At 38.2% G+C, this 141279-nt stretch overlaps 1 protein-coding gene across 2 annotated transcripts; it reads left to right on the top strand.

Annotated features, from left to right (window-relative positions):
- Positions 1-33143: 33143 nt before the first annotated feature.
- JAKMIP1 (janus kinase and microtubule interacting protein 1) lies at positions 33144-98910 on the top strand (the record flags this gene model as incomplete). Of its 2 annotated transcripts, XM_084266781.1 has the most annotated exons (20): positions 33144-33334; positions 38964-39458; positions 50374-50583; positions 51271-51390; positions 53667-53813; positions 54408-54548; positions 57738-57797; positions 62432-62560; positions 63792-63920; positions 66270-66353; positions 69879-69941; positions 71124-71222; positions 74227-74328; positions 76777-76830; positions 77742-77807; positions 81123-81191; positions 82243-82320; positions 83906-84109; positions 96797-96862; positions 98860-98910. In XM_084266781.1, exons 1-20 carry the CDS (start codon positions 33206-33208, stop codon positions 98908-98910), a joined length of 2496 nt encoding a protein of 831 aa, XP_084122907.1. In that variant the 5' UTR covers positions 33144-33205. The 2 variants fall into 2 exon arrangements, with proteins under 2 accessions (XP_084122907.1, XP_084122908.1); XM_084266782.1 differs by lacking the exons at positions 38964-39458; positions 74227-74328; positions 76777-76830; ... (4 more) ...; positions 96797-96862; positions 98860-98910 and having other exon boundaries at positions 71124-71502.
- Between the last annotated feature and the right edge of the window lie 42369 nt (positions 98911-141279).

Raw genomic sequence — 141279 nt, forward strand, 5'->3', positions numbered from 1 at the left:
AAAATGTCATGAGGCTAAAACAAAACCATCAAAACAGACTTGTAAAGAGCTGTGGCATCCTTACATCCTAAGGATGTGACTTAATTCAGTGCAGATGTTGGACAGGTCACTCCAATGGCCATGAACACACCACAACTGCGTTATCTGTGTAGTCTGCTGGAGGCAGCAGTAAAGTGTCTTGGTGAAGGACTGTGGTCTCTGAAGTTGTGTACACCAGGGGTTCAGCAGCTGGATAAAGCAGTGTCACTAGGAGAAGACTTGACACCGTCATGTATTGTCAAGTTTTCTTGTTAGCCCTGAACAGTGAAACAATTCATGTGGGGATTTTTGTACCTAATTTTAAGTTAATGCAGGTAATACCTGTGTGCACCACTATAACATATTTTCTCTGTGTACAGAAAATGATCTGGTTTTGGATTGCTTTGGAAGGCTTTTTATTTTTCCTCTAGTTGGGCGCATCTTGCCTTTTTACCTGCAGAGCTAAGTAATTCAAGTAACTAATTTGAACCCCCCAGTAAGTGTAATTCTTTACAGCTCTCCAAAAAAATGACACTAAAATAGCTTCTCTATGCCTATAAATGTAGCAGTTTCTGGTATTCTAATATTCTTCTGCTTTGAAGCCTTGTATTTCACTTTTATCCTGCCTTAATCATGCACTCATTGGCTTTCTTTTCTGCAAATATTATAAAGTCAGTGGAGTGATGGGGAGGGCAGATGAGATGTTTGAATTTTCATTTTCGATTTGGTATATATAATATGGGTCACCTCTTCTGAGAGTGTTTGTATACTGAAATAACATTCAATCATATTTTTTAAGTGTATATCTTAATTTCAACTTCAAAAATATTTGTCTTTTATACTATGTCATGATAGTGTTGTATCATTATGTGGTTTTCCTATGTCACTCTGATGTAATATAAAATTAAATTGCATTATCTAGTGACTGTGTTAGAACAATTTGTCTCCTTCCCCCTCCTGAATATGTCTCCAGCAGCCAGATAGCCAAGTGGTAGGTAGAAGCGATGGTGTGATGTAGCTCTCTCCTGGTGTGGTGCAGGCAACTTGAGTGTCTCTGGGATTCATTGGAAGGCACAGCTGGAATTGGCAGCTCATGCACGCAGCTGGGAATGCCCTACAAAGTCAGGACATCCCTTGTAAACGAGCACATCTAGTTATGCAAGGCTCTCCTGATATTTTGTGCTGTCAGGAAGACACAAACTGTTCTGTTTCTGTCAGTGTAGCAGAGCAAAGCAGCCTTTCTGCAGGATAATCAATGACAGAATTTTAGAACTATTTGGCACAGCTGCATAAACTCTGTTGCTGAAGGAATGAAAATAACGTTGTTATTATTTTTTAATTGAAAAGCACATTGTCATGTTGCAGGACTTCATTTAGACAAGAAAGGATAAATCAAGTTTTTTTTCTTACTACTTCTTCATCTGTTTGGAACATTGATATTTGGATTTGAAGCATTTCCAAAGGATAAGTTCTTGTTTGTGGGTCATGCATATATAATTCTTTATCCCATAGGAGTAAATTCTACATCTAAATTCATGTAGGAGAGAGTATCTTTGGCTGTGATGACACTGCACAAGGATAGAAGCTCTCAGGTCTTGTGAACAGATACATTTTAAAAATTTATTTTAAAAATTACTGAAGAATCCCATAGCCTTTCTGGGTTTTTTTTTAATTGTTAGAAGATTGATGAATACTATAGTTTATAAGGAAGAAGCAGAAAAATGAGTGTGTTTTGTTCTGTAGTTTAATTGAATTTGAAGGACAGTCTGTGCAAATGTACCAACAGATATTAGTACATTTTGTGGTAACTAAGCAGTTTAGGTAGTCATGTAGCACTTCTCTTTCATAGCACAAAAAATTCATAGTGATTTCAGAAGTTGGTTTTAGAAGGCCAATAAAATCTTGTCTTCATTTTTTTTTATTATAAGAAATAAATACACATTTAGATTTGTTAAGCCAGCTCATACTAGGGTTAATGGTTTTACACTAAAAGAGGGTAGATTTAGACTAGATATAAGGAAGAAATTTGTTATGATGAGGGTGGTGAAACACTGGAACAGGTTGCACAGGGAGGTAGCATGTGTCCCATTCCTGGAAATATTCAGCCTCAGGTTGGCTGGGGCTCTGAGAAGCCTGATCTGGGCTGAAAATGTGCCAGCTCACTGCAGGAGTGTTGGACTGAATGACCTATAAAGGTCCCTTCCAGCCCAGACTGTTCTGTGATTCTGTGGAGCACAATGTTAGTCCCTGACACACACTCCTCTCTGTACCCAACAGGAACTAGCAATCACCAAAATGAAAGAAGGAAATTAACATTTTGTCCATCTGACTGGACTACTCCTAGGATTTTCCAGTTTCCAGATTAACCCTCCAGTGTCTTTACATCTGTTAGATCTTTCCAGACCTCTTCAGTTTTTGAAGAAATAAATTGCTGCTTATGATAAAACTTCAATCAGACATTCCATTTATTTCTTAGCCTTGACTCTGTTGTAGATGCCTTTGCATAATGCCCTTGGATCCTGTAGTAACTGCTCTGTCTCTCTTGCATTGTGTAACAGCAAAGCTTGTCCCAGATAGAGATTCATTCCAGGACCTTTTTACTTTTGCTAGGGTTGGATTAGATTAGAATCATAGAATCATAGACTGGCCTGGGTTGGAAGGGACCCCAAGGATCACAGAGCTCCAACCCCCTGCCACAGGCAGGGACACCAACCTCCAGGCCTGGAGCTACACAAGGTTGCCCAGGGCCCCATTCAACCTGGCCTTGAACACCCCCAGGGACGGGGCACCCACCCCCTCTCTGGGCAGCCTGTTCCAGCCCCTCACCACTCTCTGTAAAAAACTTCCCCCTAATATTTAATCTAAACCTTCCTTCCTTTAGTTTTAATCCAAAATGCCAATGTAGAAGTCAATAGCAAAGCTTTTAATATTCTTGATAGAGACAGGAAATTAACACAATTATTCAAATAATGATGTATATACTGTCCAAAGGCAGCACCTGAGTAGAAAATAGCATCTTCAGTAGTCTCTTCCTCCTACCTGGATTCCATGTGCATGTCAGAAAATTTTAAATTAAAATAAAAAGCACTGTGACTAAGTGTCTGGTTTTCAGGTATAGTTTACTGTAGGAATTCAGTTCTTTTTTATAATTACCGGTATGTTTGTCTGTGCCAAAGGACTGGTTTTCACCTCCCTTTGAGACTTTTTTGAGTCACAAAGAATTTCTTTTTCTTTTTAAAGCATACATCTGATAAGAAAAAAATCACTTTACAGAAATGCTCTATTGTGATTCTGCTTTTATAACCTCATACAACTTAAGTGTTTTTACAGTCAAGATCTTTCCCAGTAGCACTTACGATTTTACTCTTCCTGCACTTCAAAAGCATTAGTATGAATTATATCCTACTGGAATACTGATGAAGGCATTTCGAGGGAGGAAGGTTCTAGGGTACAGCAGTAGTTCACTCTGCATCTCAAGTTGAATGCTGCTGTTCAAGAATGAGTTGCTGTGGAAGTGTGTGTTATCTTTTTAGTGCTAAGGCATCAATAGAATTTTACACCCATGGACTTAGACTTGACTTGTGAGATGGGTGGGAAAGGCTGTGGATGAGCATGGTGTTGGTAATGCCAAGGCCACTGAAGCCCACCTTTTATTTTGACACAATAAAAATACCAGAGTACAGAACTCCTTATTCTTCTCCTTGCCTTAATTTGCTTGGACAGAGCATGTCTGATGATAACTCAGGATGCTTCTCAGGATGTCACCAGATTAATTTACAGTTAAAGGAAGCTTAAAAAACCTTCCCAGTTATCCTGTTGTACATGAACTGTTTGATTACACAATCAAATTTAAAAAAAAAAAAATTGGCAAGAGCAAAGCTGGAACATGACTGAAAATAATTAATACTGCCATGAATTGTAATCAATAATGCAAAATTAAACTTAATGATAGTGTGAGTTTGTTGCTGTTGTTAAGAAAGCCCACTGATACACACACCTTTGGAAACTTACTTTTTTCCTTAGATGCTTTTGACTTTTTTACCCTCCAGTTAGCTAATGTAAGTACTCAGTACCAGGATAAGGATTTTCTCAGACCTGAGAACAGTCTCCAGATCTTCATAGATTTTAAGTAAGATTTATAAAAGTCTTTGCATTCATTATTATTTACATATATTTTCTGTAGTTTCCCCAGAAAGACCTGGTATAATGAGAAATAATATCTTTGTATGGTTGGGAAGTAACAAATAAGAAGATGTTATAATGAGTCAAGCAAAGTTGCTAGAAGTGACTAAGAACCCAGTAACTTATTTAGGGTGGCAGGATTTTGTTATTTATCTATCCCTGCCACCAGAGCTGATTTACATGCAGAAAACAATCAGAAAATAATTTCTCATTAATATGGGCCATAACTCAAAAACTCTGTATAGATGGGTACAGATAAAGGTGGAATAAGTCAACACAATTAATGAAAAGAAGGTGATAATTAGAAAAAGTATTCTAATATATTTAATGGAATCCTCTTCCATATCTTGCCTTAAACTAAAAATTGGTAAGATAGCAGATACATGTGTTATACACCATCAGGATCAATAATACAAAAAACTTTACTGAAAATTAGCTTTATGATGTGAAGGGGAACTTCTGAAGAGTTGTGATGCTACAGGAGAAACTCTTAAAAGTGTGGGTTGATCTTTATGGTGATACTGTTAAATAAACAGTGAATGCTAATTAAAGCTGAACCCATTGTGTCAGGAGGCAGCCTGCCAATAGAAAACCAGGCTGGAAATGATCTTGTTAACCAAAATTATCATCAGGTGTGGTGTCACTCATTGAGCAAATTTTTAAGTAGTTAGCCTGATAGATTGATTGTGGTGGTTTCCTTGTTTGGGCTATGGGGTCCACCCAGTTAGGAGAATCTTTATCTTCACTACAGCTGTCTGTCTGCTGCTGAAGACCAGCAAAAGGTATCCCTCCCCAAGCCCCTTTCTTTGTTTGAGAGAGTCCTAGTGGAACTACTGTGGGAATCCAAGAAACCAAGTATGCCTTGCATTGAAGAGAAGCTAGTTGCTCAGTTGGTAAAATCCTTGGCAATAAATAACTTCTCAAGGTGTGGAGTAGCTATCCTGGTGCTTTTTTGCCTGTTTGAAATACAGATGTGTTGCTTTCCTCTATTTCTATAGAAGTTTTCCATCTTATATAAGGCTTTCTATGTTGAGGGGTTATTTATTTCTTTGTTTCTTAATGTGCATGTAGATATACACACTTTTTTTTTGTAGTTACAATGTATCCTTAAAGTTACTCTTTAAGTGGTAATGTTTTCTTAAATGTTAAAACTTCAAGATTTCTATAGAGACTGTTGTAATCCACAGATAATACAGACTTTGTGTCTGTGTGATTTATCTTTGCTCTGTGTGAAGGGCAGAGATAAAAGTATCAACTGTATTTCTAGAGTACTTGGGACCAGACTTATTCTTGAGTCAGGCAATTCTAGTGGTCTAAATTGGACATCCTACAGAAAAAAAACACCTGCACAGCAGTCTACATGGTCATCTGAACTCTTGCAAATAAGGCAGTGATTTTATTCCCCTTGTTTAGGGAAAGATTTATCTGCCTAAAACTCCTCCGACAGTGGAGTATGTTGTTGCCTTGCCTTGCTGCTTAGCAATCTTGCAACTATTTTATGTCCTACTTCCAGCCTCGTGGGGAATATTGCAGTATCCTAACTCTCTTTCTGCAGCCAGCTGAATTTATTTGCAACTAAAATGCAGAGATCAGCCAGGCTTCTGAAATTTCTGGATGTGAGGATAAAATCTTAATATACTCTGGCAGATCTACATGAACCCAGTAATTGAAATAGGCTGTGGTGAATGTATGCTGGTGTATTAACTTTCCTAGAGACCACTAGTAGCTGGAAATACTGGTTGTGAATATACTCTCACAGGATTGCCCAGGAGGACCTTCTCCCTCACCTTTCTAATAGGTAGATACCATTGCTTCCTTGCCTTCCTTCTCTCCCATGGTATTGTCCTTGTTCTGAAGTATTTCACTAGCCCTGGGTTCTCTTCTGCACGTTCAGGAGTCCTTTATGTCATGGGAGGTACACTGAGATCCAGGGCTTGTATCTGAAACTCAAGTGGCAATTTAGGAGAGATTCTGTTTTGCTTCCAGGTCTATTTAATGGAAACACAAGTTTTACACAACTAACAGTAAATTGGGAAGGTTGTTTGTTTGTTTGTTTGCTTTTAAAAGCAACACTGCAAGCAAAAATGTTAGCAAGGGTCAGTGATGCCATTGAACATGTAGCTAGGCTGTTTTACAAAGGAGTAGTATGATTTAGTGATAAGCCAGCAGGTGGGGAGATGAAATTCCAGGTAATTTTTTTTGTAAACAGTGGAGTATAACCCTGCTCTGGAAAGAAATTAATGTCTTTATAATGATATAAATTAGAGAATCAAATGGACTGAGTGTAAGACAGGCTCTGAGTTTAGTATTTTTTGCCTATGAAAATAGTTTGTGAGCTACTCATGTACTTTTGAGGGGGAGTTTTATTACTTCATCTCAATGTATGCCTTATGATTTTGATTTGGTGACAAAGCAGAATATAGATATCGTGTATATATATGTTTGCTTTATTCAGAATTTGAAAAAGTAGTTAGAAATACTAACTAGTATACTAGTTGATAGCTTTCAATCAAAGGAACTCAACACACCAACTTCTGAAAAAGATTCAAAGTACCTTTATGCTCTTTCATTGCATTTACTGTAGAAATAGGGTATTAGGAGGGGAAAGTTGAGGCAACTAAGAAATTCTTGCCTTACCTCAAGCAAAAGTAAGGCTTTCATAACAAGATAGGTAATGGCTGTTGATGATGAGATTTAAAGGCAGCATCCTAGTTTGTTTTTGCAGACAACTTCTGTAATCTTGGGCAGGTTGTTTTTTTTTTTTCCATACTTTTGCCTTTCTCCTTCCCTCGTTTGCTTTGTTCTTCTGTTTACCCCAAGACATCTGCTGTTGGATAAGTATCCAGTTAGTGTCAGAGGCACTATGCTAGACTAGATGATCTTGGTTTGAGCCAGAATGGTTATGCTTAAGTTCTTAAACAGGCTGTGATGTTGTCTAGTATTGCATATCATATAAACAATACAGATGGTGAATCTGAGTAATTTAGAAAAATACATGCAAAAGAAAGAAGTCTCATTCTCCCATCTACAGTAGAATTTACCAAAGTTCATACTTAAGAAGAATTCTTCACGTGTTCATTAAATACTTGTGTTTGGGTCAACAGTTTGACCCAGGTGCTACTTGGGTATTACACAGATTTTTGCCTAGATATTTTATTTTATTATCCTAACTTGAATTTATCTGACTCATCTGTTACTCAGAGAAATTCTAGGGGGGTCTTACTTGCGTGATGACTCTCAGTGAATGTTTTTCTATAGAATTTCTTTCTATCCTTTCTTTGTGCAAGTAAATGAGTGGTGCAATAAGACTTCTGACAGGTAATATACAGACAGCAAAGATCTACCAGCTGGTCATAACTAAAAAAAAATATTTAAGATTACCTTTGTATTGGTTTGGGGTTTTTTATACCTGTTATGTATCTTTTTAGCTTTTGTCTTTGTAGTGAAGATGCAATGTTTCATTTGGTCAAGGCTGGTGGAAAGAAGGGAATCACTTAGACTCTATGTACTTTGCTTTCTGAAGCTCTTAAAAACCTTTTTATTTTTTGGTTTCTTTGTTTGGGTGGGTTATTTTTTGAGAAGTGTTGCAGAACCTATAGTGTCATGTCATTTTTTAAAATTTATTAACATTAATGTAGAAGTTGATGTGAGAACTTCCTTAATTTCACAGCCCTTAGGCTTTAATATGTGACTCCTGAGTTTTAGGATGTCTTAATAAATATTTCTCTTTTCACATTAATTTGTGTATTGTAACTTGAAAACTAATTTAATGCACAGCTTCAGGTCAGAAGGTGGGATTACAGCTCAGAAGGTGGGATTACAGCTATGGAAAAACAGTGCTGTGTGCTATTTGTGAAAACCCATTGCATATTTTTTTAAAAACCTGCCTTTAAAAAAAAAAAAAGCTATACAATCTAAATATTTAGTATGAAAATCCAGCTATGCCACTTGACTGCCATACTTGCTGTTTTGACAACACCATTCCTTATATGCCTGTGATTTGTTGACAAGTGAATGTAAGATGTGTCTGATAGGTCATACTTTGAGGTTTCTAACCATGCCCTAAAATTTCAAGTGGTATGGCTGGAACTTCATTAAATATAACAGGTGATATAGGAGCCTGATTTTTGGATTTCTTAAGATTTACAGTTTAAAAGGCTATCATTACTCGAGTTAGAAACACATTGGCAAGAGAATAGAGGCATTCGTAGGTTGTTGGATGCTTGTACCCGAGTTGCTACCAAATTGTGACTGTCTTGCAGATTCAGGAATGTTTTGTGGATGCCCAATTGTGGGTAATTTTTTATGTATCTATTCCATTAACCTTTTCTGTTAGGGCAAAATGATTTTAACTGTCTCAGTTAAATAAGCTTGCTTGCTTACTTATTTTTGGTCTCTGCCTTTTAGAGATGCTACTGAAGATCAAAGTGCTGGCAACATAGTATTGGTCTGACTACTCCATATCCGAGTTACTTTAATATCCAAATGTGGACACTTTCTTGACCAAAATCTTATCTCTGAGCAGTGAGGAAGCATTAATGTCAGTGATAAGTACTCAGATTTCTTTTGCATGTGACAGTCTCGTTTCACACATCAGGAGCTTTACTTGTATAATGTTTCTTGTAAATGTGGAGATAGCTTTAAAGACTGAATTAATTAACTGGGATTTTTTTCAGCTGGGTGTCTGATTTCCAAGTGTGTCTGTATATTAATAGAGAGAGAAACAAGTTATTTGATTAACAGTTTAAAATATGGGCTTCCTTAGCAAAGATCAGATTATCCATGCGGAAGTGGAGTGTGGTCATAACACATTCCTATAAAACACAGTAATAAATAATAAAAGGTTGTAAAGAAATTGACATGGTGACCTGAGTAATATATCACAATCAAGCTGTGTCCTTAAAATGTGCAAACAACTGCTTGGAATTCAGTATTTTCTTCTGGTATCAGTAAATAGTACTGATACCAGTTTAGCACTTTATATGCTTCCTGTATATTAATCTTATTAGGTCAGTCCATCATGTATAAAGCAGCTAAGGTATAAAACCACAGCTTAAAATGGTATCTTTACATTGTTTGTGTACTTTGTCATGGTAAAAGGCATGACATCTGAAAGTACCAACAGTATTACATCCTTAATCAACTTCTTAAATGTGTTTAATGTCAGGTCAATTGTGGTTGCTGAAGGATTTGTTTTTGGGAAGCCTTGAGTGTTCTCAAGTCTTTAGTAGTGAAGAGGAGTTTATGTTCTGTCTTTTGCTGTATCAGAGCTGCTGTCACAGGACTGTAGAAGTTTGCAGGTAATTGAACAAATGCAGTATTTATTCACTTGTATGCTTGCCTTTTTCAGAGCAATGCCAGTTAAATTAAAACAGATATTGTGTGTGTGCCTTGTTTTTGTTTTTTCTTCTCAGAAGTTATGCTGCTGATGAGCTTGAATAATTGCAGAGGAGTCAGTAGAATATGGTTCAGTTATTTATTGTGTAATGAACTGGGGCTTAAAAAGGAGATTGACCATATTGTCCTTGAGCATGTAGAGAAAAATCAGTGCTGGCACTGTGCAAATAGGTTCACCATTGCTTAAGATCTGAGATGATAAAGCAAATGCTTTTTATGTTGAACTACATATTGAGATGGAATTATTTCAGAGCAATATTTCAGCTGGGTTTTTCTCTTCTGCATTGCACTGTGTCCATGTGTTGTTATGCCCAAATATTACATGTCCATGAGCTGTATTGTATGCACTAACCTGAAAGTGCTTAGAACAGCATTCCTCAAACATACACTGGTACAGGGAACAAGTTTGGGTGTTTTTTTTTTCCTACTCCATTTTTATTTGATAATTTCTGCTCAGATGGAGGATGGGGAAGCTGTTTCTGCCCTATCTGGCCCAAGAGCTATGACAGAGTGGGTTTTTACAGCAATAAGGGTGTAGAAAATTTCTAACACTGGTTTTGTTAAAATGTTTCTGGTGTGTTTCAGAAGTGTGTGAAAAGACTGTTCAATAGGTGGTGGATGGCTGTGTGTTTATAGAAGTCATATTACTTGTTTTCTTATGTCTCCTGCACTCCTCTGAGTAAATCACCCAATTAAAATGGAAAAAGAATGTGAGTAAGTATAATGATGAAAAAACAGCCAGTGAACCAGAGTGATTTTTATTTGGTCTGTGGATGTTACTTTGGGGTCAGTTGTAGTAACTGCTGGTTCCAGTGCTAGTAGATTAGTAAGGAAAGCAGGAAGGGAAAATACAATCTGTGTTAATTGTTTTGGGGGATATGTCACAGAAATCCAGGGATAACAGATCCCTGTTAACTGTTCTTAAAGGAAAGAGTGGGTTCTTGTCACAGTTTAACTGGAAATAAAGCCCCACTCAGCTGCTTGCTCACTTCCCTCCTGGTGGGATGGGGATAAAAATCAGAAGAGTAAAAGTGAGAACTCACTTGTTGAGGTAAACACAAGGGAATGTCAGAATCCAGGATTTACCCCCTGGTGTGTTCTTCTTGATCTGCACACTGCAGCTGTCTTGGCATGGCAGGTCTAGTGGTATCCAAATAAAATTACTAAAAAAGAGGCAAACAACACTGACACATTGTTAAATTCAATGGGATAACTGTATCTTTATTCACATTCCTTTGAAGAGTGATGGCATAAAAAAGTGTTTGTTTGAGTCAGTGTTGTCAACATGTTGGTTTCATTTAGTATCTTCCCACTACAGATAGTCAGCACCAACTTGCTTGACATCAGCTGTGAGCTGTTGAGTTGGTTGCCTGTCACATTAGGAAGGTTGTGTCTTGCTGGAGTCACTCTGGAAAAGAAAAATGCCTGCAATACTCCTAGCACCTGTTGCTCTTTTCTATCAGAACAAGTTGTACTACCAGAAAAACTGGAATTTAAAAGTGTGAAAGGAAAAAACCCACATATTTCCCTACCTCAAACTGTTTCCTCTTATTCAGTGGTTCCTTAAAAATCTGCCAGGATATCTGGGCAAATCTATTTGCATGTGGTTTATATGTCACATAGAGCTGTTTTCAGAATGCATTAACAAATCTTTCTGCCCAGGCTGTTGGCATCTTGATTTGCAGCTCATCAAACTACAGGTAGTTCTTGAATGTTCTGGATTTCTGTCATTCATGTGCTAATAAAATTTACAAAAGCATATAGAAGGATAGGAAAACGTAGTGGATCCTCCTCATTTGACCATCAATTCAAGGGGTAAATTTAAATTCTCACTTAAAACATAGTTCTATAAAACTGATGTGCCCTTCTTTTGGCCACCTGGGCATGCTGCTGGCTCATATTAATCCAGCTGTTGACCAACAGCCCCAGGTCCTTTTCCACCAGGCAGCTTTCCAGGCACTCTTCCCCAAGTCTGTAGTATTACCTGGGGTTGTTGTGACCCAAGTGCAGGACCTGGCACAGAGCCCTGTTGAACCTCATACAATTTGCCTTGGCCCATCAATACAGCCTGTTCAGATCCATCTGTAGAGCCTTCCTACCCTCAGGGAGATCAGCACTCCTGTTCCACTTAGTGTCACCTGCAAACTTACACTCATCCCCTCTCTTCCAAGTCTTTGATAAAGACATTAAGCAGAACTGTTCCCTGTACTGAGCCCTGGGGAGCACCACTTGTGACTGGCTGTCAAAAGGACGTAACTCAGTTCACAACTGTTTGGACTCAGCCATCCAGCCAACTTTTACCCAGCTAGATCTATGCCATTCCAAGCCATGATTAGCCAGTTTCTCTAGAAGAATGCTGTGGGAAATGTCATCAAAGGCTTTACTAAAGTCCAGGCAAATGGATATGGTTTTATTTCAACTTTCTTTAAAGGGAATTCCAATTTGTTGTCTTATGCCCTACTGGTAATCAGCTAAGAAATGTGAAAGCTGGTCTCATGAATGAGAACAAGCAAGTTTATATGCCTTTACTTAGTGGTGGCTTTTTTGTGTCTGTTTGTTTATAGTTATCCCAGTCCTCTAAGAAATGCTACTAATCTGTGTGATGCTCTGAGTAATGGGTTGTGATTTCTGGGTTAGGGGAAGAGCATTGAGGAGTGCTCCTTCAGCTGGGTGGCTCCTTTGGCTACATGACTAAGGCTCAGAAGCATGTTTACCCAGGAGAGTGAGGTCCTGTGGTTGACAGTCATTGAGAGGTGCTAATGTTCCAACAAAGTCAGCAAATGGCTATGCTTATTACAGTTATTTCTGCTGTAGATCAGACTTTAATTAAATCTCTTAACTAAACTACAATCCAGTAAAACCAGAAATGGTAATTAGCAGGAGCCAGGTCAGGGGACAACTGGTTTTTGAGTTATCCTGCCTTTGTAGTATAGACAAGATCTGAGTTGAATAAAAGTTCTTGTGTTGTTTGTCAAAACTAAATTACTTATTCATGTTGTTTTAATCCTGGCCTCATTTTGGCAAATTACATAAATCTATTTTAGTGCTGTGTAATGTAATATTAGGTATCCAGTATTTATCCAGATTCCTGCTGATCGATGGATTCGTAGTATTGATTCGTTTAGTGTCTGTGTCTGTCTTAAGAATCTGTAGTGCTGCACTTGAATCAGAACGTCAGGTCTGAGAGTTCAGTCATCAATTCTCTCAATTTCAACAATTATTTACTGGGATGATACTTGCAATCTTTTTAATACTGTTGTTCCTTAAGAAGATCGATTGGAGATATTCTTCAGGTTGGAACACATTTCCAAAGAGTGGTGGTTTAAAGGGGGCTTCTCTTTATTCCATGCCTCTGGACTTTGGAATTAGAGCAGACTGCACTTAAAATTTTCAAATACAATTACCAAGTTTCATGGAATTTAGAGTAAACAAGTAGCAAAGGCATAGGAGAATCTAGTTCTGTGTGCATAAATCATGTTCTCCTCCCTCTGCAAACATACTGATGACTTGCTTGTAGCAGTACTAAGTCATGTTTCATAAAAATCAAAACAAAAAGGGAAGGCAAAATTGATCCTAGAGCAGCCAGAGAATCTCATGGAATAAAGTTTATTACCTTCTGGTTGAAATAGGACTAATAAATATCAATTGTCTTATGGGTAACTTTTATTTTCACCCCAGATATTACTGCTTGGCTTGGTATTTAAAAATTGATGATAATTATGTGGCTAAGTCACACATATTGTATCCAGTAAACCTTAATTAAGGTTTTCTTAAAATTTCAAAAACAATTTCTCCTTTGTGTGTTCGTATTCAGTGGTCTGAAATTAATTAGCTTGAAACCCATCAAATTTGAAATAAAATCACATTTCATACTTAGCAGTGTTCCAGCATAAAGGTTTTTTTTGTTTGTTTTACAACAGCTGTTACACTTTCAGCAAATAAATTGCTGTAGTTAAAGAATATTGTGAATGATACCACAATGATTTTAAAAAGCTTTGAGGGGGACGTTGGCTGTATCATGACAGAAGAAATTTAGTGCAGGTTTGCTCAAGGTGGTACATGTGGAAATGGGGAATTGTAATGTCTGCTAGACTTCGATTTATACTGGATACATTGCAAACTATTGGGCAGCTTACTTTAAAAGCCTTTGGGTCCTGCTGAACAAAAAGCAGCAAACCCAGTGCCCTGAGCCATTAGGTGATACACACAAAAGGTGGCAATTAGCACTATTAGCAATTAGGTGCCCTCACTACCACATAAATGGTGGTATTAGTCCTGTATTGGCTTGCCTTCTAACAAAGGAAATCTGTGCCAGAAACAGAAGTTCAAAGTATTCATCTTTCCATTTTAACCTCTCTATGGACTACTAAATGTTTTCCTGGTTTAGAGAAAATATAACTAGATCCTGCCATTTTCATAAAATCTTGTTTCCTTGGGTGTGTGTACATGTGTATTTTATATATGCTTATATATATTGGTATGTTTTACATATATATATATAAACTATTGCTATATGGAAAAGCACGAAGTATAAGTCAGCTGAATTGTATCTAAAGACTGCATCCCTTTTACATGGCTTCTTCAATATATTTTATCAGCAACATGTGCACTTTTGCTGATGGTTGCACTTTCCTTGACTTTATTGTTCCTTTGTCCCTAATAAATATGGATACTTTGATGCAGTAGCATGCATGTGTTAGTTCTCTGTTTCTGGTATTTTTGCTGACTCAAGCAACAGTCTATTTTATCCAAAACTTTATTTATTGGCAGGTGTTTGTATAAATACACAGTACAAAAAAATAGTGGTGTAAAGCCAAGTGATTTATCATATGTGGGAAAAACCAAAGATAAACAGCAACAACAAATCTGAACACAGAGAAAGAATTTCTCAGAACACTTCTGTTCATCATTCTAGTTATAGATTACAAAGCAATACATAGGTTTTATGTTTTAGAGCTCATTATTCTATGCTTTGTATTAAAGGTGATCTTATAAAGAAATTGAAAATTAAATTACATTTTTGACTGCAGGAAAACAGAGCAGGTCACAGTTAATATTGTAGATAATTTTATTTATGATAAACTGCATTGTGAATAAAAAAATATTTGGCACAATGTATTTGGTATTTAACTGGATATTTTCTAAGCTAATGTTAGAAGAAGAATAATTTCAAATTAGAATCAGTTTTTTTCTTCTGGACCTGGTCTCCACACTCATGTTCCTGAAAGGTGGATATTTGCATATTTGTACAAGCAGATCTCTGAACCACCAAAGGGAGAGTAACATACAGGAAAACCCACCCTGCTCTGGGTATGTCCCCAAAGCCCTGTCACCACTGTGGAGCATGGCTGGCTTACTAGGTTATTGCACGTTCCAGTCCAAGGTCCTCCTGACCTTTGTGAACACCAGCATAATGCTTTGATGGGGTCATGGTGTTTGGGGATGAGAGCCCAGGACATTAGGCATTAGTTGGAGAACTACCAGAGATGTCAAAGCCTTTACTCTTTCTGGACATAGCAATAAATGAAACAGGACTTGTACTGTTTAGTCTTAGGGACTGGCAAACCTATAGGAGAGAAGTTGCACTTATCAGCATGTATTGGTTCCCTGTTTTAAGAGGTATCACCAGTTCTTAGCACCTCTGGGTACCTAAATACCTTTTGATGGATGCGTTTTCAGTAATAGTTGTAAATGTCTATATGGTCTGTTGTGAAGTGTGCAGCTGGCAGACATGAAATCCTCATGGTAGAGACATCTGAGGAATTCAGTTTTTTGGAGATAACAGGAATTAACAGGGAGCTAGAATTTAACAGCCAGAATGCCCAGACATTACAGCATCTCTGCAGCACTCCCTTATGGTGCTGTTGGCGAAATGGCTGGAGAGGGATGTCACTCCATTGCTCTGTTGCTGGGTAATTGTTCTGTAAAGGGAAGTACCCGAAGAGCATTTGGATTTTTTTTTCCTCCCATCCCCCATTACTATGATTTTAATTGGAATCAGCTCTTTGTTCATGTAAAACTAGCATGAAGTCCTTCAGTGAAGGATAGCGATGTCTTTGTGTCAAACGCTGCCTGTTTCAAACTGTTACGCTTCTCTCTGTTAAATTGGACTCGCTGAGGTTTCTGGGAGAATGAAACTTCTATCATCTCCTCCTGCGAATCACTCCACTTACTGTCTCTGAGTTTGTGAGTAGGTGGAATAATATGCTACCTGTAGTCTGATGTTTAGTAAATGTTAAGTGTCCGTTAAGTTCTGGAAGGGAACATTGAGAAGAATTTGCAGATGTGCAGACATTTGTCATTTTTATTATAATTATGAAGTCCTTAACGAGCATGCAGGATCCATGGGCTTCATAGCTGCTATGTAACTGAGGAATAGAAATATTTGTAACCTCCCTGTTAGAGCTGAAGCATTTACAAGCATACACCTAACATGGATGAGATTGCTCAGTTTGTGTCTTAACAGAGCTAATAGATGCTGTTAGGTTTAGAAAGTGTAAGTTTTCTCCCTAGGCAGGGTTAACTGCTGAGAAGCAGTCCAAGCACTGGGATGCTCTGCATCCATTTCACAATTTTTTGCTGACTCATTGTTTGACCTTGAGTAAACTTCTTCTCTTGGCATATGCTGTCTGCAAAGGAGAAGTGCTGGCAATGGCCTGTGTCCTTATTCCTGGATGGGAATTTCTGTGAAACTGCAGATTTAATGTAAATGGCGTGTTTTGTTTCATTTCATGTTTTATTAGCCCCTACAATAATAGAAAGGAAGATGTGTTATATGTGTCTAGAGACTGGATAGGATATAGGTGGGATGTTGGGCTTTTATCTTTGGCCTCCTTGATTTTAGAGTGTATGCTAGCTGATCCTGCTGAATCAAAGTTAAGAGGGCTGTGTTTTTAAAAAAGCAGAAATAATAATGGGAAAAGCTAGTGCTGAAATTTAAAAAATCAGATTCCACACATCTTAATGTTGTTTTTAATTTGGTGAGGTATGACTTTATATGCATGCATGTCTGTCCGTAGGAATGTACGTCTTACAGCACCAGAAAGAGATCATAGCATTAAGGTGAACTGTCTCTTTGACGTCCTATATCCCTCCTCTTGACAGATAATTTTATCCTGTTCAGATGGAATATATTCTAGCTTTCCAAATTTCTGACCTGCTTCAGACAGCTACTGCTGCTCCTTTTTTTTTTTTCTTAAACTAGCTGTAAAAAAAAATAATACTGAGTTACAAGGGTTTGTAAGAAGGAGCAGCCTCTAAATCCAGGAGTTCTCAAATTGGTGGAACAGTATAAGGGAAATCTATGTGATCCTGCAATATCTTTGTAAAATTGAAAAGCAGAAACACATTCCCAGTTGTTCATGTGATAGCAAATTTCAGCTGGCAAAGATCCTTGGCATGGCACTTGGCTCTCACTTTGGTTGGGATTTTAAACAGAGTAATTTCAAACTTGTTTTACTGCACAAGATATTTTAAGAGTTCTGGTACCGGTAAGGATCTGGCTTCTAAAAGGAAGGACCACCATAGAGCTGCAGGGAAAGCTTTGTGAATAGTTTGCCAAAATCTCTGAAAAAAACCCCAAACCCATACTATGAAGTATCACTGTCATGACACAGTGCAGATTTCTTATGAATAGGCAAAGGAATTTAAAGGGAATACAATTATTGGCAGCAATAGTCACATGTGGCAGTTTACATCATGCTAAATGCTGATGTGAAAATTTCTTTCTGTTTAATTGAAACTGTATCAAAGTTAGTGAAGCTAAATGAGTAAATTCTTATCTCTTGTATAAGGGATATTCAGAGTTAAGATAAAAGAAACAGACTTCAGGTGTTCAGTTAGGAATTCAGCTATTTCTGTACAGGGCCACCCATATGTATTTGCCTAGACCCATATAAATGCTAAACAAATGTCACATATTCATGTGCTACACGAACTGCTAAGGCAACATAGCAAATAAACAAGCTATATGTGAAAGTAGCCTGAATAGCCAAATAAATATTACATTAGACTTAAGTTTAGAAAATACTATGCCCTGGGGAGCACCAGTAGAAAAACAGGAGTTCTTTTTGAAAGCCAAGTTTTCCCATGGTGTGAAGGACTTTGGACGTACAAATAAGTGTAATTGCCTTTTCAGTGACAGATGTATGAGGAATCTTTGTTCAGGCTTTAAAACTCCAAGATCTCTAATATCTGAAATGGTGAGGAAGATAGTCCATGAGTAAGCTTATATTCTTTTTTGAGGGCCAGTCTGAGCGGTGATCTTGCATCAGAAATCTCAGTCACTTCAGTAATGCCGGACTGAACGCTGTGGGTGGGAGTAGGGTGGGAAAATCGGCTTGTAAACCTTCATTACTCCAGATTAGGTCTTTGAGCTGTGTAGGAGTGAGATAAAAGACCTTCAATTGCTGGGTCAGTCCAGGGCACAAAAAAATTCTATCCAGCATCTGGAAACTGATCAGGAAGCAAACTAGTGCCCATGGAGAGGCACATCATCTCCCTTCATCCTGACCCTACTCAAGGTGTAAGCCCATAGACTGTGAGCGGGCTGATCTCCATCCTGGGGCTGCACAAATCCCGCAGGACAAGAGGCATCAAGTCAAGGAATGAGTTGCATAGAACTGCTTTTGAAGTGCATGGCTGGAAAGTCCCCCTGGGTCTATTTATCAGGCAGGAAAGAGTGTATAGAAAGTGTGTCAAAGCACATTAATTTGTTCTTGAAATTTCTTGACTAAACTCACTGGTGTTTAAGACTGAAAAGAAAAGAATATTCCAGCAAGTTTCTCAATGCACTCGAGACTGCTCCCACTGAAGAACTAAATCTGTTGATTTTATCCTTTGCTGTAGATGGTGTAGTATGGATGGTTGTATAATACTTTAATATTCCTGCCTTGTATTTATATAAATCCTACAGCAGCATAAACATTAATCACAATGTTATACATTGAAAAGGATGTCCTATTTTTGTTAGGTCTGAGAGGTCTAAAAGCTGGTGGCTCTATGGTACCTATCTAGAAGCTTATTTGGTGCTTGAGAAGGGGTCCCAGAGGGGAGACCCTCCAGGAAGCAGGTTAGTTCCTTTGACAGACTTAGGAAGAAAAAGTACCCACAAACGTGTACACAGGCTGAGAGGTGTCACTGGTCCCAGCCTCCAGCAAGAAAATCTGTGTCAGGGAAAATATTCCTTGTTGAGTGTTTTATTTATTTGTTTATTTTAATGTGTAAAAAGACTGTTTCTTAGTGTGCATGAGGCTGTGTAGTCTCTGGCCATGCTCTCTGAATGCTTACTGAATGTGGTTTTTGAAAGCATTAATGTGGGCTATATTCAATGAAACCAAAATGCCATTCATAACTTTACTAGTTTAATTATTGGTAGTCTTTCAGAGTATAATTACACATGGATAACGCTCCCCCACAGAATTACTACTTCATCCCAGTCATCGCAATTACCAAGAAAGTTTTGATACATCTTTGTCACACAGTGCTTATGTATAACTGAAAATACAGATTTGCCTGCTTTTGCACACAAAAGCAGCTGTCCTGCAGTTTACACAACATATTTGTCACATAAAATCTAGTAAATACTGCAATTCAATTATTTTCTAAGTGTGTTTTCCGGTGTTAAATCAACTGTACCAGCAGGTAAACACTCACATTCTTCTGAAACACTCGCTTGAGAATTCCTGTTGCTTCCTACTTAAATCTTCCTCTTTTTTTTTTACTTGCATTGACACCCAATTAAAACAACAAGGTAGGAGGTACGATACCAACTCCTGTGAAACCGCTGTTGTATGACTCAGCAGCAGTTTGTAGGCCTTCTGTCTGGGGAGTGTGGCATAGTAATCTGCAGCAAGGCAACATAGAACAAGGCAAAAGTGTACTTCAATTCTTGACCTGTTTTGGTAGTCCACCACTGCTGACTGAAATTCAAAGAAATCCCAAGGAGTCACTCCTTATGAGGATGTCAAAACAGAAAGCTGTAGTATAGAGGAGGCAGGAAAGTGAGTATTTTTCTGTCTGTCATCGTTTCCCAATAAAAATTCTGTGTTTTGTCTTCAAAGATGTATTTTTGCATTAAAAAAAAACAAACCAACAGTTTGAAACAGATCTGGAAAGTTTCCATCAGTATTCCTGGTGGTCATCAAAGAAGTTTTTCATAGAATCGTAGAATCTCCTGATTTGGAAGGGGCCCGTAAGAATCATCAAATCCAACTCCTGGCTCCACACAGGCCCAGCCAGGTCAGAGCAGGTGACTGAAGCATTGTCCAGATGCTTCTTGAACTCAGTCAAGCTCAGTGCTGTGACCACTTCCCGGGGGAACTGTTCCAATGCCCAACCACCTTCTCAGTAAAACACCCTCTTAACATCCAACCTAAACCTCCCCTGTCCCAGCTTCATGACATTCCCTCGGTTTCTATTGCTGGCTGCTAAAGAGACAAGATAGGTGCCTGGCCCTTTGCTCCCCCGTGTCAGGAAGCCATACACCGTGGTGAGGTCTCCCTTTAGCCTCCTTTCCTCCAGGCTGAACAAACCAAAGGACTTCAGCCTCTCCTCATAAGACTTCCCCTCCAGACCCTTCATCATCCTTGTTGCTCTCCAATTTCTAGTTGTCCTTTAAAATACCATTATTTTTCTCTCTGTTTTTGGTGCAGCCACAGCAGAGGCACCATATTTTCCTGGTTGTAATGTGGTGTTTTAGGCGGAGACTGGATGGGTGAATTGATGTGTCTTGGGTACAAGTGTTTGTTGCTGACGTGTTCTGGCTGTTGACATGTCAAGTCCCATTCACAAAGGGCTGCATCTGTGCCACTTTTATTTATGTGTAAATAAGTTCATTGCTCTGCTGGTAATCCCAGGGAATCTTTTACCAAAGCAAATAGCACATCCTTAGAAATCAAAAACTGGAAGGAGGAATGGGAAGATGCAGTCATCTTCCATGTAGCTTGTATGCCTCACAAATAGATGTCTTACCGGAAAAATATAGATCAAATTAATATTTTGGATAAAAGTCTTTAAACTACAAAACAATATCCTGTAGTAAAATGACATGGAGTTTTTGAAAGAAGTATGCTTTTTTTAATACTTGAACATCTGGTGGTAAGAAGGAATCCCTTCCCTCCCTCCCCTAACTGCCAATTAGAATAACTTCTGACAAAAAGCCAATGGTAATGTACATGTCCATTATACAGCATTCGCCAAGCAGAAATGCTAGCAACTGCTGCCGAGAACTCACAGACGTGCTCAGCAATGTACTCCCAAAGGAACTGGCTTGTATTGGGTTATTCTTGTCACTGGCTACCATGTTTAATGCTTAGTCATTTTAAAACCATAAACTGTATATCAGCTGTGCAAGGATATAGGCAGGGCTTCCAAAATGTTCAGGGAAAACTGTTTTGTTGTTATCACATGTTAAGGATGATGTTGTGGTTTGTCTCATTTTTCTGCTCTAAAGATTATAGATGAACCCTGACTATTGCTGTTTGAGGTGTGAGGACAGGAGGAAGGGTTAGTACCTCCCTCTTACTGAAAAAGTTGTTCTGAGATTTTTTGGTCCCAACCTTGTCCTATATGGATGGATTGTACATGACATGACCCCAGTTGTCAGAAGAATTGTCCTCAGCCGTTCTGCTTCCCAAGAAGGAATTTAAGATCTCTCTCCACCTTTATTTTTTTTAATCCTTCTGCCAGTAATGTGTTTTGTTTAGTAGTCAAGAAGATGCCCCATATGAACAGATCTGGCTAAAATCTCTGACAATCAGAGCGCTTTGCCTCTTCTGGGAATCTAAAGGAAAGGGTAGAGGTTGGTACCAGTGTTCACTCTCTTGCTACCTGACACGATGGAACAGTGTGTGAAAAACAGAATTTTCACCATAAATTCCATGGATTTAAGTTTATAATTAATAAACCCAAACAAACTTTCTTGGATGCGTTTTGGCCTTTACTGTTTGGAAAGTGCTGACAAGTATTGCAAGTCATTGCTGTGTAAACAGAAATAAAACCTTAATCTTTATGACACTGAACTTTTGTCTAGAGAGCCATTATATAACAAAGAACATAACTGAATCAACTTTACTTACCAGTTAACTGCCATAACTGAGAGACATGAATATGTTGATGAGTTTATGATATTGAGTAAAACAAGTAATTTGTCACACATCAGCTCATCTGGCACATTATTTTTATAATAGTGTTGTTTCTTTGGGGTTTTGTATTCATGATAGGTTCTGAATTAATTTGAACAAGTATGGTTTATGGTCTCTTTGTAGATTAAAATATGTATTTCCACAGCAACAGCTTCCCCTCTTTCTCCTTTCCCCCCTGCCATTAGAAATAGATTTAGCTTAGCAGTTACTGGAAATGAGAAATTAAGTATCAAATTATTTTAAGTTATTTTTGTATTACTGTATAAAATGATTACTGAAGGATTATTGTGTGGTAGGTTTCCAGTGGTTGCTGGTGATTCATCCTGAATAGCGCACAAACAATTTCTAGTGACTGGCATAATAAGAAGTTTCAAAGTCACCATAGTTTCTGCAAGACATTTTGCCAATCAGTTTGTTGAGATTTGGTTTTTTAAATCTCACTGGTATGCTATGCCACTGAAACATCCACTTTCAAAAGCTGATATTAACCACATTATTTTACTATTCTTATTATATATTCTGTTATTGCTGCTACGTGAAATTGCAGGTTCTAGATCTATGTTTTATCCTTCTCAAAACTTTTGTAAACACTGTTCCTTTTATATAAGGAAGCCTCCTAATTCAAATGAATTCTGTTTACTTCCTGAAGGCCAGAAGAAAGCAACAAAATGTTGATTTCAGTGGAATAACAATATTGGATATTTATGAACAGTTCAACTCAAAAAGAATGATGAAGATAGAGTGAAGTCAGACATATCTGACATCATAAAACCAAAGGCTCTTGGCCTCCCTCTCTCCCTGAGGAGGATTGTTACTATATAAATAAATTGAATTCCTCCTTTTACAACCTTCTGTGCTACTTAAAGATGCTTACTAAGCTGTTTCAGCACTTTGATCTCCTGCCACGATCTGGCCCTAGCTGTACTTTCATCCTCTTCAAAAGTATTCTCTCACAGCAGTGAATTTGGCCTTAAGGAAATGAGTATGCAGATTATTTTTTTTCCTTTCTCCATTAAATACTGCCTAGATGGCTGTCTTTATTGAACAAATAATCTCATAAATGATTCCCTGAGGATTTGCTTTTTAAGTCATCAGTGACAGATTCGACGTGGTAACCTTAAACAAACCACTAGAAATGAGTGCAATACTTCCCAGAAAAGGAAATCCTTTAGGAGTTACGTTTTTGGGACTGGTACCTTTGCATACAAGCCTGATGTATTTTATGTGAACTACATCTTTTCATGAAGACTTGAACTGTACATGGCTACAGATACATCCATCACGCTTCAGTGCTGTTCAGACAAGGTATCCTGTCTGCCTTCTAGCTCTCTTGCCCAAAAGGCAGGAAACTTGGTTGATTCTGTGTCATGTCTGCCAGCCCTCTGCTTTGGAGACCTCAGTATGGAAATATCTGTTCCTTATATTGCTGAAATTGCCTTTTCAGAATGACTTTTATCAATTACCAACTTACACTTGAACACAAAGTGTATACTATGAGAAGATTTGTTACTGGGGAGAGTTCACTTCCTCTTCCATGATCCACAGTGTAAAAATAGTTGCTATAATAAGTGTTTAGACTCAAGGAAAACTGAGGCATATGACACAAATTAAGGAAGTTGACTTTCTTCTGATCATTAAACTTTGAGTGCCATTTTCCTTAAAGACATCTCCTTCAAGATAATATTGTTTCTGCAAATGGATTTTTGTGTGCGTGGAAAATCAGTTCAAACCCACATGTACTGCATGTCAACAAAAAAATTGAATACTTCAGTAGTTTCCCCCTTGTGAACAAAATCTGTTGAAATATTATCAAGAGATGTGACGTGAAACCATATCAAGGCTTTCTACATCTCTTAATTGTTGGGGTTTTTTTTCTGAGAGATGATCATCATTTAACCTTGCTATACAAGTGAGTTAAACACAGAAGGAAAGAATTCAGGTTTTCTGAAATTCAGCTTGATGTGTCCTGATGAAAGGAGGACAACTTCCTTACAGTGGTATTTTTTTGGTATTTAGGAAAATCCGTGGCAAGGGCCAGTCTCTGTGACAAATCATCAATTGCCACCTTGACAATTTAAGTCTGTAGCCCAAAACCAAGTAACCTGTGTGGAAACAGAATACAAATTCAGTGTTGGCTATGCTGAGTTACTCTGGATAAGGCCAAGTATTTTAGCAGCTTTCATCCTGTTTTCATTGAGGACCATCGAGCAAAGATGACCATGAATTAGACTCTGTGTCTGTGTTCTTAACAGACAGAAGATCCCACACTTGTAATTTTGCACAATGTCTTATTCTGATACATTTCATAATTTTCATTGTATTGCTGCCTTCAAATCTGATTTGAATTAAATCTTTTCTGTTTTGTTTTACAGATGATGTCACTAATATTGCTCAGAAATCCCTCCTTGCTGATGAAAAAGAGAACGTGCCACCAGGACTAGGAGTTGTGGTGTGGCAAGTCCCAGTACAAACATACCTAGTGACCTGGTTACTGGTGCTGCTCAGTCTTCACCTCTTTTAACTTAAAATTTAACACAACTGCCTCAAACATTTGGACAAGAGAAAGGTACTGTGCATTGCTAGCATGTGGTTTGGGTAGAAAGAGAATAAATCCACAATATAGATATGATGTTATCAATTTATTAGAGACAATATAATATGAGGCTTTAAGTTTAATTTTTTTTGTACTGAGATTGATTTTAAACCCAGCCAGATTTTGCAGGCAGTAAAATAAACCAAATCTGTACTAAGTTTTGTGGGTTTGTCTTTGCTGTAATATGTTTCTCTCTATATAGAGAATTTCTGTGTTAATATATTTCTTGATATGAACATTTACTCAATATTTTTCTTTATAATTTTGTAAGTAATTTTCCCCTGGCCTTGGCATCTAAGACCTGCAGTACAGAATGTTGCTCAGTGCCTTATGTTTATCATACGTTTGCTAACTTGACCACTGTCTTGCTTCAGCTAGACCTGTCACTGGTAATAAAGAAGAAAGGCTTTAATTGCTGTGGTCTCAGTTGGTTGCTAAGCTGCTTTGATAGATTTGCCCAACCTTCTGCTGATTTTTAAATGTTTATAGTATGCACAAATACGGGTATTCAGAAGGCAGCTATATATGGTATGTATAAAACCCCACCACAATATTTTGGTTGCTTCAAGGACCACCTACTGTGTGGAGAAAAGTACCAGTTTCCCTCCATTGGAGAAGTATGGTAAGGGTGATAGTTTAGCATAGTGCCTAATTCCTGGGGTTTTTTTCATCTTGCAGTCCTGCAGGCAGTGATGATGTAGTTAGCAGGATTAGATATAGGAGAACTGGGCAATCTCCGCTTTGTCTAACTGTCCTTACTGCAGCAAAATGCCATTGGCATTGCAAATATAACAGATTTGTGAGAGTAACCCAGGAAATACCATTTTCTAGTGGGTATTTTGCATTTTACATATGAAAATTGATGCTGCTTTGCTGCTTATGAACTTTGCTGTTATATTGGATATAGTGCATAGTGAACGCTTTCTTAGGGGCATACTTTACCCTTCCACTCAGAAATTCAAAGTACGGCGAGTGCTGTGGGTGTAGAGTGCATGATCATTACTGAAAACTTCACAAAGAATGAAAGAGTAAAGCAAAAAAAAAAAAAGTAAGTACAGAACATGCCTTAGGGCCTGTCTGGGTAGTGTTTGCTTGTCCCCTATGATGCTCAAGTACACTTAATAGTTCATTAGTATCTTTGATTTTATATATTGCTTTATAATGACTACAGTGAAATTCTCTGAGAACTTCTACTCAGAATCATTAAAGAGAGAAAAATACGTCTAAACCACTTTGGCATTCATTAGTGTACTCAACTTTTACTAAAGAGTATATTTATGGTGACTAAATTTGTTTGGGGGGTGACAGATAAACTAACGTCACCCTAGATTCTCCTCTGTATTTGGGAGGGCAGTTCAACACTTACTTCTGACTACATTTAACTCTTTATGGTAAATGTATGAGGAGCTTCAGTCATAGATGTATCTAAAACAATCATCTTCATGCCTAGTTAATAATAGAAAATAGATGATGCTGAACTCTAAAACCAGCTGCTGAAATAACATAGATTTCTGGTTAGGTGAAATGTATTTTGATTTTGAAGTCTCAAAGGAATGCTATTTGAGATAGTTCCTCCTTTATTATGTCCTGTTCCTGTACATCCAGAAAGTTGAACAAAGATTAATAAATTGATTTAAACTGAATATTTTAGCTGAGTCTACCTAAAGAAAATGAAACCCTCAAAATGTAAGAGTGTCTTTAATACCTAAATGTATTTTGGAAAGTAATTTTATTCATGTGCAAATTATCTATAAGGAGACCTCTTATTACTTGGGAGTAGGAAAATTGGGGAATATGAAAACCTTATGAAAATCTATGCAGGGGGATTTAATCCTCTAGATTGCTTATGCACATTTGCTCAATACTATGGGGGCAAAAAACCTCCCTATTTTTTTTTATCTGATTTTTTTGCATATCAGTGTCTTATTTGGCTAGACCGTTCCTGGTATCTCCAAACTCTCTCCTCAGAATGGTGGTGAAAACACGAAGATTTACACAGGAATGGTGCTGTTACATCCTGCAGCTGAGCGCAGGCACTTTGCTTTAGGGAGAGACTGTGAAAAACTAGGATTGTTGCAATGTGCTTGGTATATATATTTTTTTTAAATGGTTCTTTGCTTTGCTGGCTGATCATGAAATATGCCAAAAATATTTATCTTGTACTGTCTATAAATTGATGTAAATAAATTGCTCTTACTCACACAATTCCACTCTTTTGTTTCTTAACACCCCTTGAACAATCCATGCTGACTAATCCTCTGTACAAATACTGCTTATGTTCTCTGTTCTCTGCCACGTGATTACAGATCCATTACTCTTCCAGCACAGAAGAGAAGTACAGTAACGTGTTCACATCTGAATAGTTTCTTGTACGTGTAAGTGTAAGAAGGTAGTATGCTTGGCTAGCTGATAGCTATAGCTGCTGGCAGAATTCCCACGTGTGTTTTACTGTCAGATAAGTCTGTGGCTGGTTGTGGTCATGTTGAGATAAGGTAGGCAATGTTGTGCTTAGTCACCCAAAAGTCCTTGTCTACGTCTTGAACGTTTGCAAGAGCTGTTCAAAAGAAAACTTCAACTTTTTTGACAATTTGGGAAGGTCTTTCCTGTATTGCACTGTCTGTTATTAAGCATAACAGATCTTCAGGCTATTATGAAACTCCTTGTCTATCCATAAATGAGTATGAATGGCAAAAGGTATGAACTGAGAGGAACTTACAGCTTACGTGACATGCAGTCAATAAATAGCAGTGAGAGACCATGAAGTTGGCAGTTTTGGTGACTCTTTAGGATATACCTGATGCTTTCCCTTGGTAAATAGACTCTCATGGTTATGGCTGTCTTCCCAGCTTTTTTGTTGTTCTCAGTTCTTCAATTAATTTGTAACTTCCATAGCTGTATGGTGTGTTATGAATATTCAGTAGCTTTCATGGTTGTCTTATGGCAATATGGGGAGTGGGGGGGAAGGGGGTAAAGCATGTTTTGTGCATAGCATGGTATAAATTTTGATTTCTAAAATAGTTTTGAAAGACACAAATTACCTCAACACCTGAAACTTCCCCTTTCTGGAGGAAACCCATGTTGTGCACATACACACATACATTTTTGTTATGCATGTTATGAGTCTCTCTATATTACCAGTAGCCTTAAGCAAGAACTTGATTTAAAATTCACCTTCATGTGTTTCTATATTATAATTGGACTATAAAAAGCAATTGCAGGCAGTTGCTCAGTAGGTCATTACCACAGTTCTGTGAGCAAATGCTGTAGGGTGGCATAAGGTGCATAGGGTGGCATAAATTCAAATTTATGAAGCTTTATTTCTTTATATATATGTGTGCGTTGATTAATTTCTGAACTTCAGAGTACCTTGGGACAGTCTAATCTGGGCTGGTCCCATAGTCTATGGTGGCTTGTCACAGAGTAATTCTAGAGTTTTGTATTTATATCTAACTGCATGTTTATCTCTTTAAGTTGAATTATGACTCTCTCTTTTTTTTTTTTTTTTTAAACTTTGGGGATTTATGTCCTTAAAATCTTTATTTTGATATATGTACCTAGATTTTCTGCCAGTCTTCATGGCTACTACATTCATTCTGAAGCATCTTCAGAAAACACATCCATACTTCTGCCAGCAACCTTTCCAACAAGCCTGGCATGGTTTGAATCAGATTTGCTGGCAGTTAGAGAAGGGTATTTTATTGGTAGTCTTCTCACGGCGGTAAAGTGCTTTCAGTTTCTGGATATTGGAAGATTGTTACACAAAGAAAGCCTTTATCTCCCAAAGTTTCTCCTGCGTGCTTTTCTTCTGCTTTGTCATGCTTGTCTCTGACCTGTTTAAGTCAAGAAAGAAATGAAAGTTTGTCTCCAGGCTCTTGCTGTTAGTATCTAGCTGTGCCTTTTACTGTCTGTGGTTTTAAGCTGCTGCACTGCTCCCTTATGGAATTTACAGAGTTGAGAGAGCAAAGAAGCTATTTCCTGCCTGAAGTATCAAGGTTTAAATATTTTATCCCAGTTTACGCAGTTGCATCAGTCACCAGAGTGATTTAAACAGTTTGCTCCAGTGAACATTCAGTCAAATATCAATACCTGAAATTCTAAAGCGAGCTGGCTGAGTGTCAGGGCACTGTTATGAGAAACTTAACAGACCTTGTGAGGGAATCACAAATTTGATGATTCCTGTCACCTAAAAATTATAAATTTTTGCCAGTTTCACATAAGCCTCTTTTCTCATAACACCTGCTCAGTTTCTTGTATTTTAATATTGTCCTTGGAAAATTTTTCTAAGGTAGGCAAGTATAATACTGAGAGATTAAGTGATATACTCAGTCATATGAGGAATCTGTGACAGAACTGTAGATGGAACCAAACTCCATCAAGCCCTAGCCTGTGTGTTGCCCATAAAATAATGATGATTATTAATCAGTTAATTTGAAATTAGATTTGAATGTGGGTTGTCTTACTTAAGGAATATTATTGTCGAGCAAGTTCGTGATAAAGCAATCAAACCTAATTTTGAGGCTCTAAATTCCTGAGGGCAGGGTAGATACTTTTTGGGGGTTTCTGTGACTATTAAGAATTTAAGCAACAGCACTGCCAGCTTTGAGGTGTATCTATTTATTTTGAGAGTCTGGATTTTGATAAGATTTGTTGAGGTTTAGCTGCCCCTTGTTAGGCGAAGAAGCTTTGTCATTAAGTCTGTCTTGATTGTGCTAAAATGTTCCTGCTGCTCTGCACGTGGCTGTCTAATTCTTCTGCAATGGAGCAGCAAGGTGGGAATGTCTGGCCTGGCTGGCACGATACATGGTAGTTTGCAGGTTTAGTAAAGGTGGTGAATTGTACACAATAATTCTTGAGGTCAGAGAAAGTGGAATGAAATGAATGCCCCCTCTGCTTCACTGTTCAGCTGGGAACTAGATTGTGCCCAGATAGTCCTTTTCTACTCCTTACACCTACTTGACCTCTCAAGCCTGTCCTATTGATTTACAAAATAATAAAGTAACTATTCAGCACTTGGTAAAGCATTGGACTCCCCCACTTTTTCTTCCGCTGAGGTTCCCTCTCTGTGTTCATTGAATTGGAAATCTGAACCCTTTTCCCCCAAGCCTGACAGTTGTCTTTACATGTTTTCCACACAGCTGTCACCCTTGAATTTGTCTTTTATTCCAGCTTCAGGTTTCAACAATTCTAGCCCTTTACAATATTAATATTAATAATAGTAATAATAATAGCAGTTTAAAAAAATTGCAAAGGAACCTTCCCCCCAAAATCAGATAATTACCTAAATGAAAGCAGGCTCTTATAACCCAAAAGCCTACATTTCCAGAATGATTAATCTGTGGGGGGTCAGTGACAGTGCATAAAGATATTAGAATCTGCCACTGTATTTACCATTGCTCTGGCCCTACTTGGAAATGTTACAACTTGTCCTTTCTTCCTGCTCCTATTTTTGCTCTTAAATGCTACCCCCTTAGGGTGTGCATCTCCTCAGTGGAAGCTGAGGGATGTGCATAAGTCATGCACAGGCACATGCCTTCATCATACCTGGGGTACAATCAGCCTCTGCTTTTTGTTCCCATGCCATCATAAAATGTTATTTTGATCATTCTCTGCTGTTCCAATAGCTTTGACCTGAGCAGATGTAGAATTTGAGGAGAAGATCGATTTCAGGATATGGGGTTAGCATTTTTGCACCTGGAAGACTGTGTTTCTGTTGTTGCTTGGCAGGGAGAGTTGCCTGTAGTCACAAGAAATAGCCCACCTGAAGTTATTTTTTTAACTGGTCCTTCAGTTGCCCTCCACAATAATCTCTAAAATCAGAGACCTGTTGTTCCTTTAAATCCTTTTCCATCATGTAATTATTCTGTGTTTCCTGTTCTAAATGGTTTGCAGGGATTATTGAAAATGCTGTCCCTTCTGTAAATATACATAGTAAATTCAAATTAATCTTGACTAAATGCATTTGTGATATCTTTCCTTCCCTCTGCCTTGTCCTCTTCAGCTCAAATATTCCTTTTTACTGCATATCAACTTGTAATATTTTCTTGAGCTAGCTTGCTTGTTTGTTTGTTTGTTTTTGGTTTTGGATGGGCTGCTTATGTCCTTGGACTGAAGCAAGGCCTTTGACGAGCTGGATGGTATCCAATGGTCTGCAGCAGTACCAATCAAAACTATTTTTACAGTATTATGGTTGTCTGTAATAGATACTTGTTTGAGGGTGTGTATAAGGTTTAAAGGAGTTTGATATATTGGGCAGGGTGGTGTTCGTGGGGTGGGTTTTTTTGTTGCTTTGTGGGGTTTTTGCTGCATGCAGTGACTCAGAAACAGTTTTTAATTGCATGTGTTTTAAGAGACAACTACATGACACAGGAAACCAATTAAGTGAAAATGAACACATCAATGAAATTCGTGAAACTTGCCAGACTCCAGTTCTGTTAACTGCACTGTGAGGGCATGGCAGGCAGTGATTTGTGATGGGATATTAAAACGTGGGCACTGATTCCTGAGGAATTGGGAATTTTCTGCAAGACTGTGGAGATAGAGAATCTCAGCAGATCACACTTCCTGAGGTGCCATTGAGAAAATACAATACTGGAAGCAATTTCTATACTCATCAGAAGAACTAAGTGACTCACCCTGCAGATGAGCACAGTACTTGCATCACCTGCTATGGTACCCTCTGAGTGAGGTGGTGTAAAAGCCTGACTCATGCTATGCTGGAATCTCTACAAAGAAAAGAAGCTCTGTTTGACTGTGCTCAACAGGATTACGTTGCTGTGAGCTCTTTCTGCAAAATATTCTTTGAGCTTCCTGGTGATTTCTTCTCATATAGTTTGGACCTATAGGTATACTGTTATTAAAGCAAGAATGCCTCCGGGCTGTAGGCTGTGAATCTGCAAAAAATGAATATGGAGTTACTAGGAGAGATGGTTTTTGTTTTTATCCACCCAAAAAATCACAAGTGACACTTAGAAACGTGTTCCATTGTAAAGAAATTCTACATGCCCCTAAGTGGGATAAGGCTTAAAATAACCCCCCAAAGCTCTACTGTTATAGAAATAGTATCTCTCTAATATTTCTCTTATAGAATCTCTCTAGGTAGCTAATGAGTGGGAATGTAAAATGTTTACTAGCCTACAATATACTCAGAAAATTATTCTGATAATTTGTTGTTTTGGTTTTGTTGGGGTTTTTTTTTTTGGCTGGGAAAAGTATTATTTTCCATCCTGTAGAGATGCTTTGACTTTTATCCATTCAGTCACATTTTATTACATTGAACAGGGAATCGAAGCAGGAAATGTAGGTCAGATGAACCTTGTGAGCAATGTGCCTTGGGCATTGGGAGCTATGAACACTCTTTCTCCTACACAGTCACTGCTGGATTATGTCTAGGTTTTAAACCATAACATAGGTGAACTGGCAGTTATTCCTGAAGTTGATGCTATACCTGTATCCACTGAATTTACTACTGTCAGGTGCCAGGGTAATCATTCTTTTTTCAAACTTTTTGAATATTCAGAGTTGTGTAGTACTAAGAATGTACTTAGATCTCATGTGCAAAAGGAAAATAAGGGCAGCACACAGAAGTCTGTGTAGTGTTATACGAGAAAGGTTGAAATAAAATGAAAAAATACTGTTTATGTGAAGGCAAAGTGTCTAGATGAGGAAGCAGTGGGTTGATTTTTCAGGGTGTGTTTTGGGGTTTTTTTCCCATTAGCTGATGCTCTGTGTGGTGTTCCAGCTGAGATTGAGTCATTAAGAATTTTATTCATCTTCAACATGATCTCTGGAAGGTAACGTTCAAGTCTGAATCAAGACTAGAATGCTGAATTTTGGATGACACAGTAATTTTTTCTTGTTACCATGTTATTTTATCCATATTTATTACTTGAGTTTGTGGGTATACTCACTATTCTTTTTGATTACTGTTTATTATTGTAAGACTTGGTCTCTAAAGATAGACCCCACCACTTATTTTTGTGTACCCAGTATGGAATCGCATTTAAAGACTTACATTTGTTTAAATGGATTTATTTTTCACTAGAAACTATCAAGTTCCTTTGTTTTTTCTCTTAACCAAAATTTTTTGATGCTATGCTTTCACATATTTTGCAATAATTATTTTTTTTTATACTGTTATGTTCTATTGATCTTTAATGTCCAGAAGCATCACATAGCAACTCATGAATTAGTTCTAGGTATTTCTTGCTAAAACCAGGGAAGATACTGAAGTAGCGATAAAATACATCTTTTAAATCTGTGAAGCAAATAGAAGAGAAATCAAAAGTCATCACTGGAACACTTTTAGTTTTCCAGGCACCTTAGACATTTTAGGAAATCCATTAAAGGTCTAGTGTTGGTATATTAACTGTGTTGAATATTTTGATCGCTCACTTGCCAATCCCTGAAACAGTGGATTTTAAGCCAATCAGGCTTATTTCTTTTGCAGTTTCTTGAATTACAAGTGTCCATATTCCTACAAGTTACGTGTTTTAGTTTCTTTTTAGTTCCACTGACATCAAATTACACTGGATAAGTTTTAGATAAGAAGATTAAATATTTTATAACTTATTGTTTATTGATCTATTTCTTTCTAGTCTAGTGCACTACACAATATGGTATATATGACAAGTAATTTCAGTGTGCTTTAAATCTGGGTGTTAAGCCTGTTTGATTCGGCTCAGTGCTGCAGCCTAATTCTTTTCCCACTACTGTGTTTCTTCCAGGACGTGTGAGGCTGGTCCCACGATGGCAGAGATTTGTGTGAAATACTTTGTTGAACACCACGTGACTCTTAAATCCTAAAAGCAGAAGGCACCACTAGCTGGTAGCTCAGCGTGGAGCAAAAGTCTTATTTTAAACTTCAAAGATAATTATGTCAAAGAAAAGTCGTGCCAAGGGAGAGAAGTCAGACATGGAGATCGAAGCCCTGCAAGCTGCTAATGAGGAGCTACGAACGAAACTAACCAACATCCAGATAGAATTTCAGCAAGAAAAAAGCAAGGTATCTGTCTGTCTCTACTTTGTGGGACTTCTCAGAAGCATGGTAGAAACCAGCAGAGCTTGAATCTCAAACTAATTCTCTGTTAAAATGCCTTAGAACAAAAACATATGACAAAGTTAAATCACAAGAACCACTGATGAACTGAAATTGGTGTGAACTGTTTTATATGCCTTGACTGACAATATGATTGAATTAAAGCCGTAGAGGTTTTTCTTCTTTAGACTGTAGCTTAAAAGTGAATAACAAAACCAAGAGAAATTACAGCTGATTATCAGAAAAGTAAAAACACTGCTTGAAGAGTTCTAAATAAATGAGATGGCACAGAGGTAAGAGGGGATGTATTGAAGATGATGGAGAGACAGCGATGTGGTCTGTGGGATGTGAACTGTATCAGGAAGGGTAACAAACTCTTGTGGGGCCAATTACACATTTGCAATACCTGATCCACAATTGGTATATTTGCAGTTCTTTGGATATGCATCACTGTGCATCTTGCTGGGGGTGTTTTGGGCCTCTGGTGTGCAAGCAGCTGGAGTGATTTATGTTGCCAAAGGGTGGGAGCAAAAGTTGTGGCCCTGCCTTATTTCCCTTTTCTTTTGGGAGCATTCATTTGATGTGTTTGGGCAGCCTGTTCATAGGGAGCATGTCCTCCTGGGATTGTAGCTTTGCTGCCAGCTATGGAGAGCCTGCAGAAGGAAATGCCTGAACTGGACATGGGTGCTCATACTGCCTGCTCTCTGCCAGTGGAAACGTTTGGTTGGAAGACACAAAAAGTTTGGATGTTACTCAAGTAAAATGATACTTAATGCAAGATGAATAGAGAAAGGATTCACCCCAGGTGAAACAGCCTAGTACAGTAAGCACAAGAAGCCACAGGGCATGAGCTTGGTCTTGGTAGTCAGTCCCTATACTGAGATCTATGAATATTTTGGAACATGTGTTACAAACTACATATTCCTACTGAGATGGTTAGCAAACATTAGAAGACCATCTTACAACACTTCAGGCAACAGTCTGTTCCTGACAACAAGGTAGCATAATGTTTGCTTTCACTGCTATGTATTCACTGTGTTCTGCTATAGCTTTTAAGTATCCATATTCTCTTTGTGACTGTTACATGTATAGAGTTGGGATTTCAGGACAACTAGGGATTAGGATAAATGAGATGCTTCAACTCAATTGCCACTGTACTACCTCTCAATTTTATAGTTCTTATTTTTGTACATTCTCACACTTTCACAGATTTTATTGAACTTTTTTGGCTTCTATGCCAGATGTTGAATCTGCCTGTAACAGTGATTCCTTGTAAGTTTGAAAAAAAAAAACCCAAAACAAAAAACAAAACCCAGAACTATTTTCAATATTAAAAAAAAAAAAAGAGGCATGTCATACTGTCAAAACAAGCTTTATTTACTAGGGATTAAAAAAGCTGTATGGAAAATAATTATGGCCAGTATGTATGGAAGAACCCTAAATACAGTCATTGATTTGGAATTCCAGACATATGGAAAATATTTATATAAATGAATGTTATTCCTGTGTGCTATGTACCAGGAAAAAAAATGAGCTGGTTTAACTTAATGAACTATAAGGAGTGTATTGAGTAGTGAGGAGGCACTAGGGTATTGTAAATGAGAATGAAATATGGCAACCATTCTGGAGCATGAAAATGGATGAAGTATTGGTAAAACCATGTATAGTACCCTTCTCACTACTGACTGGTGTTAAAAGCAAGCATGTGTCTGTGGGTAGGTTGTGTTGTGACAGCAGTTGAAGGGCATTTGAATTCAGCTGTTCTCTACATAGTTATATAAACGTAAATTCTCTCAAACAAGAGAATTTGGGGCATCTGTCAAACATCAGACAGCAAGTAACAAAGTTCCTAAGAACAACTGTGGCAGTGTTATGTCAATCAGAATTCAAAATTATTAGGTGAGTGAATATATTAGATGTGATAATGCAATTTCTAGCCCAGGTAAGACGCCTGGAGAGGCGTAAGAAAGGTCTGATGCAGAAAAGCTCTGCTCAACTGTAGTCTGGCTTTTAAAATTAATGCATTTTATCAAATTTTATATCTATGGTATTTAAATATAGAAGAAAAGAACAATCACTAGAGTTTTCAGAATTTTCTAGGAGATTTGAATATCACACAGGGAAAAGAGATAACTTCATATAGTCAGATATGAGCAGATACCCATCTTCTGTGACCCTTTGGTAAGGCTTCCTGCTTTCAGCTGAGGTGGCACTGTACAGGCTTCTAGAGAGAAAATGAACTGTGTTTCGGATTTAGTACAAGAATAGTGTTGGTACAGTGATGTTTTAGCTGTGGCTAGGTAGTTGTAGTGTCCACACAAAGGAGGTGGGAGAGCACAGCCAGGACACCTGGCCCAGAGTGGCCAGAGGGATATTCCCTACCATGTGGCATCATGCTTTGTATATAACTGGGAGAATTATCCAGAAGGGGGGTATCACTGTTGGACATACAGGGGCTTTTGATGTATGATGAGCGGTGTCATATGTGCATCACTTTGGTTTTTTATTTATATATAAAACCCCCAAATTCTTGCTATTAGTATTGCTATTATTTTCTTCCTTTCTTGTTTTGTTAAACTGTCTTTATCTCAACCCATGACTTAGGGTTTTTTTTCCCAAGGCATCACATATACTATAATTTTTCTTGCCTCTAGCATTTCCACCCCTTTCAACATAAACCCTCATGAGTAACACCAGTGTTTCCCTGTCTAATTTAAAGTAAATTGAGTTGATTCAGAATATGGAGCAATGAAATTGCCTGTTACCCTGGAGAAGTGATGTTCCAGAGCACTTTGCAGAAGGTACTTAGGAATATTCAACATCAGTCCCAGAATAATGTATTCCTATTAAATTTTGTGGTAAATTTTCAAATTATAGTGGTTAGAGCAAGTTTAACCTAAATTGGTTGCTGTCAGATTTGTGTGTACAGGGATATTCCATAAAGAAGGAAGGAGATAATCTGTTCCTTTCCCTGATTTTTTTTTTTTTTTTGTCCCTTGCCTTGTCACTGGAAATGAGGTCTGTATTAAAAAATGGGTCTTTCCTACAGGCTTTCCAAAGACAGACATTTGAATTGCTCTACTCTGTTGCAAGGAAGAAATTTTTCAATACGTTGCTCTAGATGTTGCTGTCATTTCATTCTGTGAAGCCATATATAGTCACACAGTATGACAAATAACCTTCCAGTTCTTTTTTTTTTCCCTGTCCTTTTACTTAGTTAACAATTGCATTAATTTAAAAAGTAAGGTGAATTCAGATTTTTAAGAGAAGCATAAAAAATGGCTGCTGAATATGTTATTTCTCTTTAAAATATCAGTTTGTATCAGACTGTATGTGACCTTGTTTTTGAATGTAAAAAGAAAGTATGGCAGAACCTTTCTGGTGATGGGGGAGAATCCCTGTGGAGTTAAACCAGAGTGTTTGAATCTGCTCAGCATGTGTTTGCAGTGATGAAAAAATGTATTTGAACATGAGTCAGCAATGTGTTCCTGCAGCCAGGGAAGATGATGGTATCCTGGGCTGCATTAAGAAGAGAGTTGGCAGCAGGTGGAGGGAGGTGGTGCTTCCCATCTGCTCAGTGCTGGTGATGCCACATCTGTCTGGAGTGCTGGGTCTAGTGCTAGGATCCCCAGTGCAAGAGAGTTATGGACAGACTGGTGCAAACCCAGTGAAGGGCTCTGAAAATGGTGAATGGATTTGAGCACCTGGTGTACAAAGAAAGGCTGAGACAGCTGGGACTGTTTAGGCTGGAGAACAGAAGGCTTGGGAGGAAATTATTGATGTGTATAAACACTTAATGGAGGAATAAAGATGGAGCCAGACACTTGGTGGTGCCCAGTGAGAGGACAGTAGGCAGTGGGCATAAACTGAGATACAAGAAATAAAACTTGGGTGGTTTTTTGTTGTTTGGGGTTTTTTTACTGTGAGGTGATTGGACACTGTGACAGGTTGTTCAGGGAGGTTGTGAAGGCCATGTCCTTGGATTATTAAAAATCTGACTGGAGGTTGTCTAGAGCACCTCATTTTGGTTGGCCCTGCTTTAGTCTAGATGGACTAGATGACCTCTACTGGTTGTTTCCAAGCTCAGTTATTCTATGATTTGGTATAACTCTAAGCCCAAGTTATCTAAGTACAGTTCAATTAATCTTTGAAAAGCTAGTGTAGATGCAGAAATATTTTTAAATGGAAAACCAGTAAACATATGCATTGTTTCTTTCTTTTTATTCTCTTGAAGCATGCAGGTATTTAAAAGGTGAATTTCTTTAGCATAGCTTAAACAGTAGAGTTTCTAAAGTCATTAAGGAAAAAGACAAGATTTCGTAGCACTCAAACATATATTGACTCTTGTTCATAAAGCTGAGCAATTTATATTCCCTTCCCAAGTGTGCAAAGTACTTTGTCCAAGAAAATGGCACCAGATTCAAGTATTTCTTGATAATTTAATCACATTGTTTTATAGAAAGTCCTTATTCCAGGAACTGTTCAGACATAAGAAAAGGAAGGAACAATGACATTTGGCATTGTAATTCCATGAAGCTAAACTCTGCTTTGGCAACAGTGTTGGATCAGTGTGCACTGATTATTAAAGGCTTGAATTTAGGAAGTGAGAAAGTACCTGTTTTATTGGTGCCCTGATATCCTGGGGTATATCCTATTGGCTTCATTTCTTGCTTAAGCTTCATGTTCTACCTATGAACAGAACAGCTTTCTTCATTTAAAAAAAGTGCCAGAAATAGGCAAATTGCTTTAAAGTTTAAGTTAATTTTGAAACTGAGACTTAGGCATATGGGGAAATGCCACACTACTATTTTCATTCAGTCAGTTGCTCTGAAAGCCAGACGTGTACAGATCTGCATGGGGTGCTGGGGAGAGGGACGGGGGACTGCAGGAAGGACAGTTTATCGCTTTTTAGGAAGAGCTAACAGACAGGTCTAACTTTGTTTCTTATCAGAGAGGATGGAATAACAAGGAAAAACTTGTTAAAGACCTTCAGAAGTAGGATGCATTTTCTTACTGGGACAAGAGGAGTGATTCGCATTTAAGGTGCAGTGTAAAAATCCAGGGGTTTAGAATGGTTTTTATTCTTCCAGTTTACATGGCTTTAGCTGAAGCTTCCTCAGTAAAAATGACTAGGGATATCTGATAATCTTTAGTTACTCTGAGTGGTTTAGTAATTATTCTAAGTCACTATGAACATCCATGAAGCATCATCCTTCAAATACTGGAAAGTTTTCTAGCATTTCCTTCCTGACATAAATACAACTGCTTTTCTCTCGTTTGTTGTCCATCTGCCTGTAGAGCACAGTTATGGATGAGAGTAGTCTGAGGGTGGTTGATGGAGGAGCTAAGGAGAGAATGAGGTTTTATTTTATTCCCTAAAACTGTGAGAGCTTTTTGCAAATAACACATCTCCATGACATACTGATGCACGTGCACAGCCTTTTTCTAGCCCTAGTTCTCTAGTTGTTGAGTGGAGAGAGAGAAGTGCCAGGTATGAAGTCTTTGCTTCCAAATATTCAGGATGAGTTTTGATAATGTTTAAGGAAAAGCTCCTTTGGTGTGGCAGCGCTTTTTAATATTTCTGTTGATGTTCCAGGTGGGTAAATTGAGAGAGAAAATCCAAGAGGTTAAGCAAGAACGGGAGCAGGAGCAGCACAAACACACGGCCTACGTTTCTGAACTGAAAGCCAAGCTCCACGAGGAGAAAATGAAGGAACTTCAGAGCGTCAGGGAGCTGCTGATCCGGCAGCACGAGCAGGAGGTAGCAAGAATGGTGAAAATCAAAGATGGAGAAATTCAGCGCTTGCAGTCAACAGTCAACGTTCTGCGGGACGGGGCAGCTGACAAAGTGAAGACGGCGCTGCTGAGCGAAGCCAAGGAGGAGGCTCGCAAGGCGTTCGACGGCGAACGGCTGAAGTTGCAACAGGAGATCTTGGAGCTGAAATCTGGCAAAAAGCAGCTGGAAGAAGCTTTGAACAACATCATGCAGGCAGATAAAATGAAGGCTGCTGACCTGCGCACGGCTTATCAGTCCCATCAGGATGAGATTCACAGGATAAAGCGGGAATGCGAGAGAGAGATCCGCAGGCTGGTAAGTTCATTAAGTGACTCTTCCAATTTATAGCAGGTGTTAGGAAATTCCTGTACGTGCCCACAAATATCAAACCACTCTTTTTCACAGTGACATCTTTCATCCGTGCTGGTTGCTACAACAGGCTACAATTCCTGCTACTTTCTCCTTCTTACAGCGGAGATGAATCCTGGCCCCATATTTAGGCCAAGCCAATCCAAAGCTGTTTGTCCACCAAATAGTGTATGGGTCTACCAAGATGTTCTAGGGTGAATTTTATCAACAGAGCAAGGAATTAGACTTTCCCTTTCCTACTTGCTTAGTTAGATTTCCTTGCAAGTTCCTGTTGATCGAAACAGTCAGGCATTGCTCACTTGGCAGTGCAACACTACCTTTGTGAGATGGCAAAGGTGAATTTTCAGAGAACTTTTATATTTATATTGGAGGAATCAATTGTGCTGAAGCAAGACAATGTCTTTGCTGCTTCTGCATCATTATCCAGGTCATTTCATTTTAAGCTTTGGTGCCTGGTTGGTTTTTTTGATTTGGTTTTTTTTGGGGATGGGTGGGTGGCAATGGTGGTTTTGAGGTTGGTTTTTTTTAATTATTATTTCTGTGGGTTTTTTTCTATTGTAGCAGAAAATTTATGGCCTAGGACAGCAGGCTTTTTCCACGCTTCATAAACCCTAAGACTTCAGCACAGATGGCAGACTACTCTGTTTGTATAAAATAAAAACCAGGCAATATTTCCCAACAGCAGGTGCCCCAAATATTTCAAGTTATGCAGCTTTGTAAAATGGAAAGAATTTAAGATGGGCTGTTCAGAGAGTTCATCATCAAATGATACTTCTGTTTGGTACCATGATATTTTCCATATATGTGTGTATATATATGTATGTATATATATACATCTGGTTGTTAATTTACCTAAACTATCAGTACAATAGCTATGTGATTAACATCTAAAATTGTAATAACCGTGTATATTTTTCATGTATAAAGAAGCACATACTTTAAGTGGAATGAAATGTCGGTTTGTGTTTACATAGGTATGTCCTCTTATTTCTTGCATTCCTTAGGAAAAAAGATGATGAGGGCAAGCTACAAATGTGTAAAACCTCTTTAATAGTGGGGATTTTTCTGTCTAAGACAATGAAAGCTTTTAATGCTGTTAATATTTATGCTTTAAAGAAATTGGAGGTTGTTCTAATCCCAGGGGTGTCATTTCCTGGATTAATTAAAGGCCACTGCAAACATTGATAACATGAGGTTTCTGTAAGCATACTTTCATGGTTTTTTTTCATATTGCCAATGTAGAATATCAATTTCCTATTAAGTACAGGTAATTTTAAAAAGTGGTAAGGAGGAGAGAAAATTGTATGTTGGAGCTCATGTTTTTCTACAGAACAATTTCTAATTAAATGTAACCTCCTCAAAGCAAAGGAACAGTGAGGTGAGGGGCCCCAAATTGCCCTAGTAAACACACCTATGCAGTGTCCCTGGGTGTTAATGTAAAGGAACCATTTATCTGTTGTCTTTCAAGAGTGGAAGCTTTCAGCCTGCTGCCTTGCGAAGAATTCGTTCAGTGTTATAATTTGAGCCTTGTGGGTCCTCTGCTACTCTGTACATCTCAAAAGGTCTTTGGAGAGCGTGCATGCAGCTCCCAGCCCAGAAGCAGCCTGGTGTTGCCTTGTAGTGCCTTGACTTTTCAGATAATGAATTTTGATTTCTTGTTTTCATTGAATTATAGGGACTCTTTTTATGAAAGAGTTTTTCTTCTAGGAATTCATCGGGACCTCATTGTATCTGGGGCAAGGTAAAAAATACCACAGAGTTTCTAGACACTGCTCCTTTCCTCTGGGAGCACGATTACAGAATCAGATCATCAGGATATTTCCCTCCCCTCTGTCCCCCCTGCTTTTAATTAGTGGAAGGGTGCCTGCCTTCTATTTCAGATTAGCAGTATGAGCTGCAGATTTGGGGTACTCAGTTGCTTTAGTTCCTACCCTTGTGGGATGTAATGCCAAAGATGTGGCAGGCAGTGTTATTAACACTGGCACAGTTCAATAACCAAGCTTCAATTTAATGTGGGTTTTTGGTATGTGTGTGGTGTTTTATGGCAGTATTAAGAAATCAGCATCTTTGGTATTAACAGCCTAAATGGGCTGGCCATACTGTAATTTAGATTCATATAGAGTAATTCAGTGTCTGATTGTCTTGTCAGACTTGACTGGTGTATTCTGCATTTTAGATCATGGGTTAGATTTGCAGAGATATTTCATAGAGGTATTGCAGCTAAAAAAAAATATTTTTGCCATTGATTTTAACATCCATGACTAATTTGAGTAAAATCTTGTGGGTTTTGGCTTCCTGTCAAAAAAAAAATATAGTGAGAAGGGAAAAAAGCAAAATCCATTGTCTGTGAATATATGGATATAATTACACTGTGTGCATAAACAGCCATGCTCACTTTGTACACATGTCAGTATTTTAGAAAACAGGATTAATCAATGTTGAGATTGCCTTCACAGTTTTGAATTGAGCCATGAAAAGTACCCAATAACCCTCAAGACAAACAAGGTGGAATAAGGAAGATCCTAGTGCCTAAGAGGGGGAATGAAACCAGCTATTTGGCAAAAAATATAATGTTCATTTTTTTATTGTACAGCATGAAGTTGCATTGGAATTTGTCAGTTCCTGTGTTTTCATTAATTTAAGGAATGCTTGTTGACATTGATTCCCACCCCAAAAAAAAAGAAAAATACATTCTTGCTGTGTATATGCATTGGCACAATATGCTGGCAGCTAAGAAACTGGAAGTAAAACTAGCTAGTAAAAACTGAAGAGACAAATGAAACAGATGTCTTAAAAGTAAAGAGACAACTTGGAAAATAAGTTTAAGAAAACAAGAACAGCTATTACTTAAATTTTTCAGCCAATGTTTTCTGAGGAGTTGAGTCTGAACAGTTGTATTATTCTGTCAATGTAATACAAAAACTATGTTGATACAAGTGCAGTGATATATAAACAGCTTTAAAAAACAATAAATAGAAAAAAGGAAAAACAAAATCAGAAATGGCAATCTGAAAAAAAATCTGAATGAAGGAATAGTGTTAAAGCCTGGTTTTATGGATCAGGGTGGGTTGTTTTCTGGTTTGTTGGTTTTTTTTAAAAAAAAAACAAAACAAAAAACCACATAACTGTATATTTTCATTCATGGATCTTTAGTATGAACATCCTCAGGCATACATTCAGCTAAGGACTGCATAGGCAAGCATGTACAGACCTAAATAGGTTTGTGTCAACAGAATTCTATTTTAATGGCATCCTTGTAAGCAGCGTGTCTGGTTCTGAAGTCTGGGCTGGTACAAGGTAAATTTAGTACAGACCTCATTAATGGTAAAGAGAAGTTGAGTTTATTAAGTAATTTTTATGAAGTAGCTTAATGGGCATTTAATGTTTTAATCTAAATATGAATAAGTACACAAAATAGCAGTGTATTTCAGCCAGTGTTTCTTGGGCCTCAGTTAAGCTTGTCATTTAACTGACTCATTGGAATTTAAGATCAAGTCTGACGTTAGTTTTGAGTGGTAAGTAACGTTTCTCTCTTTTGCCTGAAATTGCTGAACTAGCATGTACAAATTGTTCAGGAGCTGTGGCAACAGACCAGCCTCATTCAGTTTTCAGGACAGCTGAGAGGGATGGCAGGAATATTAAGTGTATCACATTGGTTAGGGGTTACATTCATCCTGGGTCTACCTGGACATGTATTTTTAAGACAACCCTTACTTTGCAAGGCATGTTTCTTTAGATTCTCTTTTGGCAGAGATAAGAACTGTGCATGACTCTGTCTTATAACTTAAGTGAAGACTTTTGAAAGACTGGGAGCAACAACTTTTCAGAATTAACGAATAGATTGTTCATGATGAAACCAAATTTCAATTCAAGTCCTTCACAAGTTACTAAACCTCGTGCAGCTCTTAGTGTGTTTGTCTCCCTTTCAGGCCTGAGCGTATTCCTTAGTACTGCAATCCCATATGTGAACTGCAGTACTGTATGAGTATGAAAACATTTGTGGTCTCCCTTGTTCAGCCCTATAACCCCCTTTCAGGTAGCCGAACAGGTTCGAATGCCTCCAGAAGCCTTCTCTTTGGCTGGATAAGCACACCAGGCTCCCTCACTCGTTCCTTGAATGCATTATGTTGCACCCCCATAGTGGGCTTACTGTCCTTCTTCCAGTTTATGGCACTCATGCTCCTGGTGTGGTTTCACACTAGGCTTAATAAAAGGCTGAATCACTTCTCTATCCTTCTGGCTGCACTCCTGATTTGGTCCAGGATCAAGAAGTTAACATCAGTCCTTCCAAGCACTCACCACTGACCCATGTCCAACTTGCCCTCTAGGACACCAAAGCTTTTCTTTTTTCTTCCTTTTGTCTTTTTTTCCCCCCTTTCTTTCCTGCAGAACTGCCAACTTCAGTTGGCATCCAGCCTTTTTTCTGTTGCAGGAATTTAAACCCTTCCAGGGAGAGGTTGTTTTATCTGTCTTAGGCAAACTTTATGAGGGGGGGTTTGCCCATTTCTCAATCATATCTGTTTCTTCAAATGATGTTCCTGTCTAGTGTAGTAACAGCTCCCCCAAATTTAGTACCATCCACAAATTTTGGGATGGTGCATTTCATTTCTTTGTCTGTGCAGATGATAAAGTTGTCAAAATTTGGTTTCATCCTCAAACTTCAAAATATAAAATTCATATGAAAAAATAAATAGCTTTTGCCTTCCCAGAGATTCAGCAATTATTGTTCAGTTAAACCTGAAAAATGGGTAAGAGCAGAAGTTTAACACTCCACCAAACCCCAAAATTGCATCCTTTGCAGTGGTGGTACTATTTTTTTATTACTCATTTTCTCCTGCATTCCAATTACTAAGGTTTTGCCATTTTAAAGCAGTGAAATTCATACATTTAGGTTCCATTCTGAGTGTGAGGCAGAGACCTTTTGTCTCTGAAGACTGGTGCAGAGGGACAACTGGCTTGTTGTCAGTGGGAATCCCATGATCTACTGCCTTGAGAAGGACAGAGCCTAGCTTTTCTCCCTCCACTTGTGCATATATGCCACTGCACCAATTCTGAGTCCTGATCAAAAAGCTTGAATTTGGGAGTGGAAGGCTGAGGTTTGCATCATCCAAGGGCGTGCAGCCATGCATGGTTGGCCAGAGCCTGCTGCAGAATGCTTCTCATCAGCCGCTGAACCCCGTGTGTCACACACAGCTGCTGATACCAAATTGCAGGTTGCTTCTCTGGGTTTTGCCATCTGTTTGAGACACGTGTTTCAGCTGCATTCCAAGGCTGAACTAATCTCCTGCGAAGGCGCTTCCACCACCTCCAGCACTTTAGGGGTGCAAATAATACCCTGCTTTCTGTCCTCTGAAGATTTATGGTTGTGTGCTCTGGAGCTAAGAGGGCAGCATTCCACTGGGGGCTCATTTGGGGTTTTGTTCCTGAATCAAGCAGATCTAATGAAAGCTTTTCATAGTGCAGGCCTAGCATTTTGTTGTTTATCCTAGTATTTTCTAAGGACTCTGTTAAGACAGCTAGGTCACAAATCTGACTTTTACTACTGCTCTGTATTTTGGTAAAGAGATACAAAACCCCACAGACGTTGCATATGGTGTAGCATCTGGGCAAAACCCCCCCTCATTAAATTTGGATTTCTTAGCTCTTCTATGTTTTCCATCTTTTTGACTACTACTTCATTATAGCTGTGTCAACAAACATTTGTAATAGGTAGCAGGAAAGATCCAGCAGTAGAGATTGCAGTCTCCTACAGTAACACAACGGGCTTTTGAGAAAGATGTGAGAAATCTCTGATCAGTAAATTCTGGATTTTTGGCCCATGTGGAGTTTGTTGTATAATTTTAATATATGTTACCTTTGAGATTTATTCACGTAAAAAAAGTGGGAAAAGCTATTGAAAGAAAATCTTGACTGCTGGTTTAAAAAAATTGCACATGAATTTAGGAATAAGTCCCATCTACTTGTGTCTTTGGCATCTTTTCAGCCTCTTCCCATAAGTTTCCTAAATAAGCAACAGCCATTTATTTAAATAGGTGGCCATGTCTGGTGTAGAGAATAGTATGCACAATGTAGGAATATTGTTACTCCTCCCTCCAGGTGGGCTTTCAGCATGGGATATTATAACTAGCCCTTAGTATCCCTTTATAAATGTAAAAGGTACTAATTTTGTCTAGCTCTATCGTGAGCTGCTTATCTCAGTGGCATCTACTTTTTGTTTTTCTAGTAACCAGCAATCCTTCTGTCAAGATATCTCTACTTTCAGTGTCAAGCGTTTAGTATAAAGATAAATCAATTTTCTTCTGGAGAACAGCAGTGTAGGATACAGTTCTGCAGTTGGCTAGGAGATAACTTTGATAAGGATGGGTAAAGAGGGAGGTCTTACACTTGGCAATGCAGCAGCTGGCTTTTTCCACTTTGAAAACTGAGTATGTCACTGCCTTGATAGATCAGGCTTTTAATTCCCTGGGAATTTCTCTTTCAACTTTGAGAGAGGCTAAAGTTCCCCCAAAGGTCTCTGACTTTCTTTCGCTGTAGCTATTGAAGTGTGGGGTAATTGGCAGGGGGATGCTTTTTCCAATGGCTGGCTTGGTTCTCTTTCATGTGTGATAAATATTATTAAAACACTTATTTCTGCTCATTCTCTTAGTTGTTAGGAGGCAGTTAGATAGATAACCTGTGTTATAATTACACAGTTTTCTAAGAACAGGTATAAATGCTTGCTCTTCATTGATATAATGCAGGTAATTGCTGTTTTCAGCACCAAACATTGACAGCACAAAACCCATTAATTAAGAAATGATGCTTTAGAAAGCTGTAATTTTAACCAAGAGCTATAGAGTAACTTATGTTATCCAAGGTGATTTCTCAATAGTTTCCCTCCACAGCTGCTTGTGGATAACCTTATTCTTTTTAAAGTCCTTTTTTGGAGGGTATTTCTTCTACTTCTCAAAGCATATAATTGAAAATGTGTCCTAACCTCATGTTGCTCCGCTGCTTTCCTATCACAGACATTTTTGCCCTGAATTTTACAATGCCTAACTGCATAAAGAAACATGTGGCTAATCTAAAATGCTCTAAAATTACTCAGGTAAAAGTCTTACCTGTGTGTATCGGTTTTTAGAGCTGATAAGCAAAAAGAGTCTTTAGATGTAACCAAATTGCACCAGGGAGAGAAGAGAATTAAAGATGACAACTACTTTATGTATGTAACTGGTGAGTAGTTACTTCACCCACAATGCATGGTAAAGTAACAAATTCTGGGTGCTGCTTGGTGAATAAACATTGTAGTAATAGAATAAAGGGTTAAAACTTTAAACTTGAGAGGTCATGAGGGGACCACTAATTGTTATTTCACTTACTATCCTAAAGGGCAGTGATGTTCAGCTTCACTAGAGTAGTCATTAATGACAGTTGGGAGATATGTCAAAATGTGAGAGTGTGTGTATATGTATATATACACAGGTGTGTTTATGTGTGCATATATATATATTTATATATAAATATATATATGTTTGTGCACACACATATGGAAAGGCCAAAACATTTATGGAAAAAGAAATTTACATAGGTAGAAAAGTTGACAAGCTTTAAAACCAGTGGCATCTTTATCACCTGAAGGGCTTCCCTACCTGAAAGCTTGTTCCTTTCCAGCTTGGTCTCATAAAAAACATTCCTTCTCTTATAAACCATGTGGTTTCCTAGATAATCTAGGCTATGACAACATGCATTTGATCAGAATAGCAAGCAGGGTTTAATCCCTGATTAATCCCTTCTTGTTTTTTTTTAATTTACTTAATGGTAGATACTCTTCTCCCACTGAAGTAAAGGCTGTAATAACATATTTTAACTATGTAAGGCTATTTTCCTTTATGCTGCCAATTTTAATTTTTTTTTTCCTTTGTGTAAACCAATGTGGCAACACTTCAAAGAGAGATTAGCTCTCCACTGGTACAGAACTGGCATGAAGACTTGGTGTGTTTACACCTATTAGAATACACAAGACTAAGCTAAGCTCAAGTCTTGGGAGTGGTTGACCACTCTCCAACTGTCAGTGTATGTGCAGTTTAAACCTAAACCAGGTATTGCCTTTTCCTAGCTTGTACCTCCTCGTTGCCTGCCTGCGCCTTGACTTGCCTTCTCTCCCATATGGAACTGGGATATTGCATCCCTGTACAGTATTGCTTTTCCTTTCCAACCCACTCCCTCTCTGGAGTGATTCGGACTCTCTGGTAAGAAAGCAAACAGGGAAGATGAACAATTTTGATTTGTAGTGTGCACGTCCCTAGAAAGACAATAAGTCTTTGGGCCATGCATTGGGGTAAATTCAAGAAAGTTGAGGCGTTGACTGGGTTGATGTGGTTATATTGGTGAAATCAAAGGTGTAACTGACCCCTTGATGAAAGGAGAGTTTCATGTTGTCCCCAACATCAGAAACAGAACTAAGGTGGAGGCTGCTTTGGCAGGGGGGTTGGACCCGATGATCTCTCAAGGTCCCTTCCAACCCCTATGATTCTAAGATTACTGCTGAAGTTCTACTCCTCTTTATCAGTTTGTAATAATTCAGTTGCTTAGAAATTCTTCTTTCTGCTAGTTTGTACTTACAAAGCCAACCACCATTGCAATGCACTGTGTATTTGTGTGCACGCACATATGTATATGCTTACATGAGTATAGAGATTCTCTAGTGTCTATCTAGTTTAAGATGTAAGCCCAAACCAAAAAAGGATGTGCAGCCATTGCTGTATTTAATTATTATCAGTGTCACAAATATTTTTTTCAGTTTGACTGAAAGAAGGGATGTTTCTCTTTCCTGAAATTTTCACAACATGCAGGTTTTATGGTGGAAGGAACAGTCATAGGAAGAGCAGAGGGGAGTTCTGCCTTCTTTCCTGCTTCCTCCTCACCCCTAGCCCTAAGCCATGTGCTTTCATGGCATATTTATTTCTTCCATCTTAAACACCTCTGTCATTCCACTCATGTGCCACTTAACGGATAAGTAAAACCAATGCCGCCTACATGACATTGGTACTGCCTTGTAAAACGTGTGTTTCATGGCCAGATTTCTCTCAATGACATACATGTTCAGCGTGAGCACCTGTGTAGTTGAAAGTGAAACTTTGTCCACAGTATTTAGTTACAGGACATTTTTTCCTCCCAAGGGGTCCCTTGATAGATCAGTGTTCATGACAGAGAGCATTCAGTGAATGAGGCAGCTGCTTAATTTTTGTCATTGCTGTTCACTGCATGTTCCCTCTGAAACCCTGCATGTTGCAGATTCTTCCATTAATAAAACCTGCATTCTTTTCCTGCAAGTCCTTTTTGGCATACTGTTGGCACAGACAAATCTGAATTAAGATACTGGGGAGCATTAGACCTATTTACTAGATGAGGAATTCAGACCCAGCAATCTCCCCAAGTTGGGAAAGAAGTCTGTGTCAGAACTTATGTCTATCAGTTCCAGCTGGAACTTAAAAGTAGTGTGTGCCAGTTTATTTACTTTAAATCTGACCTTTTTTGCTTCGATTGTGGCTTGACTTGGTTCAGCCAGGCCATCTCCTGCTGCTCAGTTTTGGTACACAAACTAATAGTTTTGTAGCAAACTAATGCTTTGTAGACTTTGTAGTCCTGGTTTCAGTCAGGATAGAGTTAACTGTAAAACAGGAATCCTGAAGACAATTGTATCTGATCATATAATCTGATTGTGTTAACCCAGTATATCACTCAGATTTAACTCTGTTATTTCTAGTGTTTCCTTTTTTAATTCTTTTTCTTTCTATTTTCAGTGTAACTTGACATAAGGGGCTTCTTTTGATTTAGGGCTATAATAAAGAACAAATGTATGATTTTAAAATGTCATTATTTTGGATTTTAATTTCCCAAATAAGACTATAATATTATTTCTGAAATTCCATGTGTTTATGTAGTCTAAGAAAATAATTTATTAAACTGAAGGAGATCCAGCACAGTTCCAATAAATACATTGCTAATGGTTCGTATTCTTGTTAAGAAATCTGTTTCTATAGTAACTGCTGCAGATTGTCACTTCCTCTAGCATTTGGAATAGTACCAAAGTGAATTTAACACTGATGCTGTGAGGGACAAATCCTATGAGAGCTGCCAGAGATCACTGCTAGCTGTATGCTTTATTTGGTATCAGGATGTATGAACAACACGGTCCAGTAACTGTAGATGGTGTTTAAGAACTATTTCTTCCTACCAGTTATCCTAATGCTCTGTGTGCATTTACTTTTTTCCTTCCATGCAAAGACTAGTCCTCATTTGATTCTTATAGCAAGGGCACATAAAATACCTAGGTATGCTTAAGCTTTTAGGTTTAAGTGTATGTGTGTGTAGTACTAATTTTTAAATGTCTGTGGAGAGAGTCACCACATGTGTCTTTCACTAATAAAGAGGGAGTCAACATGGGACAAATGGGTATGGCTCAAGCTTTAAAAGAAAGTCCAGGTAAGTATTAAAGAGTGTGTTTGCCTTATCTTCTATTAGCCCTGTGTTTCTTCTCTGAAGTGGAGTGAAAAGGGGATTTTTCCTCTGTTTATGAAAGTGTGTACCTCAGACAAAGTGGATTATTTCAGTAGCTCTGTGCTCTGTCTCAATGTGCTTATTTTCTGTTTCTCTTTTGAGTTGAGACTGCACCAAGCAATCTCACAATCAAAGTGAAGGCTGAAACTTTAAGGGGAGGGGAAGAAGATTCAGAGGAGTTATATCTTCTTTTTATCAACCACAGTTTGGCTACTGGTGTAGTTCTGAGAGAAACAGCACTTTGGGTTTTTGCAAGTTTGTAGATACGGATGCAATGAGTACAGTGTCACAGGAACTTCCTCCTTGCTTTATTTCTTTCCAGATGGATGAGATAAAAGGCAAAGACAGAGTGATTCTGGCTCTGGAGAAAGACCTTGGTGTCCAGGCAGGCCATACACAGAAACTGCTCCTTCAGAAAGAAGCTTTGGATGAACAGCTTGTCCAAGTGAAGGAGGCAGAACGATACCACAGTAGCCCTAAGAGAGAGCTTCCTGCAGGAGTGGGGGATATCACTGAACTGATGGGAAGCCCGGTAAGAAAATTGTGTTTTCTTCAAATGTTCAAGGCAGGAGAACTGTGCCTGGGTGTTCACAGTGGTTTTGTGGTTGCTTTTAAAATACTAGGAGGACTAATTAGTGGTAAATGGCCCTGCACCACACTGTGCTGTTCCACTGGTGATTTAGAAACTCCTTGGATCTCTTGAATTTCAAAGCATGTTCTATATCCACATATTTTTCAACTTCCAGAATTTACATTGCGACCTTCATCCATGAACCCCATTATTTTCTTATCTATTTATTACATAAACTTAGGAATTATTTTGATTAATGGGGAATAGGCACTATACTTTTCATAAACTGTGCTATGTGTTTTTTAATCTCTCCCCTATGGACTAGTTTTTTTCACTTTTAGCTGAATGTAAGATACCTGATGAGAAGTAACCTGTAATAGGTGAAATAGTTATGCAGCTTTTTAAGAATAATTGTTAAACCTTGACATACTTTTCACAAGCAGACACTTTTCACCTAATAGATTGATGTGTAGCATTTCCACAGGATGTTATTGTTCAGTGTCTCAGTTAATGAAAGTAAGTTTTCCACTCGTTGATATAAAAAGTCTGTTTTAGCAAGTGGATTGCCTAAGTTTAAACCATGACATTTATGGATAGTAAAATATTTTGAAAAGGTAATATTATATATCTATATGTTTTGATGTAAAGGAGCAGCATTTGGATGAACGAGATGTGCGGAGATTTCAGTTAAAAATCGCTGAACTGAATGCTGTAATAAGGAAGCTGGAAGACAGAAATACTCTGTTAGCAGATGAAAGAAATGAACTGGTAAATTAATTAGTAATAACACAGATGGTGACTGGGAGGGCATCTTTATGGTAAAAGATTTAATGTTGGAAAGTCAATGTTACAAATAATTTACAAATTAGTCTTGGTTGGCCTCAGTAAATTGTATCTGAATATAACAAAGACTTCTAAAGAAATTAACTTTGTTGCCATAAAAGACATGGATGGAATCTCTCTTGTTGCTGAAAAATAAAACTTTATAAATTTATTTTGAGGTCATTCTAATCGAATTGCCTAGTTGCTTGCCTGTGGCACTGTATAATAATGTTGTATAAAACATGTGTAATGTATGCACTTAAATTACTTTATTAATCTTTTTGAAAGTTGACATTGTTTTTGTGACATGCTTGTGCTAGCTAAGAGTTTAAAAAAAAAGCTTTCTGGTGCTGGAGATGAAAAATCTGACATTTCTCAAGGGAAATCTCTTAAGTAGGTGAAATTATCCTGGGAGGGTGATAGTAACTTACAAAAGAAAGGCTATGACAAGAATTTTAAGAATGAATTCTAAGCCTGCATTGCTGCTTAATTGCTTTTACTGAGGTTAATGGTAAAAGTCCCATTGACTGCAATGGGAGACGAGTTTTAACAATAAGGGTTTTTACACATGACCTCTTATAATGCCTTGTATCTAGTGGCAGAAGAAGAAATTTCTCATTTTAACTGGATGGAAATTTTCCCTCGTGCAACCTATGTATCTGATTCCAAAATAAAGCCATTGTGTATGGTGAGGGCAGAAGGGGAGGGCACTCTTGGCCCATGTAAGTCCTATAGATGAGCAAAGCATAGACATCATCTTCCTGGCTTTATCAGATTTAGCAATTCATGCTGAGACCTGATGGCATTGCCTTATGATTAAGGAACTTAGTTATGATATCTCAATGATTATTGGAAGAGCTAACTTCTGAAATTTTCTTCTCCAACATTTTGGCAGAATCTAGGTTAGTGAAGTCAATTGAATAATGCTAGACTAAAATTGGATGAATTTAGCACATAATTGTGTCTTTATCTTTAAAATTTTCATCTTTAAATAGCTGTAAGCTCCAAAGTGCCCTGTCATATGAAAATATTGATAACAATTTAAGGGTTATTTTAGGGTAAGAAGAACATGAGCTTTAGCCAGGCAGTAGTTTGCTATTTTTCCTACTTTGCCTAGGTGTTGAGTGTTAGTTTGAGTAGTGTGTCTCCCCCTTTTTACTGCTACAGTTGCTTTTCTTTGCTCTATACTCTCAAGAACATCTTGCCTTTTTGAAGGTTGCATTACATAAAGACAAGACAATTCAGCCTCCTAATCCTTTCAGTGCACATAAGTCATTCAAAATATCCTTGAAGACTGCTGTAGTCCTGCAACACGTATCCTTTGGTGTCCCTCTAAATGGAGAGCATGTATCAGTCAAGTGCTGCTCTTGTTGCTTGGCTTAGAGGCGTAAAGAAATGTATTTTGAAAAGGTAGGGAGAAGGCTTTGTCATATTGTGAGACAATATTACATAAGACCTGTAATATCAGTAAGCTCATGTGATTCAGTACTGTGAAAAAATATATTTCTCCTTAGAATGAAACAGGAAACCCAAACATTCAGAGAAACTACCTCAGGAGAAAGATTCTCTCTTTCTCATTTCCAGTTAAAACTCAGCAAATTGAAGAAAATTTTGATTGGAAAACAGATATTTTACAAACAAAACGGCTCAGAGATTAATGAAATAAAAAGAATGAAATATTGAATACACACAAAGGCAAGAAGGGGCAGTAATTTGCTTCACATAATCGTCTCACATCGTAAAACCACAGGAACAAAATTGAGCAGCTTGAAAATGTCAGCAGAATGCTGAGATTGAATCTGTGCCCTCTGGCTGACTTTCTCATTGCTCTAATTACAGATCAGGTATAGGGTTTTTACAGTAGAGTAGGAAGAGTTTACTGCTGCTAAGGGACAGTGAAAATGACTACCCTAGAGACCCACTTACTCACAAGAAGCTTTTATATGCCATGAGATTTGTTTATCAAGAAATCACTTTTGTGGATCATCATGTTTTCCAACAGCAAAACCCAGTGAGCAGATCTGGTGGTTTTGTAGAGAGAAATGCTATTTCTTTGTACTCCAGTAGTAGTTCTTAGCTCAGCAGTAGTCTATATGAGGTGCTACTTAACAAAAGAACTAAACTTCCTCAACAAAGGAAGAAGGCAAGTGAAAACACACATTTCTTCTTTCCTACAGGTATAAACAAAAGCCCAGCTAACTTTCTTCCTTTGCCATTTGCAGCTGAAACGTTCTCGGGAGACAGAGAGTCAGCTGAAGCCTTTGGTAGAAAAAAATAAGAGGATGAGCAAAAAAAATGATGATATGTTGCAATGTATCCAGCGAATGGAGGAGAAAATAAAAAATCTCTCCAGGGAGAATGCGGAATTGGTAAGGAATCAGCTCTGACATCATGATGTAAGGACACACTGCAGGCAGCTACTTTTGAGGTGGAAGTGCTTGTGAGGCTTTTACTCTTAATGCAGACTTTCAGAGGCTTAAATTCAGCCAATGTAACTGCATATTCATACTCTAAATTCAGAGCGGCATGTGCTTTCTGTTGTATCAGTTCACACTGATTAAGGGACGGGATCACAGACACATAAAATGTGTTTGGAGGCTATGGAAGTGTGTGACTAAAAATCAGCTGGAATAACTGCTGCTTTTGTGATTAGAAGTCGGAACTGAACTTGAGTGCATGTGCCAAAGGCTTTGTACTATGTTAAACCATTGAGTTCTCTCTACTGATTTTGTACCAGACTGTTCTTTTATTCTGTTTTTAAATATCTCATGTGAGATATTAATACTGAAGTGTATAGAAAGTGTTGATTTTTTTTTTTTTAAAAGAGGACTTTTATTGCAGTGGAGTATGCACTGATCAGTTGAAAGAATTCCTAATGACTACATCACACATGAGAATTGTCCTTCTGTTCCAGCAAGACACTTCATGTTTACTTTTTTAAAATTTTATTTTAATTTTTCTAGAAAGAGAAGTTATCTGCACAACCAGCACTGAAGAGGCACACCTCTTTGAACGATCTCAGTAGCACACGGGAGGAACAAGAAATTGAATTCCTTAGACTGCAAGTCAAAGAACAGCAGCATGTTATTGATGATCTCACAGTGGTAATGCTTATGACTGGTATACACACGTGCATGCACACACATTTGTAGGCAAGCTAAAGATTTGAGAGAGATATTTTAACTCCAGTTGTTGTAGTAATTCAGAAATAGTTCTTCGGTGTTGAAGGGTTTGTGTTGTTCCTCAGGTAGTGAACAGATTTGTTGGAATATGTGTGAATCTCTGTACTATAAAGTATTTGCCTATTATGAGCTGCCTGTGAAAAGAAGTGCATCAGTCCTTCCACCTTGTCAACAACTGAGGAACTTGGAGGAAAGGACACGTTTCAAAACTTAATGACTGAAACGTGTTGGATGTAGACCCCGGGGCAAACCCAACTACTGCCCTTATCTAGAAGCCCTTCTAAAAGCAAGGAACATGCAGGATGGCGTAGGATGGCATTCATGTCACCCAGCTAAGTGTCTCTGAGCTGGCCACACTAGCTGTCTTTAAACAAAATGTCACCAACTATGCACAATTCATCCAAACGAAGGCAGCAGTGCAGTTTAAGATCCGACTTGCACAGCTGCTGCTCTCTGACTTTGGAAAACACTTAAGATGATGCTCATAGATGTTTGCACTGTTTGATCAGGATTTTTTTTGAGCTGTGTTGGAGTTGTCTAGTGCTGTTTAGTGCAATGTATGGTACACTGTTCTGGTGCTGGCAGAAATGACGTGTCATCTCTGAGGCAGCCCTGCCTTTCTGGAGCAGCATGTGGAACTCACGCAGACTATTCCAGTGCCTCTCAAATGGCATTACTGACTGCTAAAAAATGATATTAAGATCATTCTGTCTAAGTAAAAAGAATTAAACAATTAGGTACAACATTGAAAATAAAAATAGAAGATCCAGAAAGCTAAACCAACATGATGTGTTACTGCTCTGGCTGGAACATTGTCTCTATTCTCGGCAGTTCCTCTGTGATTTGGACCCAGGATATGTCTCTGTAATCGGTGCCAAAGATTGATGTCTGCATGCATTTGCTAATGTCACAGTGTTACAAGCAGTAGATGTTAACTCAGGTGCTATGATGTAGGGTCTGATTCACAGAGCAATGCTGCTTTACCTTCCCAAGATAACGGTACAGGCAGGGACTACAACACAATATTAAATTGGAAGAGTACGGCAGATATAACCTCACTTCTATTTCAGTGTAAAGTGAGTATGAAAGGACTCTTTTTACTGTCTCAGCCAGTAATTTGAAGAAATATATTGTATCCTTACTTTGGTCAACTAGCATTTACTTGTGTTTAGTGTGAAAGTAAAATAAATAAATATTTTAAAATACGGTTTCATTTTTGCTTTGTTTCCTGTTTACAGATATTTTTTCACTGACAGAAATAAGTTAAATTATTAACTAGGGCACTGCTTTGGTTGTCAGTACAGACAAATTGATTTGCCTTTGATACGAATACAGTGGAACTCTGTACTTCCACTGAGCTTTTCAGCTGTCTTTTCTGGCTCAAGTCACACCTCTACAGAATTCAGCTGTATCATAATTATCAAGAATGACCCACATGTCACATACCTGATTAATAGAAAAGTCATCAGCTTAACTCCAGCTGAGACCAATGTGATACAGAAATTAGAATGAGATAGTTTTAGGCAATAAGGTTGTCTGAATTGATTAGTATTGTCATTTACAGGGTGTCTTTGATGCCATATAAACTTGAGTTCTCTCACTATAGTGATTTTTCTGGTCAGTTCTTAAAAAAAAAGCTGTCAAGATAAACTCAGATAATTGTAAAAGATGCTACAATTTCAGAAGTGTTTTTAAATTGGCTTTATTGTTCTGGTAGCTTCATGTATTACAGAGATAGTAAATGAAGCAGTCTTCTTACAGACAAGATTAGAAGCAGGAAGGAGTTGGGGATTTTCGAAGTGTTTGTTCATTCTCCACTGAAATGTGAGGAGAGGAAAAGAAAGACAAAATGAGAAGACTAGCCAGTTTCTCCAACTGTTTGGACACCTACTTGGGATGCAGGACACCCAGGTTAAATCAGGGACTGTGCCTGAGGAGGAAGCAATATTCTTCAGCACTTTCAAAAAATTCAAATTTGTGTTTTCAGCTTGAGCTTAATAATTATTCTGCAGCTTAATTACCTCCTCCTTTCTACCTTGGCAGTCATTACTTTTCATTACCGCATGTATTAAAGGTGCTATGTTATTTATTGTGCTTTTCTGAATGATTTTGTATTTTCTCAAACTTTGTTCTTGGAACAATGTTCTGATAAAATGAATATTTTTATTGTGATTTCCACTAGGAGTTTGCTATTTGTCCAATTTCTGAGCTGAATATAAAGCAAGGAACTCTGAATAAAATAATACTATGTAGTGAGCAATAATCTCCAGAGAAGCCCTTGGAACTGCTATAATTCTTCTTTTTAAAACAGAGGTGTTGCAAGAAAAGATGCAGAACTAAGGAATGAATCAGGAAAAAGGCAGATCTGCTTCTTGGGGTATTTTTTGGATGAGTTTTTTGGTGGTGGTGGTTTTTTTACTTATCCTCTCCTTTGCATTTTCTAAGCTGCTTCCTCCTCTTCTTTGAAATTCAAGGCAATATTTTTGTTGAGATTGAATGTCCATACACCCTGAGGCTTTTTTCCAGTTAAAAACCTCCCCATATTAAGATATAGTTAATTGTGACCTGATTCCTAGATCACAGTCATAAAAAAGGCACTGACGCAGACTAAGCTAGAGTGCCTTTGGATTTGAGGCTTCCCTCCACAACGATAAGACATGTGTAACACTTTATCTGCATATGCATGGTTGTATATCAGTGTGCCTGATATAATGACTTCTAAGTACTAAGACTGGACTAATTTTTGGCTACCAACCTGCTTCCTCAGGAGGGTTGGACACTGGCGTGAGAGCATGAAGTCTGTTTCCATAGTAAGCATCCTGGTAAAAGAACTGTCATAGATCTGTGCCCAGAATATAACAAAGACTTTCCTTGCCAACCTCACATCAAATGTGAAAAGTATATGGCTGAAGGTTTGTTTGCTGAAGGGACAAAGCTGCAGTACAGCAGGATGTTATACTGATGTGGCGGTGCTCAAAAGGACAAAGACGTTGTCTTTGAGTGAAGTTTATCATAGGCTTTAAGAAACTTTTAATGATGTTTCTTTGTGCTAGACATATCTCAATGCATATATAGAAGAAACACATACCAATATGTTCTCTTTCCTTCTAGGAGAGGGAACGGTTATTGCGGTCTAAAAAACAGAGGCGAAAAAGCCTGAAGCCTCCCAAGGTGAGCAAACTTCATTTTCCAGGCATTTTGGTGTTGTAAACAGTCCTTGTTTCATCTATGGCCTGACATAAAATAATAGTAAAGGTTTGTAAAGTTTCATATAACTCTCTTATATTTTTTCCTAGTCAGTGCTTATTAAGTTTTTCTTTGGATAATTCAGGAACTGTGAGTTTTGTACTGCACACAAGTGTTGTTTTGGGTTTTGTTTTAAACAATGTAATTACACTTTTAGCTATTGTAGACTAAATACTTAAGTGGCTTGAGGTCTAAATGATATAATGGCTTGAAACAATTACCATTTCAAAGGGCAGATGTTCAGTCCTTTTTGAAGAAAACGCAGTGTTTGTACTAAGTTCCTGTTTAACCACAATTGAAAACCTTAAATTCATGCTAGGGATGTTATTGAAGTGATATTTCTCTGTGTGATATAGGAATACTAAGGTTGTAGCTATTTTTCACTAGTAGCTATTTTTCTGTTGAAGGCAAAGCACAAGAGGAAAATTTAGGTTGTAGAAATAGAAAAGTTTTCCTTCAGAGCATACCTTCAGTGTTTAATGCATGTTTAATGTAATTAATTTTGGCAAATAATGTGTTTTTGTGAAGTTGAAAATTAGCACCCTGGAACCTGTCAGGGGAGGAGAATGGGGTAAGAGGAAAAAAAAATGAAAGTGAAGTGTGGAGAGATGATTATTGTTATATGGTAATTTAAGATACATTCTGTCCTAAACTGATGCTTGTTGTCTGTGTGTTCTGCATAATATATTCCTGGTGACCTACAGGTGGTGCTTTTTTATTTCTTTGCATTCTGTAATACCAGTACTCTGAATAATTTATCCTTTGGGATTCTGTTTCACTGGTAATTTCTTGAAATTAGGACTTGAATAATGATGTGTCTTTTACATATGAGAAAAGAAAAATTCAGAAATGCTGGTAAATTTTGCATGCATTTTTCTGTTATGTAATGGAAGGCTGATAGACACCAAATATATTTCCAGTAACCCCAAAGCAGTTTTTCTTGGTGTAGTCTATTTGGAAGTTTGTGTCCTGAGAGCAAGTTTAAAAACAGGACATAAAATTAAATATATACATACACATGTATAAGTAATACAGTGAATTTTATAGTTGTCATCTAATTCATTAGCCCTTATCTGATTTTAAATTAACTGTATAAGCTTCTTTGCTAAATAGTAACCTATATATGATACTTAGAAGAAATTATGGGTTGGTCTGTCCTAACCAAGCACTCAAAAGAAGAAATTACTGATGTAAACATTTGGCTTTACTTTTTGAGCATTTGTTAAATATAAAATTAGCATCAAGTCAGCAAACTACCAAGCTTGGCTGTTGGGGATGGATCTATTTCCAGCTGGATCCCACTTCCTTTCACAAAGTGAAAAAGGAAAGAACAGATGAGAATTAGTTTTCACGAATGTGACTGATCTGTCAGGCTGGACTAGTAGCCTTTATAGCCCTGTTGAGTTTAAATAACATCAGTTCAGCTGAGAAGGCTTTGGAAATATCAAGGGTTTTGTTTGTTTGGGTTTTTTTGTGGGGATTTTGTTACTTTTTGATTGGGTTTTGGGTTTTTTTTTTCTTTTTGGGTTTGTTTGGGTTTTTTTACAATTAGATGTTTGTTGTTTTCTGGAGCTCTGTAGCTGCACTAGGTTACTGTTGCTAGTGTAGCTTTGAGTACTCTTTCAATTGCCAAGGGGCATAGGTGTCCATAGAACCACGCTGGAAACAACCCAGGGTTCCCCAAGGAAAGGAAAGGAGCAGCATGGTAGGATGGGGCTTTATAACTGCTGTGGCTGCAAGGTATTGAGAGGATTAATATAATGACTGTGTATAGTCAGGTACTGTAGGGTAATTTTCTCTGATGTGAAGCATCTAAGCTGATAAAGGTGGGGGTTTTGGGGTTTGTTTTGTGTTTTTAACATTATCGTGCCAATGGACTTGTTAGGAAAAAGATGTAGCAGAGGTAAATCTTCTTTTGCTGTTCAAAGCATGCTTTTTTCCAGATGAAGGTTTGGGTTTGGTTTTTGTTTGGTTTGGGGTGGGGTTTTTGTGTTTTGCTGTGGTTTTTTTCCACCCAATTTTGGTAGTGAAACAATCAGTAAAGTCTGGAAAACAGTATTTTGGGGTTTTTGTTTATTTTTGACGTGTACAGTGATTCCATAATTGATGGAGTCATGCATTTGAAAACAAGGCATAATTGCCTGGTTTGTTTGGAAACTGCAGGACTCTGGATTCCTTTTTTTTTTTCTTTAATTTAAAATCTAATACATAAGCTGCATTGGTGGTAGTGGAAAGCCTGCACACTGGTGTAATGGAGTTCATATTTCTTGTTTTATATTTTTCCTTTTTTCTCTGCCTCTGTGCTTTGGTGTGCCTATATTTTTCTGGCTGCCAAGAAATGACATATAAGCATGAAGGTAAGAAGTTACTGATTAGCTTGTCTGATTGCATTACAAGGAAATTAATCTCAGATCATTTTCATCATGTTAGGTTAAGTCCTTGAAAATGAGGTATTTAGACCTAAAGGGAAATTACTTCAGAAACAGAGAAATCAGATTATTTATATGTAAGTAGATCTAATTCAAAGCATTAGAAATATGAGGGTATGTTGAAATTTGCATATAATGTGGTCTATGTGTCAGTATTGATTTGTAACATTCTAAACTTTGATTTTTCCCAAGAACCATACTTCAGCAGAAGCAGTAATACTTGAGTTATAAAGACCTAATCTGTAATTTCACTTTAAAATTCTGTGAAAACACTGATATAAATCCACGTGAAACATACTTGCTATTAAATGCATGGCAGTAGTCAGTAAATATTAGAATTCAAATCAGAATTCTTCAGCAATTTGCATGAGTATTTTCTTAATTATGAAGTTATAATTTAGAAGTAACAAAAGTACAAATCAATATGAAAGAATCTTTAAGTGGCTAATTGAGAAAGTTCCCATTTTTAAGAAAAGTTGGTATGAAACTTGAATGAAAACAGTGTATAGTTACAAAAATCCAGTGAGTATTGTACATGCTTTATATAATTTTAAAAAATCATTGTGATTCAGCTTTTGAGGAAGATATGGAATATCCCTTGGAGTTGTATTTATTCCAGTGCTTAACAACAGGCTTCATAGGAACTTTTTTCCTTTATTTTTTTCTTTCCACTTGTAGCTAGTTGCTTCAGACAGTAGATGAGCAACAATAAAACTGCCTATTTTGTAACTGCCATGAAGCAATACATACATCTGCAATTAATATACAATGGCTAAGCACCTTATCTTTATTTCTATGGAAAGTGTACGCTACAAAAAATAAATGTACAGCTTCTCTAATGAGGAAGGAGTCATTAAATATAAATAATTGGTTTACTCATAACCTTATATATTATAGACCATCTATAGAATATTTAATATGTTTTGATTTTTTAACTCTCCTTGAAGCGTTGGGGTTTTTAGTATGATAGGCTATACTAATTTTGTTGCCTAATTCCCTCTAGTCTCACAATCAAGTGATTTATTAATATATGCAAATATTTCTCCTACTTTGGCTACTTGTAAAATGTTTACATCCAGCTTGTCTCCTTTGTCAGAATAATGGCATTGCTTTAAGTATCTTCTCAAACCTGTACATGTTTTTTCAAAGTCAAGCCTGTGGTGGTTTAACTATTGTTTTTTCTCAGTCCTTGAAACACTGTGTGTGAGTGGGTGTGTGCATGCAGGGTTAAAGGAAGATGTGTACTTAAAGCTGAGTTACCTACAAAAGTGGCTGTAGTTTGATGTATAGCAGAAAGATCTGTGGGTATAAGCTTTATCATTAGTTTTAACTAAACTGCTGCTGACCTTCATGGTACTGTGTTTTCTCTGCCATGTGTATGATAATAAATTGGAGGTTTGTTCTCCATCTTTTAGAAGTCCCTTCTAGCAGCAGTTTCTAAGTCAAGATGACTGTTTACTTTGTCAGCCTTTGAGCCTGTACTTTATTGCAGGTTGTGTTTGAGTGTTGCTGAAGTGTGTGTGTTGTTTTTGAGGCCAAAACGCGCTTGAAGCAGGAGGCGTGAGCAGGGTCAGCTGCTCTTCAGTCCTCTGAGTTGCTTGTCTTTGGCCAGGTTCCTCCACAGCACAGGCTGCTTGTTCTGAGTCCCATCCAGAGACAAGCTGGTATGGGCAGCAGAGAGGCATCTAAAAGTATTGATGTAAGAATCTCCTTGCAACTTTGGTTTGGTTTTACTCTGAGCATCTTTGAGCAGAAGGTATCCACACTACAAAATGAGGATGTGGCCTTCCTGAAAGTCTCTTGGGTTTTGTTTTCCTCTTTCTTCTTCACATCCATATAATCTACCCTCATCTTTATGGAAGTGCATCAGTTTGGAGTCAAAGTTCTTCCTGAGCAGTTGACCTGCCAATCCAAACTGTAAATTTGTCTTCTTTGTAACTTGAAGGTAGCACCATTTCTTTAGCCCTGTTTTCAACTCTGTATATTTACTTGTAGTATTACTCTAGATGATTATAGGCTGCAATCAGTAAATACTAAAGTAATGTTCAGAGAAGACCTTGGCTACTGTTTACTGGGTCACTGGAGTTTTCCAACTTTTTCACCAATAACTAAGAAAAACTAACTTTTCAGAGGCATGTTGTGGAGACATTTTTTGGATTTGATGAAGAATCTGTTGATTCAGAAACATCATCTGTAACGTCATATAACACAGATAAAACAGACAGGACACCAGCAACACCAGAAGAAGATTTGGAAGATGTAAGTAATAGCTGATTTGCTCTTAATTTGTATAAAAATGGACATGGAGTGTTAAATGCAAACTTTTCTTTTCCCCCAGCTGTTCTGCCACAGGAACTATTAAAGATTTGGCAGAGAATTACTTTGTTTTGTTTCAAGTCCAGTAACACATACATAGTCATCACAGTAGAATTAATAAGAAAATATTCTGCCTGACAGATTTGGCAGAGAAAGAAAATTGTTTTTCTCCAACCCTCTCTTGCTAGTGAAAAGAAAATGAATTGGTGCATTGCTTTGCCCAAAGTCGTTACTAGACAATAGTTTGCATTTCAGCCTTATAATTTATTTGACTGTTTTGATACAACCAGGATTTTCTTCCTGTACTTAACAATACTTGGAGAGGATTTTGCAATTCATTGAGGTTTAAATGATCATAGGTAGTAAATATCCACTGACATGTTTTGTCTCAGCTCTCTGATGTATAGCACAGCTGGCATGCTTTAAAAAGTTGCAGGGCTGAGGGCAAAGCATGAATTAGATGCTCTTTTTCATCTTTCTTTTCTGTTCACTAACTTGTGCCTAATGCTCCTCAGTCACAAGAACCCTCCTATTTTTCTAAGTTTAATATTTAATAATATTGTAATCTCTTTTCCTTGGAGATTAAGTTCCTGGAGCAAAAACTATTTAAAGGGGAGGACCTTTCTTGCCTTCTGCATTATAGAAATGACCTTGAAAATGTTGATGTCGTTTGCTCAAAACTCAATGAAAATTAAGATTTTACAAATCATTTATGTGAAAAAAAAAAGTTTAAAGAAGAAATCTTACAGCTTTTAAAATACAAGTTCTGTGTGAGTGTGCTAATGTGGGTAAAATGCTTTGCCCTGGCATTGTAGAGAAAAAGAATAAGGAGGCAGTGATGGGCTGCATGACAAGTAAGAACAGAACCCCTTCAGCAGCTCCAGAGCAAGAAGGGCTTCAGAAGACGGTGCTGCATAGAACTGTTCACTCTTGACTTTCCCCAGCCAGTTTCTTCCCGTTTCTATACATTAATGCCTTATATGGGAACTTACAGTGCCTTGAGATGTAAGGTAGCCACAGTTACTGATCTCTGCCTTTATTTATTAAAGTCCATTAAACTCTGAGACTCAATATGCGTTGTGTTGCTTGTGTTTGTGAGTCTGTCTTTATATAAACAACCCCCTTATCATATATATTTATACAAAACCATTTTTCCCCCCACCTCTTCATTAAGAGCACTCCTAAAGAAGAAGCTGAACTAAGGTTCTGCCAGCTAACGAGAGAGTACCAAGCTTTGCAGAGAGCATATGCATTGCTTCAGGAGCAAGTCGGTGGAACCCTGGATGCAGAGAGAGAAGCAAGGGTAATTTTTTTTAACTGAAATTTCTTTTAACTCTGAAATCATTGAAAAAGATGGAAAAACTTGGAATAGCAGGAGATACCTGTACAGGTCATTTAAAAGTGCAGCACTCTGTTTTTGAGGATCAGAGAGTAAGTAAGGTTACAATTTAGATTCCTCTGGTGTGATCAGAACAAAGATATCATTATACTTCATTCTAGCATGCCTAATATATTGAAGATTTCAGTAGTAAGACACTGTTATTGAAAATTATATCCAAATTGAACCTGCAATTTGGTTAGCAACATGATGGGTTTCAAATGAATCGGCGAATGGGTTGTTATAAGTACTTGGGTACTTTTATCATATGAGTGTGTTAAAAACCTGACTCAGATCTGACAAAGGAAGTTTTACTTAAAATGTTTTGTTGGATATATGAAATAAAAAACTGTTTTCAGAAATCTGCATTTGAGAAAGTATTTTTCCACTAAAAATGTACAGTGTCCAGTTTTGGGCCCCTCACAACAAGAAGGACGTTGCGATGCTGAAGCGTGTCCAGAGAAGGGCACTGAAGCTGGGGAAGGGTTTAGAGAACAAGTCTTATGAGGAGCAGCTGAGGGAACTGGGGCTTTTTATTCTTAAGGAAAGGAGGCTGAGGGAAGACCTTACCACTTTCTACAACCACCTGCAAGGAGGGTGTAGAGAAGTGAGGGTCAGTCTCTTCTGTCAAGTAATAAGCTATAGGATGAGAGGAAATGGTTTCCAATTTCATCACAGGAGATTTAAGTTAGATACCAGGGAGAATTATTTACTGAAAGGGTAGTCAAGTATTGGAACAGGCTGCCTAAAGAGGTGGTGGAGTCACTTTCTCTGGCAAGGACTTTAAAATCCACTTATTGGATATTCTGAAGTGTAGAATGTGTGCTTGTGGGAGCAGGATTTCCCTGTGTTAATGCACAAAGCTTTCCAGATAAAAGTTACAGGAGAATGTAGGCTGCTTGATATTATCTGGAGTTATTTACAGCTAAAAACGTTAGGCTATTATCCCCAGAGCCACTATTTAGAAGCTTCAGGGCTTAAATAAAAATGTCATGTTTTGTTTTGGGGTTTGTTTCTTTTTTTTAAGATTCTTTGAAGTGGCTCTTAACCAACCTTAACTTATTTCCCTGTGAAATATAGTTCTTATAATAGCAGAGCTGTTGCTTTGTGGCTTTATTTATTAGAGTTCTTAGCATCTTACACAAGCCCAGCTGCCTTTGACGCTGTTTTTAAGTAGGACACTTAGCCAAAGAAAGAAGTAAGGACTTTGGAGGTCACTTTTCAAGCTGGAATTGGGTCGGGGGGTATAATTGCATTTACTATTAGAGTAAGTTTTCAGAGGCACTCGTGTTTTGAAAGTTATGAAAGACTATTACATGGTTTTTTGCTTTCATGGGAAGGGAGACCTTTGTATGAATATTTTTGTAATAGCTTTTTTGAAAATTTTATTTTACAGGCATTTGCAAACTGTCCCTTTAGTACAGTTTGGAATTTTTGCACTTTCTTTTTCATGGTGTTTTGGTCTCTCTTGTCAGATCCATGCAAATCCACCTTTTGAGTGAGTCAGAAGGTAGCTTTCTGCATGGTTAGTTTTGTAGGGCCCAGTGTTCTGGTGGAATGAATGTTTTCTATTACATTTAGATGAGGCTTAAGGTAAACAATAGGGACCCAAAGATGCAGAGAGAAATCCCTGTAGGAATGCTTGAACTGCTTGCATGAAAGCATACCTGCAACAGGGAAGGAAAAGTAGTTTCTTCAAGAGCCTCAGTGACTGAAGTTCTCCAGAGATGTCCTTTAGTTTATATCCTTTTTGTTTAGTATTTCTATGACCCCACCCCTTTTAGAACATCTCTAGACTTCGAGTAATACCTGCTGTAGTGTACTAATGTAATAATCATGTAGACTGAGGAAAACTGATGGGTGTGTGCTGCTTATGGCATATATAAATTATGTTGGTTCTGTATTTTGTTTACCTATCAACCTTTTTCATTTCTTATAGCAATTCTTTCTCTTGCCCCTTTTTCCCCAGTTGCTTTGAATTCCTGAAATTTATGAATAGCTTCCTAGTGTTTTTTCAGTTTCAAACTTGCCCATCACACCCACTCTCCAGGAAGAGCTTTGTCACTGAATATGTGACCTTAACATCTTTTCAGGCTGGGAAGGGAAAATACTGTAAAGGTGATGGCATTAATTGTTTTGTAACATAAACACAAAAGCAAATTTTAAATGAAGAGCATAAAAAGCTTTATTTGATGCTGTGTGCAATTAATTCTCCCTGTCTACCTGGATGTGTATGCATATACACACACTTTTTGATATATTTTTTTTCCCCAGACTCGTGAACAACTGCAAGCTGATCTTCTCAGGTGCCAGGCAAAAATTGAGGACCTGGAAAAAGCTCTAATCGAGAAAGGACAGGTAAAAGGTTCCCTTAATGTCCTCTACCACATCATTTTCTCCTTTGCATGCAGTGGTGCCCTTGCCATCTTCATTGCTTGCTGGTGTGTTCGTACAAGTCATGCTGCTTAATTCCTACTCCAGCAATAGATTACTGAAAGTATTGTGTAGGCTATGAAAATCCCATTAAATATTCATTTTCTAACACATCATATTAAAGCATAATATTGAAATAACTGTATGTACATGCATTTCAAATTCTGTCCCATTGTCATTTGGTGAGGGCCTTTCTCCTGTTTTCCAGTTTGTATATATTTGCTATATATAGATTCCAATAAAATAAATCCTCTATATTTGTACTGGAGAATATTTTTAGTGTGTAGCAAAGAAAAAAATCAAAAAAGAAATTACACACACACACACTTCAGGTAGAGAAATGAACCAGAGTTGTGGTGTTACTCTCATGGGCTTGAATACTTGGAGGACCCAACTGCTTTCAAATTCTCCTACCATCACATAGAGTAAAATTAGGCCTTATGCTTCTGTATATCTTGTAAATACTTGATGAAGGTATAGCTACTGATGCATATTTAATAATGTCTGAGATCTTCAGGAAAGCTGATTAAGAGTTATGAGAAGGCATTTAAAAAGATGTCCAGCTGCAAAACTGCTAGAATACACTGAGAAAATTGGGGAGATGTTATTTTGCACTTTATTTTTTGAAATAACAGTTTTAAGATTGCAGGTAACATATGGTAATAAAGTAAGATATAGAAATCTATAGATATACGTTTCAAAGACTGTAGCATTGAATAAAAGCAACTTAATGCCAAGTTAATGCTATTAATATTATAATGGTTTGTACTTTGTAAGAAAAAAGTTTCTGTAAGATTCTGTATAAGTACAAAGGTTTTGGGACCATCCCCAAATAAAAGCTAAAGATTGTTTCTGCTACCTTCCACACAAACTGCAATTTGCTTAGTAAATAAAACATTACTAAAAATAGAAAATATGTTACCAGTCTAAAAATGATGGTGCACTGAGCTTTTGGAAGAATAAATGGAACTGAAGACCTCTGGAGGATCTACTGCTGAAATTTTAGTGTGTTGATAATAAAGTTGTTGTGGGCAAATTGCTGTGTAATTGAGAACATTAACAAAATAGTCAACTATTACGGTGTAAAATGTTATAGTACTGTGTATTTGAGTATGATAAGTGAAGATGACACACATGTAAGCAATGACTTCTGTGTCCAGAATGGTATGTCAACATGGTATGCCTGGAAATTAGAATTTAGCTATTGCTTTGAGATCCGTAACCATGACAAGCAGCTGTATAATATTGTCTCTAGTGGGCTAGTTTGCACTAGCATTAGCTTTCCACAGAAGTGGTGAGTGTTTCCCTGGGAGCTCTAACAGCAGCTCAGTTCACCAGACCTGTTACACTCAATTTACATCCGATTTACATTAAACAAAATAAATGGTTGTGATGATCAACTGAGTTCTTTGTGCACTATGTGATTTTTATTTTTTTTATGTATTTTTTTAATTATTATTTCTTGTTCATTTATGTGGTGGTGGTAGTGACTTTGATTAATACTGTTTGTGAAATGTTTGAAAAGGAAACAATGAATCAAAAGATCCTAGTGTATTATCCCAGGAACTTTTAGTTGTACTTTGCAGCTTTAGGAAACAAAAGCAGCTAAGACCTTCACAGTTTTCCTGAATTCAAATTCAGAGCAAGAGATTAGAATCTTATTGTTAAATGATGATTTGAAGCTTGATTTCTGACAATTTATGTGTAATTTCAAAGTCAGTGTCAATGGCTCTTGTTAATCTCCCACCAATTCAATCTGTCAGAATTTCCTAGATGTAAAACAAAAGTAATAATACAACATTCCTGCAATGTGCATTGAGTTGCATGAATAAGAAGCATAAAACTAACAGAAGAAACCTTTATAGTGGGAAATAGTAAGTAAGTCTCCAAATATTGAGGTATGTAATGTGCTAGGTGGATTTATGTGGGGTTTTTTAACGCTCAGTTCTCTCAGTGGCCTAGTGTATATATAAATACAATTCCACTGAAGCCAAGTTTTCTCAGGAAGTTGAACTAACTCCATCAAGAAAGACACAGAAGTTAGTTATCAACAGGGCAAATTAATCCTTTTTTTTAATACTTGTGTGGGATGGAGGAGTTGAACCTGCAGGTCTGATGTAGCTGTTGAACCTGCCTCTTACCATAGGCATACACTGGGATGTCCACCCTAAACTTGTGAGCGCAGCTCTTTGTTCATTCCTTGACCACAGGGAAATGCTGGTTAAATGTTCAACTGTACAATGGATTTTATTTTTGACTTGGGTTAAAAAATAATAGCCCTTCAAAGCTTGTTTACTGCATGAAGGTTAAAATACACTTGTGCGTTCTTGTGTATGAGTGGGGAAAGTAGAAAGAATGGTAGATTATGAAACTGTAGTGGACAGGAGGTAGAAAAACATACTTTAAAAGTTATAAAAAAATGTAGTTGGAGTAAATATTATACCATAGTATTTTATTTTTTTGGTTGATGTTTCAAGAATAGTTAATTAATTATCATTAATTTGTGAACTTCTCCTGCAGCATCAGTGTGCAAATACCTTTCTGACCAAGGAAGTATCAGCCTTAATACTTTACTAAAGACATTCAGATTTTTAATAAGTTGTCATTTTTAGCTAGAAAATAATTTGATCTAGAGTTAGTATGGTATATTAAGTGTTGGATGTTGTTTTGTTAAACTGTTAAAGGGAGAAAATAGCTAATTTGGCTGTTATCCATTAAATGTGAATGTCCAGCTATGGCTGGCAGTGAGATTTTGTAACTTGGGTCTTTAAAGGGATATTTGATGAGGTCTTTTGAGGCCATGGAAAAACCTAAAAAACATAGATCATCTTTGGAACAGGAGATCAAATGGAAATACAGTATAGAATATCTTATATTACTTCTCTTCCTCAACAGCCTTGAATTCCTTATCACACTCTGTATTAACCTGGTTCTCATACTCTTAGCAGAAGGCAATTAACTGCTTACCACTGAAGCTTAGTTTCAGTTATTTGGAATAGTTAAATGGTTTATCCCCTTTGTCCACTGGGATTTGCACTACACTACTCGAAATGGGATGATTTTCCAAGAAATATCCCAAATCTTTGCAATAGAAATAAGTAGTTTTGAGTTAAGCTGAGTAATTATTTTTTTTAATGACATAAAATATCACAGAAGTGTGTACAACCACAATTGCTATATGTAAAGATTTTAATGTATGTGCCTAGCTAGAATATATTAGGCAAAAAAGAGACAGCTTCAGGAAAAAAGAGGAACTTTTATTTTTTTCCTATAGTTTAAAATATTTATTTTTGGAATATTTGAGAGCTTTATTTTTTGCATGTGATGATTTTTGTACTTGAGTGTATACTGATGTCTGAAATCTTCTGATTATTGCTTCCATATTACTCATTAGTCTAGTTTAACAAAAGATATATAATTTTAATATTTTAATCCTCTTCTTCCTTATAGGATTCAAAATGGGTAGAAGAAAAGCAGCTGTTAATCAGAACAAATCAGGAGTTGATAGAGAAGGTATGGGAATATTTTCACAGTTTTCACTCTTTATCATAAAAGGATTGGTAAAAGGAAATGAATGTACAAAGTACTGGAACATCAACATGAAAACTGGTTATGTCACTCCAGAAACAGAAATTCAGATAAAATTCTGTAATTAAGTACCAATATGTTTTTGGACTCTTTGGGAATGGAAGCTGCTCTTTATTATGGAATTACATGTTTTATAGCCAGCAGTAAAACCAAGCTGGGTGATGCTTCTGATGTCCAACAAAATACAATCTAAAATATTAAGTGTAACATGGAATCTCGTATGTCAAACAGTTGCACAAAGGTTATTGTTGTCCTAATTGCTAAAAAAATTTGCCTGCTCCCTTCAGCCTTGCATTTCTTAAAGTCTTTCCACATGTTAAGCAATAATGATTGATTTAAAACTCTTCTATTGTTTATGGTCTGAGATGATAACTCAGATGAGCATCATCATTGCCCTTCAGTGATGCTCAGGAAGTGAAAGAATTATTTTAGCTAATTAGTAGCTCAATCAGTATTATAGTAATAAGATAACTGAAGAAACATTCATGACTAAAAGTAGCTACAACTAGACTTAACTTATTCACTTAGGTATTATAAGCATTGTAGTGCATTCTGTCAGGCATTATGCTTCTGTTTATTTCACACAAATGAAAAAAGGACCCAGTTTAGCTAGACAGTAGACCAAAGATATTAGTTGGCATATAATGAACAGTTTTGATTTACTATTTTGTCATTGATAGTGCCCAAATCATAAATCTGGAAAATGAAGAAGTAGGCATTAAACCCCCTCCTTTATTGTCTTTCATTTAATGTAAAGAGTAGATGTTTAGTTATCCAAAAGAAATGAGTGTGGTGACCCAAATGTAATCCAGCTTCATACATCAACTGATTTTTAAGAGAAACCTTTTATTGTTTAACTTCTAGATATAATAGTCATGTCACTCTTCATACTACTTCCAGATTACTGTTCTAAGAGATCACTGACTATTTTCTGCTGGCAATTATCACAAACACTTTCAGATGTGATGCTCCTTTTTCATCTCCAAAACACAGACCATTGTCTAATGAGAAACCAAAATAATTAACAGCTTTGTCCAAACCCCATCACTCCGTAATGTCTTTTTTCCATTGCTTACAGGGTGTTACAATGTTCTGTTTATCCCATAGATTTACAGAATGGAACAAGAGGAGCATCAGCTGAAGAATGAGATGCAAGATGCAAAAGACCAGAATGAGCTGTTAGAATTCAGAGTGCTAGAGCTTGAAGTAAGAGATTCTCTCTGTTGCAAACTCTCAAATGGAGCAGAAATTATGTTTGAACCCAAGCTGAAATTCCTGTAAAGATTACTGATGTCTGGTGCATGTTTAAGGGAAGTCACTTAGGTATCTATTTTTTAAACGTTGTATCTTGGGATAAAGAAATTTATACCACTGCCTTAATATGTTTTGGAGAGAGTGCTCACTAATGTTTATTAAGATGTAACATAGCTAATATATATTGCATATAGTTTGTTTTTCATCTAATAAAATATTTTGTTTTGCAATATTTTGCCTTTTTTATTTGTTTCATTTCCATAACTGCTCCTTTCTTGCATGTAAAATCACTTGGTATGTATACTGTAGCCTTGGTTGGCATTGTTTAAATTAACACACTGTCTCACATCTTGCATGCATTGATCTGACTAAAGATCTGACACATTCATCACATCATTGTATAAGTGCTTTTAATTGCGTTGGTTTAAGATTGACAACATTCATATAAAGTAAAATGACCTTAAAAGAACACATTTTGATATCAGCTTTGAAAGAATTTCTCTTACCTGAAATCCATTTTTTGATGGCATAAAATGTTCATGGACTGGAAATAATTTGCATCAGTCAATCAGAAAGTGGAAGGCAATCAATCAATCAATCAGAAAAAAGAAAAACAAACCAAGACCTCTGACAATGTCAGAGTGAAACTGGTGAAACACAAGTACAACTTTACATAAGTGAAATAACAGTGATTTGTGAATAGCAGTTTGAACATGTAGCCCATGATTACATCAGAAAGCAATTCTTCTCATCTCTTCATAAATAGGGCCCATGTCCAGTTTGGTAGCATTAAACTACTCGTGTGTGATGCATATTTTTCATGCAGTTGTACCGCCTGATAACAGTTTGTTCAGATTCAAAGATCATCAACACTCTTAATGCCATTTAGAACAAACTCTCCAGGAAACCTGTCGTTCTCACTCCATAATTTTCATCACCCAGCACGTTTCACCAAAACTCGTGGCATGTGTAACTTCTCTGGTAAAGATGAAAATGTCATGTCTTCCTGTTACATGGACATTCTTCTTTTTGTCTTTGACATTTCTTAATCTTTTTCTTAATCTTTTACTTTATTGACCGTATATTTTCTAATGTCATTTGCTGTTATTTTAAAATTTATGAATTTAGGTTATTAGAACTTTAGTAGATGTTCAGGAAATTAAAAATATTGTCTAATATATGTATTTATATTTTATTAAGCAACTGTGAAGTAAAATACTGAACAATTTAGCATTTGAATTGGCAATTACACTAGAAACTGCTGCCCAAATTGTAAGTAGTCTAAGAAGTAAAACAGTCAAATACATTTTCTGAGGAAAAGACAAAAATACATCTTTTCTGATTGTCTTTTTCACATGGAAGAATCACACATAAAATAGCTAAGTGATGTGCCAAGTTTTGTCATGTGCCAAATCTTTAAGGACTTGTTTCACAGAATAACAATGGGAATACCTTTGTGTGGTTGCAAGGAATTACTTTCAACCTTAGCAGGCAAGCACGTAGACATGAATCTGACTGACAGTGTGAATGCTTTAGTAAAAACATGAACACTTCTTGCAATCCTGATAGTATTTTTTTTGAGAGGAATTAGATTATTTTGGATGAAAATTAGGCTTGATCAGAAAACACAACCATTTGTCTATCATGTAATCATGCAAATTCAGGTGTTTAATACCATCAAATAATTTTTTTTTAAAAAAAGTCTAAAATAGTAACTGAATTTGAGCAAGAATAAAGCTTCTGACAACAGGTAGGTCATTTTAGACCATTTCAAAATTAGACTGGTAATGCAGAAATATTTAAAATAGAGCCTATGAGGGGGGAAAATCTGTAGAGATTTTCTCCTCTGCATTGTAGTTTCAAATTAGGTCTAAGTTAGTTAATGAAGAAGAGTTGGCATGCTTTGTAGCTTGCTTAAGTGAACGGATGCAGCCTGCTTGCCATAATACTTAAAGCACCTCACTTTGTGATTTAGGAAATTGGACAGTGTATAGATGGTGATAGGAACACAATCTTTGCAGTAGCTCTTTTTCATTATACTGTCAGAAATGGAATTTCTTGTTGGTGGTGCCTTCTCTTGTAAAATGGAGAGGAAATCTGATTTTCCTCAGTCATGTTCCCATGGCCAGAGGCAATTTAGAGTAAGCCACAGTGCATTGGTTGCCCAGAGCCTTCAGTCATTTTCACAAGTATGTTATATTTTAAGTAATCTATTGTTTTAACTGTATTTTTGCTTCTGATAAAATAATGGATTGGTGTTTTGAAGAAATGCATATAAGTCAAGTAGATGGGCTGGGTGTGTTTTAGAAATAGTATAGTTTTAGACAAATGGGAGCTTCTGGGTTTTAGTTTGGGCACAAAGAACATCAAGTGTGGAATAGTGCTGCCTTTCAATGTATTCCGACATCCTGGGTTGTGCAGTGTCTAGGACAGAGGATTTACATGCTGTAATAGAAAGGTTAACTATAGAGCAAACAGGCAGCAGACACACAGCTTTCATTTCATTGAGAAAATCTTCAGTGATGGTACTATTCAGTGATGGTACTATCTCATGGTGGAGCTTAAATTTTTTTATGCAGTTTCTTCTCCCTAAATTGTCCTTCGTTTCATGTAGGAAAGTGATAGTTAAGTAAAGTTGTAACCAATATAAACTGGAGAGTTTTTAGTGTTCCAGAAAGTTGGGGGATTTTTGACCAGCATGCAAAGGCTTCTGCATCTGAAGACTGTCAGTTAACTTTGCAGAAGCTGCATGCATGCAGTCAGCTGGAAGGTAATGCCATCTCTGTGTTTAGCTAAAGCCAAAATCCTTCTAATATGGTGGAAGAAGGAGGAAGCAAAGTGTATCTGGAATCTGAACGGGAATCTGCCTGTTCAATGTATGAGTGTTTTATAAAGGTGGGTAATAAACGTTTGCATATAATCACACTTGTTGTTTTTAAACAAAATCTTTCCTCAGGAGAGAGAACGAAGGTCGCCGGCGTTTAATCTTCATATCACCACCTTCCCTGAAAACAATGGAAGTGCACTTCAACTGTTCTGTCACCAGGAAGGAATAAAGGTATCTGTAGAGCACTAGTAACCATTGGATGGCCAGGGACTTTTTCAGAATGAGCAACCCGATATCGAAACAGATGGTTTCCCATCTTGCTGTAGGATGGCAACCTGAAAAAAACAAATACAGTAAGAGAAGATATTTTCACCTGTGGGAAAGGGATCTGTTGGTCGGTCAGGGGTTTATTGATGACAATGAAGGCTAGGCAATCGAGTGAATTTATGTTTAGGATAGTGTTGTAAAATTATTACAGAGAAGGTGGTGGATGTTGATGTAATTCATGGTCAGGCTTGCTACAGTACTTTGATTTTGATATAAAATGCTTTCATCTAAGGTCAGAAATATGACATTTACCCATTATTTTACACCCAGTTTAGTAAAGCACTGTTTTTTTAAATTTTTTGTCTTTGTTAATTGATATGCTTAAGAAAGTTGCCTGGGCAAGGGCCTTGAAGCATGAGGTGCCTGATCCAAAAACTTATTCAAACAGGTGAGACACTTATCTATAATCTTAGATAAAGTACAAGATAAACACCAGGATCTCACTTGGTTTACTTCTCCTCTGAGGAAGCAGGAATTACTTTTTTCTCTTCTGCTCTCCCCAGATAGGCTACCACTGATTTATATGCTGGTTCACTTAAGACTACATTCAGCATCATTTTCTTAGCAGTGTGGCACAACAGGCAACTTCTCTGCAAGTAACTGAAGTGGAATATCTCTGTGTGTTATGCTCTATGGCACTTGCTAGTAATTTATGCTTGTATTTGTAATTGCATTATAGAAGGTTTGTTTGTATTCAGTGCCTTAATAAGCATAATACACTCTGTAATGGAAATAAATTGAATTTGTAGACTGCATAGTGTTAAAGAATAGTGTAGCCTAAAAGAAAAGAAAGTTAAAAACAGGTTCTTACCTGAAGGTTTGGTTAGAATGAGTGTTTCTGGCTCAATAATCATAGAATATTCTGAAGGAACTCATAAGGATCATCAAGTTCAACTCCTAAGTTCAAGAACTTACTGAATTAAATTCTTCACTAGTGTAACTGATTGGCAAAGAAGTTTCCATTCAAAATCATCAATGCTGATCGTAATTAATAGTTTTAACACCAATCCAAACACAAAAGCTCTGCATCATTCTAAGCTTTTTAATGTGCATTGTTTAATAGCTGATGTAACGTTTGGAGACACTGCTGAAGTGTTTGGGGAGGAAGACAAGAGAGGGAGGGGGCTGCTCAGTGTAGACCAACTTGAGTGCAACACGTTATCCTTTTTTGCAGCCAGGATGGGCTAGTTTGTAGACTCTCTCAGGCATCTGTGTCTGGTCTTCAGGAAATCTTTCATTTCGTATTAAGCCTTCCTTGCTGGAGTCTGTCAGGGACAGAATCACAAGCAAATATATTCTGGTGCAGTTACCATTAAAAAAATGTTAAAGATTGATCACCCTGAGTACCCAGGTAATACACAACACATAGATGCAAACTAGCACGTTATGTACTGTAAGTAATGAAGCTAGGACGCCAAGACACAGCCCTGGGAAACGTTGGCCTCTTCTGAGAAATGCTGCATACAAGTAGAAATTGAGGGTGCCAGCACTGAACAAGGCTTTATGCATGTGTGTTAGGCAGTTTGGACTGACACCAACTGGCCTTTGCCAATGCCCTCAAACCTTCCTGCCTTCAAGCAGTGTGGCTGCATAAAAGCTGCTGGTGGGTATGATCCCCGATCCACAGAATGTGATTAGTGCAGGTTAAACAGTTCCATGCCCTTTTCCAACAACTTTTAAAGTAGAAAATAGAGTCCCAGACACTGTGTACAATACAGACATTGTGTGAATTTATTCCTCTCTTTTTTTGCATCAGAGGAAGTTTTTTTCTTGATTTCAGGGACTAGGAAGGGTTGTTTGCTGCTTTATGGGCCTGGGGGCTGATTGGCAGAGAAATGTGGCTTTCTACACACAAAAGTTATGAGCTGATTATGTGCATATTCTCTTCTGCCACTGTGAAGCTGATATGAAACTCAACTTTTTTTAACAAAGTAATAATAACGTTCTTCACAAATATTTTGCTCATGCACTCTGTTGTTTTAACTTCTGTAGCTTGATGTGCCTGATTCTCCACTCCAAAAAAAAAATAGAAAAAACCCAGTCCTTTAAACCTGTTTAGTTGCTCTTTTGTCTGCATATGTCAATGGGCTGGCAAATCTAAATCATTCAGGAACACTCTTCCCTCATGTACAGACATTCAGGTTATTTGCTTTGATCAAGAGTGACATTCAGTTATGTCTCAGGAAGTATCAGTAACACCTTTGTAATTGTGAGGCAAAACTAATGTTTCACTTATTTTTATGTTTCAAGTCTTCTGCATGCAGAAGTGAATAAAAGGTACATAAAATGTATCCTGTGAAAATTGTTTCTCACCTACAGTATAAAAAAATAAGTGTTGAACATCTTTTTCAGGACGTGAATATATCTGAACTTATGAAGAAGCTAGATATTCTTGGAGATAATGGGGTAATTTTTAACTTTTAATTTCAAATATATCTCTAGTTTTATTATTTTAAGGTATTTTTTCCCACAACGCTCAAGAAAATGCAGAGAGTGATTTTCACATGCCTGTATCTGCATAAATGTTTAAGTACTGCTTTTTACAAAGTGTTTTCTCAAGATAGGATTTGATCTTGTATGAATGGCAATAGTGAGAGGGAAAGATATACAACAGGCTAGGGAGGAAGATAAGGAACTCAAAGCCAGAGCAAGTTATTCCTGAATTTCTTCTTTGAGTAGTAACAGTAGCACCTGCTGCTGTGAAGGATGCCCCAGACAGGAGTGGTCTTGCTGGGATTAAAGGCAAGGATAACTGCTTTCCTTTCTTCTCCTGGATTGCCAAATACTATGTGAAACCTTGGTCATGTGGTTGTGGCACAAACATCCATGAAACAGGGTCTACTTTAAAGGTAGCTTTAACAAGTTGAGGTATTTCTAATGCTAATTTAAAGCTCTAGATTAACTTTTATGTTGAAAGTTCTGTGGAGGTTTTTCTGATGCTTGATCTTAGTGTTGTTTTTGTTAATGGGGAATCTAGATCTGAAGTACGTGAGGAGATTGACTTGCTGTGGGGCTATATCTAGTGAATGGGCATTTTTCTGGCTATAAAAATAAAAGAAATTTCAAAATCCCTGACAGAAGCCACTGAATTTTCATGGAATAATGAATTGTTGTAAAAGTGTTGTGCTGAAATAGAGTGGGAGGCTAAATACCTTGATTTGCCTGTTGGTACTGTCAATCATGAGATATCCTCTGGGCATGTTTATAAAATGCTAATTGTTATAGCTGATTTATTCTTTAAAGTACAGTTAAGATTTATCAATTTATTAAAGGATGGATTTCAAATCCATTCTAAAATGAATATTTTTCTATTTTAGAATTTGAGGAACGAAGAACAGGTTGCAATAATCCAAGCTGGGACTGTCCTTTCCCTCTGTGAGAAGGTAGAATTATTAAAGATTTTTCTCTGCCTAAAGACTGACCATGTCTTCTAAGAGATCACACAACTTTGCAATGGCTTTTCTGTTAAAGTCATCTGGGTTGGAGCATGTATTCATTCTTACATGCCTGTCGGGATTGTGATGTCTTGAGGTAAAATCAAACTTACAAAATAAACCAAATTTAAAGATAAAAACATGGTTTGAAGATATTCCCCTAGAACAAAGAATTAGAAAACACCCTTAAAAAAGAGACTTCATTCTCAAAATTGCCTGTGTCCTCAGCTTTCTGGGAACAGGGTGCTATAAAGTCCTCCATAAGTTGTTACCACCATAGTCCATTTTGGGCTTATTTCTCTGTGTGAGTGAAAAAGCTCTGAGTGGTCTGTGGTTCTTTTCTCTATAAATTACTCAGCATAGAGAGTGAACAAAGTAGTTTGTACAAGATAGGTAATTGATCAGGTCCTCAGTTCTGCATAACTAGATCTTTACTTCTCCAGTTGCAAACAGAATTAAATCTGTACACGAATAATGATGGCATTTAGAATGAAGACATTTTCATAGGTTTCTATTAAATCTCACATAGATGCATTTTTGAAATTCAGAATCAGAACTTTAAAGTTTGAGCATTTTGTAATAGTTACTTTAATTGGTATAATTTTGTCAATCTGCTTATCTAAATATCTTCATGTAAATAACCTAAATTAGGTAATTTAATAAATATCGATTTAAGTGAGTAATTGCTATAAGCAAAATAAAAATGAGGAAAAGCATTCAAATCCCTATGGTTTTCAATGTGTTAGAGTGTTAAAAAGGGGAGGTGCTGATGGTAGCCCATTGCATTCAAGAAGAAAAGTGGAAGAACCCCAGTATGCAAAACTAAGAGAGAAAAACTGGCCAAGCTTTAGGGACTGGACTGGGTTGTTATTCTTCAAGTACATTAGTGTTTGTGCAAGAAAGTGCCACTGGAATTAGTGAAATTGTCAGAGGAGTACAGAATAGAACATACACTACATTATTTATAAGTCATTTCCAGTAGCAAATTATGAGAAAAATAAGGGTTCGGAACCTTTATCAACTGAAATGGTTCTTTAAATGAATAGAAACATACACTTAAAATGGAAACTATTTATGCTAAAGTTTGTCTATAATTTCATTTCACTTTTTTATTCTTTTTTTTTTTTTTTTTGGACAAAATTTTTACCAGTTCCTAATTTGCCTTTTTTGTGTGTGTATGTGTGTATTTTTGTGTGGCCTTACCATATAATCTGGTTCTTTCAGAATCTGAACATTCCATCAGAAGGATGCAGATTTTAGGTTTATCTTTTATAAAGATGCATTTAAATAATGAGATGAAAATGGTTCATATTATGTCATTTCACTGAAGTGCATCACAATGACCTAGTAAGTACAAGCTGAGAGCAGATTGAATCAAGAAAGATTGAATCATGAAATCTTTTCCTATTTTCATGGTGCACTATCCCTGTCCAAATTTTACTAAGACACAGAATTACAGAAAATAGTCTTATGCTGTCCTTAACAAAACAAAAATGATACTGTGTTTCATAATATCATGTTTTACAGCACAGAAAACAAAAATCAGACAAAATCTGTTAAGACTGGTTGAGTGTTTTAATATGTTCTGTTGGGTGCACATGCTGAATTCAGATTGAAAGAAATTTAAAGCAACCCCACTGCCTTCTCCACTGTAATGTAACATTTCAGATGATTCAAAAAGTTCAGACATCTTCCCATGTGCATTCCTGAATTTCCTTAATTACAGGAAACTATCACATGTAATTGTCTCATAATGGGACCTTTTGGTACTACAGATAGTGATGTTGTGCTGGTTATGCTAATGTGCTAATTAATCACACTCAGTCTTTATTTGGATCAAATCGATCATACTCAGCCACTAAGTGATCTTTTGGAAATGAAGCTACCAAAGAAGGGAAGTTCCTGGGTTCTGCTGGCTTATTTTTCAGTGCTACACCTGATTACGAGTCCTAAATGCATGGTTGTCTCTTCTGTGCCCCTTGGTTCTAGAAAGACTTGCAGACATGGGAAGATCAGAATTTAACAATTAATATCAACATTTAACTCAGGATATCATTCATACCTTCCAAAAATGTAGACCTCTAATTTTTGCAAATGATCCTTCATTTACAAATATTGAGGGCAGCCTTGAGAGGTGCTGAGGATTTCATTTTCTATTGATTTCAAAGGTTCACAATGCTCACTGTCTTGATGAATCCTTTATTAGCACTGGGGTTTTCCTTGGGCATATCTTCAGTCTGCACCTTTAAAATAAAGGAAACAAAGACAGTAAGAATAGAGTCATGAATCATGAGTATGGTGTTCCTGTTCACTTAGTTCTGTAGAAAGCAAACCTACTAAGTAGATAAAACAGGTTTCTGGTTTTATCCACCAGTCCCTCAAATAGTGACAAGTCCGAAAGGATGAAATGAAATTCACAGTTTTCTTATTTGTGAACCTATGTTTGCAGGTTTCCTATCCAGATCTTTGGGGAAAAAAATGATATGTCATTAATTCTTTTGAGTCTGACCCCGATGACCAAAACCCTAAATTAAAATGTCAATGTGTATTGCTTACTAAAAAAAAATCAAAATAAATAGGAACAACTTAGTATTAGTAAGCAAAGTATTTGAGGAAGTCTATGATTGAGTGGTAAAGCTGCAGTTGGGAGCTGACACTATGAAAAGAAGCAGTAGTGTAAACTGTACTCTGTAAGCTAGTTATTGATCTTTATTGTAGACCAATACAGAAATTAAACAAATACTTCACAACTGAGTGTGCCCACCGATTCCAATAGATTAAACACTGAACTTAAATATAATCCTGGTGACAGCAGTTCAGCATTTCATATTACAATATGTAATTTTACTTTTTGACTGCAATGGCCATTCTTTTTAATCTCATTGATTGATTTTCATTTTTTTTTGAATGACTAGAAAGGTAAGGGATTAATAGCAGCATCCACATCAGCTCCTGTCTGTTTTGTTGTTCCCTCTCCATTTACCAATGTTTTAGAAGTAAGCCTCTTCCCATGAAGGGTGCAGCAAGCTGTGCAAAACATGCTGTGTAGGAAAACAGTCTCCACTTGTTAGCCTTCAGGATGCTTCTACAGTCCTCCGTTCTGCCTGTGTTTTCATGTATATCTTCATAATGAATAGATTAGGGAAAAGTATGTGCCTGGGAGTGTTGGCTACAAACTTACAAAATGTTTGGTGCAAATTTTTCACAACTCTCTTTTTTTAATTTATTTCTTTTCCCCCTCTTCACACTGCTGTGTTCATGTAGTGGTTAAAACAGATAGAGGGGACAGAAGCTGCACTGACACAGAAGATGTTAGACTTGGAGAATGAAAAGGTAAGAAATAATAATAATGTAATTACTTTAGCTAAAACTCATCTGAAAGGAAGGCTGATTGGCTGCCTTGCTCTGCTTAAAAGAGATTGCTTCATGGTAAAATAGGCAAAAGGTTTCTAGGGCATTTAATGCTTGCATTCTTTGGGATGGGAGGACACAATGTCAAAGCTGTGTAGTACAAAAATAGCAAAATATATACAAATTAGTACATAAAGGTATAACATTACAGTGTGAAATTGTCTTTGTGCTTTCTCTATGTATTAATTTGTCTGGCGACAGCACAGTCTTTTCAGTCTTGGGGTCATGTTTGTAGAATTGTCAAGGAAATGCCTTTGCTCTCTGGTGTTCAGCTGCCTGACAAGTTGTAAAGGCCTCTTACCCCAGATGACCTTTGACCTTTCTTGCCCCAAGGTCTTCATACTTAAGGACAGAGTTTTTTCTCAAAAGCATTTTTGTCTTGCATAAGAAACTTGGTGCTATATTGACCTTACTTTTCCATATGTTGACCAAAGAGTTTTGGAATGGGTGCTGGGCTCCTCATCTTTGAAAACACTGATTAATCCTTGCTGGACTTTTTATTGGTAGATAATGAATCAGCATTACATTCATCTTAAAGAATGGGAAACTGAGGCAGGATGTTCCCCATGAGCACATTAAGGGTGGACGTGGGATATTTTCAGAGGAGCAGTAAAGCACCCTCACCTGTGTTTCTCTCTTTCCTCCCTTGACCTGCCCTGTGCAAGTGGTAACTGTTGGACCACACGTTTCCATTCACCTTTGAGACCTTGTGTGCACTTTGTCAGGTCAAGGCAGAATTGTCCACTGTTGTAGAGGTATATACTTCATAGGTGCAACTCATTAATATGATACACATATTTTAAGTGCTAATATTGCACATTTCATACTCCAGATATCCTTGGGATGATTGTGATCATTGACTACAGATTTTCTTTGCTTTCAAGTGGAAAGCTCACTCGAAAATGATGGTATCTATGGTTCTTCATGAATTGGGACAAAGAACAAACACTCTCTTGTTTTTATTATTACTCAGGACCTGTTCAGTAAACAGAAGGGTTATTTAGAGGAAGAACTTGACTACAGGAAGCAAGCTCTGGACCAGGCATACATGGTAGGAAAAGATCAGTCATTAAATTTCCATGTTTGAAAAAAATTGATAAAATGTGGGGTTGGTTTTCTTTTTTCTTTTAATTATGAATGGAATTCTTTTAAAATGGATTTATTTCTCTGCCAGACTAGGAAATCAAATACTGCTTAAATGGAGACATAGGAAATGGATTACAGTATTTAGAAGTGTAATGTTTCTGTACTGCATTTTTTTATTCTAAAACATGTGAACATCTTGTTAGTTCATCTGGAATGGGAAGAGCTGGTCTATATGTGCACAAAATTACCACTGGTAAAATACAGCTGAAGTTACTTTAGATCTTCTCCATTTTGCTTTTTCAGAAGCATTTATAAATATTACTGCTGCTAACCTGGTACCTCAAGTTGGGAATGCCTGTTCTTCCTATGCAATCCTTTCCTGGTCTGTCCTATCCGACCGTACCTTTCCTAGTTTTCAAAATTGAAGCTGCAACCTTGCCTTGTTTTAGCCTTACCAACAATTAGGAAATATCTAGGAAACAGTAAAACTGCAGACCCAGCTTTTGTTAACAGTGAGACTTCAGGAAATCAAAATATAATGGCCTGAAGAATTATTTATATGTTGTAGATATCATGGTGAAAATGTTTTCAGGGAAGAAGCAAGGTCTAGCACTCAGAGCAGATAGCAGAGACAAAAGCAAGCCAACTCTGGTTTTAGCACTGTGACCTTGGGCAAGCCATTTAGCCTCTCTGTGCAGCTGTTTATGCATCACTAATATGGATAGGATTACCTACCTCACCAAGGTGTTTTGAGGATTGAAGGGATGTTGTCAGATACTTTTGATCCAAATATTGTAAGTCTGGATACTGGTTTTTAATAGGATCGTGCTAACCCCAGTGGGTAGGGACACACTGCCTTGATTCCTTCCTTCCTTTATGCTTGGGAATACAGTTCTCTGTATGAAGGTAAAGTTTGCCTGTGCTCTCTGCTTTGCAAAGTAACTGCAGTTTTGGTCAGTGTGTGAGAATCTGGTTAGGAATCTGACAAACAGCAAGAGGCTGATGAGGGACTGGTGTAGGCAAGTACACAAGTGCTCCTCTTTGCTTCCGGCAACTTGGATCTAAGCCAGCAACGTAGGCTGTGAGCAATGACAGTAGGGCCAAAGAGAGGGAGACAATAAGATGTCTGTTGTTCACACTTCTCCCTGTGGGCTTTTTATCTTACAGCATGGCTTGACAATTCAGTTATAGTGGAAGGGAATCAGTTTGCTTTGATTTTGCAATGTTCGGCATCAGGAGTTGGGGCGGGGGGGAGGTTTCATGTGTTGAGAGCAGAACTACAATCTGAATCTTTCTTAGATAGAAGAAATAAATCATTTACTTGAATGGGAATCATTGCCCGGGTGTAAATCAGAGCCAGGAAGCTGCGTGCACTCTGTGTGGAATGCTCCTCACTGCTCACAACTGCTGCTTTCTGTCTACCTGTCTGTGTCCATCCTGCCCTCCTGCCTAAGGCTTCGCTTGCTAGCCTTCTCCTCTAGCTGCTGGTGGGTCGTTTGCTTGCTGGATTCAAACGGCAGCCTGTCTGTATGTGATTTGGGTTGCATTAGAAAATCCAGGAGCTGGAAGCCACGCTGTATAATGCCCTGCAGCAGGATCCAGGAAGGCGGGCAAGCGAGTCGCTGACCGAAGCCCAGAGGGAGGATTTGCGAGCTGCAGTGGAGAAGGTGCGGCGGCAGATCCTGAGGCAGAGCCGGGAGTTTGACAGCCAGATCTTGCACGAGCGAATGGAGCTGCTGCAGCAGGCACAGCAGGTAATCCTGGTTCTCTCTCCTCCCCTTTGTTGGTGTTACCTCTGTGGTTGCCGCCACTGCCCATACAGCAGCATCGCTTCACCCTCACCTTGTTGGGATACGCTGAGTCTAATCTTTGTATTGCTCCTGTGCCAAGGAGACGAGCAGTGTTTGGACCCAGTTGTGCTGGGCACGGTACACACACAAAATGGTCACTGTCTCACTATAAGGTCCTGTTGCACAATCTGTTTCATGTGTGTACAACCACACAAGTCTCCACACACAGCACTCCAAGGGGAGCTATGGCAAGTTTAGGGCCTAAATTAGAAAAAGTCAGAATGGAAGGTTGCAGGAGTGAACAATATGAAAATAAGAACATCTCTTCTATTTATTTTGGGTGTTTTGTGAAATCTTTTAACATTAATATGTGTATGTATATATAAAAAAACAGTCATAGGAAGTCTTTCAAGAGGCCATTTACGAGTCTTTACACCTTTAAACTAGTTCAGAGAAGCCTTGTTTGTCTAAGCTACTTCTTTAAGAACAAATACTGACATCTTGAATTCAGGCAAGTTCCTAGCAAGTGTGGTATTTATTTTCTAAATATTCATTTGGTAGGATTGCTAGGTTTTCTATGCAAATATTCAGAAAAAGAAGAGAACTGCCTGTTTCAAAGTGTTAATTATTCCAGCAGGAAAATTGTTTCTAAGGATTTTAGTTCCTCTTTATAGTAACCTCTGAAAGACGCAGCCAGATCCCTTAGATCTTGAGGATGGCCCTCCAGGTGCTCTAGCTGCTGTCTGTGCAAATCTGGAATTGTAAATGCCAAACTCTGCTATGCAGATGTGCTCAGGGTGTTTTTGTTATCTCAGATGCTAGTTACTCAGGAAAGGACTGCATTTAGTTTAGGTAAAGCCTCTCTCCATTCAGGTTGCTTTGTAGATGAATATAGACCACAACTGATATAATGTACTGAGCTGGCACTGTTGTGTTCTTCTCCTGTCATCCCAGGGTGATAAGAAGTACTCATGATGCCAATGTTAGAGATGAGCTCTGACTTCCTAGAAGTCTCCTTTCTCTTCCCTCTCACTGTGTTCCCTTCGTTTGGAACATGTAACACTGAGATCAGGAGATGAATTCTTTTAATGGGTGTCAAATCAGTGCTGGTGTGCAGAGAAGGTAGACATGGTAAAAGTGTCAGAAAGACAGAGTAAATATATGAAATTTGGGAAATAAGGATGGAGCCAGAAGTTATTAGCCTAATAGTATTCATGTAACTGAACAATTAGTGGGAATGTGTCTGGTTTTTTGCCAGCCAGTCCAATTTCCTAGCCAGATAGCAGGGGTTTAATTTGGACTGTGTTCCATTTGGTCAAATGGACTGCTCACTGTCAGTCAGAGCACTTTAGGTGCATATCTGGAGTACATCTTCAGTTGAGTTTAGTTCATGTATTCAGATTGCTCCACAAAATAGAGTTAAACATGATGAGTGTGGAAGGAACTTTCACTTCTGCTCTGAACAAAAATGCTAGCAGAAGCATGGCCTTGTTAGCCATGGATGTTTATGTACCTGTCTCCAGATCTGTTTTATACTGTGTCATTAGAGTTTTGTGTTGTGCCCATCTCATTAGACGTGCTGATGTTACCATCCTGCAGGACACATGAAACTGAGTTCTACTGCTTAATGAGCGAAGTGTTTCAGACATCTGCTTCTAATCCCTTGTAGTAGACAAGGAAACCAAAGGCAAAGTTGGTAGTTAATTTGCCTGGGAATGTGAGAGGTTAACAGCTTGCATTTGAAATCCTTTGCTCCGTTTTTTCTTCTCAGATGTTTTCTTCTTGGAGGTTTTATTTGTGGGTCCTTCCAGGACCAGTGGTCAACACGGATAAACTCCTTGTTGTATGCAAATGTCCACAGCTTCAAAACAAACAAACAAACAAAAACCCCTAGCATGGATCAGTAGTGCCACAGTGCTAATTCTCATAGGATTACACTAATCTGCACTAGCAGATGACAGCAGCTGAAATCCTACAAAAACGAGAGAGCATGCCTGTCTTGGCAGACTGCTAAGGTGTAGGTGAAGCTGGTTTTAGCACATCCCTGGATGCTACATTACATGAATCCCCTCCTTCCTTTTGATGACACTGTGACAATAGCAAGTACCTATTATGCTTTATTCTGTCAAAACTGTAGTCTAGCTCTGATAGTGTTTGTACAGGCCACAGTGCTATTACAGTATGCACCACCCTTCTTAACTCTGCTGAAGTGGAGGTGACAGAGAATGATGCAACCTGCAAGACTTAATGCAAAACATCCTTGTTGCAGACACTCACAAACTTCCCCTGAAACATAAACCATGTATTAAAGACTCCAAGTTCTCTGAACTCTGGTGATTTGATCACTTCCATTAAGGTGTGTTTCTTTGCTTCCATTACCTCCTGTTCTGCCTGATACAAGGCAACAAGATAAAAAGAACAACTCTGCTTATCCTGACGGGTTGGCTACAACCTTCTCTGAGTCAGAGTTTCTGTGTCAAACATATGGGAGTGGAGGGGGTTCGGGGGGAGCGGGTACAAGAAGATCTGACAATGGAAAAGGAGGAGTTCTCTCCTCCTGCATGTGCAGGATCCTTGACCATACTGCAGGATGCAGAAATGGAAAGGCATGTGATGAACACTGCACCTCGGTCTGCAGGGTTTCATTGTGGGTGAACTGCTTCATCTGGGGACTTTGAGGACTTAGCTTGTGAGATGGGGGCATTTCTGCAGAGCTGGTAAATGTTCTTCCAGGGAAGTTACTGCCTGAAAAGGGCGAGAGCATGCATAGATGGGTAAACCTTGTCCAGAGGTGAGTCTGTGCAGCTTCACGTTTGCTTCTTTGTCCAGATAGAAAGTTTGAGTTCTTAGCTACTGGGGATCAATTTTGTTGCAGTGAAATAAATATACTTGAGGGTATTAGTCCCTGTTTTGCATTGGTAGGTCTGTTCGTCGTGGGCATATGTAGTTCCACGTTATTATTGTTCATTAGTATATAAATGGAACCATTTATACACATTGTGTATTAAGGAAACCAGGCCTCTGTGAAGCCAAATTAGGCAGGCTGCATGATTAGATCTGCTTGCTAAGGCATACAAAGCTTTTATTAAACCCAGAGTGCAACATGCAGGTCTGGCGGACAGATCCTCCGCTGAAGCATATTGACAGTACTCCCTTTAAGTAAGAGAAGGTGCTTTGATTTACATCAGCCTCTCTCTATGGAGGAGGCAAAATATGTTAATTAAAAATCTGTCATGAGCAGCTTGTGATATTTGCTTCTAGCCATAGGGTATGTGCAGTTCAACTGCTACTGCTGCATATATTGCCATGAACAAAGTCTCCTTGTGCTACGCTGTTATTGTAAGCTTTTGTAAATCAGTGTCTGGTTTATTTTTAGCAGGACTTCATTTAAAAGTAACATTTGTGCTCTATTCAGTGCAGTACCATGACTTTTGTGCATTTTGGAAAATGTGAAGTTCATTACTGGAAGGAGAATTTTAATATGTCCATGCAAAAACACACACACACACATATATATATATGTAACCTTCCAATCTGTGTCTAGAGTGATAGGAAAAATGTGTTGTGTGTCTATAAAACCATCTCTGAGAAAAAATATTTCAAATGGGGCAATACAATGTGCTTCTGAAACAATGATATCGACTCCTTAATTAAGCAAACAAACAAATAAAACCCACCTCACACCCAAAAAATCCCAGAGAAATGAACAAAACCAGGCCAGAAAACCCAACCACCTAAAAAAAAACAATACAAGAAATCCACACATCATCATGGTTAGATGGTTATATAAAAATATATTGTGATCGTGTTATCTGCTGAAATGAATAAATATTTAAATGTCAAATTATGCTTTATATAAACCAAATGGGATCTAACTTGAAATACATTCATCTTGGCTTGACTGTAGCTACTTCTGGAATAAGAAACTGTGGAAAGTGAACAGAACCAGGCTTTAAATTAGGATAGATTAATGCAAATTGCACCATTGGCAGTTTTCAAACATTAAGAAAATTTATAATAAAATTAGAATTTATTCTGCTTTCATTTTAAGCTATTTTAAACTCAGAGAAGCTAGAGAATTATTGAAGAACAGCAGATTGACAACATTAAGTTCCAAAAATGGTTGCTGCCAATCAGAAAGTATATGAGAAACAGATTTTATTAATGTAATCCAATAATTTCTCAGAGCAGTCTTATCTTTGTATAATATTGAAAGAAAAAAGAAATAGACAAGATGTCTTGGTCCATTGTGCCATCAAAAAATGTGAAACTGTTTTTCTCTGGGTCACACTGTAGGTTCTGTGCTAAGGCAGGGGGTGTTTTATTCTAACTTGGATTAGAATATTCTTGAGTGGAGGTCTGTTGTACAGAGCAAAATAAACCATCACTTTAGTTCTGGACCTGAATACAATACATCTATGGAATGCTGAAGGCATCCAAAGTCCAGCTGCAAATAGTTGGAATACTTCTAATTATGTTTTCTTTAATCTACAGCATTTACTCCTATGACCAGGTTCAATTATCCATTTGTAATAAAAGCAGAAATTGCTATTTTCTTTGCATGTTTTGCTAGAGGAAGGCATAGGGCAGTCCTTTAGGACAAGGTGTAACTCAAAACTGACCTCTCTCTGCCTCTGCCATAGAGAAGGATTCACTGCAAATGTGGTGCCCCAGGCACTTTTTTCATGGATGCCAAGGAAAGCTCAGCAGCAGTGATCTCTTTCTTTTTTCATCCTGAAATGTCAAAATAAAAATATAACTTGAAATCAAGAAACACCAAATTTCTTTCACTAAATTATTTCTTCTTTTTTTCCCTTTTTTTTTTTTTTTCCTGACCTAAAAAGCCAAATTCTTGCTGCTTAAATGTCCAAGCTATGGTGGCTGCCATTCCTCCAAAGTTTCTGCCTGCTGCCTCGTGGGTAGGACACCTTTTTCACGTTAGCAGAGAAGTTTGTTTACATATCCATGGAGCTGGATGTCACTGTGTCTGTAAGATCCTATTAGCTCAGCCATTTGGAATAAATATTGGGTGGTTGGGGTTTGTTTTTTTTTATTTCTTCTCAAAACTTATTTAAAAAATATGTAATTTCTTACTACATTTATTGCCAGTGTGAGCTAGGAACCTGAGATTTGCCACTGGATATACTGGTGATGTTCAGGTAAAGCTGGGATGAATCGAGCAGTTGTTCTGCTCCCCTTCACTGTCTCATCTGTTATGGTTGATAGACCATCTATTTTTCACCCAAGGACAATTGTCAAGGTTTAATATTTGACTGAAAAGGCTTTCAGGGGAGGGAGAGAGAGGGAAGAGCAATGCTCAGTGTACCTCATTGATAGGCATGAGGAGGTATTGTCTTAAATTTTATCCACTTTAGTCCATTGTGTTATGTCAGAGAGAAAAATAAAAGATGTTTTTATTTTCAATCTGAAGTGTTAAGGTGCTAGCAAATCTCACCCCCAGCTGTTAGCATTCAACTGTACATGAAGAAGATTCCACAGGGCAACCAGTGATTTATTTTTTTTTTAATTGCTAATGAGAAATGTTGTGTATTTTGCTGTTCAGCACATAATAGATTACTGTTGATAGTGCATTTTTTACATTCATGACCTGCTCTTAATGGCATCTGATATCACAGCTGTAATCTATATTCATCAAGCACATCATGACTGGGTTAATCATAGTCGACCTGTGGTATTGATTTGTCATGCAGGAGTGAATGTTGTGTCTTTCAAGGCATAACTTCTCCTATAAGGACAATATGACAATAAACTTCTGCAGTTTCCCACAGGTGACATGCATGGCATATGAGAGTTAATTTTGGTCATTTCTGTAAGTTTATCTTATGTATGTTTTCTGTATATGACTTCAAATCAAGCCATGACAGCCATGCCAACTGCCTTAGTGATGCTACTGTCCTGAATAAATGATGATAGGAGGACCGGTGTGTAATACCTACAAAATACATCTGAAAGGTCTGCTCCCTTTGCCCTAATTGAGGTGCAATTGAGGTTGTATTCAAGTTAAGAGCAACTATATGTCTTAAAGTAATATTAGCATCAAAAATACTCTCATCTGATGGTTGGATGCTGAAATCCTCTGGTGTAAAATCCTCAATGCCCCGTGTTTCTTAGGAGAGGCCAGTGGGACCTGAGGAAAGGCAACTCTTAAAAAGGAATTGTGAAGGGTTTTTTTATAGAGGTGAAGATTAAATGTTCTTTCAGATAGACAATTCATACATATATAATAATTACTTATATGGAAATATATTATTTAAACAGTGTAAAATATTCCAAATTTAATACTAAACAATACACCATGCTTTCTTTTTCCTTCCCTCCCCCCCAGATGAGTCTAGACTTGCAGGGATTCAATTTTAAGACGTTAAATGTGTTTTCTGGGCTGACATGGACTTAAAATAGCAATTCTACACAGATGTAAGTCTAATGAGGCTTTAATTATTGTTTTTCCCTAATGAAAGGCAACAGGACAGTTGACATTCTTCTGGTAGATATCAGTGCATGATATAGTTTTACTATAGAATAAATTAAAATAATCAGTATTAAAAAACATGAATTAAATTTACTAGTAAATATTAAGTCATATCTTCATGTAGATGTAGTAATTCATTATCAGCTTATAAAAATAATTATTTTAGGCTAAATGCATTTATAAAATTCACTGATTTATTACTATGACAAAAGTAATTGAATACATATCAGCTTTCATGCAGAGAAGTGCATCGGTGTAGTTGCTAAAGGGCTCATTCTCCTCAGGCAAATAAAGAAACAACAAATGCATAACAAAGATTAACAGGAAAAATTCTGCTACTTCAGTAAGTGTTAAGTGGATTATCATGGTTGAGACTGCAGAACACAGAAAGGAATTAATTTTTTACCTGCTAAGAAAAACCTTGGTGAGAATCAGAGAGGTATAATATAACCAAAATTATCTAATATTATCATATTCAACTGGCTGAAATTTGCACTAATTTTTCATTCCTCAAGTAAAACAAGATGACAACAAAAATAACTTAAGCTAATGCTATTACAGTGCGTTTGCTTGTTTCCTTATGATCACTCTGAAAAAATCAAATTCTGAGAATCTGAGAGCAAAAGGACTTTTTGGGTTCCTGAGTTCAGACCCCTTACAGTAGCAGATCCAATGCATGTGGTAATCACCTATGCAAATCGTATTATAAACACAATAGAGGTTTTTAAACAGCTGTTAAAATGCATTAGATTTTAAAAAAACCAAACAAGGAAATATGTTTATTTTTGTCAAGAAATTTTCTCCATTAGCTCAGTGATTTGAATAGCTACAGGCAAGTTAGTTTATATTCATCTTTGTTTAAATTTATACATGTAACAGTTATACTGTTCACATTGTTAAAGATCTTACATACCTGTGTCTTAATAGTGTTGAGAAGCTGCTTAAAATAATGATAATATGGAACAACAGTGATTCTTCCCTTTGTCAGACTGGTAAAATATTTCCCACGTTAAATTTTGCTGCAGAATGAAGTACATTCTTCATCATAAGCTGACTTCAGTGGTTCCAAACACAGTTCATGCCTGATACATTCCATCCATGGTGCATATCCTGTAAATGTACATCAACCTGAACCTTCCCAACATTTCAGAGCTGAGGCTCTAAGCAGCTTAGCAAATCCTTCTTTGTCTGCTTTGTGCTAAAATTATCAAATTGTTTTCTTGGCTTTGCTGATGAATGTAAATCCAATAAGAGTGTGTCACAGGAACTGTTAAGGTGATTTCTAAGCCCCCTGACTAGTACATACTGGTGTTTTCACAACTATAGTAGCATGGCAAGGAGCATATTTTGCAGTCAGATAAATTATCTTCTTGATCTTATTTATGTTAAACAGTATGTTTGTTTGGCTGAGCTCTTTACTTACCCAGTTATCTAGGAAATGGCAGGGGGGTTGGACACGAGGATCTCTTGAGGTCTCTTCAACCCCTACAATTCTGTGATTCTGTGAAATGAGAATACCAGTTCTACAGCTTGACACCTCCTTGGAAGGGTGAATTTATCATTGTCTGGCAGCTGGATTTTGTTGCAGAAGTTCCTTTCCTGGTATCAAATCTTTGTGGTGGTTTCAAATCTTTGAGGGTTTGAAGCCACCTAAAACATTGTTTGAGGATGGTGAATGACTGGTCAATGCCATGAATGAACTGGAGGGGACACAAGGCTTGGATGAAGAAGTCCACTCTAGCACACATCACTGTGCAATAAACAGAACACACTGAAATTCTCAGAATCTGTGTTTGCTACTAAAAAAGTATCTGGGAGATCAGATTTATAAAAAATACCCAGAGTGTGTAAGGTACCATGTAATTGTAGAGGGATGGTCCACTTCTCATCAGAATTTGAGGTAACATGAAAGAAAAACTAAAATAACTGAGGAAATACACACATTTTGGATGGTTGATGGGGGAAATTTGGACCTAGCATCTTAAACTAATGGGACACTTCATTACTACTCAGATCAATATTCTTTCTTGGGTAATGCTGAAATTCCTCTCATGCCAAACTCTCAAAATGATACTAGATTACTGGACTGATTTATTACCTCCAGCAAAAATGATAGCTATGAGACTGCAATCCAGGGCTCACTGAGCTCAGTGAAATGATTTCCATTTGTTTCAGCACTTCTTTGCAACAGGACCTGTATTAGTGGAAATGGTACTTAATGCAGATGGATTGCTGTTGTCGCTCAAGTTGGGCACACCTGTGTACTTCACATGTACTGTGGGGGAATATGAACAACTTCTTTTCTAACAGCATTTTTTTTCATTTTGATTAAATCATTCAATGGTGCTGAATAATGAAAGTGTCATATTACGTTTTGCACTAGTAGCTTCATGATTTGTACTTCCCTGCTCCATAATGCATGCTGAGTTTTCTAAACCTGTGTTAATAGAATTTCTCTGTTAGTGAAAATATAGTAATATTTCCAGTCACACATCTACTATTGTGCTACTTGTATTTCACCTACACCTTGATTCCTTGGATGTCCCAGAGATGTTGATCTCCTTAAGGCTGCAGTGTAGCCAAAGGAGTCAGAGCATACTAAAAACTGCAGAATTTCCCTTTTCAAATCACTATGTAGCTGGTTATCTGCTGGCAGTGCATTGCTTTCATGACTTGGCCTCTGATTTGAATAGTCTGCAAGGAACTGGTGGCCTTTAACTCAGTTTTAAAACACTGTCATCCCTATTTTTGCACCTTTGTATGGGGTTTCATGACAATAACAACAAATTTGTATATAGGGTTATCTAGCCTTTTACTGAGTGGGATAGTATTCAACTGCCAGGAAAACAGTGTAGAGAAACCTGAACTGCTCCTGCATAGGCCAGCTCGGGCAGCCCACTGCTTATACAATCATGCTTGCACATAAACTTGGAGCCTCACCTCCTGGAGGAAGGTCAGAACTGCTGGGACTAATAATGTTCTGTAGTCCCATCTTGGCGTCTCAGACCTCTCTCACCTCAGGAAGGAAGAGATGATTGTCTTAATTTCCCTGCTAGCCCTGAAAGATAGACAGTAAAGGCACTTGCCATCCAAGTTTACCAAAGTGATGTAATTGCCTAAGTGGATAATTGCACTTCAAGAAGTGTGTCCTGTTTCCCAGAGAGCTGACCTTCCTGTTGTGAGGTGAAAGGAAATGAGGGTTTATGAGGGTTTAAGAGAATCTTCTGTTGGGAAAAATGAGAAAAAATTCCCACTTTTGGGCAGTTTGACAGTGCTTTTGAGTTTGGGAGCTCCACAAGCACTGGATGGAAGAGCAGGGGCAGTATGTGATCCCTGCAGTCAGTGGCAGTGTGATTTCTACACCTGGATATGATGAAACTTTCCTTTTACAGCTCTGTTGAGTGATGTGATAAATAGCACTGTGTGCTACAGACTTCCAGAGAAAATATATGCTTTAGCTGCCTTAACTTTCTGGATGTTCTCCCACTTACCTGATTGTTTGAGCTGATAGACAGTTGTATATCTATTGTATAAGAAAAAAATTGAAGTGGAATTTAAAAGACCGTTCAAATTGCATTTAAATAACAAGAAAGGCATATGTTGTACATCTTTAGCACCTCTGTTCTGTAGCTTCCCGGATTTGACGGCTGAGCCCCCCCTCCTGATAGAGCGGTAGTTGCAGCCATGGCTTGGCCGGCAGAGCCATCTGCTGTCAACTCAGGACAGCAGTAGGGCCCTTGCAGCCCCGGCTGCTTCCTGGCTCCTTGCAAACACTTACTCAGAAGTGGCAGCAAACTTCATTGCTGGTGGAAGGATGATTGATCAAGCAGGTGACTGCCCGACTGAAATGGATGCTTGTGCACCCCTCTTTCCAAAACTCAGCAGAGCTTCGTGTGGGTGTAGGTAGCAACTGGGAGTATTCGCAACCCTACCCATCCATCAGCCAGATGTTTTATGGGTTTTATCTGCTATTGTAATTAAATCAGTGACAAATTAGTATTAATTAATTTGGCACGTTGGTTTTGAACATGGACAGTGTTAAGAATCCATGTCCCTATGGCTTGTGCTCTCCTCTTTCATGGCTGCATTCTTGTTGCAATTTTTTTGTCTGACTGTCATGGTTTTACCCCAGCTGAGAGCTGAGATCCACACAGCTGCCTGCTCTTTAAAGGAAAAGAGCAGGGAAAGGAAAAAGAGGATGAGGCAAGGGAAGGGAAAAGGAAGGGGCAAATAACAACCCCAAAACCAAGAAACGAAAAGCCCGTGGGTTGAGATAAGGATAGTTTACTAAAATAGCAGAAAGATCAAATATAACAATGCTAACAGGACTTTAGAGCAAAAAAAATCTCTGAAACTGTTGATAGACAATGCAGTTTCTCACCAAACCCACAGCTCAGGCTGTGCCACCCAGAGCCGTGCGGGAACCCGATCATCCCCCAACAACCGTGCGTCCCGGAGCTGCCTATATATCCAGAGATATCTATATGTCCAGATTCTTCTGGATATATAGATAGCTCAACTAGGCTGGTTATCTTCCAGCGCTGATCCTGTGCAATCAGAAGGTATTGATGGGAATAGCTACGCCCACTCCATCCTCCTGGTTAATCCTCCCTACAATACTACAGGGCAAAGCAAGTAAACAACCAGACGTCACCAACCCCGAGCTCTGATACCTGATGGAAAATTCCAGCCCATGGTTGTGACCTGTCTGGTTTTGAACTCTTAATTTCTGTTGTAAAGAGTTTATTTACAAAATCTCACTCATTTCCAGATGAAGTCTTATGTTATTCTGATTTTCACACTTGTAAGGGGATTACTCGCTGTGTGAACACTTGTCACCTGTCTCTGACACAGTGACAAGTTTGGAACAGGTCTACATATATATATATATGCACATATACATGCAAGTGTCTGCCCTACAGACTATATCCACCTTATATATATAAATAGACCTACTGACATAAATCTAGTTGTTTTAAGGATTTCTTTTACATTTTCACCACTAAAAAAATCAACCCACTGTGTATTCCCTTTCAACTGATAAGTTGTCTTTGTATTTAAACTGATTTTTGAGAAGGTGTATATTTGTTCACCTTAAGCCTATTCCCTATCTTTCATCTCACAAAGTTCAACAATTATGATGGGTTATGGGTGGGAATTGTAAAACTGTTGCCTCTGACCATTTTTTTTCTAAGAACTATCCTGAATAGCTGGAGAGAAAAGCTGAACAGCAGTAATCTTTTGAAAAGATTAAAAATTCATAAGGGAATAGTAACATCTCAATTTTTACTTAATTAACAGAATTCCCAAATCTGAAAAATGCCTTCTTATCCTAATTAACATGTTCTTTTATGAAAGAACACTTGCTGTAAACCCAGAGGCAAGAAATCACAAGATATTTGGGGGCTTGCTTTATTTTTTTCTCTTTTCTGGAGGCAAGTTCTCAGCAGATACTGAAAAAAAAATCTCATGCTGTAGATCTTCAAGGTGAAAATGATATCTGAGAATATTGCTTCTCTCCACTGTATCTCACTATGGTCAAATTTTATCACAGAGCATAGCAGGACCCCCAGAGAAATGAAGTCTGTCACTCAGATCTGGGATGTGGGTGTAAGTAGGTATCAGCATGACTGAAATGAGTGGCAGAGAAACAGTAGTGTAACTGGATGGACCAGAGATCTCAGGGGTGATTACATCTGCCTGCTTCTCATCCCATGGCTTTTTACAGTGGATGTGATATTCCTGGTACATATGGGAATGAAGGTGATCGCTCAAGAGATAGACACCCCTGATCAGGGGGGAGATGAAGCATAACCCAATTCAAATGTAATAGAAGAAAAGTGAAATTAATACATCTGTGCTTGGGGTGTCTGTTCCTGCAAGCAAAGCACTTGTGTCACATGAGGGTAAACTGGTTTGTGCTTTTATATTAACCTGGGAAATCTCTGAGCAATGCAGCATGATACAGCTGAGATTTTGCTTATCGTGCCTAATATAACTAATATAACTAATAATTTTGACATGCCTAATATAACTATTAGGGAAGTGTTACATTAATAATGGGCATTTGTCATCTTAATTTTTAATCTGTTTCTTTTTTTTTTAATGAATATACTTTCTAAATCATTATAATAATTTCTCTCTTTCTTTTTCCATTCCAGCGAATTCGTGAACTAGAAGATAAAATAGAACTTCAAAAGAGGCAACTCAAAGAAATTGAGGAAAAGGTAAATAAATGCCTCAGCAATGCCAATGAATTTTTTCCATACTAATTTATTTTTCTCTGCTGCACTGACATTAAGAGTACTTAAGCTAATATCACAAAATCTGTTTTAAAACAAGATAAATTTCAAGGTTTTATTTAAATTTCAGTCATTTCTGCATGAAATTAAGCTCTGTCCCTAATCTGTTCAAAATTATTTGTTATCTGGGTTTTCTATGAAGTACAGAAAAGGGTCTGGAAAGACACTGGAATAAAAGGGGGGCAATTGCTGTGGTTTAGATCAAGAAAAACAACAAGATTTGTCTCTGACAGAATTGGCACTAGCAGAGTGCATTAGTTACATTACTTCTACTAAACCAGTGCCTAGATCCCAAGATGAGTCACAGCATCTCAGGTTTGTTTTCTCTGGTACATATGGGTACCTAATCCTACATGCACCCACTGCTGGGCTGAATGGAGTAGTCAGTGGAGTTTTCAGTCTATTTTTTTTTTCTTTGGGGATCAGAATGGGGTAAGAGAGCAGAAGGAAGGCTTTTGGAGTACTCTTGAGTGGGAGTTAGGTCAGTGGTGTTTGTGGAACTGAGAGAGACTTTGAGGAGCAGCACGCTGCTCTTCTGCTGCTTCTGCCCTTTTCTGCCCTGGACTAGTTCTAACCTGAAACTTTTTCTGCCTAACAACCTGTGATGTCCAAGATGCTATAGTTAAATCCTCTATATAGAGAAATCTGAAGGGATATGTGTTATCTCTATGTGTTAATTATTGCAAATACTAGTGTTCATCCACCTATTCTAAAAAGCCCAAATCTCCAGATGTTGCTGTTGCCAAAATGTCAGCCTTTAATGCATTGCCAATAGAATTTACAGAGTAGCTATTGGATTAGACAGACTGTTAATTTTGAAAATGGAAGCTCACATTATCTGTGCTGGTTCATCAGTGCAATGGACGGGGAGAAGTGTTGGAAAAGCAACAGCTTAATCACAAGCTTAGCAGAAAGCTGGTAATGAGTTAACATGATTAACGCTCTCTTTGCCTTAATGTTACATTAGCAGGAGACCTCAAAAAAGAATTTTCTGTTATCCTGCAGCTTCTGGAGGGGTGGAGGGCTTCCCTCTGCATGGGTGGAGGGCTTCCCTCTGCATGGGTGGAGGGCTTCCATCTATCTGTATTGCATTTTTTTTTTTTTTTGACCTTGGGATTAAATCCCATTCTGAATTTGACTGCCTGAGGGAAGATTGTGTTGTCAGAGAATCAATGAATTATCTACTTCTTTGTTCTTCTGAAGGTTTAATATGTCGGTGGGTGCACTGACACCTACATGCCATGGATAGTGAGCACAATGATTTCTTGTGGAGCGGAGCCTTATGCTTCAGAAAGAAAGGCAGTATTAATAGCTGAACCTCACTGCTGATTGTAGCTAAGGGCAGTGCACCTCTTACAGTCTCTGTAGCACAACTATGGCTTTTTACTTTCCTTTAGGAATGGATTCCATTTTTAAGTTTTATGTGAAATTCTGTCAGATCAGAAATAAGGATGATGGTGGTTTTACCCTATAGATTCTTTGGCAAGCTGTCTTTCTTTCAAAGGCTATACAAAATAATAATGTAAAATCTGAATTTTATTCTACATGGTACATGAGGAATAGCCACTGTTTAAACACACCATAGTTTTCTCGTAACTAATGCATTCAGTTTGTGGCCTAGGCTTAGTAAGTCTTGGTTCAGGAAAGCTTTCAAGTGTGTAATTGTAAGTACTAGCTTATGTTAAGTCTCAAAGCCAAGCCTAATATTTCCATAGCTATATAATCCACAAATGTCCTCAAACACTGAATTTTATACTCTGTTACCCCTTTTCAGAATAAGATTCTTAGTGTTTCTCTTTCAGATAAACTCAATTAATACTGATGTAAGACTAACTGCTGTAATGTCATTGGATTTCATATTACATATCTTACATCTTTTTTCTTTTCTTTTTTCCTCATTTTCTTTTGATCTTATGTTATAGTTTTTGTTCCTTTTTTTGTTCTTTTCACTAGCATTCATTCTGTGGCCTTGATGATGCAACTGAGCCAAGAAGTGTGGTTGGTATTCTTTATCATTTTTGTACTCAAGTTTTAACTCCTAGATTTTGCCATGCTTTGAGCACTGTCTTCAGAAGACCCTGAAACCATGGGGGAGGGTGTACTGATCACCTGTGAAATCCAACCTGGATGCCTTCAGTTACCTTCCTAGACTTCTGCACAGGGACATTGGGTTTTCAACAGGAAAATATTTTGCATTCTAAGACACTGGATGCCCTAACTGCAGAGGGTGTTTTTCAATACTGCAAAGTGGGTATGTTTTGTCTAAAAGTTGAGGCATTGTTGTAGGATCCTGCCTTCTGTCATGCTAGGTGGAGAGGTTGTGAACATCGCGTGGTTTTCAGTTCTGCTTTCTAAAAAGCCCTGTAAGCATCACCACCCATGCAAAAAAGGAGCTCATTTTATTTCCTCAAGATCCTTGAAATCACAAAAATACCTTAGGAACAAATAGCCTAACTTCCCTTTAATGGGGTAATGTAAGGGTTGCAGTGTGACTGGCCATGTGTATGAAACATGGAAGGGGCACGGATAAGTCACCTCCGTGTTCCTCCCTTGAGACATTCCCACCATTCCCACCATCCTTACCATAGTGTCCTGATCCTTCCAGCTCAATGCAAAAGACAGGGCAATTTCCTTCAGCTATAGCAGAATCTATAGGAGCAGTGCTCACATTTCACAAGGAACAAGAAGGAAATACAATCAGAAAAACAGTCCTAGCCCTCTTCCCCGCAGCAATGCAAGTTGCACACAGCCCTTCAGTAAGGATGGTAACTCAGTAACCTAACTCTTAAAACAAGGGCTGGAAGCTAAATATTTACACAGTCTTTTTGTTGTTGCCTCTGTGGTTTTCTATCATCTGTTCATTTTGGTTTGGGTTTTTTTTTTAAACAAAAAAACCCACAGTGCTTTTACTATTGCAGTTTTTCCAAGTGTTTTCTTCCTTAGAATCTGCTGTGAGTTATGCTTATGGAGTCTCCTTATGGTAGGAGTTAATCAACCCTTTGGAAATTGATACCAAGTACTGTATGATGAAGTATGATGACGATAATCATTCAAAAAAGCTATGATATTTGCCCAGAATTAAGCTTGTAACAGTCATCTTCTGCCCAGATCACAGTACTTTTTGAAAAATCAGACCTGCAATATCATGGGCTCTTTTGAGGGTTTGTTTAACCAGCTTCCAATAAACTTACCTTCCAGTAAAGTTAGCTATCACCTTTCTGTAGATGGTCTTGAGAACTGGCTATGGTCTTTCATTACTAGCATTGCTGTATATGTTTTATATTTTGTAGTAAAATGATGGGAGATGCAGTGGGTGGAATGTAATCCAGGGTTATTACTGATTTGTTGTAAGTGCCATAGCTTAATTTTGGTTGCTAGGAGGGTGATGAAAACTAGTTGAAGTTGAGCAATATTTTTACAGCATTTTGAGCATTCCTTTTGAAATTTCCTTTATTTTGTCAAAAATCAAGCTTACAGAGATGTCTTTGAAGAAAGGGGACGTCTTGTGGTACACTACTCACCTCATGATGGTTTGAGTTGAATTATCTTTTCTGCACAGGTCAGAAAGGGCAGATGCTAATTTGCTTAATATAGTGTTAAATGAAGTCACCAAACTGTTGCCTTTGGAGTTTCATCTATTTTTTACCTCCAGTCCTTGTTGGACATGCTAACAACTGGGTGAACATATTTGTTTTTAAAGGCTGTGAAAAGGATTCTGGCCAAGTTTAGGGACAATATAACAAAAATCATATAAATTTAGTGAGAACACCATGTATAATCAGTCTCCAGAAAATGCATTATGCTGATACAACCTAATATTCTTTCTGTTAACAGCAACTACTTTAGTTAAATTTGTGGTTGGCAACAAGTATTTTGAGGGGATAACACAGGGATAACGTCTGTGTAGCATTATAGCTACACAACTTTCACTTCTCTAGGAGTGCACATCACATTGAGGTGCTAATGTAGAGGGCAATTTCCTTTAATTCCTCTTCCCAGGTGAATCTGGCAATCTAACACAGCAAAAACTCCTTTAAGGGACTTAACTGTAGTGGGACTCCTGAACCTAGTTTGGTTACTTCAAGGCAAACCAGCTGGTTTACTGTAATAATAGTAATTTTGGTTCTTGTTATTCTGAATATTACATCATACTTGCATCAGACTGGTACCTGGGGGTTAGGGCTGGATGCCAACACTTATTTCTAAATTAATATTTAAAGCTCAGCAGCCTTTGTTTTCTTCTTTTTGGGTTTTGTTTCTGTTTTGTATACAGGCTATTAAAAGAACCTATGGAGTGAACAGCTGAATCCACGTGCAAAAATATAGAAACTATTTATTGAGCAGCTTTAAATTGGTGCATTTTTTTTTTCATAAACCAGTTTGCATAACACTTGAAGCTGCAAAATATGTGAATTTAAATTAGAGGTTTTTTTAAAAGATATAGCTTCAAGCTGGGATGATTCGAACCAGCACATCATAAACACTGAAAAAAATCTAAGCAGAATTTACACTCTCACACCAATCAGACACTGGAAAAAATACAAGTGCAATTACTGGCTGCTATGTGAACTATTATCTACCAAATGGTTTTCTTACAGTACTGACATCGTTGTCTCCATACTGCATGCTTTCAAGAAACGTGATTTGCATTTCACCCAGGAAGCAGAACCTCCTTTTTAATATCTATCCAAAAAAAGCTAAGTGTTTGACAATAAGTTCTCTACAGTAAATAGCTGACAGGGGAATAAAAAAAACAACAAAAAAACTGTTCAAAGTTGGAAACAAATAGAGATTTACAACTCCACAGTGGTAAAAATAATATTAAATTCATAAGTTGGAAATCGACAGAGAGAGGAGAAATGAGTTTTGGAGAAAGGCAAAATGGTAGATTGAACTAAGAAAACTTGGAAGGGGATAAGAACTGCATGGAAGAAGTTATTTTTTTTAACATTTCTTGAAAATAAGGCAATAATTTAGAAAGAGAGCACTGGGAGAATAGAAGATCCTGCGGTGGCCTGAGAGGTCAGGAAAAGAGAGAGCATGATGTGCTGTGCTCAGTTATCTCTTCAAGAAGAGGTGTGAAGATGAATGTGTCAAGCAGAGAAATAGATGGAAATAAGTACTTGCAAATCACGGTATCCTCCCAGGTGAAATAAAAGAATGTTGACATCAACACCAGGAAGCAAAACTGGCACAACCTCAACCAGCAGAGGCAGATAAACACAGTCAAGAACATTAACCACCTGAACAGCAAGAAAAATTTTGAGTGAAGCACAGACTGAAAAAATCAAAGTTAAAAAGAGTTATTGAAGATGGAGAATGCTTAGAAAACTCTAAAACCTTAGGCTTTTCTTTCAAAGAGGGAAAAGCAAATAGATTTGGATCTGGAAAGACAACATGAAAAAATAGATAATGTTGTTTATTTTTGGAAGATTGAGGCAAGCTGAAAAGATTAAGAGCACAATATTAGTAGATAACTTTCTCCTCCCTCACATTTTCTTGAAAATCATCTTTGTGTTAAAAGGGCTATATAGAAAACTATATAGACAAGACTGCTCCCATGGACACTCTGAACTCCAACGTGAACATAGAGTGGAATAAGATAATTATGATAATATATCAGATGAAGTAGAAATTCTGATTGAAAACAATAACATAAGGCAAAGAACAATCAAGGCAGCACAAAGAAAACTGGGGGAAAAAAATTGTTCTAGCAACTCACTGTTGAATGTGCAGGAATCAGCCTCAAAAGAGACCAGTTTTCTCAGATAATTTTAAGGCTCTGAAGACCAGAGATGGAGTCTTCACAAGGAATCACCAAGCAAGATCTGAAGGAGCTGAAGCACTCTACAAGATTCATTCAGTCAGATGCTGCAAACTGTGGCTCATGTGAGGGTGTGAATAACCCTGTTTCCTGGAACAAAGCACAATTTAAATTGGAAACAAGGATCATGCAGAAGTTTGGAAACTCATTCTCCAAAAGAATGTATTGCTCACAAAGTGTTGTTCAAAAGAAACAGGCATTTAGGGAATGTGTTTTCAAATAGAGATTTTTCATGGTTTAGTTAATGTTTTTAGCAGTGGGATGACAGAATGTGGAAAAATCAGGTCTTCCCTGCAAAAGAAAGAGCTTTGGCATTGCTCTGAAGAAAAGGACTGTAGCTGGAGATAAACAGAGATTGAGATAACCAAACCAGGTGCTCATGAAGAAATGGAAATTGGGAAGTGTGATTCACTTAGCAAAGAAACAGTCTTTCTTCTCATAGACATAGTTTTGCTCATCACTGCTTTGGAAATGAAACTATAAGCACAAAGATGGGATGGTCAGAGCATGTGGCTGCCAACGGTAAGCGCACTGCGGAGACAGGAGATCATCTGGTCACCAAGCAGACAAGGTATGAACAGTTTTGTTTCTTTACTTTTTAATGTGGCTTTTTTACATTGTAATTCACATGAGACAGTTCTTTAAGAAACTGGCTGATTTGGGTTGCATTTTCCAGGATGTTCAGGATGGTTCTATTCTGTGCCAAGCTTTCAGGATCTGTGGGTATGTCATTCCAGTCTGACTATCCACTGCACACTGGTATTTATTCTAGAGCTGGGAACAGGTGCAGTGTGTAAGCTGACTAGATTCTGTCCATGCAAGATGCTGTGCCCAGTCTTTACTTTTTGTGACAGTAAGTTTCTCAGTTCTAATTATCAGTCATAACAACTTTCCTAGTTTGATGCTGAAGCACTCAGCAGTTTTCAGGATGAAGCATCAGAAGCACAGAGCCAGCCTAATGGATCATGAGGTTTGGGACCAACTTTAGAAACTGTATTAACAGCCATTGTATCAGTGAATAAAAGTGTGCTTATAAACAAGAACATGTAATAAAAATATGTGAGTAGAAACCAGTATGAGGATTTTAAGTGTCAGTTAATCACCTGCCTGGTTCACCCTAACTGCTTTTATCTGTTGACTCCTTGTGGCAAAATATACTGCTAAATAATTTTTCTTTTTACTCTTTCTAAGTTGGAAATTAGGCTGGGGCACAGTTGAAAATGACATTAATTTGGCTTCCACTGTGCATTTTTAATGAGCAGAGTAACAATTTCCACTATTGCCATTTGTCCAGGGGCAGGATGTCTATTCACTTTAAAAATAATAAATACAGAAAAAACCTTAGTGTTTCAGGGATCTCAAAACCAAAGATGTGGTTCCATTTGGGAAATGATACAGACCAGGGGAGAGCCCGGATTATGTTTACAGGTCCCAGGGATGCATGGGCTCTGAGAGGGGACTGGGCTTGCTGTCTAGAGAAGGCCACAAAGTGGTTTCATCTTTGTTATCCATGTGGGTTTATACTTTGTCTTTCCACACTTGTAGTTTTTAAGTATCATGGCTTTTCAAGAGGCTGAGGAGTGGCTGAACGTGGCCTTTTGTGGCTGACACAAGGCCAACAAGTGAAACAGTGGGTAAAAATAATAACATTTTATGCATTTCACCACAAGTGTGAATAGCACATATCAAACCATGGGACAATATGTTTATTCCTTTTCTTCTCTTCAAGACAAATATAAATGTTACTTTTTTCCACCTTCTTTGCTCTGTAGGTTCAGCATTTGTTTAAAAATACAAATTTTTTTAAAAATTTCATTACTTCCTGGAGAAGACATCCAAACTCAATGCTTGGAATTCCAATAGCAGATGGAATGACAAATCAATACAAATGTAACAAAAGCAAAAGCATTTCACAGATACCAGTTGTAGGACTATACCTAATGAAGAGAGTTTCTGTAAATGAAGAACTGCAGGCTGAAGAACCTTTTGACCTGCTGCTAAGAGAGGCAAAGAACTAAACTTAGCTTAACTTTCCAAGCCCTAGATTGAAACCTCCTTTTAGGTATGGTTTCATAGCCTGTCAGAGATGAAGTAGACTTTTAAGTAAAATGCTGAATGCAGAATTCCAAAATACCAGTTGGATATACGCATGTTTCTCTGAAATAGTAATAGATTGCCTTTTGAATAGGAAATAACCTTTTTCTTTAATCTTCTGTCTTGAAACAATAAAAATATCATACTTTTATCCAAAATAAGTATGATTTTTTTTTTTTTGGTGACAAACATACTCAATTTTATGAACTCCTCTATTTAGCAGAAAATCATCCTCTTTTCAAAACTTTGATGCCTGATTCCTTCATGAGTCTAATTTACTCTCTTATGGAGATCTCATATTGTGAACAGCAACTCCTTTCTTACATGTTGAATTACTTTGGGGCTAATGAAATGAGACTCTCATAAATAATCAATGAGTTCAGAAGTGAGAAGGACTGTTCATTTGATCATCAGAGGCTTAGACTCTGTGGTGCATGCTTAGGCTGCAGTACATTGAGAACCTAATTGGGGTTTTTTTCATCATGGATCTTTCATCTAGGAAAGAACAAGAATTTTCTTCCTGCATTAAAATTCCCAGTAATGAAGGATTGGATATCCTGAATTTCAATGTTAAAACTGATACTTCCTGGGTTTTCCATGAATTAGAAGATAGAAGCATACCTGATGACCAGGTAAACAGTGCCGGAGAAGAGAAATTGAACGTCAGAATAGAAAAGCTGGAAAAGTCAAAGCAAAAACTGAAAGGTGTTCTAGAGGACTATGTGGAGTCTGAGTCTGTCCTAAGAAATAGGTAAATAAATGTGCTTTTTCATAAAAATTAATGTGATGTGACAAATGTAGTCTTTCCTTTGCCCCACTTACTGGCTGTCAAATGATGCATGCAAAACTAGCAGAAGAAAATACTTAATGTGTTTTTAGGGTGCCTGATAAGATGCATGTGTAAGTGTTTTGAGTTGCTGGGAGAATAAAAATGCAATATTCAGTATTTGAGTTTTATTATTTAAATCACATTTACAGTATGATCTAAAATCTTGTTGCAAATAACCAGACAGGTTTCTCAAGATGATCCGTTCTTAAATATTAATAAGGTGTGAATTATGCTTGTGAAATATATCCCTTTCCTTTTAAGTTAAGGCTTAATTTGGAAATTTTTGTTGCCAAAAAATTTCCTTGTTTCAGAAAGCTTCAACCAGTTTAGTATGTTAATGTTAATCATTGCAGTAGCTAAAGGTGCTATTAGGTATTAATCATGTAGTTGACTAGAATAATAAGATCAAGGTTTTGATAGTCAGTAACTACACTGTTATAAACAAAGCCAAATATTTGAAAGGTTAGAAAATATAATTATTGGCATAATTTCTTTATTGCTCTGATTCACCAAGAGATTTGGCCAGAAATTTTTTAATAAAGGGCTTTTTGTCAAAATAATAATGAATCGTTTTTGAAATGAATGCTTTTGTAGGAATAGGCCTATTTTAACAAAGATTTTGTGCAAAATATGGGAAGAACTTAGTTTAAAACCAACACAAAGTAAGTACAAGGAAAACAGTTCAAGGAGAGCAAATGACCAGCTGAAACTTGCCTTGGATGTAGGAAGCCCATTTTCAGGGATGTTGGGTAGCCAGTAGAAAGAAAAGAAATCCTGTCTGTGAAGTTCTTGTGGCTGAAGCACAGTCAGGCAAGACAAGGAATGAAGTGGAAGGTAGAACTAGTGCAAAAACCAGAGAAGAAGAGTCAGTAGCTGTAACTAGCAAGGCCATGGATTGGACAAGTATCCTGTGATATCAGTGCTAGACTATGTTATGCCTGCCATGGGGAGGACCTTGTCAGGGTCACTTTATTACATGATAGGCACTGTTTAATTGTGTGTTTTCTATCTTAATCCTGTTACTTCAGAAGTACATTTTTATGTGAGCTTATTGAAAGAATTTTTATTGTCATGCTGGGGTGGAGGTAGCAGGAAATTTTGGCAGGTAGAGGCAGTAAGGCAAAGCTAGAAGATACAAGTGACTGGAGGAGGGGCAAGTGGACAGCTCTTGCTTGTGGTTTTCATATTAAGGCAGCAGACAGAATCAACATAGGCATTGTTTTTAACAGTTTTGAGAGTCTCCAGTATCACGCAAACCCCAGTAGGCTTGTTAAGGATTATGTGTTCATTATTAGTGAACAACAATTAGTTACTATTTGATTGTTGGGAGACAAATGGAAAAATAAATTGATGAATTGCTGATGACTGCTTTTCCATCTGCAGCCAGACTGTGTGGTGTTTACTTAGCAAAGATCTTCATTCTCGCTGTCACAGGATGAAGGAGCTGGAGCTGTCACACAAAATGCTTTTTGTGACAATTGATCAACTAACTGTGAAGTTACACCAGGTTGAAAATGCAAATGTGCGTGTTAAAGGGAGACTGCGAGACGTTCGGGAGGACCTGACCGGCTTGGTGAGGAGGATCTTGTTTCAATGAGTTAGTTTAGCTTCTCTTTTTGGTAATCATTTTTCAGTCAGTCTCATCTCCAGTGATCAGTCCTGTTTTATAAGCAATAACTCATCTTAGCCTTTTCTCTTTTTTTTGACGACTAGAGGAATCAGAATAACTTTTAGGTCTTTTCTGCCCCACTTTCTGCTTCTCTAGTGGTTTTGACAGCAATGCCATTGTTCCTCCTTTATTCTTTGGGATATTTGCTTCTGCTTCTTTCTTTCTCCCCAGACCTCACTCAGCACACTCCTCCACAAGTCAGACTTTATGTTTCTAGCACCATAATAAAGTATTTTTTGTTCCCTGCCATATGTGATACAGCAGCCCAGAACAGCCAACGCAGCCTGCTTTCTGTACACATTGCAGCTGCTCCACCTGTCATCTGACTCTTGAATCAGTCACATTTTCAAGCTGGGCCCCACCTGCTGTTGCATCCACTTTAAACATCCTTCTTAGCTTTGTGTCCGCTTCCAGCTCTCTCAGTCCGGTTTGGGTCTTGCCTCCTTTTCTGTGATGCACTGTCTTGTGGGACAGCACTCTCCAGAGCCCCACAGAATTGAGCCCTCCTCTGCAGAGTGCCCTTCGCTGCAGCAAGCTTTCCAATTGCTCTTTCATGTCCTCACAACCCACCCTCTCCAGTGTGTCAGTTCTGTAGGGTAAAATCTTGAGTTCACCTGAGTGACAACACTTCTTCACATACATGTGCAGTACAACTCAGCAGCATAAACAAAATTTATTTATTTATTTATCTATCTATTTATTTATTTATTTGAAGTGAAATATCTGGTTTTAATTCCCAGGAAGCTTAGACATTCGAGTCATATTCCCATCAACCAAACTATTATCCCACACCTACTGACTTTCTTTCCCTATTGTTTCAACCTCATGTTCCTCCTGCCCTTGCTATTGAACCCCTCAGACAGAAAAATAGTGGAGATCAAAAAGGCTGAGCTAAAGAAGTGCTTGAAGAAACACAGTAACATCTCTGTGCCTTCAATCCTGCTTCAATGTTACCACAGTGGTACCATGATGCTGTTGGTTCTTACTCTGCCCAAGGCAAGGGGCAGCATGGGAACCATGAAAGCCTTCTCTGACTTTCATTGACATCTTTCACCTCTGTATGTCTCTGTGTTCAAACACACTTTTATGTGAACAAAAATACTTAAGTTCTTCTGAAACAGATTCAAAAAGCATCTGTTCCTTTCTCCTTTTCCAAGGGGTTCATAAAAGGAGCTGACAGGTGACAGGTATGGTGAAGGGCAAAAGGCAGAATCTTTGTTTCTGGAGAGCAAGTGTTCTGTTTTCTATTATAAAACCACAGCTTCTCTGCCTGTGGCATCTCAGTGCTACACTACCCTTGGGGTTATGGATATGGATATTCAGAACTAGTTGTGTAAATGCTATTTCAAAGGTTTCTTTTGATTTAATAAGTACTGTAGAACATGCAAAAGAAAGTGCTTAAAAACTTCATGAATTTTATGTAGTAGTAGAAGAGGGTGAGTTTGTGTTTTTTCCTACTGAGCTGTTTCAGCAATGGCTAAAATGACAAAACAGGTCAGTTTTGCTCTCAATGCAGGATTTTACCAGCTTTAAAATTTTTCTACTTATGTCAATCCTGAGTATTCAGGAAAAAAAGGGCAGAAGCATTGAAAAGTTAGGAAGAATGATAAGGGAAGAAGAGATTTAGAATTAAGGTGCTAATGATACAATTCCCTGAAATTGTAGGTTGAAAACCAAGAAAAGTTGGAAAAGAAGCAAAAGAAAAAGTTACATTGGCTTCAGAAGCAGTTGAAGACAAAAGAAGATGAAATAAAAAGCCAGTCAGTATATTTTGAGCACTACAAACAAAGACAGAGACAACAGACAGCAGTGCTGAGAGAAAAGGAATGTTACCTTCAGGCTGAGATATCTAGGCTGGAAAAGCAAGTCCTAGAGCTTAGTGCCCATATTGCTCTTTTGACATCCGAGTTAGGAGATGGAATGGTGCAGTATCTCCAAAAGAAGCTGAAATCAGCATTCAGTGGGACTCAAGGCACTGATGTGGAAGTAGTAGACTTGAAAACTTGCATTGAAAATGTGGAACATGACATGAAAAGCCACCTCGAGACATTTCAGCAAAATCTGAACTTCTTAAGGGAAAGAGAGGAGAACAACAGAAGAAAACAGGTGGACTTGCAGACTGAACTCCAGTGCTCCCAGGACATGGAAGGCTTTCTCAGAAGAAAATTGGAAGAATCTTGTCATGATGTTTATAATCTGAAATTATCTGAAATCAAACTACAGGAAAAAGTGGAAGAGCTTTTGGATGAAAATAGGGCTTTAAAAGAGCAAGGTAGGGGGAAGCTGACAAAGAAGTACTCACAACTTACAAGACTGGAGAATGGAGACAACAGTGTTGGACTGGTAAGTAAAAAGAAGGCTGATTGTAATTATCCTGTATCTTTGTATTACCCTGGATTAGACATGCAATTGAGATTCAGGTATGAGGCTTTTTCCTTCCTGTACTTGTTTCCTTTATTTCTGTTGATGCATTAGTACTTCACAGTGTCTAGTTCACACTCACTGCAATCAGTAGCTGGAGCTTTACTACATCCATGCTTTTAACAGGTGCACGTGGAGGGCACTTCACAAATCCTATTTCCTTAAGATTTGGAGTGACATACTCAAGGTAAAAAAGTCTCAGTGGCTACTAGAAGTAGAGCCCAGAACTTCTGAGCCCTCTGTCTCATGAGCACCATTCAGTGTAGGAGTACACGTACGGTTGGGTGAGTTCTGACACATTATTCATGCCCAAATGCTGAAGAAAAAAGCAGAGCTGATGGTGAATCTTGTCTGTGAGATTTTCTGGATAATGGTAAACAAGGGAAGATGGATATGGTATTCATGGCTGGTTGTGTGTTGAGATACTCAATAGTTTGCGGCTCTGAAGTATTGTGATATGCCCTGAATACACTGAATAGGACTTGTTTGCTTCAAGCACTTCAGGACTGCATGGGAAAGCTCTGCATATGCTGTTCTATGGCATTCAGCTTCTGCCAATTAATTTTGCTGACAAAGAACATTTCTTTTCACAAAGAGGTCTCCAAGTTTTATTCTTTATGTACTGAGGTGGAGGGTATTTTCATTCTGCAGATTTGTTAAGTAAAGTGAAATCAGCCAAGAGTCACTCAACTACCCCATTCAGCTTGTGACCTGCAATCCTGAGAACTCTCCTGATTTTAACTGCAGTTAACAGAGAGGTAATGGGCATGAACAAAAACCTTTTAGCATAGAAGGACAATCAGACTCTGAGTCCTTCCAGAGCCAGGAGAAGTTAGAGAAGATCTTTTGCCTGTAAAAACTGGAAGAAATAAAGTTTTTAAACTGGTAGTTGGATGCACCTTTGCAGACATGGTGATTCTGTACTACTAGCACATGGGTGACCTCTACAGAGAGCTCAGAAGCTGTACCTCAACATGTGTGTGTCTGCCCTGGCTTGCTGGAAGGACTGGCTGCTGTTGCTTAGTTTTATACTTAAATGTCGAGCTATTTGAATATGTGAAAGCAAGATCTATCAACTGATTAATTGCCTGAGAGTAATCTAATATGTCTTTAAGAAAGATGACCCAATCACTCCCATTCTGTGCCCTACCCTAACAAAGGGTTATTTTTTCCTCTATGCAAAGTTTTCTAACCATTTCTTTTTTAAGTATTAATTTACAGCTGTGTTGTCATAGGATGTTACTGAGCCTCGATTGCCCAGTGTTTGGTATAAATGAGCAGACTATAATTTGAGTTAAGCTGATTTCCTTTGGTCTGTTGTGCAATAGGTTGTGTTCCTTAAATCCCATGTATAGCATCAGCAGCATCAAATCTTGTGCCTTTTCTTTCTCTGCTATTAATTCACTTGGATTTTTCTAATAGAAAATGGCTTGAGATAGCAGGGGGAAAAAAATCAATATCTATGATAAAAGGAGAAGGGAGACATCTGGTGTCGTGCTGTAAAACTGAAGAGGGCTTCTTCCCCCTCATCTTGTGTTTTACTAGCACCTATTAAAATAGAATTTCCTAACCTCATTACCTTGATTTTTTAGTATTCAAGCCCAAATAGTTACAAGAAAAAATCCTGTTTGAGCTCATCATACTTCAGCAGCAGCTATAAAAATGAGAAATTGTGTGCAATATAAGAGAGATTTCTATGTGGTTACTTTTCTGGAGAGCTGCTTCTATGTAATTTTTCAGTGCAAGAGTGAAAGAGTTGCCTGTTTCACAGCCAGGAAAAGCTAGTTTGTGAACACAGGCTTATCAGCTTCCTATGAAATACACACCATTCCTTGGTAAATAGCACATCATTCAAATGCCAAGCACATCAGTTATTCTAGAAAACCAGCCTTAGTCATTTTTTCATGTTCGTGCAATAATGGTCCAATTAGTTCTTTTGTTCTGGTCCTGTAGAGGTCAATTGCATCTCACAGAGGGGTGTAGGCACAAAAATCTTGTCAGAAATTTGTGCTCCCAAACTTGGTATCAGGATCCTGTCTCAATATTCAAATTGCAGCCTATGGCTGAATGAAAAATGCACAGAAAAGCAGCTGGTTCCATGTGTGACTGTATCCTTTTTTATCAGGGGGCTTCTAGATGCAAACATTAGGGGGCTGTTGAAAGTGATGAAGGAAAATTATGAAACACCAAATCATGCACCTTTCTACAGTTTTCTGATGACAGCTGAGGTCTTGATTTCACAGTGTGGAGTTCCTGGCAGCCAAGCCAGGAACTACCTTTTACATCACTTTGTGTAGCTTTCTTCTGGCAGAACCATTGCAAAGGCAAACTTCCAGAAAACGAGGAAGTGTGTTTCAAGGAGTTAATATTAACCTCAATGCTACTGAGAAAACAAATGGAATTGTGTTTCCATTGAAGCCATGCCAGTCACTAGAGATCTTGTAATAGAGAACTATCGTGTGGCAGCTGACTTGGATTGAAATCAAATTCATTCTCACTGGTGATCCTGTGGAAAGTCAAGTGGCTTCTTCTGACTCACTGTAGACTGAAGACTTTGAAGTCATTGCTTTTCCCATCTGCATGTAATTTTAAAGCTGCAGCTCAGCCCAAATGGACAAAGTTTGTTTTCTACTACCATTTGCAGCAGAGCAGCGCAGGAAGGCAAATGTGACTGTGGTTTCTGTGCTGTAGCTGATGTGGTTACCACTCTTAGTATGTGTTTTGTTCAGAAAATCAAAACAGAGTCTTCTGTTCACTTAAAACAGGCATAGAGCAGGTGAAATGTGATTTGCTGCGTGTCAAGCAAAAAGGGTGTCTGCTTTGCACCAGAAGCTGTCACACGTTCCAAATTCAATCAGTCAAGATAAATGTCAAGAACAGGATATTAAATTTCAATTACATTATCAATGGAAAAGAAAATTATATTCAGAACTATTATTCTATGACTTCTTCCAACCTACAAACAGTTGTCTCTGTAACTGGGCATTAAAATACTAACCTCATTCCCTACTTCCTACTTTATGTGTAAACCCATGGCATTTCCTAGAAAATGAGAAAATGTTAGAATGTGAAAATTGTATTAAATAATAGCAATAATAATGAAATAATGGGTCTTTTGAACGTAAAATAGAAAATTAAATTTCTGTGCCTGTTTTTCCTATCTCAAAACCAGCATATTTTTAATCTGGAGGTTTTTCTTTTCCTTCTTTTCCCATTAAGAGTGGAGATCTAATTGAGGATGGCATCCAAAATCTGCAGTGGGGAGCAGTCTTGGATTCATTCAGAAGCAGGACTACTCCAACTCCAGTTGTGCTGCTACATGCTAGAGAGTCTGGTATGAAAACAAACTGGAATTTTTGCTTTCATTTCTGTGCACTAAAAGTGCTGATGACTTTATTCACAGGGTGTACGTGACTTAGAAGGTATAAAACCTTCTAAAAAACTGCTAATGTGGAAAATGGGTGTTGGGAAGGTGAAGCACTAACTACTTGCCAATATTACATTAGCATTTAGGTATGAGGTTTCTCAAGAAACACTAGAAGTTACAGAGATGAGGAATTGGGGGATACTTCCCATGTCCTGGCTGAAGTATAGTGTTTGGGAATAATGTGCAGCTCTCAGATTTGCTTTTTAGACTGAACAATGTGAAAGCTCTTATCTTGGCAAACTGTATCAGGTAAATTCTTCCAACAAAAAATAATGGAAATTTTATAGCAAATTTAAATGTGTGCAAATGTAGACCTCCACTGGATAATTTTAACCTGTGATTTTTACCCATAATTTTTCATCTACCCACTGAAATGAAAAGCATTTTCCATTTTCAAATGCCTTGAGAACCTGTGGGAAGGCCCAAATATTTTAGAGCTTAGTATTTGTGTTTTCTTGTGAAGTTTATTTTCTGGTTTAATGTCATGCTTCTCTCTGCATCATCGGGGAGGCATGCTTCTGATCAAGACATCTGGTCAGATGTTTTGGGGTCTGTCTTTCATGTAACTATCTGGGAGTGTCATTACACTTGTCCAGTGCTTTGCCATTACAGAAACACCAGGATGTTGCTGTGATTGGCTAAAGCAGATGGAGGAGCTACCAGAAGGACTTCTACCAGTTTTGGAACACAATGCCAGTGCCTTTTCAAAAGTTGCCAGTACAGCTGAGATTGAGCAGGTGAGAAAAGTTGCCGCTATTCTTGTTGTCTTTATGCACAGGGAGTCTGTGAGTTTTGAGATGAAATGAAGAATTGATGCATTTAAAGTTGAATATAAAAGCAGATTTGAATCATAGCTACTAAAGATGTTATTCAAGATGATTACAGGTGTGTACCAAGAAAATTACTTTTTGCAAATCTTTAAATAATTTTAAAACTATTTAGATGGGAATAATTTTTTAATCTGTCTGTAATCAAGTATTTTATGGCTAAAATGAAAAATAAATTATAGTTATAAACATAGAATAGTATATCTCAACTTATATTTTTCAGTTTAAATATTTCTCTTTTGCTATTACCAGGACACCCTCAGAACAAAGGGAACACATACTGTAGAAGATAGTTTCACTTTGTTCAGATGTACCCCCAGTTATTGTGCAGCAAGACTGCTTCCCCCTTGCTCCGAGAATTTAACTAGTGATGAGACAAGTAAGGAAACCAAAGGTGAAGAAAACATTTCCCTCTTGGAGGAGCAAGCTATAAATGCACCAGCAAAAGTGTTCCCTGTCTCTGTGGTTGAAGCTTTGATGAAGAAAAAGCTCCAATTTACATTGTTAGAACCTGAAAACAGCCGTGTATCACCTGTGAAGAAAGTGAGGAGTTTTGATTTTTCTGAGACAAATACCAATAGTTGTTCTGATAGCCTCTGCCTTGTTGCAGAAGGAAGATTTTCTGACAAAGTTTCTGCACTTCTTTGTGGAAGGATGCCCTGCACTGTGACTGAAATTTTCACATCGACTCTAGAAAAATACAACGTTGAAAAACATTGGGAAAACAAGAAAATTCTCCCAAAAAGCATAAGTGAAAATAAATGTCTGGATAAAGCTGTTGATGGTGGCAAGTATCACCGAAAAATCATTAGAGAGAAAACTAAAGGTGAAGAAATGCAGAATGAGAAAGCCCAAACAGGACAGGTGAGCTTTGCTCCTGAAGAAAGCTCTAAAGTTTTACATAAAACTGAATTGATAGAGCCTGGGGTGCACGGAATGGAAGCCAAAGACAGCCTAGGTAGATCACAGCATGGCCAAAATTTCTCTCTTGATTGTAAAACTTTAAAGAAGCATTTTGAAGGGCGCCCTGGACTAACGGAGGAACAAGGAAACCTCTCAGGAATCTGCATCTCTGATGTGAATAGGGTTTATACCAGAGAAGATGTGATCAAAATAGAGAAGAAAGGAGAGCAAACTCACCAAACAAACACTTCCAGCAATATTGGCCTGAAAAGAAAGAAAGACCAGACCCTGAAACTATATGAACCACACGAGAATAATTCCTCATGTCAAAAGATAGCTGCTGGAAACATGCAATATGCAGCCTATCTGAATTTATTCTGGTCAGAGGAAGAGAGGTATCTGCTAAACATATTGTGTCCTATGCAGGAGAGGGCTGTGTGTTTAAGCAAAAAGTTCCTGCCAGGGAGCAAGTTTTATGACTGTTTCTGTCACCAGTCACCACTGGAAGCTGGTAATGAACAAAATATGAAAATATATGTGCTGGAAAAAGTGGTGGCTGTGTGTTCTCAGAGGATACTTCTACTGATGCAGGAGAATGAAAATTATTCAAGGAAAGTCTGTATATTGCAACAGGAGAATGAGAGGTATGCTCAGATGATGTGTGCACTGGAAGAGGAGATGGATGCCTATTTTCAGTCCATTTTAGCAGTAGATGAAGCTAGCATTGTTTCATTCCAAAACTTACTTAATGAGAAAGAAGTTGCTGGGGGATGTTGTAAAAACTTCTTGGAAGAAAACACCACGAGCCCAGGAACATTTTTTGTTGAAACCTTCTCTAAAAACTTCTCATGTGTTGAAGAGAAAAATAGGAGTTCTGAAAAAGGCTCATTGACAACTGCATCAAACAAACTTCCCAGGAGTATTTCATCCCTGGGTGGAAGGAAAATGAGATATTTCCAACTGCTTTCTGATCTGAAAGAAGAAAGAAGCAGATGCTTCAAAGAAATAGCTAAATTATTGCTAGACAAAGAGAAGTATGAAGCGAAATACAAGGAATTAATACAAGAGAGAGGGGGGAATTTACAAAAAATATCTCTTTTAGAAGGTGAAAAAGAAACTTTATTGGGATGTTTGGCAGAGGTAAAATGTGAACAAGACAAATACAGGAGCTTGGTTTCAGAGCTGCAAGAGTGCAAAACCAGCAGTTATCAAATTATTTTTGATTTACAGGAGGAAAAACGTGTACTGAAAAGAGAAAAAGAGAGAATCAAGAAAGAAACTTCAGAACAGCTTGCTGAATTTCAAGAAGCAAATGCAAACTTTATTTTAGAAAATAGCAAATTGAAAGAATTCATGTGTTCCTTGGGTTTCACCTATGAAGAGCTGAGAAAAGACAGAAGCTTGGGAACAAAGCAGCAGATAGTGAAACTAGAAGAAGAAAGTCAACTGTGTGGTCTTAAGACAAAGAAAGTTGAAACAGCATGTAGTGTAACTCAGACTGAGGAAGAAGGAGTTCTGGTAGTAGACCCCTCAAACTATTTCCCTGGAAAAGAGGTAAATAATACCAAAGAGGAATGTTAACCAGCAGGATCTTCTAAAGAAAGGGGGAGAGATAAATGTCTTTTGTAGGACAAAAGTAAATTAGCTTTGTGATACAGAAAATGTTGTAACCTCCCAAGTGCTGGAGACCTGAGATCTTAAGTTAATTTTTAAATAGAAGGCAAAATACCAGGGAAGGTTTTTTCTGAATGTTGTATTAGAGAATTTTAAAGGAACACAGCAAGATAGAAAGTTAAAAATTATACTCAGAAGAGTGCATTTTTTCAGGATGTTTTTATTTTAATTACTTATCTTCTTGTAAGAGTAAAGGCTTCTGGGAGAGCAGATGAATTTCTACAAACTTTTAATGGTGACATATTCATGGTTGTGAAACAACCATCTTACTGAAAACTATGCACAGGCTATTTTTGTGAAACATATGTTTAAAGACAGGATCTTTATTTATAGTGGATTTCTTGTCCATGTTTTTCCTCTGTAGTCATTAATCTTACACCACAGTGAATTTCTATGGAGATGACTATATTCATGTAAAAGCAATATTATTACTTCAGTTGAGAATAATCAACAGGGAAAGATTTATCTCTAATATTTTGATTTCATGCAAATATTTTTTAATAATTCAGATAGAAGGAAACCATCTATAGGTCTGTAAAAACCTGTATGCCATTCTGTATGGGTGAGAGGAGTCACATCTTTCTGTTGTGTATCCAGGGTGACATGTCTGACAGCTACACTGTGATGAAAGAGCAAGTCAAAAAGGCAAAAGAAGAACTAAAAATACAGCAAAAGGAAACAGAACAATCAAAAAAAGAGGTAACTTCATGCTCTGATGTAACTCTGAGGAGCAAATTCATTTTCTTGCTTTTAACTTATGTGTCTATTCTTTCTGCCAGGATTCTGTCTCTGATCTCTTTGATCTTTCAGTTATGTGATGAATTGCACAGTCATCCACTGCTGGCCAGAACTTTGAGTGAAGCTGCATTCCTGCAGCACACTTTGACAGCACTTAATAAAACACACAGAACAAACTATCTGCTGTGACCATCTCTGGGCAGGCTGCTTCTATCCCCCTCACTAGGAATGAGGAGGAGTAGAAGGCAGAGGAAGCACTGAGGACTATGGCAAACCGGAATTCAAAGTAGTTTTTGATTGACAGGCAAAATGATGTAAAATCTGGCACTGTCAAGAGGTCTCTCTGCATCTAGTGATGGTGCAAGGCATGGTCACTGCCCCTTCTCTCAACATCAATGTACTGAAACACAAAGCCTGACCCCACTTACGTGGAGACTTGTTTGGATGACTGTGCCTGTGTAAAGTAAATGGCAATTTTGATACGAACCAAGGATGCTCTCAGTGCTGTGCCTCTCTGAATGCATTAGGTTTTGCATTTCTATTTTTATTGGACAGCCTGCACTGCATACTTATCTAAGCAGAATGTATGCATTTACAGCAGTGTGTGTTTATGGGCTGTTCCATGAAATAACAGGCATTGCTCAGACTCCCTGCCACTGGCAGTAACAAGTGTGCTGAATATGTAAAAGATCAGTAGGGTTACACATGGTGGGTGTATAAAATGACTTTATAAGACTTTGGGTGAGGCAACTGGAATGAAGGGGTAGATTTGGATGAGTGATGGATGTAGGTAAGGACTTGTGATATGAACATGAAGAGATTATTTGATTTTTATTTATTTTTAAAAATCTGATTAACTTTGGTCCTTCTAATCCCCTTGTGTGATTATGCCACCTTCCTCAGTTTGCTTAAAAGAATGTGAAGCCTTAGATTTCAGAACAGAGAAGTAATGCTTTCTCCCATGATGGAGGGAGCTTGCTGCCAGGCAATAAGCTGATCTACAGAGCACTTGGTCATTTGGTTTTTGTGCTTTGTTGGGGTTTTTTTTCAAAGTACTATTGATGTGTGTAAGTGTAGAAAATGCATCCTGGAAGAAATAGCAAGGTGAACTTATGGAGGGTTTTTTTTCCTCCTTTGCATTATTCGGTTTTGACTGTTCTCAAGAAGACTTTTTTTCCCCAAGGTGATAAAAATCTTGCTTTCCATTTCCTCTAAGGGCTTTCAAAGGAAATTGTAAAATTGTGAGTGCATTTGCCACTGCTTTTTTTAGCTTTATTCAGAATACTCAAGGTGCCTCCACATTTAGAAATCAGTTTAAAAATTAATCTATTTTTCTGCATAGCCCCAGTTAAATATGTTTCTGTAGGACTTAGAGTCTTTCTCATTTGTTATAAGAAGATTATACTGTGTTGTATAATTCCCTTTATTTTAATTAATTTATAACAATTTAAAACTTGTGATGTGGAGATCAGACTCAAGTCCATGGTTGTAAGCTGGTATTAAGAAACGATACCACTGCTAGACTAACTATACTCAGTGATTTTGCGTTTTATTCTTCCCATTAGGCTCAGAAATGGTACAGAGAACTTGGCTTTGCTGAAACAAGGTATGAAGAAATCAAAACTCATTTGGCACAGGTTCTCTCGGAATTAGAGCATCTTAAACAAAGAGTCGGGCACAAAATGCTTGGAAAGAAGCACTGCAAATTAATGGTAGGTAAATGGAGTGGGGAAAAGCATATTCCTTGGGTGGAAGTGGTTTTGATACAGAGACACACATTATTTTTATTGGCAATAAGTTTGAAGCAGGTATAGACCACAAGCCACTGGAGCTATAAACTGTCGAGCTATGCGAAGTAGACCATCTGTCTACAGCACAGTCTTCTCTCCCCTCTGCCTTTCCATGGAGCAGTTGGAAAAGTCTCCAGTGTTTCCAGTATTTGATCTTTTTTCCTGCTAGCCCTGAGTACTAGCTTTGGAAAAGCAAAATGAAGCTGCAATGCCAAATGTTTCATGGAGCAACTTCTACTGTGAGTGGGCAGGTGGGATTTATGTCTGTAACTGATGCGTGCAGCTTGAGTGTGTCCTCAAAATCCAGGAAACCTTTCTGTCACAGGAGGGACAGAAAGCCTCACTGGAATGTATTTATAGCACAGAAATTCTAGCTTTGCTCTAAGTGAAAGCTTTTTGGAATTTTCAAGGTGTGTCTACGTCTTCATGATGTTTTTATGTTTTCCACCAAAATGTCGTGGTTCATGGAAAGATTTTAAATTATTGAATAATCTCCTGGGAGCAACTTTCATAAAGTCTTTTCAGCTAATCCTGAATTATTTCTGTCCTCCTTGACAGGAAAACTGGCACCAAGAAATATGCAGATTTTACCAGCTAGAAAAGCAACTTTATAACACCCCAGAATATTTGCAAATTTAGCTTGAACAGGTTAGATAAATATGACTCCCTTGATGAGGGTGGCGTTGGCCACCTGCAAGTCCTGTGCAGTTACTTCATCTTAGTTTGTGAACCTTGCATGGCACGTTGCACTGATGCTTAGAGAACTGAGTTTTGACTCTGAATTGAAAATGAAGCAGAGATTTTTCACATCATCATGATATGTTGACTCATCCTCGGGCTTTTATCGCTGAGACCCTGGTCTAAACAATCTTGATGTGTCGTCCAACAGTTGCTATTGTTCTTTTAACACAAGAGGGAGCCAGAAAGTTTGGTACAAAGCAATGCACATCTTGCTCTCGTGCTGTGCATAGAGGACTTGCTGCATTAGGAAGAGCAGTATGAAAAATGTCATTACCTCTGGTTTTATCTGTGTGGCAGGTGATGTGATCTATCACTTCAGTTTCCTGTCCTCTATGACATGGTGCCTTCTAGTTGTAGTCACTAAGGGTGTCAAAGTTGGAAAGACTGTCAGAAATCGAGGGAAAAACAAACTGCCTGGCTGTGTGTCATGCCTGAATATTAGCTGCTCTTGGTTGTATCAGTCTTAAAATCCATTAAAATCAAGCTACCTTCCTCCATGTTTTCTCAGAACATTATAGGGCTTTACCTCACACTGTATTATAGGAGGTCTGATTAGAATTTTTAGCTTAATCACTGAATTGCTTAATCTTTTAGACTTGCTTATACAAGGCATTATTGGAAAGCTTTAATAAACACTCACAACAGCATAAACATTCCTCACGAGATTTTCTTCACCCTCAGATCTTTTGTCATTCTTAATCTATATGTTTAATCTGAGAGTCACTTCCAGGAATTGACTTTATGATGCTGACCAGCAATCTAAATCTCTCACTAATCCTTCCAATCTAAGTGCATGAAATTGAAAAAAAATTGGAGAGTGGGGGAGGAGGAGTTAATTACAGAAACTTCTCTTTCCACTCGTTCTGTACCACTATTGCTACATTTTAATGTAACAAATATTGTATTTGTTTAAAAAAAAATTGTACTTAAAATCTGATTGGATTATTCTTCCAAACCAAAACTATAACTGGAAGAGATTTTGGTCTCTGAAATAAATATATGTGGAAAAACAAGGGGTTTATTATATACTAGTTGGAACAAGAGACTGGGGACTTCTAAGCTCTGTTCTTACTCACTGATTGACCATAGGGTGGTCGCTTACTCTGCCTGATATGAAATAATTAAGACACAATACTTGCCCTGAAGTAATGTTGTGAAATCCCAGTCCTACACCTGCTCTCACAGGGAATCAAGAACTCCTTGCTCCTAAACAGTTTTAAGATTAGTACAAGATATAAATACTAATATGTTTATGAAGGTCTGAAGGCATATGTTTTAGATCAAATGAATTATTTTTTGGATGTATAAGGTAGGTACTTATATTGATTAAGAAGTTTTGCATGCTAAATCTCTGTGATTGAGAATATTTTCATTATTTTATACATCTAATTTGAAAATCTGTGTATTTGCTTTCTAGCCTGTGTACACTGTGAAAGATGGCCAGGAAATAAAGGAGAGTGAAATAGCCAGTAAGAGATTACAGCAGCAAGTGCTGACCTTGAAAGCCCAGCTCAGGGACCAGGCTGCATTACAAAATCAGTTTCATGACTTGCAGATTGAAGTGGAACTTCTTCAGGCTCAGCTACATGAAAAGGTATAGCAAAGCTGTTTTCTGTGTGCTTATGTAGGTGGGCAAATGTGAGCTTAGGCAGGTTCTACTTCTCTTCCCAAAGGAGAGAACCAAAAATAGAGAACTTTCCTGGGAATGAATCTGAGGATAATTAAATGGTTTGTGGGCATATGAAAGTGTCCCTGACTTCAGAGATATCAGGAGATGGTGTAAGCTGCCTGGGTGGTTGGTGTTATGGAAAGATGACAGCCTGTAATAAAAGTTGCTGCCAGTCTTTGCTACAATCCTTCATAGGAGAATGCAAGCAAAGTGTGCTGAAATTCTTTACAAAGCCACCTCCTTGGTTTAAACAATCAGGATTTTTAACATTGCCAACTCTCTTGTTTCAGCTTCAGAAACACGGTGAGCTGGTGACAGCAATTTGACAGCGTTATTTCTGTGGGTTTGGTCCTGCTTACTGGGGTTACACATCGAGTTTCACTAACGTGCTGTCCAGTTTGGTGTGTGTAGACACAAGTACACCGACCTAACTAGCTTTTGCACTTGTGCATGATGTTTCTCCTGGCAAACCAGAGCAGGTACAGACATTAACATTTTCAGTTACTGCCTTGCAGTGTGACAGCGAAGCTACTGCTGTCAGTCTGACTAGAAGTGCTGAGCTCAGGTGGAAATAAATTCCTGCCAGGACGACTTTCATTTGGAATTTCCTATTTCTTTGGGGTCTGATTTTTGAAAAGGGCTGGTAGCTATGATGTGGACCAAACTGGAGCTGCCCATCATAGGCATTTTCTCAATAGGATTCCTTATACTATGGTATGATGTGTAGAACATGCTTCTCCTTGGTAAACCAAGAGATTTTTCTTCTCCCTGATGTTTCATGCTACTTCCACTCCAGTAAATCCAGTTGTTTTACAGTTTGGGAGCTGGGTGTGGTTGGTTTTTTGTTGTTGGTTTTGGGTTTTTTGGTTTGTTTTGTTTGTTCCCCAGCCTTGCCATGTGTTGGGATTTGCATTGAACCAGTCCTGTACAGAAGGGTAGTGGCTTCACTCAGGCGTTGATTCGGATGCTTCTTCATGGAGTAGTGGTGCTAAAAGGATTTTTTCTATAGTGTCTGGTGTATGTAGTGACGGATGGTGCATGTCAGATGGTAGGTGAGCAAAGGCTGAGACGTGCTATCCATATAAATGGGCAAATTTTTGTCTCCATGCCTCATGAAGAATAGCATGTCACCAGTGCAGGGACCTATTGCCAGCTTTCTTTCTTCCCTCAACCACTACTGCAATGTAAAGCCATGTCTCTCCTGCCCTATCTACCTTGCACCTTCCCAAGCTCACAAATTATTAGCTCAGGACCATGAGACCCCTTTCAGCATAATTGAATTCTCATAGAGGGAGTCTTCTATTATTTTATTGTTGTGCACATGATATATTTACTGTAGGCTTTATAGAAATAGAGATTTTCAAGCACAATGAATGCAAAGGAATCTGTACTTTATTGCCAAATGATACTGTATTGATTTATAATAGAAATGGATTTTACCTGGCAGAACACTGTATTTTTTCTGCTCAATCAGAAAGCATGTTTCCCACGAATAATGAATGTTTAAATCGTAAAGTACAGGCTAGGTCATCTGGCTCACATCCTAATGGAGGACATGCATAGATCCTGGCAGAGTAGTACTTTTCAGAGCCTGACATGGAGTACACATTCAGAAAATCCCTCCTTGTTGTATTCTACAACATAATATAGCTAAGAAGAGGGAAAACTTTTCCCAAAAAAGAATATTTTGGAAGATTCACAGATCAAATTGGAATATGAATGTCCAGTGAAGGATAGCAAGTATTTGATGTAATGCTGTTTTGATGAGATAACTTCACTGATACAGGGCTCCATCTAAAAACATCCAAAAGTATTTGGAAATCTCTAAAACCAACATTAATGCTAGGAGGGCAGTGTTTGTGTGCCAGGGCCCATCTGTGTACAACTCCTTATAATGTTTGTCATTGTTTGTGGTACAGGGTAACCACATATGCAGTGTCTGAACTGGAAGTCAGATCTAAAGCAAACAGCAAAAAACCTGCTAGAGTTATTTTAAAATTACTCTTCAACAAATTAATGCAGAAAGTTTTTCAACCTTTCAGGACAAAGAACTTCAGAAGAGGAAGTCTGAAGAAAAATTGATGCTAGCTCCTCTGAAGGTACTGTGTTTTCTGATGCAGGACCTATGCATGCCTGCCTTCTGCAGCTGCCCCTGGCTTAGCTGTTTGCTACTGGCTTTAGGCAAGGGCTCACTGAAATTATTGCTGTGGGTACTCTTGAGCCTGTCAAAAGGGTGACCTTGCACATGGAAAGGGAACCTGTCTTTCCAGTTCACCTGTGCATACGTATTGCTGTTGCAGGGTGGGGATGCACCAGAAACAGGAAAACCATCTATAGCTTCGGGTCCAAATGTGTGAAATTATACATCAGATGCAAAATGTGACCTTGCAGTCTCCACACAGAGTGAAATCATTGCCTGTGTGTTCGTGCTGTGTAGGCTAAGCTGGCTTGCCTCACCCGAAAGTGCCAGGAAAGGAACAGCTTCATTACCAAGATGCACCATGAATTTCGCAGGCGAGGAGTTGTTAACTCTGCATTTGATGAAGAGGTGAAAACCCTGGTGAATGACATGGCCCTGGCAGAGTACACAGTCGCTTTTACACCAGTGTCTGATCAGGAGGTAGGTGTTTGTGCTTCTTGGTAGGATCCTCCCATTCCCACCACTGTATGAAGTCAGTGATCATATATTTTTTATTGGTTTTGTGGACTCAGTGCATAGTTATAGAACACATCATAGCACTTAGTATAAATATTGCTTCAGGCAAGCCAGTAGAATCAGCTGTTTTGTTGCTCTTTTGGTTGAGGTTTAAATCTTCTGGAGCTTATCACAAAGTACATCAGTGCTCCATGCAAAAACCACTTCCCTGATATTTTCACAAAGTATCCCGGTGACTAACGTAGTCCATATAATTCAATTTAAGTTTAAATATGAATTTTTCATTTTCATCCTGAGATGAATCACCTCAGGTTTCTGAGGAAATTGAAAAAAAAGTCTACAATTAATAATTTTAAGGTTTGAGTCAACTCAGTGGATATTCATGTTCAAAAGGGAATTAGTTACTTGTATTTTGCTGACAAGAGGAAAATGGCTCAAATTTTTACACACAGAGTGGTATTCTGTATCACTCTGAAGAAGTTTATTCTTCTAGTGTTACTAGGTGTTGCAAGCTGTAGCTAAGTCATAGACTCATAGAATAATTTAGGTTGGTAAAGACCCATAAGATCATCGAGTCCAACTGTTAACCCAGCACTGCCAGGTCCATTACTGAGCACCACATTTACGTGCCTTTTAAACACCTTCAGGGATGGTGACTCAATATTTTACTGGTATCCAATCCAAACCTCCCCTGGCACAACCTGATGCTGTTTCCTCTCATCCTGTCAGTTGTTACTTGGGAGAAAAGACTGACTCCTACCTGGTTACAACCTCCTTTTGGGTAGTTGTAGAGAGTGATAAGGTCTCCCCTCAGCCTCCACTTCTCCAGACTAAACAACCCCAGTTCCCTCAGCTGCTCCTCACAAGACTTGATCATTGTTGTTGTACTTTTTGTCTGTGGCAAGTTAACTGCTTGGTAAGGAAAAGGTAGATTGATTCTTCAAGGTAAGCCACATGCAATTTACCTGTAGTAATTGGGAAAATACACAAGAGAGTTTACTGATTCACAGATCTTTTCTTTATGGTTTTTTTGGCATGTCTTCTGCTACCAGTGTTTGAGTAGCTGGGATTTTATATGCTTTGGGGTTTATGTGTCTCCATATCTACATATGCCATCATCCTTTTGTGAGCAATGCTGTCAGTGTAAGATGAAAAGGTGGTGTGGCTGCAGGATGGGAGAGGGCTCTGTGTCTGGCTATGTCTCCTTTGAGTATGGCAAATCTGAGTCCACCACTGCCTTGCCCAAGCTCGCAGTGAGAATGAATGCTTTATGTGACAGTAGTTAGTAACTCATCTGTCAGGAGGGAAATCATACTTTGCTGCCTTCAGACATTTTTCCAGACATTACTGTGATAAATGAGCATTAGTGTAAGGCTTCCCTATACAATAAATATCAAAACACTGTACACATTCACACTGACTCCCTCAGTGTCCAATTACCACAAAACTTAGCAGCTCCAACAGGAGAGAATTAGGCTGAATCTATATTCTGATGGCCAGTGAGTTCAGTAGTTATTTAGCTATTCATGCTAAGTGGAGCACAAACCTCTTCCCAGAGTATCCAGCACCATAGTAAGCAGTGGTCCCATTTGGACACAGGCACACTGGGATTCAAGCCCAGTTTGTTGGATCATTCAGAGAATAGACTGGCTCTTGCTGGACACCATGACACTGAGCTTTGGACCATTCTGGTCTGTGACAAGCACTGTAATTAGTAATTCCATGTGTAACAGGAAACCTTCCTGTCAAGGCAGCTCTGTATGTTCCCATGAAAAATTTAGGTTTCTGTGGATCAGTTTTCCAATGGAAAACATTTCAGTGAGAAAATATCCAAGTGTCACTACTCCTAATTAAATAAGTAATGGTTACATTGACAAAGAGGAGAGGCTGTTTCATATTAATGTGATACATTCCTTTGGTTTTGAAAATCCTGTAGTGAATTCTGTAGACATATGTTAAACTGAACTGACTTTTCATCTTTGAGGATTCATCTTCTGTATTTCAACTCTTTATTCTCGCTGGAATTCACATCTAAGGTTCCAGGTCAGGAGGGTGAGCTGTGCCTGCCTTCCTCTAGAACTTGTGTGCCAAAGGACAGACCCTTCCCCAGGATACACCACATGAGAGAACACGAGTGGTAAACACAAGCAAGGAACACTGACTTTGATCCCATTTCACCTGGTCTTGGCTCCCTACCACGAGAGAAGGAGGGAACCAACTCTGCTGACATCATCCTGTTAAAAGTACCAAACATGTCTGGCCAGCTGAAACACTTTCCAAGCGCAGCCACCACCTGGCTCATTTACTTCAGCCCAGCTAACAAGACAGTGGCATCCAGGAATTGAAGGACCACTCATACAGACCAGCTTTAAGCACATAATTTAGATTGCTGCATTTGCCTAAAAGACTTTTTCCACACCAATTAGACTCTGTGATGCTGATACAGCCTTTTGTTTAGGTAGGAGAGCGTGAATACCCAATCCTATCCTAGCATCGCAGGCTTGGATCAGTTGGAGAGGCAAAGCTACACATTTGGATGTTCCCCTCTAAACACAGAAGCCAAAGGCAGCTTCAGAAGCCCTTAGTTTCTAACCAAGGTTATAAGAGCAGTATCCCCCCAGCTCTCACAGAAAATGCTGGCTAGCTGAAAGCGATGGAGGGCTTGCAAAGGGCAGCCCTGGAGTGTTTTGAGGCATGAAGAGATTGGATCTAAAATTATTTGATGAGAATTTCCTCACTGCAGGAAGCACGGCTAGAGGCATCCCTGGTGATAAATGACCCTCAGCAGGAGCTGAACAAGTTCTGGAGCTCAGTGACCCGTTCAAAGGCAAATCACTGTCCTCCTCGTAGACTGGAGAGCTGGGAAAGCAACCAGAAAAACCACAGAACCAAATCAAAGCTGTGACACTGTCACATTTCATTTCCAGAAAACCCACCTCCTCGCAGTGTCCTTCCTTTCCTTCTATTTCCTTCACCTGTTCAACCCCCACACTTTTTTGCCTCTTGGGATTACCAGTTTCTACTGCAGCCAGAGTAGTGAAACTCAGCAGAAAGGTGGGTTCATGCAAACGCTGCTGAACGAAGCTGCTACCACACTGAGGAAGTTTGCACAGGTCTACACTGTATTTTTAACCTGGCATGATTCTCCCAAAACCACTTGTCTTCAGTGTTGCATAAGGTGCTGTGCAATACTAAAGATCAGATTTCCTATAGCACTGGGGAGGCAGCCAGGCAAAAATCCTACATTTTCTCTCAGTGCCCACACAGTAATTTTTGTGGGTTTTTTTTTGTTTGGTTGGTTGTGGTTCTCTGTTGTTTTCTTTTGTTTCTACAATATCAGTTATATTTTCCTTAGGTATTGCTTTCCTCACAGGTTTTCACAAACTTCCTAGGTTTCCCCACCTAGGAAGAAATAGGAGTATTGTGATATTCCACCAAACCCTTGCATATTACTGTCAAGTTCTAGAAAGGATTGACATTAAAACCAAAAGAGCCCCTGTTGTCAGAGATAAGAAAAAAAATGCTTTAATTAACCTGGATTTTTTAATTGCACATTTCATCTTAATCTAAATTATCACAGAACCATAGAATGGTTTTGGTTGGAAAAGACCTTCAAGATCATCAAGTCCTACCATCCATATAAACATCTATTATAACATTTATCAGAAAATAAAGGAAGGATAGTTTTAAAGGCTTTTATTTTTCCACCTGCATTTACTGTTCTAGATGAATGCACATGCCCATGCATTAAAGCAAAAATCACTGCTAAATTATCTGTATTTGTGTGGTCAGGAAACATCTAAATCTTACAAAATTTTACTTTAAAATGGAACTCTTCAGCTACCACAGAATCTTGAGATTCCCTCTGCACAAATAGCCATTTACATAATTACTGATCAGCTTTATCAGTTATTTCACTGGAAAGGCCACGCTGCCTTTAGCTGGTTTTAATCTGCATTTCATACCCATCAGTATTTTTAATAATCCTTCTGAAGGTCAGGACTAACATATCTCTCAGCAATGGATTTTTATCACTCTTTCAAAAAATTACTGAGCAACAATGACCACCTTGTCTCTTTCCCCTCCATGGAATTCCAGTGGTTCAAGGCACATTTTCTCTAACTTCAGAAAAATAAGCTTTTCTGTGAAACACTTTGTCTCTTGATCTTGATCAACATTGTCCCCAGAAGACTGAAACCCTGAAATCAAAGTCATTCTCCCCTGTGAGCATGAGACTCAGCATATCTTCTCCCAGCCCGCTTCACAACTGATGGAGGTCTCCAACTTTTCTCACCTTATCTAAAGCAGATATTTAAAATGGGCAGGAAGCCTCCTTGTATGTGCATCTCTCTCTCCACTGAGTATGAAAAGAAGCACCACAGATGTGACTGTCTGAAGTACAGACATCAAACATGAAATGCATCTTACCCTCAGTGTCAGGAAAGATTCTGAGCTCACCAGCCATGCACAAATCATCTTATGGAGAGCATCACAGAGTGTTATTTCAGGCCTGTTTCCTTCAAATGTGATTCATGGGAAAGCAGTAAGTGGTTTCTTGCAAAGAAAGGAGTAGAAATGGGACAGGGGTTGAGGCAGGGGGAAAGAAAAAAAGAAAAAAGCATTGTTCTACCAAGAACTATCTCAAGAAATCCCCTGATACAAAGGAGGATTAAGCTATAGTGTTCTGCACATTTACACCCCATTCTGTAGTACAAATAATTCACTACGCTGGACACATTCTTTGCCTAGAGCTTTCCATCCATAAGGTTTAAGATGACTCCATGAAAAGCAATCAAACACACTACCATTTATCCCTATACTGCTTGCACAAATTCCCTCTCAGCCCTAAAAAATGGAGGTAAATAGCCACAATGGTTTGAGATCCACTATGGAAAGAATAAATAAAATGTATCATCCAGTGGAAGCCTTCCAGCCAAGAGAAATTGTAGTGAATGAGTACAGCAGCATTATCCATTAGAGCCATCAGTCATCTGGAGAAAGACCATTGACATAAAACCAGGACATGTGGCTCAGTCATTTGAGGGAAAGAATTTAGCATACCCCTGTTTATCCACACCCCCCAAAAGAGGCAGAGCAGGTCTCCAAAATCACTACACAGCTGGGATGAGCTCTCATGAAGGACAAGTCAAGCTCTCTTGCTCCTCTGTGTGGTTCTGTAACGTATCAAAAGCAGCATGGACACAGCCTCATGTTCAACCCAGTCAGACTGGGTCAAAGTCTGTTCCTTAAACTTCAAGTAGACACCTGAATCCAGAAAAAAAGTGGACCTTTCTTTTTCATATTTCCTATTCTGAAGCATCTTCTCTTGCTTCCCACAGTTATCAACACAAGCAAACCAGTTGGTGTAAATCCCAGTCCTTTTTGTTAGCTGCTTAGGGAACAAGATTGTCCAACGTTGGTTGTTGAATGCTGTCCTGTGTACTCCTGACTGGGAAAGGCAAAGAAACAATCACTGTTAATAGTGTCCATAATTAATCCTACAACAGCAAGAAAAGAATGATGATGACAAGGTCTTTCCAATGGGAAAAAAATAAATAAATCAGCATTAAAAGGAAGATGATTAAAATTGGACATGACAAAAGGCCAGAAATGGCCACAGATTCTGTGTCTGACAGTGGGTATGTGAATCTCATCTGTGGCACCATGCTCAGTGCCACATGCAATTGCTGGAGGCAGCCCTTGTCCCTGAGATGTGTCCTCTTCAGACACGTGGCTTTTAATTTTTCCAAATGCAAAATAAAAAAAGGCTTTAGTCATGTCACTTTCCCAAATTTATTATTTCTCCACTACAAGGGGCTCCAATAGTTCCTCAGTTTAGGTCTTTTTAAAGGAAAATATATCACAAAGGCATAGAAATTAACTTTGTGCCTCCAAAAATTTCAAGTCCTTATTAGAAGAGCGTTGCCACTCCTATGGCTCCCCAAAAGGCTTTTTATTTTTTCCCCTCAAAAGTGAGAGGTAGACACAATGGAGCTCTCCTTCACCACCCTGCACACAATTTTTGCTTTTATTACAGTGACATGAGTGTTTTCGCTGGATAAAAAAGAATTTCAATAAATCCTCTGCTGTGCAACAGGATATGCTTATTGCAATAAACTGAACTAAAATTAAATTAAATTACATTACATTGCTCAATTAAATGAAATAACAAATAAAGAGCTTCCTGGCTTGCAGTTTCATAAACAGGATAGAATGAGCTGAATTCCAGTGTGTTGAGGTACTTAAGAATCATAAGTTATGTAATTCAGTGACCCAATATGCTTTGAGTATCATTAATATTTTTATTTAGGTTTGCTTCCCCATTCTTTAGGAATGGCTTGGGGCATGTGAAAACCATTCAAAACCTTTGTTTTCATCATGGTGTGCTCTCTGCCTTTCAAAATTGCTAGCTGTTTAAAAAAATAAAAGAAGTTATCATGTTGATCCTTCCCTAATTTTTTTTTTGTGTGTGTGTGTGATCCAATTATTTCCATGCCCTGAAGCTCTTTATAGTAATTTCCATTAACTGCAGGAATCCTGTTAAGAACAGGGCTGATCAATTGCAATTGCATTTGTGACAGTCTCTGCTAAACTAAACACGCAGGAGATTTCACCCTCTCTGAGACAACATAACCTCCCCATCATTGTACTGAAACTAAATTCAAGTATGAAATTCCTGGAGCCAGTTATCTAGAGTAGTTACAAATATTGCTCTACTAAATTTCCTTTATAATCTTGGATGAAAATAAATGTAATAAAGCAGGTAAAAATAGAGTTTCTGCTTTTGGGATTAATAGCTGAAAAATCATGCATGATACTGAAATCTCCTTTTATTTAAGAAATGTATTATACAATGAAACAGTGACTCAGCATTCCAATAACATACGAAACCACTAAGTTATTTAGTCCAGGGGGATACATGGGACAATTCAAATCCAGTTTCCTGGTAATTTTCTTTATCACGCTCACATATAAAAGGATAAAGGAAAATATTGTAGTAAAAGAAAATCATTAAGGAGAGCAGAACGCAAGTAGGTCTTTGATTGACTTGATCTTTTCAAACTCACAGATTTAATTTTATTTTTAATAATATATAGTGTGTGCTTTATTTAAATCCCAATGAGATCATGACACAGGCCTACTGTACGTGCAGAGTAGCCAGGGACTTCCAAGATTATGTTTTCTTTCCTTCTTTTCTCCTCAGATACCTTCAGTTGTCTCCTCCACTTCAAATCCAAAGACTGACTGCACCCTGCCCACGATCCACAAGGAAGCACCTTGGCCTCCGTTGTCAAGGATGAAGGATGCTCCGGTGCCTCTGGAGCGTGGTGCTTTCTGGGCCACGAAGGGGAGGGACCAGTTGTCGAAATGTGATGATGTATTTTTGGGGTCAAATAGGAAATCAGCAATGCAGGTGCTATTCCCCAGGGAATGAAAGAGAAAAAAAGCCATTATGAATAAGGCATGGCTCTCTAGAGGAAAAACAGATGGCTCAACCTCAGCTACCACAGCAAAAAGCTATTTGTCAGACATGTTGTCAGCGAGTCATAAAGGTCGAAATCCTGTCGGGAGAAATCAGCTGCACGGGAAAGAATAAAACCCACAGAAATAAACCCAGGTAAAGCATCTCAGCAACACCATTTGCCCATGCTTACTAAAGTGCTAATCATTTCTTAAACCAAAGATGTCTTACTAGTTAGTATGGCCTAGCAACTAGTTTGAGGTGACTGTTAAATTTACATGAAATGATATAATAGTTTAATATTTTTAATATTAAATTATATTTAATATTAAAATTAATACTTTTTATGATCAAAAATTCTTGAAACACTTGAGGTCACTGAAACCTGGGGATTTTGCAGTAGCAGGACTGAGTTCCCATTGTCTTTATGCTGCTTGTTTATGGTTGCCTTTTCTTTTAAAAAGACTGTGAAGCAATGTATTAAATCACTAACTTTTGTGTATCACCTGTTTCTTCAGTGTGGGGGGGTAAGTCCTGAAAGGTCTGGCTTGAGTGATGTTTCCTCTCAGACTTAAGGAAATGTGTCATGGACTTCCTAGAGACCCCATTTTGCAGAAATGGAGGGATAGTTTTGCTGTTACTGTTTCTTTAGTGTCTTGGGATTTTTATTTTCTTATTTTTGCTTTATCAGGTTTTTTAATGATCTGACCTACAACAAGGTAGGGGGCAGCCTGGGCAGGGGTCGCTCTGAGCAACGTGTGCCAGAGCCTCACCACCCACAAAAGGACAATTTTTTCCTTGTATCTAATCTAAATCTCCTCTCTTTCAGTTTAAACCCAATGCCCCTTGTCCTATCACTAAACTTCCCAATAAACAGCCTCTCTCCAACTTTCTTGTGGGCCCCTTTAGCTACTGGAAAGCTGCTATAATGTCTCACAGGAGCCTTCTCCTCTCCAGGCTAATGCACACACTCCCACTTTATTGTGGGAAACATCAGTAAGGCAGCAGTGCAGATGCTTACAGCAGGAACTGATCTTCATCCAACACCTCTTTAGAAAACACACACCAGATGCCAAGGAAAACAGCCTCTGGAAGCAATGTTTTGGAGCACTGTTGAAGAGGAAACACCAGTTAGGTTCCAGAATTTGGGCTTCTGCTCTCATGTGTCTCTCTCTTCTCTCTAATGCTTCCCCAGTATTTCTGAAGACAGATATACCAGACACCCAGCCACTGGCTGCCTTGTCAAATATTATTAAAATTTGATTTTAATGTTAAAACCCCCCTTGTGAATGTTTGGCATTGTAACTTCTATGCTGATAAAACAATGGCTTGAGAATTAACACCTGGGAGAGCTTTTTGGAACTTTACCTTGCTGCCAGTAAAATACAGGGCTTGGAAGTTAAGGCTCCACATCAGGTTGTAATGCACGAAATGTGCTAATAATGAGGTATTAATGATAATACCATGTGATAATAAGATAGTAAGTCTTTGTTATCCTAGTGTATCTCTCTACTTTGTGATTGGGGCCATAGTAATTTACTACGAAATTAAGCCTTTCTATGCAGTCCCTTTCTATCCAAGAGAATTTTGGTTTAATTTAAATTGTGAGGCTTCATTTTAAGCTAATTAGGTTATTTGTCCCCATTTTTCTTCCTGCTGGAATTAATAATTTCATGAACAAGGACTGCAGACACGCACAGGTGTTGATGGGTGAACAGACACTTGCAAGCATGTTACCTGCATGGAAACACTGGAATGCAAACTGGACTCAAACAGTTCCTCAGGCAGATGGATTCTGTGCTGGCACTTTGTCACTTTGGTTCACAAGTCTCAGATTTCACTTAAAATCCTGTAGCCCCTTGATTTTTTTTTTGTTTTTAAAGACCTCCATTCTTCCATCAGCAAAGTGTTGTTTAAATATATGCTGATACCACAGTTGTCATTTGGGCAGCTGTTCCAGCTGCTTTTCATTTCTCTCAAGTGAAAAATGGGAGATTTTAGACACTCCAGCAGAGGAATGCTCCCAATTTACCAGCAATCTGTGTGGAGTGTTGCATGTAAAAGCATGAGAAAATATGTGTCAGCTAAAGGTTTTCTTTCCTAGACCTCCAACCTACTCAATTTTCTCCCGGTACCAAACAGGCAAATGAGAAATGATGCTCAGATTATTATGCACTAATTGATGTACAAGAAGATTAGGTGATGCATTACACCATCAAACAAGCCCCTTCAAATTCTTTAAACACAGTCGTGTATAGAAACCAGCTCTGACATGTACAGTGACGGGCCAGATGGCTCGTGTGTTGGTGTCCCGCCAAGCTGAGGTCCTTTGGGAGTCTGAGCTTGATGAGTGACTCATAGGGAGTCACTACAATTGCCCTTTATTCTATAAATTTTTGTGTGTTTTATTTTTTGTTCTTTTTTACTTGGGGGTGATGAGTAGCAGTGTGCTTACAGAACACATCAGAACAATTGTGCTGAATCACCTGTGATCTGCTGTTGGTCATCCATAGACACACCAGAGGTAAATAGCATTATTTGTGCTTGACTGGATGATCAGGACACTTGGAAGACACTGCTGACAGACACTCACTGAGCCTCCTCTCCATTCAGGCTCTTCCACTCACAAAGAACTTGTTTGAAACAGCACAGACACAGAAAACCAATTGCTGGGATCAATAGTTCACATCAGATGAGTTTATTAACCTATTTGGGCAATATTTGCCCAGTTCTTGTGTTCTAGACTTGAACTCTACAGTACTAAAGACAAAATATCTCATTTTATCAGCAAAGTCATCTCTTTTCTCTCTGGTTGTAACACAAGTATTATTTAAAATTGTAAAAGCAATACATGGAAATAGTGGCCTGCAATGGTGCATAGTGCCATTTCAATAAATGTCAGGAAACTCAGGATGTATCTGAGGCTACCAATGCATTGTAGTTTGTAGCCCCACTGGGGGAAGGGATTGGAATCTGAAAAACCAAAACCACTGGAAAGAAGAGTCTTTCTCCTATGACAGGTTGTTTGGGGTTATTTAAAGTTAAAATTTAAAAATCCATCACTTTCTTCCAACAATGAACAAGCAGTTTTTATGTAATCAAAGAAAACAGGTCTTTCTCCTGCATTCCTGCTTTATGCCTTTTGCTCTTCTCTGATAGGAAGGGCTGTAACCTGGGGAATGTGATATTGTGGTTTATGTTCAGGTAAAAAGAAAGAGAACAAGCTTAACTACCAAGAATTCACTATGTGAGTTAAGAAAATTAGTCAGTTGCCAATTATATTTTAGGAACTTCTAAACCAGACGTGGTTTGGTCAGAATCACTGGAAAGAAGTTGGCTTGGATCCTTTAAGAATCAGTGCTCTGGAGAAGGCCTGGAAGGCACTGGAAAGTAGGGAAGATGACAAAAGTCTTTTTTGCAGATTCATTTTTTTTTCCCCTCTCAGCCTTGGCATTTGCTAAGAGAAGCAGAGACATGAGAAGGGAGTAGCTTTTTAAATTATTATTTTAAAGGCTGAATTTAAATATTAAATTAAGAAGAAACTAAGACTATGCAGTGGAAGTTCTTGTTGTACCTGAACTCAGCTGCAGGTTAAAATCCAGGTATGTATCAATCTGTCTTCCCTTTTCCAAATACTGTAGTTCCCATGGGAAGGAAACTCACTTGTCTGCTCTCCAGCTGTCTGCCAAGTGTAGATGACAGTGGGACCAGGCCACTGGGGGACACTTGCCTTGTAGCCATTTAGCTCCCCATTGTCTCTTTGCTGCTGAAAGAGGGGAAGAAAAAGACCAGTGTTTATATAAAATATCCTCAGTACACTTTTGTCTTGCTTCTGTATGCATAAACTATTGAACCTTCCCTGGGTAGGAGTTGGGCACTGCAAGGGGGGATGCCAAGCTCCCACGGTGGAAGCTGGCCTGACTTGCACTTCTGTTAAAGAACTATAGCCACTGTCATATCTCATGTAATATAACCTGTCTGCCTATGGGAAGTTCAATGTAGTGTGGCAAGTTCTTGAGAGGAAATAATGACTTGTGAAATAAGCAGTTTTTAGAAAGAAGGGGGGGGGGAATAGAAAAAGAGCTAGAGGATCTTATTACAGATGATGGGTCAGGTTCACCAGGGAGCTACAGCAGCTCAGCTTCCATCTGGTGATCCAGAGCAGCTGTAAGCACTGAAACTGTGTTATATTCAAGTCATTAGCAAATCAGGTCAAACATCTAAGGATGGAGAGAGTTTGGTCTTTTGGTGAGTTACTGGAAACATTTAATCAATAATTACTCAGAAATTAGGATGTTATCTGTTCTGCCTTGTCACTGCAGGTTTGGTCACAGTGTAAGAACATGTTGCAGAGTAAAGGAAAAGTTTCAGTAGAGGGTTCCTTGAAGTTCACTTGGGTTGGACTTGTACTAATTCTGTTTGGACAAGAGCAAGGAGCTCTGAAGTGTGGCTCTGGCACATGGCTCTGGCAAAGCCGCCTTGGAGCACATTGAGGCCGAAAGTCACAAGCAATTCTATCTCACCCTTAGTGAAAGCCACAGCTAGAAAGGGAGGATGTGGCCATTTCTTGTTGCCCCCTGTGCCCCGACCATCTGCTGGGTGCTGCCTCTCTGCTTTCCCATCTGTGGGCTGGGGACTCTGCCTCTCCACAGCCACATCTTTGTTTCCAGCTGGCTGCAGACAGTCCCTTCTGGTGAGTGGGCTTTAAAATCTAGTGATGAGGCTGCTTTGCAGGAGGGTACCAATAGTCTGTGTCTGTCCCGGGGAGCTTTGCTTGGCTGGTGAAAGGCTGTTCCTGCCTCTCAGAGGAGCTATTTTTCAGTATAAACTGCAGTTTGTCATGTGGCTGCTCTGTGGCAGTGGGTGGCTGGGGTCTGCTCATCTCTGCTGCCCTTAAAATTTTATGTGCCTTTTCTTTGCTGAATATGATCACCAAGATGATCATCCACCTCTATCTGGGAGGTAAAGGTCTTGGTCATGTATTTTGTTACGACCTCTGCAGAGGTTTTCATCCCCTAAGGTACCGCTTGTAGCTTGTCATGGCCCCATTGCCTCCTATCCACGAGCAGAAATTGCCATCTCCTCAAACCTGTCAGCGTTGCTGCTCAGGTGATAAATCTCTGAAACCATTTCTGTCAGACTGAAATACTGAAGAGCAGATGACCACAGGAAGGAGCTCTGCAAGATGATCTGCTGAAATGACTGTGTGTGACAGGTAGTTGGCCCTGTGTGAGTGTTGGAGAGGGTATTGGAGGCAATAACCTCTTCAGGTTTTTGAAACCTAAGAATCAAACTGCAACTGGTGTGGACAAGGTTCCCAGTGTGTTAGGTGGTCTGAACTAGGACCAGAACAGAAAGTACCTGTGATGATATGTAGGAGAGCCAGAAAAAAATCACTGCTTTTTCTATCTGATGTCTGCATCTTTCCCAGAACAGCACATTCCTGTATCACAGAATGACAGAATGTGAGGAGATGGAAGGGACCTCGAAAGATCATCTAGTCCAACCCCCCCTACCAGAGCAGGATCACCCAGACTAAATCACACAGGAACACATCCAGGCAGGTTTGAATGTCTCCAGAGAAGGAGACTCCACAACCTATGTATAGTTTTATCTTAAACTATAGTCATCAACTCTGCTGGATTGACTGTAATGTGTTTAGGTACCAGTTTATAAATATATTAAATAGAAAACAAAACGTATATGTAGATCTGAAACCTTGTTGACCTGAAAAATTCTCCTGAGGCCCTGGGATTTCAGAGACACCATTCTTCAAGTCAGACATTGAGCATATGCTGGGTCTGGTGCCAATATTCAGGAGCTTTTGCATAAAAATAAGCTGAATTCATTGTTATTTATCTGTGCACTGCTCTTGTGCGTGCTTCCTCTTGACTAGTGTAAAATAGGACAATGCAGAAGAGAGGGCAGCAACTTATAAAACAGTGTATTCAAATGCAGGGATTTAGCCTGAGCTGTGGAGAGTTTTCTTCAGTGGATTAGTACCTGCAGTCGCTGCCATTCTCCTGGGAAATCACATAAGCACATGTGTTTCCTTTAGAGGGCTTCTGACCTCTTTTGTGTTCTTCTTCTTAATTTCTGTGCCCTAAGTGAGGTGATATTAACACAAATCCTTGTTGGTATGCTTCCTTGCGAGCTTTCCGGAGAGTAAAGGAGGGAAGGAGTTTCTGCTGCTCCTAAATTAAAAGCAATTGCTCAAATTCCTGCAAGTGTCCAGAAGATGACTGTTAGGAATGAGCACCACTCTATGCATTAGCAAACTGGATGCTGGGGAGAGAATAATGTGATTGGCAAGACACACGTTTCAGTTTATTAAGCCATTTTTAGTAGAAGGCTCTGCCTCAGTTTAATAGTAGTCCTTGGGAAAAAAAAATCTAAACTTTAGTGGGAAAATAAATGCTCCTTTCCTATTTTGAAATAAACACACTGTCTTCTGCAGCACTGTGGTACATTGCAAGTTCAGCCTTTTATAAACAAATGCCATATGAATAAGACAATTGCCTTAGCAGTATTATTATGAGTAATAACTTCTGCTGTGGATAAATCTGACTTTTCTGAATGTAGAAACATTAATATTTTATTGCCTAGCCTAGCTTTTCCCTCAGAAGAGGTTGCCTTGCCTGTGAGATTATTTGAAATGTGATGATGTATGTCCTGCTATGAATTACTACTTGTTTAGAGCTCTCGGTTGAACAGAGGTCACAGCAATATATTGTTTTGTGAAGCTCAGCTGAATAGTCTGGAAGCTTAACACTGGGAGCTCATTTCTGCTCCAGAACAATTGGTTTGGGACTGATTACCAAGTCACAGTGCTCTACAAACTGTCGGAATCTGCATGCCAGTCTCCTCTGTGATTGTCAGTGGAAGGAACTGCATTTCCATCTGTGCACTTTACACTGGGACCCCTTTGGATCGGGGTGTCACTCCCTTCTGTCCCTTGGCAGAGAGTTTCTACTGCTCCCATGGTCAGTACAGCCGGTGTGTTTTCTCTGGGCAGTGAAGCTGTTGTATCCCCAGACATCACAAAGTTGACACCCATCCACCGACACTCAAAGGAAACAAAACATCAGACACACAGACCTCAGGTCCTGGGAGGTGCACTGATGCCACATCACTCACACAGACCTCAGGTCCTGGGAGGTGCACTGATGCCACATCACTCACACAGACCTCAGGTCCTGGGAGGTACACTGCTGCCACATCGCTCACACAGACCTCAGGTCCTGGGAGGTGCACTGCTGCCTTGTGCAGGTGAAGCTGTGGGATCCTCAGTAAGTTTGGATTGTTGCAACTGAACTCAGCGTTACCTGTTGATGAGCAGACCACTAAAAAAAATCAACTTCTAATTTATTGCCTAATTTATAGGCCCACCTGATAGACCAATGACACAAGTTGAACTCGTGTTCAATGATTAATGTGAAATAAAAGATAGTGTTACATGACCCAGTTAGATTAGATGCTCTTGATCTAATCCTATCACTTAGCCACAGCTGCTTTGTCCTGTACCTGCACTGTTGTAGGTTTTCAGGCTAAAAGAGAATAATATCATAACAAAATATATAAAAAGAATTTGGTTATACATGCCATATATATCCATATAGACCCAAAGATGAAGATTCCTTGTGAATTTTATAGTTTATTTTTATCAGTGCAAATTTCCAATTGAAATATTTACCTATGAATGGTATAAATAAATGTAGCTGAAGAACCTCCAGATTCTTCTCTGGGGCTTGCTAACATTCATCTTTGTAAAACCTGGCAAGTGATAGGACTCCTGGAAAGGTTTTTTGTCACCCTGGTCATCAGGAAGCAACTGCAGAGTTGATTACTGTGCAGTAAGGACAGAGTAATCCTCAGTCACGTGCTGGGCTTAATGGGAATTGAGAGATTCCAGAGATCTTAAATGAATGTTTCTATCAGGAAGGACACTTTTGTTCTCCCTCTTTTTGTGTGACAAGATCAATATTTCATTAGGGAAACCTTCAATACAGAATATTTTGAATGACCATATGATAAATAATCTTCTCTTGGCTGTGCTTGGGATGTAGGAAAAAGAGCTTTCCTGGTATAATGAGTGATAAGTAGAACAAAGATCATTTGGGAATAAAATGTAGCTGTTTGATCCATTTGATAATTTCCATCTGGATGGCATTTTCTTCCCTCAGTAAAGGGAACGGGAGCTGCCTATTTCTAGGCAATCTGTTCAGTTTCTTTCACAGGAAAGGACAGTTTAGCTACTCCTTCCATATGGGCATACATTATTACATCTAACAAACATGTTGTTCATCTTTCATTTTATTCAGGCCCTCTAAACAGTCCTAAATCTTGAGTGGGTTGGGATGGGGATTGAATGTCCCCCCACCAGAGATCCACGGGGAGGGGAAAGATCCCAAGTACTCTGTAGATAGACACGTGGGGTGATCTACTAAAACAAAAGAAACTTTGAGGGAGTGGAAAGCAGGATGATGATGGGCCCAATCCCTGCTATCACAGCATCAGAGTCAAGCAAACTCTGTCATAAATTAAGCAAGCTCTTCCTCAGGAATCTCTTTCTAGGACAGTAAAATATTCTAAACACTTAAAACATGGTCATAATCATAATGTCATCTTGGCTATCAAGGAGAGACTATTTTCTTAGTACAACGAGGTCACACTGGTCAGTGCTGTGTTTTTGCTGCTGCCCTGGGACTACTCAATCTTGTGCTTTTTTAGCTGTTTTCCCTATTAGTGCTTTTTTGCCTGAGACAACCAGAGCCCTGTGGTTAGCTGTCAAGAAGACTCGAGTATCGGAGGAGTACCATCAGTCTTGCTCCACTCCGATACTCTGGGTGGGCAGCGAAGTCTTCAGAGAGGCCATCCCTGCATGAATTCCTGTCACCCAAAACGATATGCATGTAGGCACTGATGCTTTGTCCTTGGAATAATTTTATCTGAAAACTGATTCTGTTCTCTGTATCATAATATTTTGGGAAGTGCTAGCATCTAAAACTTTTGAAAAGTACTGAAAGATATTCCTGATAGCCCTGTGCATAAAAGCAGGAAGGAACAGTCAGAGTCCTTGCTTTGCTGCTTGTAGTTTAAGTAGGCAACCCTATTTTCTTGGAGATTAAAACCAAGGTTGGATTATTATTTTCTTTTTCTTTTGGCAAACCCACATTACATAGCCCTGCAGAAAGGGAGTAGTGTGTGACTGAATGGAGCCTAAGAAAGAGTGAAATATTAGGAGCATTAAGAAAAGGATATACTTAGTGTCTGGTCTTTTAGGGCCATACTACCTGCATCCTCTTCTTACTAGACTGTCTCTTGATTTGGTTTGGTTTGGTTTTGCTTGCTAGGCTCTTCCAGCAGTGAGTGAGTTTTGCTTTACTACATGAGAGCGTGGATGGCTTCCAACTGTACCAGTTCAGCTGTGATTCCAGCAGCCACTGCCCCTTAGCATTTCATACCTGGAATTGTTTTTAAGCTTTGCATTTATCAAACAGCTGTGAACTGAGGCTTCTAGCTTTGAAATACTTGCATGATCTAAAGAACTCTGTGAAGGATTACACACCAGTTTCAGTGGAGGCTTATACAGATTCAGGTAAAGTCCTGTTAGAGCAT

The sequence above is a fragment of the Gallinula chloropus genome, assembly GCF_964237585.1.
Source record: "Gallinula chloropus genome assembly, chromosome: 7".
Lineage (NCBI taxonomy): Eukaryota > Metazoa > Chordata > Aves > Gruiformes > Rallidae > Gallinula > Gallinula chloropus.